Raw genomic sequence first — 143,272 nt, 5'->3', positions numbered from 1 at the left:
CCTTGCATAAGTACATAAGAAGTCATACGTTGCCATGTACTCTCTATAGTCTGTTCTCACATCATTAAAAAGTAAAAGGAAATACACAGCATACATATAGAATATATCAGTTAATGTCATAACCTGTAACAGCTGTCGCACTGGCAGGCAGAATATATGCCACCATATTCAACGTGTTGCCTACAGATAAATGCTGAGGTACCTGCTTTCATGTGAGCCATTTTTAAAAATGACTCCAAGTTGGTGCTCAAGCATTTGCTTCCCAAACTGCTCATTTACTACTTGTAATACATAATTCTTACAAAGACACAAATGCCCTGCCACAGCCCCACTTAACATGATACAAGCAAAACATAGGCCTCTACTTCCTCTGCCATCTCACTCATTGTACTTAGCAAATTCAAAGTTTAACATACAAACCAGCATGCAGGACAGGTGTAAAGAAAGAAATGCATATTGTTAATAATGCAGAAAGAACAGCTTTATCAGGTTTAGTTATATAGTTATACTGTTCTCTATCTGAGTAGGGTTCATGTAGATGTAGGGTACTTCAAGCTGCAAGTTTCTTGCTGTAATTGCTTCACTGAGGCAGGACAACTCAGCTTGAAATTTCTTAATCGCCTGCTTCGGTGCAGGCTCATCGAATCGTTCCTCAGGGTATGTGCCCAAGAGGATCTGCCAAAAAGACAAACAGTAGATCAGAGTGACTGTATTTTCGTGCTGTTTTGTTTTTGTTTTTTTTTTTTTGAAAAGCACATCATCGCCAAACCACATCAGTGTACTTGTCTGAAAGTATCCACACCATTGCAGCAAAACTGACCGTCTCTCCAACATTTGGGAGGGTCTCCAAAATTGTCTCCATGCTTGACTGCCCCTTAGTGGTTGGAGGAGGTTTGTGCAGCAGGAGCGTGCCATTGGGTGCCCAGGAGCTATAGTCAAACTAAATTATGAAAGAAGCTTCAATATGTATCACTACTATTTTTGGAATTGTTGAAGGTCTTGATCAGATCAGTCGCTTGTTCCAACAAGTGTTCTATTTTGTAAGCTGTTCATTGCCTTACCTGTCCATTATTGACTGCAGCATGTTGAGCCGTCACAGTGAAGATCACCATGGCTTTGTTTCCTAAGAAGCCGTGTGTGAATATCTCACAGATCCATCCTTGCAGCTCAGTGTCTTTCCGGACCTCTCTGTCTGAGGGATAATAGTACTCCACTATTGCCTTCACAAAGCTGTTGAACACAAGATGATTTGATTTGAAAAAAATCCAGTCAAAGCAACATTTTGAGCTTACACTCAATACTCGCTCACTCTGTTGCTGCCTAACCTGTTGATGATGTTCCACAGCTTCAGGCCATCATCTCTGTAGTAGAAGTTGGGGATTGACTGCAGCCCCCCTGCAGCGATGTTCTCTGGCAGACAGAGGGAGCTGTAGGTCAGTTCAGAGACAGCCCTTCTTATGAGCTCTGTAATCCCCTCCAGTCCAAGTGAACTCTGATAATCAACCATACACAAATGAAAATGAGACTTGTTTATGGATCTTCACAAACAAAGTAAATGAAGACTCACTAAGGGGTAAAAGTGGTATCAATATCTATACATGTGAAACATCCATACTCAAAAATAGATCCAAAAATAGATTTGCGGGCCAAAGTATTTATTTGGAGAGTGTAATGGACATGAGGAACCAGCAGCTGTACAGGAAGAGGGCAGAATATTAAATAAAATGTACAACGTAAGAACTTCAACATGTCTGTAAATATATCAGCAAATAACAGGAAGCACTTACATTTGAAGCACTATACCTGGGGAGATTGGACAAACATATTTATAGAATAATGTTGGTTGCAAGCAAGAAAGCACTTACTAGAAAGTGGATGAAGAATGTAGCACCAAAGATTGATGATTGGCTGAAGGTTATGCACAATATACATGTGATGGAAAAGATGACTTTTTCTGTGAGGCTGGAGGTGGACAAATTCAAAAAGACTTGGGAAACTGGATGGAATATGTCAAACCAATTAGGCCAGATTTTGTTTGAAATGTGATTTATGAGAAGAAACCCTAGTTCATGGCTACAGAAGTTGAAGTTTTACTGACTTAATTTTTATGTCTTTCACTTTATTCTTAACTATTATTTTACTATTATTATAATTAGGGACATGGGGCAACGTCCCGAGTCACTGGCTCCTACATGCGAAAAACTGCGATAAATTTCCCATAAGAAATGAATGGGACGGGCGAAAAAATAAAGCTTGAAATTGGAGTTTTTTAAACGTCTGTAGCTCAGGCATACATTCACCGAGAGAGTTCATTTAAACTTTAAAATGTAGACCCAAGTCTGGTCTATTGGTGTGTTCATCCACATTTTGATTGGTAGTATAGTTTTTGATCAGTCACTGTTCAATGACAGTGATCGTTTTGAGGGAAATTTTGAGATTATAATGGGTGTGTATTGCGCGGAATGTTCGTGCTAGAGTGGGGGACAGAGTGGCACAGAGTCTAAAAATGATCCGAAAATCTTCTCTTTTTCTCGTCGCTACGGCCACAAATTACACTCTACACACATAATTTTGGGATCATTTTGTAGACAAACTTGTCCTCTTTCATGTGATGTCTTCGAAAAAGCTGAGAGACTTACTGAATTTAAATAGTGAGACTTTTTGTGCAGCCAGCTCCCTCCTGTTCTCCCATTAAGTCCCATGTTAAAATTCAGAGCTGTTTTGTGAGCAAAGCAGAAATGCCTCCTGTCTTTAGATCGCCATAAAACGAAAAGTTGTTGTCTCAGAAATAAAACGAGGAGATGGTCGGACTCAGGAAGTTCTCGGGAGTCCGATGATCTATAGTACACTCTGATACGAGGTATGGTTCTCTCACCAGAGGATTTAGTTCAGGAGGTACGCCGAACCCAAATCTCACTGCATACAATACAAACTCCTGTTCTCTGAGTCGCAGAGTCTTTTTAAGTCAACCATTTAGTCATTTTTCTAAAGAATATCTGGACATAAAACACACGTACATCTGGCCCAGACTTGTCCGCATCTAGCAGTGTAATCGGTTTTTTGATAGCAGCTACGGTTTTGACACAATCGCAAGTTGTTCGGAAGAAACCGACAGCGAAAAAAATGCTTTTCAAGGGAAGAGTTAACAGGTGCAACTGTCATTTACACACATACCGGTCAATAACCCATGCACACACATCTGCAGGACAACCAGCCTGAGAATGATTATCTTAACGAGCTCAGTCAAAACAAGGGCATTGCTTGAAAACAATCTCCGTCCAACAAGCAGTTAAACTCAGCTTCAGAAAGCTCTTTGCCAAAGAGGTTGAGACAGTAGTCACACAAATGCACACACAAAAAGGGCTAACCAACAGCTAAAAAGTGATTAAAAACAGCACGTCAAAACTGAACAGGAACAGGTAAACAGTGGGAGAGGTGCAGAGGTAATTATCAGCAGGTGGGGCAGAAGTTACACACACACATTCAGACACACATATACCAGACACATCTCCATGTAGGAGCTGGTTGGGCTGCTTGTGTAGTTCAAGCAGACACACACACACACAAACAGACAAAGACACACACATACGCAGTCACACACAATGACAGATACATAAACACACACACACACAGACAAATGCATAATGAAAACCCCATCCCCCGCCCCCTTGTTAACGCCGTTAGCTCTATTAGCTCTGTTAGCACAGTTAGCTCTGTTAGCGTTAGCGCCGTTAGCTCTATTCGCACCGTTAGCTGTTAGCTCTGTTAGTGTTAGCTCTGTTAGCTCCATTAGCATTAGCTCCATTCATGTTTATTGATTCAGTTCATTAATTCATGTTAACAGAGACATGAAGCAGAGGAGAAAGCCACAGAAACACAGCTGGGACCAGTTCATTAATCAGGGACTGACTACCTCTGATAGCTGCTGTTTTCTCAAATTGCAGCCTTTTTCAATTGTCTGCTGCTTTGCCATACTTTTTCCTAGAGACTTCATTCAAACTTTAAAACGTAGATAATTTTGTCGGCTCGAACACACCCCATGTCCCTTTCAAAATTTCCCAGAGGGAATTTTCTAGTTACTTTTTGTAAATTGGAAACTGAGTAAGTTTTGTCACTCTAACTGGTCATAAGATATGTGAGTCAGTAAATTAGATTTATGCTCTGGACATAAATACATTGGTGCAGGGGTGTCAACAGACTAGCTGGGGCCTGGGGACAAGAGACCATCATAGCCTCACCATCACCTGTGACATGGTGGAGCGTAGGTAGTTTTTTATTATTTTCATTTTGCTGAAGGCTCGCTCTCCTCCAGTTACAGTCACTGCCAAAGACAAGAAAATGCGTAGCAGTGTGCAGAGATCAACATAAATACTTTGTAGACCCATGCCAGCAGGTCTAGTGGTCCCAGGTCCTCCTCAAATGCGCTGGGTGGGACCCGGGGCCACGCCCCTCCTTGGCTCTGACTGTGGGCTGCCTGACAGCTCCCTGTCTCTCCCTGACAGGCTCCTCTGCTGTTCCACTGCTGCTCGTTTGTGCTGTTTCGGTGATGGATTCGTATTAGCGTTTGCTATAATACACAGTGGGTTGTCAACCCAAGATAAATCCAGCCGCCTGACCCGAGTCTGGTCACCCTCGCGCACCTGCTCCCCACAGACTAACATTACCTTCCTGATTTTCCATCACCTTCTCTCTCCTCCGCTCAACGCGGGCAGCATGTCTTGTCATACCGCAGCTCAATAGGCTACAAGCGGCCGGTGACAGACTCGAATCGGGCTTTGGTCACGGTGATCGCGCGAATATAAACTTTCAGTGTTAGCGGATGTTGTTCACTTACCGACATCACCGTCCACAGCCCAACTCTCGCCCTAATTCTCTGGCTTCTTGTCCCCCTTATTAAAAACTTCATCATTTTTTCTCGTTCACCTCTATGATCTTCCTCTCTTTTTCTTTTTTCTTTTCTGTGCACCCGATCTATGACGACCTGCCATGTTTAAAGTTTATAACAATGAGAGTTTTACGTAAATTTCCCGCTTCAGGGCACGTACCGTAGCCTTGGTGTGCCAGAGCAGGGTCAAACCCGTCTCTGCTAAGAGGGGGGGTAGGGGTGTTGTGCAAAAAAAGGAAAATATATATATTTGAAATATTTAATATGTTGAAGATTTTTTTAAGCATATGTTGAATAGAAAATAATATTTAATTCATCAGGCAATGATTTAATTAAAAAGAAATATGTGAATGTAAAGTGGAATAAATTAAGGGTCATTCAGGGGCCCCTATGGTCCTGAGGGCCGGGACAACATACCCGGTTGCCCCCCCTCCCCCGTCACGGGCTTGCATTGGTGTACATGAGTGGACATGGTTTATATATTTCCTCTTTCAGTTACATGTATTGTTTCAAGAAACCTTTTGTACCCGTTGTATACAAAATATATGTTGAAATGTTTCAATAAAAGTAAAATAATAATAATAATAATAAGTTTATTTTGCTCGATGGGAATTGCATTAAATAAGTCACTAAAGCAACACCCTCGTGCACGCGGTTAAGCCTGACGGATAACATATTGCACAGTATCGGTGTATACCTTCCCAGATATAAGCGCCTCTGACTCTTTTGACGAACTTGAACCACAGCGTGTCTTTGACCGGCTCTGCCAGCTGCACGTCGCCGCTCCACAGACACGGTTCATGCGGTGACAGCAGCTTCTGTGAGGCTTTCATCTGGACCGCTCCGCTCGGGTCCCAGTGGCCCATTTCTGCACGCGAACCCAAAACAAAGACCTCCACGTCCGCAGACTCCGGAGTTAGAATGACGCCGAACCGGAATAACATGATCGCAGCTCTCACGTCCTCAGTCCGTTCAGTATGGCGGGTTTGGGTTATTACAACCTATATTATAACTCTTATTTTAAGGCCATGTGGCCCGTTTGGTGTCTAAAAATAACCGGATCGTGCTTTGGAAGGTGTGGTTTGCAGCAAAGAGAGTATAGAAACAAAGAGGTCCCACTCTGTCAGAATTACTTGGCACCGCACATCAGCCACACCGGAGTGCGCGCTGCACGGATGTAATTCAAAATACTGTTAAAACTTTTACCGATTTTACTTCTATAAAACTTAAAAAGAGGAGACCTGTTTGCATTTTCCGCAAGATACGGTGCTATTGAACTCCACTGCATTATACTGACAGGTGCTTCTATTATGATGTGCACCCCATTTATATCAGTGAGGGTAGACTATTGTAAAGAACAGAAACACCTCTGTATAATGATGTAGTTCAACAGTATATATATATATAGTATATATGTTGCATATGTTGTTATATGCATATGTCCATGTATAAATATATCTGTATATGTGTGTGTGTGTGTGTGTGTGAGAGAGAGAGAGATAGAGAGAGAGTGTGTGTCTAAGGATTTGAATACCGTTTAATTAGATGGTTGTGTTGGTGGTTTCAAAGACTGTTATACTTAGTTTAATTATTCTGACAGAAAATTGCTAAATATACATGAGAAAGCTTGCTCTCTGACTGTCTACATAACCCTACTGGACATCACATGCTGTGGTATTCAATTCAGGATATAAGCCATTCTTTGAAGAATAGGAATGGACCTGCTTCCTGTCATCATTTGCAACGATAAATGCAGCAGAGTAAACTTTGAGAACTGTACCAGTAACTTACATTACCCCTCAACTCACAAACTGTCTGCAACTCACAGCACACGAGTGGGTCAACTTGATTACGACCTTGGTGTAAGCTGGTGTCACATCGCCTGGGTAGAGTTTGCCATTGAATAAAATAAGTCCATTGGTGACTCAGTGGTTTACGCTTGGTATATGCCAAGACTTGAGTACAGATTTTTTTCATTGAAGCCTTTGGGTGCGTCATGTCAATTCACAGTTTTTAAGGTTAAGAAGTCCTGTACCATATGTAGGCAGGACACAAGAAACACAGAGGAAAAACACACATTAGTTCACCTTTATTTTGATATTAATAATCATGCATTTCTGTTATACGTTATGAAGTAGCCCTCCAATTACATAAATTTGTGAATAGTGTGCAGCTTTATCTAATTAATTTCTCCCCTCAACCCCTAATGTTTTATATGAATGTAAAAAAAAAACAAAAAAAAAAAAACACACATTAAAGAAAACCTGACTTTAAATTGCTTTTTTCAAATGCGGACAGAAAACATAAAGAGGAACTTTGCTCCGAGCCAGAACTCTGATATAATTGATTTCATCTTAACTAGTGTTAAACACAAGATCATTCACTTGTAGAAGTCGGAAACAACAAAATCAGCCACAAATCCCCATACAACCAAAATATAGTCCTCTAGTCCCAGCATGCAATACCTCACTACATGTTTCTAAAACCTCACCTGCTCTGTGCATTAAATTCAGAGTTAAACACGTCTTGCCAGCATGCAAGACAGGTGTTGAGTTAGGTATGAATACAATTACCCACTTCAGACGGGCTCCCTCAGACTTTCTTAAGTAGCTACACTGTTCTCTATCTGACTAGGATCCAGATAGGTGTAGGGTATTTCAAGCTCTGAGTTTCTTTTTGCAATTGCCTCACTAAGGTAGGACAACTCAGCTTGAAATTCCTTAATCATCTGCTTCGGGGCAGGCTCATCGAAACGTTCTTCAGGGTATGCCCCCAAGACAACCTGTCAAAATGCCAAAATGAAACCAAAATGAAACAGTCGATCAGATCAGTACTTAGTTCGCTATTGTTTTAAAAGCGCTGTCCAAAAAACTTCCCAAACTCACCATGTCAGAGTACTGTTCCGAAAGTAGCCGCACCATTGCAGCAAAAGTGACCGTCTCTCCAACATTTGGGAGGGTCTCCATAATTGTCTTCATGCTTGACTGCCCCTTAGTGGTTGGAGGAGGTTTGTGCAGCAGGAGTGTGCCGTTGGGCGCCCAGAAGTGGTAGTCAAACTAAATTATGAAAGAAGTTTTAATATATCACTGAAATTTTTTATTTATATGTTCATATATATATATATATATATATGTGTGTGTGTGTATATATGTATGTATGTATGTATATATGTATATATATACATGTATATATATGTGTGTGTGTATATATATATATACACATACACATATATATATATACATATATACATATATACACACACATATATATATATGAACATATAAATATGTATATATGTATGTATGTATGTATGTATGTATATATATGTATATATAGACATACATGTATATATGTGTGTGTGTGTATGTGCGTATATATATATATTAAAAGAAAAATCTTAATGTACAATACACTTAAAGTGAAACAAATTTAATACATAATAAAACCTCAAAGGAACGTGCATTCCATTCCTCACCTGTCTATTATTGACTGCAGGACAGCAATATTGGATAGACAGTGGTTCCAAACCCTTTTTCTTAAAAGATTCCTTTTCTATCATGACCCTGATTAAGTGACAAATTTCCTGGATATATCGTATTGTATTTAGCGCATAACAATATCAATACAAAACAACTGATAAACTACAATTAACCTACAAAGTGAATGCAAAACTGCAAGAACTGCACTTCACAGAAGTCTGTGTAAAACAAATAATTTTGATGAATTTTGAGCAGATTATGTCCAGTGAATGTTGCATCACAGGTTTGTTTACTTGATGTTTTTAATAACTTTTTATGCAATTCTCTGTCTGTATTATGTTATTTTTATTTTAATTTGCAGTCCTACATTTGGCAAATTCAGTGTTTTCCTTTTTCTGACTCTTGGCCATTGTTCTGTTAGCTCTTTGGATGTCAATTTCATTCATTCATTAAATGCTGAGTCATAGGCCTGCAGTATTTTTTTAAGGGTCCCCTTAAACTCAAGAAGGCCTTGCAACTCGCAGTGACACTTTGGTGACCTCTAGTCGGGGACCCCAAAGTTGAAAGCCAGCGGGATAGAACACATTCTGGATCTGCCACACATTCCAAGTGTTTGATCAATTATCAAGTTTGTTTAAAGTTTAAGGAGCTTTCTGTTTTCAAAGCTGTTTATTGGCTCACCTGCCCGTTATTGACTGCAGCATGTTGAGCCGTCATTGAGAAGATCACCATGGTGATGAACTTCACCACATCCTTGACAGCGTGAAAGCATGCTGGAAAGCCTGTTGGCAGCACAATCATTATCAGTTAATCATTGCTATTCACTGCGTGCCTGAAAAACTTGCTGTGCAAAATGTTATAGGCTACTATACACACAGGTCATGTTTACAAATGACTTCAGAACATTAAATACCTGAAGCTTTGTTTCCTAAGAAGCCATGTGTGAATATCTCACAGATCCATTCCTGCAGCTCAGTGTCTTTACAGACCTCTCTGTCTGAGGGATAATAGTACTCCACTATGGCCTTCACAAAGCTGGTGAACACAAAATAATTAGATTTTAAGGTTTAGATTTAGGTCACATTTATATGTGAAAAAAGACAGAGGGACAGACACATTTATGGCTGTTTGCTAAATAGATCAGTTTGGGCAGTTGCAATATTTTCTTAAAGGTAACCTGTTAATGATGTTCCACAGCTTCAGGCCATCATCTCTGTAGTAGAAGTTGGGGATGGACTCAAGTCCTCGTGCAGCAATATTCTCTGGCAGACAGAAGGTGCTGTAGGTCAGTTCAGAGAGAGCCCTTCTCATGAGCTCTATTACCCCGTCGGTTCCAAGTGAACTCTAATAATCAATAATGCATAAACATTACCATCAGACATGGTTTTTGAAGTAAAACAAAAGAAAGTTGGTTTTGCAACGGTGCAATATAGATGGCATAATCTGAATATTTAGAAAAATGTAAATTAAAGGGTCATACTATATTTAAAGGTCCACCAGGTCCAAGAAGAGCGGTGCGGCCTGTAGTGTTTATGTGGAGAGTGTATCGGAAGTGTGGGAACAGCAGCTGTGCAGATAGAGGAAAGAAAATTTGAGGTAGTTTCTTTAAACAACAGGCAGCACATCATTCGATTACCAAAGGAAGCCATAACGAAACAAAGCTGAAAACAGGTTTTCTTCTTTATTGCTTGTTCCTAATATTTATCTGTGTAATATTATTCTTTGAAAACAAAACAATAAAAAGTTTATATTGTTCTGTGCTATATATTATGGGGAGATAAACATAGAATATAAGTTAATATAATTTAAGATATAAAGTTGTGGGGTGCCTTGGTTGTGTAGAGGTTTAAGGGGCTGTTAGTGGGTTGCTCTCTCTCTTTATGTATCTTCATCTCATTTTTACTGTAATTATCAAGTGGGTTTTATTTTCTTTATCTTATTTTACGTTTTCTTTGTTACAAAGAAACAAACTAATAGCTTTCAAATAAAGTTATCAGTATAATTTGACATAGACAAAAATTCAAAAATAACTGAAAAATGAGTCAACAATAATCAGCCCGGATCAAGGCAATCGAAAAAAGTGCACCAGCACTGTGATTACTGCTGTGTAATTGTACCTTGTAGAGGGGATGAATCACAGGGAAGCTGCGGACCGTGGCGAGAATGTAAACTTCTGCCAGAAAGTGAGTGTTCATGAGGTGATGGACTGCTTCATGATCAATTACATCTGCACTTTTAAAAAACATCTTGGCTAGCAGCCAGTCCGTCTCCGTGTCACTGGGCAGAAAGATGGGGTTCTCCTCAGAGGGTTGTTGATGCAGCTGGAATATGTGAAACACTCATTTCATTTTTATATAAAATGGTGTGACATGACTTATAAAAACATACCAGTGTGCTACAGAATGTAATATTTATATCTGACTAGACCACATGATTAAATGCTATATCAGCGAATACCTGTATTGCTATTGGCATCAGCTTGTTGTTTGGGTTCATGTAGAACAAACAGAATCCACCAGTCACGTGCAGAGTTTCACCATTATAGGTTCTAGGCGGTATTCCATCCATCTTCTTCTTGTCACAGAGGAAGATATTGCCTTTCTGTGTGGGGAAGAAAGGCAGAAGTGTTTCAGACAATATACAAATCACCTCCCAAGGCTAAGATTATCAGAATATATCAAGACAATATGAAGAGGTCTAACTGTTGCCCAGTGTTTTAGACCTGGAATCCCAAAACAAAGTGCAAAGAGTATTGCCACTTATCTTCCATACCTTCATTTCACTCTTCAGAGAGCTTCCCTTTTCCAGGAATGGCTTTACCATCTCCTCTGTCACTGGAAAGTTTCGGGGAAGCACTGTGCACCTCTTGATCACGTTGGGGTTGACTGCGTTCAGAAACTGGTATCCGTAAAAGTCGTCTTCCTTCCAGTGTTCTGCAACATAGTCTGTAAGAATTGCAATTGGCAAATATAATATCTAATGTCTGAAATGGTTTTATTTCTTTGAAGTACAACGTGGTGATCATGGTCAATTATCAAAAAGAAGTTACGTTAGCTTGACATGGACTGAAGATAAACAAACTGTTTAGCAGTTGACTCTGCAAAGTTGTGCAAAAACAGTTTGCACAAAAAACAGTTTTCTTGAAAACAGGCAGGTATGTTGCATTGTGGATGCACTCTTGTTGATGATGTTGGGATGGTGAAACAGAAATATAAGAAATAATGCTTCGCTGGACAGATTTAGCCCATCTGCTAAGTCACATCTCCCATTTGCTGAGACAATGATTAGCAGTGCAAGTTGAAACAGGAAGCTGCACTAAAAACAGTCCCATCAATCTGCCAACTTCTGATAGTTAGTAGACAGTAGATAGTGAGATCACTTGTCGGTAAGCTAGAAAGAATTGTTTCAGTGCACTGATTATAGTGTGTCTTTCAAATGCTTATGTGCAGTCGCCTGTTATTATAAAACTGTGACAGGGTGATTGCTGTGGTGAACTTGAAAACTGGAAGAACAAATGTACCTGACATTGTAGTCCTTTTGTACCAGAAGATTTTTTTCATGTCTTCAATGCTTTCCCATTTTTCAGCAGAGCCAAGCAGCCCCTTAAGCTTGAGTTCAATTCCACTGAGGTAAGACAAGCCCAAAAAAAGGGAAGACGTAATACAGGATTAAACAACATGCTGACATCAATGCTTCAAATGTGCTTTTTGCCTCGAAAGAGAATACGACTATATTGGAACTTGGTGGTGTCCATCATATGCATCTATATAGACCCACGTTATCGCTTTTGTGCTCAAGATTTCATTTGATCTGGATGCAGAGAAACGAACTTCAGATGGTAACTCAGACGCTTCCTCGCAGCTGTTGCCGTGGGGTAGTCCTTCAGCCATAATCTTCCATCTAACAAAACAAACAAGCAATGTTACCGGAAAGCACAGAGACTAAACAGTAGTTGTGGCTTGAAATACAGCACGACACACATGAAAACTTACTGGTAAAAGCTCTTTTTAAGTGCCAGCTCCTTTTCCCGATGTTCAATCAGCAGGGGATGCTTCTCCTCAAAAACCTTCATGGCTGAGACATGAAAAGAACAGAACAGCATTCAAATTTTTACAAAAGTTGTCAAAAATAGAAATAAAAAGCTTTATATTAACTAATCTCTAAACATTCTCTGGGTAATTTGATGCAGACCTCTCCCTCCCCTCAGCTCTACCATCTCTCCCCTGGAGATCCATCTGTAACAGGGGAAAAGAATGGCGTCTCCCTCTGGAGTGGTCACCACCAGTTTGGATAAGTACCACTCATTTTCTGGGAGGAGGAAGAACGGATCCTTCTCCACCTTCACCAGCAGAAGTTCCCCCAGAGACAAACTGGATTTCACCGTATAAATCCCTGTCTGGAAAAAAGGGTGAAGGTACTTTATAATGTCTGTGATAAAGCAGAAAATAATAATGACTTTATTCTATTACTAATCAATGGTGTAGGTCTCTGTCTTGGAATATAAATATAGATAGTAATAAGATTAGCTGAGTGTACGTTGGATCCAAAACTAGAGACTTGTACAATGGTGGAGTCAAGTATGCTTCTATAGCATACGGTAAACTAAAACAGCATATGATCAAAAAAGTGCAAATACACTCACAAACAGTATAACACAGTTAAACACAAACACATTTACCCCAAAATATTTAGTAAAGCATATAATAGGCAAGCATTTAAGCCTGGATTGTCCTCTAAAGTTGTTGCTGTACTGGAAAAAAATATAGAAATTAAAGCACACATAGTGATAACTGGCTGTGAAAGCCCTGTTTTTAACAGCACAAATAAATCCTTTCAGAGAATATGAGGGCTCTTGACAGCAGTTATGAGTTAGACTGACAAGTGTGAATGAAATTTGGTGAGTTGAGAAAACCAGTGTGACAGGCTGGATGCAGAAAGATTTATTTTGAAATATCTTGGGAAATTTGGCAATTGAATTAAAGTGCTAACCAGATTGCCACACGATTGTTCAAAGTACCATATAAAGTTAATGGCAGTAAATTGAATACAAGTCAATGTAATGTACTCAAATGAGTCACTAGATAGATGCAACTACTTTCACAAGATTATGCTATATCAATAAAAGCACAGACAAAAACCATTACAATGTCCTAGACCTAATTTGGGAATCACAATCAAAGCAGTTTCCAATTGGACTGAACTTACTGTCCCCGCTGTGAAGTCGATACCATAGTTGTCCAACTCAGTTCGGTCACTCTGCCCTTTACTTCCAAATAAAGTGACATATATGTGGTCCGATGTTCCTGCACTTTGCAAGTTACCTGTCGTCACTTCTACCTTGTACTCGGCCATGGTCACTCAGTGGAACCTGCCTGTAAATTGCAGACTGAATGCTCCAGTACTCAGGTTTTCCTTCTCTGTGGGCTGCCTCTTTTGTACCGTTGAGCCTTTTTGAGATGAACTCCCCCCCTCTCATTACCATTGGTGGTGTGACTCTGAACTATGTCGTTTTTCCAGTTTTTTTAGTGTCTATAGCTGTCGGGGGTTGAGGGGTAGGAGTTCTAGTTCCATGCTCTGTGTCACTTAAACATTTGCTTAATACCTGAGTCTACATTGACTGATGTCTCTGCATTTGTAAAGGTCAACCAGTTCACTTCATAAGCACATCATGTACTGTAGGAGGGCTGCTGTGCTCGACACCTCAATAGGACACTCTAATTAACCAAATGATAGTTATGGTAATGGTTGTGATTATTAGTGGTACGAGGCAATGCACGAGCCACTAATAGCATAGCTTGAGCCACTATTGTAATCTCTCTTTTTGTTTTTCATATTTTTCTTTTTTCATATTCCACCAGAATTTCGGCGCGTAACTAGTCCAGCAGTTTCGAGAAAACCCTCGCAAACTATATATGAAAACGTGCGGCTCAATCAGGAATGGTGTGCTATGTACTTATGACAGGATTCGTGAATAATTTGCAAAGTTATTCACTAAAAAACAGCGAAAATCTTCCCACTTCATTCAAACTTTAAAACGTAGATAATTTTGTCGGCTCAAAATGAACCTCGGCTCACTTTTTGATATCTCTTGCGGTTTTTGATCCCTGACCACCTGAAGACCATAAAGTTTCTCACAAAATGCTCAGAATTTCTGCCCCAAGAGTGGGTGATGTCATCAGCTAGAGTGCGAGAGGCGGTGAGAAATCGCCTGATTTTTTTTTTTAAATTGCCATAAACTCCAAACGGTGAATATGAGGCACATCATTTTTGGATCCTTTTGTAGACAAACGTCTCTTCTCGCCTCTGATTTCAATTTTAAAGGGTTAGCCCCCACCAAATTTAAATAATGAAGGATTGCACCAGCTGCCCTGCTCTGCTGCTCCATGTAAGCCAATACAATCTCCAGTTTTTTCTTGCAGCCTGCCGCAGTCTGTCTTTTTAAATCGACCATTTACTAATTTTTCGAAAACATATCCCAACACCAAACACAAGTACATCTGGCCCAGACTTTTACGCATCTCACAGTCTAATCGATTTTTTGATAGCAGCTCCCGTTTTCTTACAATCACAAGTTGTTCAGGAGAAACCGACAGCGAAAAAGTAGCTGCAACCTGTGTCCAATAAGCTAGCGCTAGCGATAACTAGCGCAAGCTAGCTAGCGATAGCTAGCTAGCAATAACTAGCGCTAGCTAGCTAGCATTAACTAGCACTAGCAATAATTAGTGCTAACCAGCTATAGTGATAACTAGCGCTAGCTAGCTACCGATAACTATTGCGATTAATAACTATAGAAAGAAAGATAGATAGTGAAGACGTTGATGCTCTACATGAAGGTTTGCTTCTGTGTGAGAGCGATAACTAGCGCTAGCGATAACTACTGCAAGCTAGCGATAGCTAGCTAGCAATAACTAGCGCTAGCTAGCTAGCATTAACTAGCACTAGCAATAATTAGTGCTAGCCAGCTATAGCGATAACTAGCGCTAGCTAGCTACCGATAACTAGTGCTAGCGATAACTACAGAAAGAAAGATAGATAGTGAAGACATTGATGCTCTACATGAAGGTTTGCTTCTGTGTGAGAGTGTTTATTAAGGAAATAAACTAATATAGATATCAAGAATTTATGAATTACCATGAATACATCTTTCTGTAGATAGCCTACAGATGTTGTATTCATTCTAAACCACATACATATTTGAAATATAGATTTTTAATGTTTAATATATTCAGGGAGCTCATCGTAAAACTCATTCTCCATGTCGTTCTCCATCATGTCATAGTGCAAGCAACCCTGTATGCTTTCAGCCAATCTTACAGCTTCTTTGCAAGAACATGAACAGGAGTCAGGTAATAACTTAAATGTATAGCCATGAAAAAAAAGGCACATTCAAAGCTAAAAGCAGCAACTCCAGCCCCCTTCACTCTCCACAAAAGTACAGAAAAAAATGGGAAAAAAATGAAGCTGCACTGCAATTAGCTACTACATTATCTGGTTTAAATAGCCAATTTATATTATTTAATATTAGGCCTATTATATTAATATTCATACAATATTTTTTTAACTTTTTGCCATACATGTAGACATGCTGATTTGCAATTAAGTTGAATTGGCCCCTTAATTTTTTTTCCAGAGCTGTTAATGCACACACACATGATCTTTATGAAGTAACAAACTTTTACATACACATTTAGCCATTTAATATGTTATAAAGATAGTAACATACCATTTAAAGACTTTGGTCCTACTTAAGACAGGCTGTATCTAATGAAAATATTTTTTAGGTTATCTGTCTCAACCAATAATGACATTTTTTTTTTAAGTATCAAAAACTATTGAAATACATGTTGGTATCATGACAACACTAGTAGATATTGATACATATAGCATGGTTTGATAATCCATCATTTTATTGAAATATGCCAATACATCTGATGGCTACAGACACTTCCCTGTTGAAAAAATGCATTTGTGACTCGAGACACGGCAGGGGAGTCTCTCCCATTAACTCCCATTAATTAAAAGTCTGTATATTGTCCCTTGAAGTGACCTTCAGTTATGTTTTAACTATAGTTAAAACAAGGGAGAAATATCTTGAACTGAAATTGTGACTACTGAATGTTTAGTATAGGTCAGTGTTTCTCAATCCTGGTCCTGGAGTACCACTGCCCTGCATGTTTTAGATGTTTCCATGCTCCAACACACCTTATTCTAATGCTCAGCTCATTACTGGGCTCTGCTGAGGCCTGATAACGAGCCATTCATTTGAATCAGGTGTGCTGGAGCAGGTATTACTACAAAGGACCAGGCTTGAGAAACAGTGGTATAGATAACACCAGCAGCCCCCTCGTGCCACTGTCAAAATTTCGGCGGCGCCGTAATTGTCTAGTTCCCACTACTATTACTATTACATCTCTGTGTGGAACTTGCATTGTGCAACTGTACATTCTCTTTCCTCCTGCTCTTTCCTACACTGTCTCTTAAAACCAGCTTGGCAATACATCTGCAATCTTCTGATTGTGATGTGCAGTGACATACACTTAGTTAATGACAGTCTATAAAAGCGTTTGGAATACATACTGCCATGTCCTTGGGCTGGGCATGACAGTATGTAAGTTTCATGTTCATGCATGTTCCCGGAATGTGTATGAAACTGCATGCACACATACCTCTGCTAGTAGTACTTACATGTACTACTAGCAGAGGTGTTACTGTTAGAGAAATTGTACATAAGTTATTCTACTCTTTACTATATACTCATCTATTTTTGTAGTTAGACTATTGCTCTGCATATTGTGTGTGTATGTGTGCTTACTATGCTTGCAGGAAGAGAGAGCAGGTTGACCTCACCGCAAACAGCCTGGCACCATCCAGATAAGGAGGAACTGTCTGCGTACGGCACTGAGTGTTACGAGAGAACTGGTTTCAACTGGCACCCCCTTTCCCCTTAGAAGTTGAAACCTCATGTAGTTAGGGCATTCCTTTGTAAATAAAAGGCAAGCAGAGAGGAGACTGCCTCAGAGTGAGTTTGGAGGATTGTAACTGAGCAGTCTCCTGTCACTCTCCTTGCAAGTAAAATATACTCAATTCTCTGTGTCTTCTTTGTGTGCACATTTTGATACAAGTGTTGGGGGTTGAACCTGACATTTACATTGGTCCTTCGAGCCGGATTCCAAGATACCTAACGATCCCAGCGCGTAAGTGAGATCCAGGCAAGACTGTGGCCACAGCACTAAGACCCTTTCCGGGACTGGTCCCTCCCTCGCAGGCTGGGATCCGAGGGTTGACGGAAGATCCGAGGACTCAGAGAATTGTGAGTAGAACTGTTATTTAAAAAGGAATGAATGAGAGACAAATAAAATAGAAGTAAAAGGATCCGAACAGATAGGTCCGTAGGAAAGTAGAATGATAGACGGAGTCTGTATTGAAGAATAAAACAGAGTTACAGTAAAACCCTGACAATCCTAGGCACTATCAGGTAAAGAAAAGAGTGACGAAAGTCTCAACAAACAGGTCCGTAGGAAGGAGAAAGAATAGACGGAGTTTGTGTTGAAATAAAATAGAACCAAGGTAGTTCTAAAGTGAAGAAAGACTAGAGGTCTTAGAAGTAAAAGGACCAAGGGAGTCCTCTCTGTTTAAAGAAGTCTTTTCTGCGTGTTAAAAGACAAAAAGGTGTGAAAGTGTGTGTGAAAGAAAATACTATTACCACTAGGTAATTGTATTTTACACCAAAGCAACAAGGAACAAATGGTGAGCCTTTGTGGATGCATGTAGGCAAGAAAGCTCCACCTGAAAAGGTCGAAGCGAGTTTTACCACAAAAGGTTATTTATCACCATCTTGTTGAAAGACAAATCCAGTGTTAGAATACAGTAGGTGTTAAGAACCACTGGATCCAAATTTAGTTCAAAATGGGAAAGGGACAAAGTAAAGAAAGAGAAAAATTCCTCAAAAAACTTCCATACAAAGATTGGAAGGTCGTTTTAAAACAAAATGCCTCAGCGATAGAACCCCTATGTTACTGGATAAAACGATATGACTTTAATGGAAAATTATCCACAGCAGGCATTAGAGAATTACAATAAAAAATAAGGGATAAATGTAAACAAAAAGACAATAAAATGAGAAAGGAAGGTTATGAACAGACACAGGTCTGGATGAAAATAGCAGGACAACGAGAGGAAGGTGAAAGGAGGGCAAGACAAGAAAGGGAGAAGAAAAAGAAACAGGATGTAACAGAAGAGCAAAAAGAAAAAGAAAATGAATAAAGAAAAACCCTACCAACAGTCTGGAAATAGAGGCTGAGGGAAAGGCCGTGGTAAAGGTAGAGACAGAGGTTCTGGATCATGTACAAAAAATAAACCTAAGACCTGTTGGGCTTGTGGAAAGGAAGGTCATTTAGCTAGAGAATGTGAAAATAAGTCCTCTAGAAGGGCATCAAAATCAGGAGAATCAGGAAGGTAGGTGAAATGTTAAACTAAGCAAAAATCAAAAGGTTGGAAAAATAACGGTTAAGAAAAAGGAACAAGAAAAGTAGGTGTAAAAGCAAAGGAACAGGGCAAAAAGCGAATGAGATAAGTATGAGAAAAGTTGAAAATGAATGACAAATAAGTGATAGAAGAAAAGATGAATGATTTAAGCAAAGTACAAAAAGGAAAGAAGTAGAAAAATAGGAAAACAGGACAATATTAACAGAAGATGATTAATATACATACCATAAGAATAACAATACGTATTGACAGTACAAACATAAGAGAGAAAAACACAATAAAGACCCATACAAATTTCAGCACAAAACACTGCAAAATTAGTGGTACTAATTGAGGCCTGTAAACTCATAAAAAAAAAATAAGTATAATAAGTATGTAGGATTGCATAATCAGACAAATGTACTATGAAAGACAAATAGTATAAATCCCTTGTTCAAATTTTTTCTAATAGGAAATCAAGCCTTTCTGATAAGCAGAAAACTGATAAATTAAAATAAATTGTAAAAATGAATAAAACAAGAACATCCAAGAATAAGGAAAACAAAGAACCGAACATTCATAAAAGAAAATCAGATGAGTATATAACTACATGAATGTTTGTGAACTTTATTTATGGAAAAAAGGCACCCCCATCAACAGGATGGAGGATGGTTCAGGATTTAATAGCGGTAAATAATGCAGTAATTCAAAGATCTCCATGTGTGGCAGATCCACACACGCTATTAAACTCTCTGAACCCAAAAGCTAAGCATTTCACAGTAGTGGACATAAGTAATGCATTCTTCTCAGTACCAGTGCATAAAGACAGCCAATTCTGGTTTGCATTTACGTTTAAAGGAAAAAGATATACTTATACCAGATTACCTCAAGGGTATTGTGAAAGTCCAACAATTTACTCTCAAGTAATTGCATCGAGTTTATCTACCTTCGAGCCTCCAAATAAAAGTCAACTACTAACTTATGTAGATGACATATTAGTAGCATCAGAAACCAAGGAAGGATGTGAAACAGACACAATAGCATTGTTAAAACACCTAGCTGAAGAAGGTCACAAAGTAAGCAAAAACAAGTTGCAATTCTGTCAAGAAAAAGTAAAGTATCTAGGTCATCAGCTAAGTGCAGGAGGAAGAACTATTCTAGAGGAAAGAAAAACAGCCATACTACAGGCACCCAAACCACTGACAAAGAAACAAATGATGTCTTTTTTAGGACTCACAAATTATTGCAGAAGTTGGGTACCTAATTATGCAGAGTTAACAGCGCCATTGCAGTCTCTCATGTACAAAGACGAACTGAAAATGTCTCATAACTTAAAATGGACGTCTGAAGCAGAAGGAGCTCTATGCAAATTAAAGCAAGCTATGGTTAGTAGCTGTACACTGGCGTTACCTGATTACCAAAAGGAATTTGTACAAATGGTAGACTGCAAAGGACATTTTATGACCTCAGTTTTGACACAAATGCATGGTAATAAGCTTAGACCTGTAGCTTACTACTCAACTAAAATGGATGCTGTAGCATGCGCCCTACCGCATTGTGTAAGAGCAGTAATTGCTGCATCATTAGCTGTAACCTCGAGCGCAGACATAGTACTCTTCCACCCTCTAGTACTAAAAGTCCCTCATGCAGTGTCAGCTCTGCTTTTACAAACAAAAATGAGTTTCCTGTCACCAGCAAGACATTTATCTTGCATGTCAATACTACTGTCCCAGCCTCATCTAAAAATAGAATGATGCACAGTACTTAACCCAGCGACACTGGTTCCCACAGAGGATGAAGGTGAAACTCATGATTGTGAAGCATTAGCAGAGCAGACAGCAAAAAGCAGAGCAGATTTAAAAGACACTCCTTTAGAAGAAGGACAAACCCTGTTTGTAGATGGTTCCTCTAAAAAAGATGAAACAGGAAAAACAAGAACAGGCTATGCTGTAGTAACACATGATAAAATTTTAAAAGCAGAAGCGTTGCCTCAACATTTTTCAGCACAAGCTGCAGAGTTAGTGGCCCTCACAGAAGCATGCAAGCTTATGAAAGATAAAGTAGCGACAATATATACAGATAGCCAGTACGCCTATGCAACAACAATCACCTAAACAAGAACAAGAACAATGGAAAAGAAAAGGGGCACACCTAAAAGATGGAATCTACGTATGACCAGAAGATAAACCAATCCTACCAAAAAACCTATACAAATGGGCAGCAATATTGAGCCATGGGAAGACACATGTCTCAACAGGAGGGATGGTGGGATTGATAAACCAAATATATACTACCTATGGCTTTAATTCCTATTCAAAAAAATTTTGTAGAGCATGTTTGGTGTGTGCAAAACATAATGCTCAGGGTAATTTAAGACCAAAGAGAGGACAGTTTCCAAAACCAGATTATCCATTCCAACACATACATATGGATTTTATAGAACTTAACAATAGTGAAGGGAAAAAGTTCTGTTTAGTGATAATAGATTCATTCTCAAAATGGATAGAGCTTTTTCCTACAAAACACCCAGATGCACTAACAGTAGCTAAAGCTTTATGCCAAGACATAATTCCACGTTATGGGATTCCAGAAAAGATCTACAGTGATAATGGTTCACATTTTGTAAATCAAATAATAACTAAAATAGGTCAAGCATTTCATATAGACCTAAAACATCACTGTGCCTATCACCCACAAAGTGCAGGACTGGTGGAAAGAATGAATGGAACTATAAAAAATAGACTCAGGAAGTGTATGGAAGAAACTAAAAGACCATGGACTAAATGTTTAGATTTAGTAAAACTATACATTAATATCACCAGTTCAAATGGGTTAACACCATATGAAGTAATATTTGGCAGACCTTACAGATTACCATTCTTTAAGAACATATGGGAAACTGATGATGAAAGTACCTTAGCTGATTATATGAGAAAAATGCTACAACAACAACAAAAACAACTGACAAATCAGAACGAAATACATGGGTCCATTTGACACACTGTAAGAAAGTGATTAATTATGACTAAAATAGCTATTTCTATCCTAGTATACACTGTAACCGTCCTTATCTGCGTCACAATACTAGCATTGTGGTATCTGCTGTAGTACTGTAACTCCTTAACAAGCTTCCAGAGGAAGTCTGGCTACAAAGGGGGCTGCAATTACAGTTTGCAGTCGTCTCAAACCCAGTGAAGATTGTCCACAACTCTGGAGGTGTTAGGAGGGGTTTCAGGCCTACAGGCAGGATGCTCACTCCGACGCATAAGAAAATGGTGGCGGTGGGTGGATTGATAGGAGTAATAATAGTAATATCACTATTACTATGGGAAAAGAACCTCAATGTACAGAGAAGAAGAGTAGGATATTACAATCCAAATACATCCAAAATTCAACGAAAGCTTTTAAAGAATCCCTGCAATACTACTGATGAAGACCAAGACACGACAAAAGAGCTGTATTTCTGTTATCAAAACAACAGTACGTAGGCAGTGTTCACCTTTGACCGGAGCTTACGAGTCGGAGGCTATGACATAAATAAGTGGAAGGGATATGACTGGTATTTGGACAGTAGCGGCATGAAACAGTCAGGACACAACTGGAAAAATGTCTTTACCACTACTGGATCATGGAGTAAAGGATCATATGGATCCTCCCAGCGCTCCAATACGTGGAAAGGTCAGGTCTCCTTAACCAAATCAAATGATAGATTGATGTTAAACGTTAATACAACCCAAAACCCTTTTGGAAAACCTCAAAGTTTTGGAGTGCACCGGGACCCACCATGTCATGGGTTAGCTCTGTGTGTATGGAGACCTCATGCTCAAGATCCCTGTGTTGTGCTTCTGTTGTGTCCAAATATAACTATCATAAACGTTACGTCCCCGACCGTAGTACCTGACATCACTCCAGGGCCAAAATCGATCTCTCCAATCAAACCTATTGTTAAGATTTACGTGAAACCTGACACAGATGATTGGTTCAAAATAACCACAGGTGTTTCTAAGATAGACAACAACTGGCTCCTCCTGCATAAATAGGACAGGTGAAGGCAGTAAAATGAGTAAATTAGACAGCACCCAATGTTACTCAGTGCAGACAGTAGACATAACCTTTAGACCTAAGTCTCGAAGTGACATCTGGTGGTGGTGCGGAGATGACAAGTTGTTTGACAGACTGCCATATAACACCACAGGATTCTGCGCCTCAGTCTCATTGATCCTACCAGTATCCATCACTCCAACCTCAGCTACTGATTTAATGTCCAAAGCAAATAGTGTACTTCCCCACACCTGGAAAGACAGGGAAAAGAGGTCAGCATTAGGATGGAGTGACAATGACCCCACTTACATAGACAGTATTGGGGTACCAAGAGGAGTTCCCGACGAGTACAAATTAGCAGATCAAGTAGCAGCAGGTTTTGAATCTATCCTCTGTTGGTGGTGCACTATAAACAAAAATGTAGACAGAATCAACTACATCCATTATAACGTGCAGAGACTAGGCAACAACACTGAAAAAGGCTTCTCAGCCATCCACGAGCAGTTGTCAGCTACCTCTCTTATGGCTTTCCAAAACAGAATTGCTGTTGACATGCTGTTAGCAGAGAAAGGAGGAGTCTGCGCCATATTTGGTGATCAGTGCTGTACATTCATCCCTAACAATACAGCAGCCGACGGGAGTCTCACCAAGGCGTTAGAAGGACTCAGGTCCCTCAACAGCAAAATGAAAGACCACTCTGGAGTTGACACATCAATGTGGGATGGGTTTGGAGACATGTTTGGTAGATATAAACAACTGGTGTTGTCTATTCTAATGTCTATCGCTGTATTTACAGCTATCCTCACCTTATGTGGATGTTGTTGTATTCCCTGCATTAGAGCATTATGCACCAGAATGATTACCACTGCAATCCAGCCAGTTAAGACAGAAGTATCAGAAATGTATGCACTTCTTACTCCAAATGGTGAAGCTCAGAAAGATGATGATAATGATGATGATGCTTCCTTACATTTTCCAGATTTGTTTCCTGATCCAGGTGACTATGGTGAACCAGACGATGATGACACTGACCTCTGAGTGTAACACTGATGCTATAACATGACTCTATAACTGAAAATCTGAGAAGAAGTTATTAGACGATAATGAGATATAGTGCAAAGTGAATAAACAGGAGGGAGTGTTGGGGGTTGAACCTGACAGTTACTCAGTATCACTTCATTTTACTGTAATCTGTCACTCTGCTTGTTGCTGATAATGTGCCTTTTCAATAAGAAGAGAAAACTGCCTTGCCACAGCTAAGTGCTTGCTCTTCGGGGAATTACTGGGTCGCTTTAGATCAGGCATCTCAAACCGGTTCCATAAAGGGCCGCGTGGCTGCAAGTTTTCATTCCAACCAAGGAGGAACACACCAGGCTGGAATCAATTAATCAGCTGATCTCAGTCTTCAGCTGACAACTAAGTGATCCCTTGATGTTGATTGGTTGGCCTGATGTGCTCCTCCTGGGTTGGAATGAAAACCTGCAGCCACGCGGCCCTTTATGGAACCGGTTTGAGATGCCTGCTTTAGATTAAGGGTGCGGTCCTGCTCTATATTGAAAGAGTCCTGAGACAACTTCTGTGATTTGGCGACATATAAATAAAACTGAAAATTTTAAACATTGTGAGAGACCTGTTGTAGTGTAGTATTGGCTGTATGTTTTAAATATGTGTGGTCAATAGGATTTGATTTTGTTGTTCGGTGGAAAAACAGGAACAACCCCTGTGTCGGTGTTTCTTCTTGTCAACTTCCCCAGTCTTTTGTTGCCCCTGTCCCCACTTATAGAAACATGTTGCTGGCAATCAATTCAGAATAAACATATATTTCCAAACATCATTGAAGATGAGGTAAAACATTAAATATTTCTGTCCATGTACTGTTTTCAATTGCGTATCAGCAAGTTATCACATTGTTTTTTTATGTTTTACACAGCATCCCAACTACCTACTTCCTACCGAGGGGTTGAACCTACCTCTATTCTTTAGCTGCAAGCAAAAGAAAACTGTTGACTGTAGGAGGGCTGTTGGTTTTGTTTTAGTGTTTGAGTACCTAAATGCAACCTACACATGATCATTGTTAAATTCGATCTCTTGTAAATACGTCACGTCTGTATAGTATTTACACATTGAAATCCACAATATATGTGTTAGAAAAGTTATAAAAAAGTTATATTAATACTAAAATGTGTAATGTGTAATTCAGAGTAGATCAATTGCTTTACACCAGTGTCTCACTCTCGTCATACTGTGTACTCCTACTCTGTAGCCACGTCATCATTTTGGGAACATAATCCATACAACTGATATTTTCTTCACTAACCTCCATCCGAATTTAGCGATATTTTAGCAAAAATAATTTTCTTATCCTTGCTGTGCCGCTGCGGTTCTTGTAGCATACATTAACTGTGAAATATGTTTTACCATAATTACTTTACATAATATTAGTGTGAAGAGTACTGTACCCTGCAGATACTCAGTATCTAAAAAAAGAAGTTTCTTCTCCCTTGTTCCCCGTAGTCCTGTGTCATTATTAATTACACTTAAAATCTCGGTTAGGTTAATTAAAGTATTACCCAGCTGAACAAATGTCACATATTCACTCTACTCTCAATCTTCTCATTGTGACACAACCTGTTGTTGGACATGCACCTGAGGGCCTGAAGATTACAGTCTATTTGAAAAAGGTGTATTTCTGGTTCCACTCTGACAATGCTGCTGGACCATTTGATAGTTTCCTCTCATTGTGTTGCTAATATTGGGAGAAGCTGCAAACACTGAGAGTGTGTGAAGCTCTTGTGTCTGCATTCCAAACTGTGGCAGGGAGCGGGGGTGAAATGAGTTGCAATCAGTCCATTCTGATGTTTAAGCTTTGGCTTCCAGAAACAACTGACTCGCTTGTGATTAGAATTGCTAATGAAGTAACCAGATTAAAGTAGTGTTTTCACTAATTACCCTCACTTAAGTTATGTCAACTTTTACATCTGTAATAAATATGCAACACATGCTTAATCCCGTCATTGATTGACATGCCATTTTAATTTGAACTGCAAACAAGTAGATAAAACGTTCATACTGGTCCCCTTGCATAAGTACATAAGAAGTCATACGTTGCCATGTACTCTCTATAGTCTGTTCTCACATCATTAAAAAGTAAAAGGAAATACACAGCATACATATAGAATATATCAGTTAATGTCATAACCTGTAACAGCTGTTGCACTGGCAGGCAGAATATATGCCACCATATTCAACGTTTTGCCTACAGATAAATGCTGAGGTACCTACTTTCATGTGAGCCATTTTTAAAAATGACTCCAAGTTGGTGCTTAAGCATTTGCTTCCCAAACTGCTCATTTACTACTTGTAATACATAATTCTTACAAAGACACAAATGCCCTGCCACAGCCCCACTTAACATGATACAAGCAAAACATAGGCCTCTACTTCCTCTGCCATCTCACTCATTGTACTTAGCAAATTCAAAGTTTAACATACAAACCAGCATGCAGGACAGGTGTAAAGAAAGAAATGCATATTGTTAATAATGCAGAAAGAACAGCTTTATCAGGTTTAGTTATATAGTTACACTGTTCTCTATCTGAGTAGGGTTCATGTAGATGTAGGGTACTTCAAGCTGCAAGTTTCTTGCTGTAATTGCTTCACTGAGGGAGGACAACTCAGCTTGAAATTTCTTAATCGCCTGCTTCGGTGCAGGCTCATCGAATCGTTCCTCAGGGTATGTGCCCAAGAGGATCTGCCAAAAAGACAAACAGTAGATCAGAGTGACTGTATTTTCGTGCTGTTTTTTGTTTTTTGTTTTTTTTTTTGAAAAGCACATCATTGCCAAACTTACCACATCAGTGTACTTGTCTGAAAGTATCCACACCATTGCAGCAAAACGGACCGTCTCTCCAACATTTGGGAGGGTCTCCAAAATTGTCTCCATGCTTGACTGCCCCTTAGTGGTTGGAGGAGGTTTGTGCAGCAGGAGCGTGCCATTGGGCGCCCAGGAGTTATAGTCAAACTAAATTATGAAAGAAGCTTCGATATGTATCACTACTATTTTTGGAATTGTTGAAGGTCTTGATCAGATCAGTCGCTTGTTCCAACAAGTGTTCTATTTTGTAAGCTGTTCATTGCCTTACCTGTCCATTATTGACTGCAGCATGTTGAGCCGTCACAGTGAAGATCACCATGGTGATGAACTTAATCACTTCCTTGACAGTATTGAAGCTTGCCGGAAAGCCTGTTGGAAGCACAATCATCGTCATTTAATCAGCAAATTTTTGAACTATTTTATATATATATGATATTGTACCTGAAGCTTTGTTTCCTAAGAAGCCGTGTGTGAATATCTCACAGATCCATCCTTGCAGCTCAGTGTCTTTCCGGACCTCTCTGTCTGAGGGATAATAGTACTCCACTATTGCCTTCACAAAGCTGGTGAACACAAAATTATTTGATTTGAAAAAAGTCAAAGCAACATTTTGAGCTTACACTCAATACTCGCTCACTCTGTTGCTGCCTAACCTGTTGATGATGTTCCACAGCTTCAGGCCATCATCTCTGTAGTAGAAGTTGGGGATTGACTGCAGCCCCCGTGCAGCGATGTTCTCTGGCAGACAGAGGGAGCTGTAGGTCAGTTCAGAGACAGCCCTTCTTAGGAGCCCTGTCATCCCCTCCAGTCCAAGTGAACTCTGATAATCAACCATAGACAAATGAAAATGAGACTTGTTTATGGATCTTCACAAACAAAGTAAATGAAGACTCACTAAGGGGTAAATGTGGTATCAATATCTATACATGTGAAACATCCATACCGTGCTCAAAATCCCTTCTGGTCCAAAAATAGATTTGCGGGCCAAAGTATTTATTTGGAGAGTGTGACGGACATGAGGGACCAGCAGCTGTACGGGAAGAGGGCAGAATATTAAATGTACAACGTAAGAACTTCAACATGTCTGTAAATATATCAGCAAATAACAGGAAGCCCTGATGTCCCGTCATCACAGTAGGCTACAAGCAAACAAACAAAGAATTTTTTTCTGTACAAGCAAAACATTGTTGATGTAATGGCCCCTGATGGTTACAAAGCCAAACATGCTGTGTCTTTCTGATTTCAGCCAACATAAGTGTACCTTGTAGAGGGGATGAATCACAGGGAAGCTGCGGAGAGTGGCGACAGTGAAGACTTCCGCCAGAAGGTGGGTGCTCATGAAATGATAGACTGCCTGATGCTCCATTAAATCTGCATTTTTAATGAACATCTTGGCCAGCAGCCAGTCGGTCTCCAGGTCACTGGGCAGAAAGATGGGGTTCTCCTTTGAGGGTTTTTGATGCAACTGGAATGTGAAAAAAAAAAACATTTTATTATTTTAAAAAACACTGATGCACTTTAAATACAAACTGATGACTGTGGATGTCATTCCAGCAGGTAATGTGACGCAACATCAGATCTCAAGCTCTCGAAACTACTGTCCAAAGGTTCTAATTTACTTATGCATTGCCGTGTGTAGGCTGAATGCCCCCTACACGTTTTACGGGGCTCCACAAATGCAATGCAACTATGGCAAAGGCGGGACATTCTCGCAGCATGTGGGACATTCTTTTTGCTGCTGCTTTATAATCTACATGCCAACTAATCTACAGTGCTCTATTTGCAATGTGAATACTGTCACTGATTTGCTCTACTGTTATAGTGAAATACCTGTATTGCAATTGGCATCAGTTTGTTCTCTGGGTTCATGTAGAACAAACAGAGACCAGGAGTCGCATGCAGAGGTTCATCATTGTTCCCCTTAACAGGCATTCCATCCATCCTCTTGAAGTCACAGAGTAATATATTGCCTTTCTGTGTGGAAAGGAAAGATGGAGAAAAGAAGTGTGGCGGCCATCAAGAGAAATCACAGATTTGTACAATGAATTAAGGCAAAACCTTTTCATATGGGAGAAAAACAAGACAATATGAAGAGGTGTGATATTTGTCCACTGTTTTAAGACCTGGAAATATTCAAGGACTTTTCACTGCTGTACAAGTGAACTTCAAACCTACAAATAATCCCCTGAAGCAGAGATTCTTGCCCATAAAGCCACTTATCTTCCATACCTCCATTTCCCTCTTCAGAGAGCTTCCCTTTTCCAGGAACGGCTTCACCATCTGCTCCGTGACTGGGAAGTTTGAGGGAAGCACTGAGCACCTCTTGATCACGTTGGGGTTGACTGCGTTCAGAAACTGGTATCCAAAAAAGTCGTCTTCCTTCCAGTGTTCTGCAACATAGTCTGGAAGAAAATAGCAACTGGCAAATATAACATGTAGCTACTACGTAAAGCATTAGAAAATATAGCCCGGGTCCGTGTGGTGCTAGCTCAGTAGTTTGTATCAGTCACCTTGCTGAGGGACATGTAGCTGTCCCTTAGCACTTTTTGAACTCCTGAGAAAATATGTGTCTTTTAGCTAAGAGTGAGCCAACCATCATGTATTGACCCCAGCACAACTTGTAGCATAGACATTTTTATTCCATGTTTTTTTTCTACTGAGGCCTAAGGCCACTTAGTTAAGATTATGTATCGGCGTGTATACATGTATACTTGTATGCATAGACGCCTGTTATTATGAGACTGTAAGAATGACAGTGTTGAGGTGAGTTAAAAAGCAGAACTCTACCTGACATTGTTGTCCTTTTGGACCCAAAGATTTTTTTTATGTCCTCCATGTTTTCCCATTGTTCAGTGGATCCAAACAGCCCCTTGAACATGAGTTCAGCATCGCTGAAATAAGAAGGAATAAGAACAAAGCCATGCAAAATGCAGACAATTAAACAATACACTGACATTAATGCTTCAAAATAGCAAAAGCCATAGATAGTAGATAAATTACTGACTCACATTATTGTCTTTGTGTATTGCATTTCCATTGATTTGGACAAAGAGAAGCTTAATTCAGCTGGGAGCTCAGATGTGTTTTTGAAATGACTGCGGTGTGGTAGCCTCTGATCAGGAATCGCCCATCTAGAAAAAATAGCAAAAGCAAAAAGAAGATCACAAGATTTGACCAGATGATCCTCTGAGACGAACTGCAGCTGTGGGGCTCTACTGCCCACATGAAAACTTACTGGTACAAGCTCCGTCTAACTATCAGCTCTTTCTCCCGATGGTCAGTCAGCAGGGGGTGGTCCTCCTCAAAAACCTTCATGGCTGAGACATAAAATCAGTAAAATTTAAAGTGACATCACTCATAAGAGGAAAACTCTGAGATGTGGTATTTGAAGCAGACCTCTCCCTCCTCTCAGCTCCAGCAGCTCTCCCCTGGAGATCCATCTGTAACAGGGGAAGAGAATGGCATCTCCCTCTGGAGTGGTCACCACTATTTTGGAGCAGTACCACTCGTCTTCTGGGAGGAGAAAGAACTGATCTTTCTCCACCTTCACCAGCAGAAGTTTCCCCAGAGACAAACTGGATTTCACCGTATAAATCCCTGTCTGGGAAAAGGGTGAAGGTACTTTATAATGTCTGTGATAAAGCAGAAAATAATAATTACATCAGGACAGAGCAAATGCAACACAAAGAAGACTCACAGCCTTTCATCAGTATATGTTAAAACTAAGACTGCACAGACTCTAACAATACTCCCATACTGGCTTTCTCAGTCACTGGTAATAGCAATTTCTGTTTGCATCATCTCAAATATTGTCTTTGCATGGTAACATCAAACAACATATGAAGGAGAAACAATGGAAAACACTGACTGGCGTTGATTATAAATAGGAGTATATACTTACTATGTAAGCACAAGGAGGTTCAGTAGAAAATTATAAAAAATAAAATATTAGGGGAAAAAGATCCTCTACATCTGTTGATTTAATAGAAGTAGTTGGAGATTTTAAACCTACATCTTGATGTGGATCTGCAACAAAATATGCATGTTGATAGTCGATCATGCTGATCACATTCTGGAAATATTAGGGCGTCATACATGCAGGAATTTAGCACAATTTCAGGAGAGTCAGACTCACGGCCATGAGGCGTTACAACAAACCCAAGTCATCACTGCTGCATTTTTCCAGTTGCCAAATATCTTAGCGTTATGATCACTTTCATTTCTGGCATGATAGCATTATTGTGTCAGGTGAGAGATGTGAGCTCATCTTGAATGAGATCAACCACGAACATTACCCCTGCACCATCTGAGCTGCATGTGCTCATGTAACCAAATGCCACCCCAACACTCATATATGAACAGTCAACAATTGGATTCATCTTACCATCCCAGTTTGAAAATCTACACCAGGGTTGTTCAGCACAGTTCGCTCACTCTTCCCTTCAGTTCCAATTAAGGTGGCGTATATGTAGTCAAATGTTCCAGCATTTGTCATGTCACCTGTTGTGACTTCTAGCTTGTACTCAGCCATGGTCATTCAGCAGCAGTTCTGTTCAGACTGAAATAAAAAATGAAATAAACTCAATGGCAAATAAATAAATAATAGAAGTAAAATACCTACTTCACCTACCTTTTGCCTTTCTTTGGCTCCTGCTACTCTCTGTTCGCCTCCTTTTTTATGTCACCACATCTCGTGCTCCTCCCCCCCAATAAGAGATCATTTCATTATGATTTGTATGAATGCAAACTATTAGAGAAGGTTCATCTAAGTTCTTTCTTTTTGCTGGACATAACCCAAGAATACATTTGTAAAGAGAGAACATACAGTACACACACAGATACAGACACACACACAAAATCAATTAAGATACCACTTTTTACATAAAGGTACAGCCTTGTAATTCTGACTAACTCACTGATGGATGGTCATTAAACTATGATTTCACTGGAGGTCACAGTAGCCAGATCCAATTATACAAAACGCTGATTAGAATTCAGTTATGTAAATAATAACTGCTCTAACATTTTTGCCTTGAGTGCTACCACCATGACAGATGCACACCGGTGTCAGCGCAGCTCCACTGGTTAAATGAAGGCTTAATCCGGTTTTTCTCAGTATAGCCTTTGCCACAGTGCATGCCAACAAGCTACCATTAGGAAGAAAAGCACATTGAACTGTACGTACGTGTTCTTGCTATCTATAAAAATACTAGATCGTTTTGCTGAGGAAATTGCTCTGATTTTCATTGAAAGTTATTTGTTGGGACACATGGAGAGGAGTTTAACACAGACTACACAAATTATTAATGTGTCACAAGGCAGAGTATGTTGACACTGATGGACTATCGATACTACTCTGCATAATACAATAGATTCCAGGTGTGCAGATTTCCAAATGTACTGTATGTATGTTATCGCGTTTATTTACTTATTTCTTACACAGGCACTGGTGGCACTTTTTTGCACAACAAATCCTGAATCCTAAATTGAGTGCATATGCAGAGGAAGTAAAAAAAACCCCAAACATTTTGGACTTTTAATAGGTGATGCATAGCTGAGTGTGTGAGTTAACATCCTAGTAGAACATAACACACACACACCAGCCATACAGTACAGTCTCTACTAGCAGGATAAGCTAAGAGTACCAGTTAAACTATGTGAATCACTGTGTCAGCAGATACACAATATTATTACTGCTACATTACATTGGACAAAGCTATGTATTTTGCCTTCTTGCAGACTGTTGGATTGCACGATTGATACCCTGCTAATGTCTCTGTGGTAAGTATGTATGAAGCTGGCAGTGTTGTCCAAGATACTTGAAAAATGTAATCCTTATTCATGATGTTACTCTTAAAGTACTTAACTCAGCGCAAAAGTAACTTACATTTCTTGTCGATCAACTCCATTAACTCCAAAACCCATTTAATTCACCTTTTGTATTCAAAAGCTGCACTAGGCAATAATTGAACCCCTTGTCAATCTAGGCACCATGGCATCATTTAACAGGAAGTCAGTTTACTTATTCATAGTATTTACTGACTATCAGTGCTTGGCTTAATTTGAGTCCATGACACTGCCCGCGGCAGAGGTCCTGTCCTCAGTTCACACCATTTAACTCTGAGAAAAAAAAGGCCTATTTGCCTACCAGTGACTGTTAGCAAGACAGCTTATAAAAGACAGCTTGTAATTAAGACATCTTAGAAGTCTTAATTATATGCCGTCTGTCCACTCAGCATAAAGAGAACTAGCTGGGATTAATAACTGTAATCACCGACTTTCAAATGGTTGCCTCACCCCACTTCCTCCTGTAACGAAGTAGCGCAGTAATATGCTAGCTAGGGAATCCTGCTTGTAGTAGTAAATTTCACTATGGTCACAAATCAAAAACAAGATATATAATGTGTTTATCAGTGAGCTTTAGAGGGGTTGGTAGTTGGATTTTGTTACCTTTGGACATGCTAGCAGTTTCCTTGTGCAGGGGGTGAATCATTGGGAGGTTGCGAGGAGTTGCCACTGTAAAAACTTCTGCCAGCAGATGACTGTTCTGCAAAGACTGATCAATTCATTATAGAGGGTGTCTGTATGCCTCACCCATATCTTGGCCAGCAGCCAGTCAGACCCCAAGTCACTAGGCAGAAAAACAATGTTCTGCTCTGACAGCTGCTGACTGAGCTGAGGGAGGAAGCACGGTTGAGTTTGGAGTTTGGAAAATGTACAGCATCAGAGAAATGATTAATTAGATATATGAGGAACCTGATGGCTGGTGATGGGCAGCAGTATCTTCTCTGGATTCAGGTACAGCAGTCAGAGCTGCCGGTTTACCATCAATAACTCTTCTCAGGAGACCTTCCATAATCTTGCAATCACTAATGAAGATAATGCCTTTCTGTAGAATATCAATGACTGATGTGAGGCATTTTAAAAAGATGAGTGGTAAGGGGAAGTTTAAAACATCTAACATCACAGGAAATATACTTTTTCATACCTTCATCTCTGCAGTCAAAGAGTTTCCGTTGGCCAGAAAAGGTCTCACCATTTCTTCTCTGACTACAAAGTTGGAGGCATGTTTTGTGGTGGTGGAATGACAGAAATAAAACTAGCTGAGCTGTGAAATAGAGGAGTAATGGTGAGTTTGAAAGATAATGAATAACATTGTCTTTCAAATTTAACAAGTACACTTACCAGTGAACTTTTGAAGCAAATGTTTCTGTTTTTGGTCAACAAAAAGTTTCAACACTTCCCTCCTCGGATAGAGACAGAAAGTAACTGATGTAGAGCGGGGCTTGAGTACAGGTCAACTGGTCTGCAACAGTGAGATAAACTGTCACTGGAGGTCACACGGATGCAATTCTCGTAGTAAAGCACCTTACTCTCACTGTTATCAAAGAACTGGGGATCATGGGTAACCTGAAGTTCTTCTAAGTTCGTCCTCTTCGCTGATAATAACAGAAGATTTTTTGAATACAAGAATACATTTGCAAATCATACCTTCCAGTCTATGAAGATGCAAATATACTGTATCAGACAGCTTCAGCTTTCTGGGAACCTGATAGGACAGACGAGGTGATAGTGATAGTAGAGAGATGAAAGAAAGAGGGTGAGTAAGCAGCAAAGGTCCCCAGTCCGATTCAAACTGGGGATGGTCAGATGATCTTAACCCCAAACCACGTGGTCACCCAAAAAGTGACTGTATTTAAGTGGCACGAAAGAGCATTCAGATGTGTATATTCCAACCACTCCAGGAGGATCAAACTCCTTGAAGCCAAAAAAATGAGTATCGCCTTGCCAGTGAGCAAATCCCTGTTGAGGGACAGGTTTGCTGTGAGCCCTGTCACCATAACGGCTGTATACAGCTCTTAGGGAAATTACAATACTTAAATGTAGCCTTAAAAACAGCAGAGATGTTTCAAATATTTTGTTCAGCATGTTTATATCAATAAGGGTAAATAATAGAAACCACTCATTGTAATGCAATACAATTCAACAGCACCACAAACGACTTCCTCTAAAATAATCATAGTTAAATCAGCACCTCTCTAAAATGGTTTTGACAAGAACTCAACATTATAACCTTATGTAGGCTTCATTGCCAGCTGTTGTATAAGACTACATTTGTTTGTGTATGTATGTATGTGTACCTAATAAACTGACAACTATCTGTATATAGCTGTTCTTAAAAGCTACACTACAGTTAAGATTTCAAAACATCTTCTACTTGCCCATAACATGTACATTACTGTATATGCACAACATACAACATGGCTCTGTTCAGCATAAGATGCGAAAATTTGTAAGTAAAGATATTTCTCTTGTATCCAAGTACCTCTTGATAATAACAATTAGGCTTATGACTACGAGGAGCATTCAAGATAAACAATTATATAAAAGGCTGTAAAGACTTTATTAAATGGTAGCAAATCACAAGCATCATCAGGCTATCCTCATTAATATCCATCTGTTTTGACTTCCTGACAGAAAACAGACTTGCATCAGGTTGACACCCTCTATAAGGATCAGAAAGACTAGATCATTTAGGGTCACATACCAACATAGGAGGGATGAGCAAATCTTGTGTAAAGTGCTGTCATAACTTCTGTCACACAGAAATAGTGCAATATAACCAACAATCTGCTTTTTCCCATGGCTACTACTGAAAGGCAAGATAGTGAAAACATTTTAAATTCCATTTTTTCAGTATACCATATAGAATAATATATTATATATATAATCTATTGTGCATATTTGTCTTTCAGAATAAGGGCGTGTGTACAACACAAATCCATGCAAAGCTGGGTTTTTTTCACCATATGGAGACCAATCACAACAACAGTCCTTCACTGTGGCAAGTAAGGTGTTATTTCATTAAGGCTTCCTCATGAGCTAGTGTCACAAAGTTCATTGTTTTCAAGACAGAAAATCTTTTAATTGCTGCTTCCACATAATACCACAGCGACCCTCGTGTAACTATGAGAGGGCAGCCTTGTTTGGTCAGGTGTTAATGTGACGCAGGGCGTGGCGCAGTGAGTGTCCGTCTCGTGCAGTACACATGGCAGGAAGGGGCACAGGCTCTGTCTTGTGTTCCACTACGTTGAAGTGGCACTTCTTGAGATGGTCCGACATGCTGGGGAGATCCGTGAAATGCCACGACAACACCGGGCTGAAGGCAGTGCTGAATCTCCACACCTGCAACAGTAAATGAAACAGGATGTTGAAATAAACAGGGAACTTCATGCCAAACATTTAATAGTTTGTTACATGCAATTTCCATTCAATCCTGGTGTAAATCTACACCATGTGCTTGTGTTACAGCACCCCTAAATCTTAAAATTTCCTTCTAGATCAAGGTTAACGTTTAAAGCAGCAGTTCAACACTTATTACTATCTTTCTTTCCATCTTCTTATGGAAAAAGACTGAGATATAACTTCTTCATTAGTGAGTTTTGAAAGGTGCTGGTAGCTGGTGGTGGATTTTGTTTCTTTAGACAGAGTCAGTCTAACTGTACCCCCCTAATTTCAAGTCTTTGTGTTATGCTAAGCTAACTGGTTGCGGACTACAGCTACATATTTGCCAAACAAACACTCGAACGGCACTAGCCTTCACATCTAACTCTGGCAAGAAAACAAATAAGGGCATTCTCAAAAATGTCAAAACACTCCTTGTCAATTTTCTGTTTAAATTCAAAACAAACAGTTTAAGCTTTGGTGTCATTACTCCACAAAATCAATCTTTCTCTTTAAAACAGCTCTGAAATAATTATTTTTTTTATTGCATGATGTTAATAATATGGTCACTTTAACCATTAGTGTGTGAATGATATTGTCGCATTTATTGTAGAGCTGGTGGCACATCAGCTATTTGCAGTGTTGTCTCTTACAGATGCACAAGCATCTTTGTAACCATTTTGATAAGTTATTTAGAGATTTTCTTTTTTTAATTTTATCAAAGACACTGACATACTGTAGGTTTACAATACAGGTTTTCAACTCACTCTATTTTTAATCTGCCATGTCACAGTACCAGGAGCACCAGGGCACTGTCTTCGCTCCCACTGCAGGTCCACTATACCCCTGGTCTGGAGGAGACTGGCACACACCTCCCTCATTGTCCGTGACACCAACGACAGCTGACACAGGCTGAAACTGTCCAGGAACCCAGCTATGTGCCACAGTATCTCAATGGGAAGCCCGCTAATTTGGTCAGACTGGGAGTCACTTGGAAGTTTTGCCTTTGGGCAAGGCTGAACCCCAAAGGACCTGAGGTGCCTGTCATGAACCACCTTGGCCCCCTGGGTGGATGGATAAAACCTCCTCTGGGAAAATGTGCAACCATAATATGCCAGGGGGCAGCGGTGCTCCATCCAACCATTGAGACCAGCATGAATGTCACCATGAACATTTGTGAAATGGGAAGAAAACTGGTCCCGGCGGAATGACTGACCACAGACGAAGGGGAACATGTGCTGGTAACGGGGGTTGGGAGGGAGGTAGCGGTTATGTGGAACCGCCTCCACCTCCAGAGCTTCCAGGACAAGGCCAAGGCGGAGTGTGCGGAAAGGGCTGGGGTAGGAGAGCTGGGGGGCAGCATGGTCACAGGCAGACGCAGAGGCCATGTCACCCACTCTAGTGTTGGTTACCAAGATCGTTGCAGGGAAAGTGAAAGTCTGTGTGCCAAAGTCAACACGGTGGCCATCAACAAAGACTGTATCAGAGATCCTTCTACACTCTCTGGACTCCTCTAAACAGAATAGCAGGGCTGCTGTGATCAGATCAATCTCTCCCAGACCCATGGGATCATCATCCTGCTCCAGGTCCGAGGTATCCACTGCCTTGTCCTCCATATTGGGTCGCAATCTGTACAATGGCTGTCTGTCCGGGACGACACCAATCTGTTGATTAGGTAATGAACATTGGCCCTGGACCCTAAAAAACTGGTAGTTGTGAAACTTGTGCTCAGGCCCATTATTTTCTAAAAGAACTAGCCCCCTATCTTCTTTAACCACATGACCAGCCCGCTGTGCCACACCCTGGCTGACATGCACTGGAGATGCCATTGGAGGCGGGACTGGCTCCTGAGAAACGGCAGCATTCATGTCATCTTGCACCATAACAGGACAGGCTGTCTCCAGACGGGTCTCAGGTGCTCCTGACAGCAGTCCATTGGTTGTGTTTAAAATCTGTCCTTCTGCTCCTTTCAGAGCCCCACTTCCTTTCAAACAGCTAGAACAAACACTTTGCTCCTCCATCTCGCTTCTTTTCAAATCTTCAGCAGCTACAGGTGTTTTGTCTTCCGGCCCATTCTGAAGGTCTCCATTGAGGCTCAATCTATTCGGCTGCACAGCAGCTCCTCTGTTCTCTGTACTGCTGTCAACAGAGTTGGCACTGCTAACAAATTCTAAAGCAGCAACTAGGCTTCTCGCAGTCTCAACCGTGGCCTCATACAGTTTACTGAAGTGCTCCTCGTTCAAGCCATTAATTCCACTGACAATTTTCTCCTTTGCCGAGCCTGGTGGGGGAGGTTGTGGCTGATGTGAGGAAGATGACTGTGAAGGTGACTCAATAAAGGTGGAGGCCTCGGGAGCAGATGTAAGCAAAACTGAGCCTGTTGCTCCGTTGTCCTTGCTAACAGGGACAAGTGGCTCTCCCTTTGCAGTAGGTGCCATAGCAATCACCTTGAGGGACTCCAGTAGTGTACGCTGGTCCTGAAGGGCCAGTGCCATGTCTAGCTGCTCCACCTCCTCCACACCACGGCTCAGGCTCTCATAGGAAGTATAGTCCAGGCAGCTAATGGGCCACCTGTTCCACTCCATAGTGCAACACACCACTCCAGCTGGACACACTTCGAGGTGTGCATACATTTGGTTGCGCACCAGGGTGGCGGGACAGCCGTAGCCACTGTTTAGGCAGGGTACTCTCACCAATGGGCACATCAGGTGGTGCTCATCAACTTTGCAGGAGTGAAATACAGCCCCACACACCAGAGGACAGGTGATAAGCTCACAAGAAATGCCTGGTTGAGGTCTGACCGTGCATCTCTGGTAAACACAGGACATACAGTGAACATGGTCCTCCGCCATCTTCAGAGCTGGGGTGGAAAGCCTCTGAGGGTGACTCTGTGAGGAAATCCGCTGCCCTGCCAAGTAAGTGGAAAGAGCAAATACTGTCAGTTTATTAAAGAAAAACAAGACAAAACAAAACAAGACACCATTGATCCCCAGGGGGAACTCAGTGGTGTGGTGTAATATACAGAGGAATCTAAGTCTTCTAAGGCTTCAGCCTGACCTACATTGCGTTGGAGCTTGTGTCACCACGTGTTTGATGAATAAGCTTCAAATGCCACTGCCCCTTCAGAAACCACTTCATTTAGTCTAACAGTTTTACATGTTTTGCAACTATATACTTATCTGATAGATACTAAAACTGTGGTTAAATGAGAAAACAGGAGAATGATGGAAAAATACACTGATGTACGTAGACGTGATCACAAGAACGTTTTGAGCTACCAAGTAATAACATTTAGTAAAAAAAAGCACTCTCCAGTCACGTCACATTATAGTGCTACTCAGATGAAATTCTACAAAAGAGAAAAATAGCAATCTTAGACTTTTATTGTGCACATTTCAGACTGAAACACTAGAACCGGCATGGTGTTTGGCCCAGTTGTGAATGGCTGCTATACGTACTGCAAACCACCAGATGTCACTGCTCGCTGAGGTCCATGTCCCACAGCTTCAATTATTTTTTTGAGCATAGACAGGAAGAAAGCTCCAAAACTTCAAAGGCCTAGTTAAAGACTAGATAAATGCAAAAAGGATAGCAAAAGAAATAAGCAAGACTAAACATGAATCTGGATCCCACTAGAAGAAAAACTATACAATAAATCAACATTTAACAGCTATACGTAACACAATGCCCAAGACCAGTGTCCATGGAGGTGTTTTAAGCGAACTAATGTAGTGAATGTGCACAAAACAGATCTTAACATACCTTCCTTATATTCCTGAGCAAAGTAAATATACTGAGGTCTGTGTGAATAGATTAATACTATGTAACAAAGTATTTTGTAAAAATAATAATAATAATAATAATAACAATAATAATAATAATAAAGTACACACGACAACAGCAAATAAAGTCCAACAAACTTGAAGTTCCAATTTATGGTTAATGGCCACGCACCTCAAACGGGTCAGACTGGTGAAGAATATTCACTACATTTATAAAAGAAAGCACAAATTTCTTCCAACAGGTAAGACAAAAGTAAGTCATGTTGAAAATATTAAAGAGCAATAACATCATACTTTGCCAAGTTACACAGACCATATCATAAAATAACATTACAGAGATTGATATTGAATATGTAAATACTGACGTGGTTAAACTGACGTGATCTTTTGTCATTTTTGATAAAGGTGACATAAAACCATAACTGACATATAAACATAACAGCCTCCTCATATAAACACACTGACAAATCAATGAAACAGGACTACCAAACAAACTGAATGACTAAGCAAACCTAAACTGTGCGAGGTGCTGCTGTTGTGTCTCTTGCCATGTCTGCAGAGGCTGCACAACAACAGTGAAGCAGTGCCCCCACTCCACCCTATGTGAAAGACAACTGCAGTCACGTGACGCACCTAAAAAGCTGCCTCATACAAAAACCTTATTAGGAAGCTTCCCAGCTCCATAACAAGGAGGTCAAAACCTTTCCTTTTTTACATTTGGAGCAAGTCATGAGACAGTTCCAGAACGACTGCAGAAAACAAAACAATTAAGAACTAAATTATTGAAAAACACATTTTGCTCTTTCTAAGTTACATTAGTAGTATGATCCAAGCTTGATCCAAAGCTGCAGTTTGATTAAGGTCTAATTGTGAACATATTGTATTATTTCCTGTTCATAGAAAATGGTAAAGTATGATGATTTCTTATATACTGGCTGAGAAAAACAATGTACTATGTAAAGGATGGTATATAGTACATATATACTATATGCAATTAATATGCAGTATGGAATTAGGACACAGCGTCGTATGTTGACAGAATACTGAGAAAGTTACTGTGTACGTTCTGCAACTGAGATGCTCATCTACGATGCTGTTGCGAGGTAACACAGCACCAGTCTGTCCGTTTCCATAACAAATATCAAAACAATGTATGACATTTGAAAAACAATATCTATTCTGTCACTTCTGTCACAAGATTTTGGCTAGAAGTAACGTATAAATGCAGCTTGAATGATTAGGTCATGTGCGGTTACTGATGTCCATGCAAGTCACTGAACTATGATATCGTTACACGTTATTATAGCTGACTCTTTAACCATACCGGCTTTGGTTAAATTACATTTCAGCCCGTATTTAATCAGTCTACGGCACTTGACTTAAACAAGTGCTCCAAATAAGGGGCATACGCTGATAGCAGCTAATAAGGCTGCAGCTTACCAGGAACAAACAGTACTGAACAGAAGCTGATCAGTGGTCCTAACAGCTGAGGTTAAATCACACAGCACTATAGCAAAGGGACCGCCGATAACAACATAAGCTTTTCCTGTAGTGTACTGTTGTTTGTATACATCCCCTACTGCAAGGTAGTTTGCTGTCAACTGTCATTTCGCTATTAAATCAACTTGTTTTGTAACAATGACAAGCTAGCTTACACTTGACGGCTAATGTTGGCTAACAACAGCTAGCCAACTCGGAAGTTCACAACAAGATAACTTAGCAAGATCATGTTGGGTTAGCATGTGAGTAGCTCCTCACCGTATCGTTGTGTTGGCAGGAAAACGTAGGATAAGATATGCTTGGTTGTTATATATAAATACAATTAGCGGTTACTTTATCTCTGCAGAGGAACTGCTAATGATAGCTAGCTACAAGTCCTCTCAGTCAGCCTGCTTTTTTTCTGTTCAAAACTTTATTAACCAAATTCAATTTTAGGTTTAGCGTTACAAGTGTTCATATGGACTCGTATTGACATGATAAAAAGAAAAACGGAAAGAACAATAAAGGTCAAAATAGAATAAAATCTAATTATATATTTAGTCCTTTGTAACTTTAAAGAATTTAACAAAAACGTTAAGTCTGAAGGGAAAGTTTAAAATAATAAAAGGAAATCGACATTTGTAAAATAATTAACCCATAACATTAAATAATTTACAGTGACTGTTCCTTTCATTTAAAATATGCTGTTACATCTTCAACAGACAGTTTGAAATTATACTTTTAAGGTATGAAAATGAAACATAAATCTGAATAGTCAAACTACATTCGTAAAAGAGAGAAAATATTTTGTGCAATTCATTTTCAATATTCTTGTCACGCCATTTTTCTGTGATATTTATACCACCTATAAATCAAATTAAAGCACGGGAAATAGCTTTGCAAACAGACTCTCTTCAAAGTCTATAGTTGAGAGGGAAGTTATGATACATTCATGTCATGACACTTGATATTAAGTGTATAGCAATAAATAAATCAGACACAAAAGTCACTTGGCCTACCAGGAAAATCATGTTAATCTTTAGACCCAATTACCTTGCCTGACGCATCTTTTTAAGGAACATGCAGTAACCAATAACAAACAGGAGAGGTCACTGTTGTATCATTTTTGCGGCCTTGCATCAAGTCTCAGTCCACCTTAACTGAAGGAGACGCCACGTTTCGAGGTCGGGGTCACCTACAAAACAGCACCCCTGGTGATGGAGGAGCTGACTCATGGATACAACAGCAGGACAGTGCTTTGCAGTACTGAATAGACTTGTCATGAGGGGACTGAAACAAACAAATGCAATCATCTCACTTTACACAACATAGCATTTGAAATGATTATTGTATAAAGAGAAACAGAATTTGCAGTGACTTCTTATTAAAATCTGTATATTTCTGAAATATATATTTTTTTAATTGTTAAGTTGTTTTAGTTTATATCTCACCCCTTGTATATAATCCAAACCCAACTCAAATTTCCAAATGCCTAATGGGCTACAAAACTTAATTTTTGTTACATATACAGATTGAGTTATTATAAGTTACATGCTGTATATGTTCATATTCAACCAGAAAAATGTAATACTTAAGTTCTTTTGTTAAGGCCACTATGGTGCCACCATATCCTGCCCACCTGTTTTTTCCCCCTGTCTGGTGCTGACATCCTCTGCAAGTTCTCAATGTGACATTATTCACAACAAACCTGGTATTTGTGTATGTTCTTTGTGCTGTTTTTTGTAAGATGTCGCCTTTTTAATAGGCTATCAATCCCACGTTGATGGAAAGGACACGTTTTGCTGAATAAATGCCAACTTCCCTGAGTCTCCTGAGTTCCGCCAAGCAAGGCCTAACATGAAAAATGGGGTTGCCAAAAGATTGATTGATGGGGTTTATGTTTTAAGAAAAAAAGAAGTGTTTTCAATTTTTGGATCATCTAATTTTTACGAACATTGCAAAACGACGGTGGCATCAACATGAGCCATTCTGAGTGAAAGGAGGACCACTCCAAAGCATAAAAATTACGGTATGATTATTTTACACAATTTCTTTTAATTGATACTGTAGTTACAGAAGTGATTAGCCTCTCTTGACCAGCACTGCATCATCAAAATAGTCGTCCTGCTTAAGTCTTTGCTAGAGAGCCTTGTGGGAAACTGCAGACTGCAGTCCTCGAATAAACCGAGCACCACCGTCGCCCTTTGCCCTGAAGTGTGGCTGCAGCATCCAAGCAGTCTCTCCTTCCAAACATGTCACTTTTATTCAGGTTCAATATCAGATGCTCGCTCCCGAAGCCCCGGGCACCAGCAGTGGCAGTGTCATAGCCACTCCTTTATAAGTTTATTTGTGATTTATACCGCCTGGCGTGAGTCACGGCGCGACCCTGCCGTGTAAACTGCATGCCTCCTGGGAGTGGCCAGTGTCTTTGCGTGGGGGTGAAGTTGAGCCATTCAACCACTGTCTTCATCACTGAGAGGCAGAGATGTTTGAGAAGTTCTGTTCAGTAAAAGTAACCAACTGGGTTAAGTGATCTCCATATGACTAACAATCACTGACATGAACAAAATGCATAGTTTTGTGTCTTTGAGGTTTGGCTCAGACCTACACCAGTTTGCTGAGAATAATGCAGACCAGGACCCTCTGGCATAAATGTTTGTTTCAGTCTATAGAATAATGAGTGAAGCTTTATTCAGCATTTTCTTCCAATTAGATCTATGATTGGCCTCCACTGACCTAATGCCTGAAATGTCATCAATGACCTTCAACCAAACACTAGATGGCACTATGCAAACTGTTGACTGCTGTCCAAGGTGCTGAAAACATTTATTGTAGCTTCTTCTTTTTCCCCTCTTGTGGTCTTTTAGAAGCCAGAGGCCTCAAGTAAACTCAAGGAGTGAACATATGAGATGTACAAGTCACGAGGGACAGTGGTGCTTGGCGCTTCTGTCTGATTTCTGCACCTCAGTCCAACATCCTATAAACTCCCCTCAGTTGGTACTGAGCTGTAATGCTATCCAAGTGGTTACCCTCTGGCACCAAGACCTAATCTCACCTCCTTTCTCCCTCTCACAATAACAGAAGTAAAGCATTTAAAACAGAATTATTAAGAATCTATGTGCTGAGTATTAAACTGCTGCACATATTTATGGGATAATAATAATGGGACAGCATCCACACAATCACACACATACTGTAAACACAGTTTTGTGCTGCTGCAAAAACATTTTTCTGCAGAAACTGACAATTCCGGCTGACAAATTCTATTATTGGTGCATGAGATAATACTAATGGCACTATAATAACCGAGCCTGGGTACCCAGCAGCGTACCCTACATTCTTCTCCTTATCTGCCGTGCAAGGGAAGGTTGCATTGGTTTATTTTAATGATGATGATGATGATAGTAACAGGAGCTCAAATGCGTGACAGCTTTTTTTCTTTGTTTTTGTCATTTTAGCTGTGATAAAACATTCCAAGTCTTACTCCCATAACGCATGTTTTTGAAAACTTTAGCAGATATATGAGGAAAAAACTGCAGAAAATGCGATGGTTGCGGGGTGGGGGTGAGGAGTTGGGGGGTTGAGTCTTCATAGAAGAGAGAGAGAGAGAGACAGAGTGAGGGAGAGAGACTCAAGTGATACAGCCGAGGACCACGCGCTACAGAAGACGGACGAAGGCACGCGACATGTCTCACGGATTTAGGTAAGTTTTGATGCAGTGGACACAGAAAAATCAGCTTGAATATGTGTGATGTAAATAGGACAATGAATTACATAGATATAAGGTAGTATAGGCTATTGAGAACGGGTCATTCATGTTATGCTTCCTCCTACAGACAGATATTTGCTTACTTCGTGTATTATCATTATTATTATCATCATCATCATTAAAATAAACCAATGCAACCTTATGTTGCACGGCAGATAAGGAGAAGAATGTAGGGTACGTTTCTAACAGAAGCAGCCGAGGGTATCTCACTACATCCTCATGTAGAATGCATATAGGAGTCGACAGTGGCAGGGTAGGAGTTTCTCGGCTTTATTAGAAACTAGCTGAGTCAAACCGTGAAGAATGCGTCTGTGAGAGGACGGCGAGTCCAGGCAACAGTGCCAGAAGACGTCCTTGTAACGTGTTTGGAAAGCGCGCTGTCCACGGTGCTGAAATCTGCTCCCTGCCTGGTTTTGTCAATGGGCAGCGAGCTCAGCACCCCGAGCCTCCCCCGACGCGGAGCACAGGCTGTTTGTGACAAAACGCGACTGTTTGAGAGGTATTAAAAGTACCTGGCTGCTCCCTCCAGAGACCAGCGCCCGCACGGTTGGGCTATTCCCAGTGGACAGCGGTCCCGTTCAGCCGCTGCCGCTCGCTGGGCAGGTGGGTGTGAGTTAAGTGCCTTGCTCAAAGGCACATCGATGCTATAATAGAGGCACGAGGACTTTTGCAGCTGTAGGAATGTGAAACAGGGCGTCGATGGAAAGGAGCATGCGTGCTTAGTCGACCCGTCCTATATAAACCATAAGCACATCTGGCCTCGTTTCTCCCAGCTTACATGTCACCGCAGCTTGTCTTCTTTTTCCGCAGGTGTGCGCGGATATGCCCCGGGTGTCGTGCTCACAGATCGTGGTCGCTGGGACAAACGTGGATGTATTGACAGACAGCGGATAGTATGCCTGCACAGTTGGCGCAGCTCACGCGATGTGGCACAGTATGGCACGCGTAAAGATGGGTCTCCTCGCTCTCCTGTGTCTCCCTGCGTTTTTCCTCCGCGTCTTCGTGCTCTCCCACAGCAGCAGCATCTATGAGCGGTCGGTGGTCCCCCGCGCCGTGTCCCGCTCCGTGGCCCGCATGGACGGAGACGTGATCATCGGCGCGCTCTTCTCCGTCCACCACCAGCCGTCGGCGGAGAAGGTGGCGGAGCGGAAGTGCGGGGACGTCCGCGAGCAGTATGGCATCCAGAGGGTGGAGGCCATGTTCCACACGTTGGACCGGATCAATGCCGACCCGAACCTGCTCCCTAACATCAGCCTGGGCTGCGAGATCCGGGACTCCTGCTGGCACTCCTCCGTGGCGCTGGAGCAAAGCATCGAGTTCATCCGGGACTCCCTCATCTCCATCCGGGATGATAAGGACGGGTCCAAATGGTGCATTGACGGCACCCCGTCCCACCAGCCTCCACCCTCCAAGAAGCCCATCGCCGGAGTGATCGGACCGGGATCCAGCTCTGTGGCCATTCAGGTGCAGAACCTTCTGCAGCTCTTCAACATCCCGCAGATCGCCTACTCTGCCACCAGCATCGACCTGAGTGACAAGACTCTGTTCAAATACTTCCTGAGGGTCGTGCCATCAGACACCCTCCAGGCCCGGGCCATGCTGGACATCGTCAAGCGGTACAACTGGACCTATGTGTCTGCAGTGCACACTGAGGGTGAGACTCCCCATTACCGACCTCTCTAACAGGGAAATCACCCTCATGTGTAAAACAGCCATGTTGTTTGTAAGTTTTGTCATGGTTTATAGTGACCTCATCATTCATTATGGTGTTTTAATCACCCATGTCATCACTAAAGTGTAACCATTCATTAGCTTTCTGACTTTGATATTCATTTTAAACATATTTTTGAAAAATTCTAGAGATTCTGGGCCTATGAAATAATTGGCGAAAATGACAAAATGTGCATAGAACAGCTTAATGGAAGAGTATGGACTCTCCATCCTCAAACAGTCCCACTTTTACAGGTTTTTGCAGGTGCACGTCCTTCCGTGTTGGACTCTCAAGAGGGGCTGGATGTCAAAGAGAAGTAGTCAGCCCATTACCTCTCCATGCTTTATGTACAGTATCTGCTTGTCTCTATCTCAGGTTTTCACTCTGGAGCAGGTAGTTGCATCCTTACATATGCATGTGTAAGTAAATCTTCACTAGGATTTTTTCTGCAGCTGTCTGGAGTTGGGGGTTGTGTGGGCATTACTTCAAGCATCCTCCCACACATGCATCATCCTTCAGCTGTGTGTGCATGTATTAATTAGTGTGGACTGTAGAGTGTATGCCGAGTAAACATTGGATTGTATATCCTTTTGTTTCTTTGAGTAATATGTGTACTGCTACTCTCTCCTCCTCCGTGCCACTGTGTTATAACGTGTTTTAGTATGTGGAACCAAAGCTGGAGGTTCTTGGCTGTGTTATCAGAGTCACCATAGCAAGTTTTAAAAGTCAGCATCCAGCCAAACACACAAGGGACCGTTTTAGCATTAACAATTTAGGTGTTAATTTGCAAATGTTAAATGAATTCCATGGTTAAGTCAGGAGGATGAGGCTCCAGTGAAAAATGACACTACTGTTTCAAATTCCACCGGATACATATAAATTAAAATGAACGTCTTATCTCCACAGAAACACGAGCAATAACATTATTCAGTATTTCATTCCACGATGGGCTCACTTTCTTTTTGAGAACTCCGTCCTCATTTGTTCAGATGAACAGCACAACAGTGTATTATGGAGGAGGCAGGAGGTAAAAGAGAGAGAGGGGCTGGGTAGACAGAGTAATTACTGCGAAGTGAATTATGTCCATAGCTTTTCATTAAAGTCTTAGTGAAACACAGTCTGTGATGTGCACCCAAATTATGACTGACAGGCTGCATTACCCAGGATCCCCCCTGAGGAGCTGTGGACTCACAGGGAGTGTAAAACATCTATGGAAAGTCCTATTATAGTCGGTGTTGGAGAGAGGCTTTGCCACAGGTTGCTATCAGATAGATGAAGAGAGGGAGTTAGGGAGCTGTAGTACCTTGAGGCATAACTAGGTGGCGTCAGCTGTCTGACCTTCAACATACCAACAGGAGGATCCTCTGGGACTGAAGTCATAACGTGAGAGTAATGAAAGACCAGTCAGCGGAAAGATAGATTTGATTGTAAGCAACATCATTTACTCAATAGGCTGCAGTGTGAGTGACAAAAGTAGGATACTTCCCAAAAAAAAGGTAAAACTGGAACACATTGTTTTTCTTCTGCACACAGACATTTTTTAAATATAAATCCTTATGCTGACTATAGGTTCAGTGTTGTAAGAGACAACAGCTCACGAGTTTGGAGCCACAGTAAATGTTTAGAGCTGAGACGTCACATCATAATTTGTATAATGCAGGCCTTACCCTGACCTTTGAGGAGTCATGCAAATCCACTTGTTTGTTTTGCTCTGTCTTTAGTTATCTCTGAAATGGTGGTCACGACTGGCTTAAGCTCATGAGTTTTTCCTCTCCACCACCTTAGACAAGTTATAAATGCAGCCTGTTCCCGTAGCAACAGCTAGGTCTGTGAAATTGCATAAATTACCTGTCCTGATTGCCATCAGTCTGGTAGGAATACTCAAAGCAGTTTTTTTTCGGTGGTCATTGTCAAATGGGCTGTCAACTAGTGCACCACCACCCACCTGTCTCTCAGCCTAGATGGAAAGAGTGAAATAATTGGATATCATTATTTCCATTTAGCAGTGGGAGAATGAAATGAGGCAACTGAAAATATCATCAAAGGACTATTGGAAAACCAACACATTGTGTGCCAGCGCAAATGCATTACTGTGATGCTCATTTCAGTCGCTGTCTTCCTTGCTGTATAAAGCCATGCCATGCACAGATAGCATCCATTCTTCATCACCCATATAAGGGGAGAGCGGCACGGAGGCCCTCAGGAACCTGGCCTCCCAACAAGCCAATCGCACAACAAACGCTTTCAAGATTGTTATGGAACGGCGCCGTTAATTTCCTTTTGACAGCATGCACACGCAGACACATGTTCGAGCATGCACAAGTGATTGGATTGTTTGTGTAATCCAGCTCTCATGCTAAAGAGCCGTGGGCTTTGCCAATCCAGATCGCGACACATTAGTCGAGCGCCGCGGTCCGAATGGGAATGGATTTAGACTAAAACAGCTTTGCCGGGGCTCTTGATTGGGATGGTGTGCAGTTAAACAAGGACACTGAAGCTATCTTCACCCCCTTTTGGCTTTGATTGCAATCAGTAGCCAGTGAACTCTCTGACACTCATTATCAGAGGATCAGAGCTTCAGATCAGTCGGGATTTGACACACTGAACAACTGCTGCAGGGGGGATGTGTGCTTTAAGATTAACATTGATTGTCCATCAGTGAAATAATTAGAAATGTATGGTTGAAAGCAATTACTAATGCTATTTAATAATGTCAGTGTGTTTTTGCATGTAACAGAGCATGTAATGCTTTGTTATCACTAAAGCATTGATTGTGTCACTTACAATTAGAGAGCAATGCTGCATATTTTGAGTTCACAATTAATGAAAATGCCACAGCCAGTGTATTAATCCATATCCACAAAGGCTAATTTAAGAAATGGGATTACCAGACAGTGAGAATGCATTTAACTTGGAAAGTGTTTAATTCCACTCAGGATAGACTGTTTTCAAGCTGAGTTATCAGTATTTAATAACAGTCTATTTTCTTCATCTCCTGCAGGAAACTATGGGGAGAGTGGCATGGAGGCTTTCAAGGAGCTGGCCTCTCAGGAAGGCTTATGCATTGCCCACTCGGACAAGATCTACAGTAACGCAGGGGAGAAGCACTACGATCGCCTTCTGAGGAAACTGCGGGAACGTCTTCCCAAAGCCCGCGTGGTGGTGTGCTTCTGCGAGGGTATGACTGTCCGAGGTCTCCTGATGGCCATGAGGAGGCTGGGGGTGTTTGGGGAGTTCCTTCTCATTGGCAGGTATGGATGTGGTACCTTTTTATTTATTTATTTTCTGATTCACACATGACAGCATCTCTCTGGATGGCAAGAAATCGGTTAACAGGCGGGAAGGCTGCAAGATGCTTCCTTGTCTTCCTGATGTGCATGTCACCAAGGCAACCAAGAAAAATTAGACCACATACCAATAGCACTGAATAGAAATGAATAATTGGTATTTCTGTCACAGAGATGAAACAAGAGAGGGAAACAATGCCCGCGGTCCATTTTCTCCATTTGTGCTGTTTCTTATTTGACTTTTCAAGGCAATCATTTGCATTTTGCAATTAAAGAGAAGCACACAACACATATATTTGAATACATGAAGATCAAATTGAATCAATAAGAATTGTAAAAAATTCTCCTTTTTGTGATCGCACCTCCCCTCTGGATATTTACTCCACTTCTTCTGTCCATTTTTCTCCTCTTCCGCTCTTTCCCTGTTGGTTGGTCGATGTAGAGTGACAGTGACTGACTGTAGCTGTAATCTCAGTCATTAGAAAAGGGCAAGTAGAGTCGTCTCACACACTTATACAGCGGCACGTTACACCACGAAACAACCCTCAAGGAACGTTCACACTTGTCAGCGAAAGCCACAGCAACCTTGATGCTACTTCTCAGTTCATTCATGCAATACCTTCTCCCCATCACGTCAGAGTGGGAGGAGGTTTTTGGCACCGGTCTGTTGTGGGGCAGTTGTCAGCCGTCTGTTACGCGAGGAGGACTTTAATAAGGCAGCTAAGGATGACCGAGGCTTGTAGCCTAGCTTAGCAGTATTCGCTGGAGATTTGCTGAACACAGCGTGAGAGCAGCTCAAATTCTGAGCCATCATCCTCTAACTGGAAGAACCAGAGAGAGTGTGAAATTGTTCAGATTTTGACCGTAGCACATGTTCAAAGATTGGGACCAGTACAGACAAAACGTTTAAAATCAGGTTACAATGTTAATTGCATGTGAGAAGTAATTTTGTGATGAAGACTTGTGGGCAGTTTTTTGTTGGGTAAATTCTACAATTCTGAAGAATTTCTTGGCAGTGCACATTCCACGTATTGCCTGTGTAGCTTAAGTCTGAAACAGTTAATTTCTCTGTGCCCTAGAGCTTGATTGTTGCACAAAATATTTTATGATCAATGAGCCACAGTGTTGCACTGGTTGATGTCTTACTTCAATACCATGACCATGGGCACTCTATTCACCATCCTCATGCTGTAAATGTATGGTCAATATATTTGTGACCAGCTTTTAAAGATTTACAGCTGCAGTACGAAAAAATCGTCCGCAAGCTGAGAGTCACAGACAGGGTGGACCGATTTTGGTCTTTTTATGGGAATTGTTGATGGCAGAAAAAAGCCACTAAGGTGAACACCTTTTTTCATCATATCTAGTATCTTTCTATGTATTTACACACATTCATAAGTCTCTCTTCTATTGGCAGGCACTGAGGGATTTGTTTCTTGTCAATTCCATTATCCTTGAAGAAGCCTTTCTTTTTTCCTGTAATATCTCCCAGTGGCAGAAATAAAGAGAAGACAAGTGCTGCTTATGTATGTGTTATATTCAACGCATACATGCATATTTAGGTTCTTGGTAGGGGAAGGCTTTTCAGATGCAGAACATGCCTTTTAAATTATCCATTATAATGACACTCCTGGGTTGCATTCCTTGCCATATCTCTCCTTTTCTCTTTCCTCCATAGGAGAAGGGAAAGTGGGTCTTTTTTTAGCTTTTGTGGAAGTCTCCATGGGCGGAAGAAATGCTTCTGGGTCAGAGAGAGAGAGAAGGAGAAGGCAATAGAGAGACAGAGTGTGTAAAAATGACAGAGGAAGTCTGGGCCAACACAGATGCCAAGCCATGTGTGTGTGTGTTTTCCTGGCATGTAGTGAACAACTGAATGAAGCTCGCAGACAGGTATCAGCTCAACAAAGGAGAGCTTGTTTTCTTAATTTCTGTTTTCACCTCTGAAGAGGCCTCTTTCAAGTGTGTGTGTGTGTGTGTGTGTTTGTGTGTGTGCACAGAGAGCTACAGAGAGTTGGAAGGACGTGTGCTACACCAAGGCAAACAAACAGTGAATGAAAGATGTGACAGAGCAAGAAGAGTACAGTCAGGCCAATCTGTTGTTCTTACACTGACCAGGAAACGCACTGGCTACTCAGCTCAGTGACATTTAACCTGCTGGAGTCACCATTTTTATTAACAGTGCCTGAAATGATATGTTTGTGAAAAGGGGTCACTCATAGTGATGAATTCTCAGAGAATTATCACCCAACCCTGCAGTTCCTCTCAGCTCTTCCTTGCTTTTTAGTGTCTTCCAGCTCACTGTTTTGGTTTTTTACAGCCTCCAACTTCACTGTTTTGGTTCAGCCTCGCTGCTCTCATCAGGATTGTTTGCAGGCAGCTGTTTTCAGTGAAACAGCTCTAAAACCCACTTCACACTACCTTCACAGCACAGAATAGCAGGCAAAGTTAGCGACTAGCCAGTGAACAAAGTGGATGTATGAATACTGTTGGCTAACAGGCTTACTTTATAAACTTAAAAGGTGGTAATATGTCCGTGTTGCATTCAGAGCTTGTTTCCACTGACCCAGAGTACACAAAAAAAAAAAAAAAAAAATGTGTGAATCCATTACTGTATAAACAATGTGCTGCCTGGTGCTTGCAGATTTAAATAGGATCATGAAACACATACATAATGGTAGCAACACAATTTCTGCTACTTTTAAACAAACACTGCAGTTTATTATAGGTGTACTGTCTGGAATCACAACAGATCACAATAGGCAACTGGGTAGGTCGTAATTCAAGCCAAATGTTTCATGACACTACTAACTGGGAAAAAAATTATCAAAAAAAAAAGTTATCACATACAGCTTTAAAATCAACAACTGACGACCAAAATCGTGCTAGAACAGACAAAATATGTCAGGCACAGTGCTCAACGTCTGTCCAAATTTCTTCATTATCAGAAAGGCTTGCAGTCATGGCTTTCAAATATTTATATATATATAGTTATTGCCTTGTACGTCTTCGTGACCTGATGCATTTCATTGCACTTGGCACAGAAAAGCCCTCTGAAGATTTGGTGTTTTTTCCACCACATCTCATATGTAGCGATTATCATAGAACACCACAGAAGCAGGCAGCGAACTCTATCCAGGAGTGAATACTAAAACTACAAGTAGACATGCAGAGAGTTTGGAATCTGAGAGCTTTTGTCATGCCGCTCGGCTAACCTGCTCTTCAGACAAGGGCCAGGTGTGGCAGCGTGCTCGACCCACTTTATCTGTGACCTGCAGACTCTACTCTGCATCACTTCAACACTTTACACCCACTCTGCTCCGCTGTTGTCAGTCAGGGGGGCTCTTGTATTTCGCTCTGTGCGGCGTCAATCACGATTTTGCCAATCAGCTGCCTCCATCACAGGATGACTGCGCATACACATAAAGAGACAGCATTTGTTCCATGCATGCGTACACTCAAATGCAGACACACATTTCTGACGCAGATTATCAGCTTCATTCTCATTAAAGAGACGGTGATGTCCATCTTGTTTTGTTCAAGTGCGTTTCAAAGTGATTCTATGGGATGAAAAAGATTGAGCAGGAAGCAAAAGAAACAAATTGTTTGCAGAAAGAACAAAATGCATCCACCTTGTTAACCTGCCATTCCCCCTCTCCATCCCCTATCAGCAGAGAGTGCAGGGGCAGAGGGGCTGCTTAGTTGAATATGTTGGTCCAGTCTGTCTGACTCATTGATCCTTCACCTGACTGAGGTTTGCGTGAGTTAGAATCTATATTCCCAACCACGGCTCTAAAATATCAGCAGCCTAACTGTGATAAATCCATGGTGCTGCATGTGGTGCTGGAGTAGCACACAGATTTCTAATTGCGCCTTTGTCTCTCAGTCTAGCCCTTCTGTCAGTTTTGTCGTGGATCTAAAATTTTCTATAAATTATACTTCACATACTGAATTCTACACTACATAGTAGCTTATTTACTCGAAACATTAGTGTCGCCTTCATGAACAAAGTGACAAGTAGCAATCATAGAGATACATGCCTGTAGTTTTCCTATAATATTCCTATAATATAACTTTTACTATCGAGTCGTGTCTGTGCAGCTCAATAGACTAAACCATCTCCACAACAAAATATTTTAGGTGAGATATGGTTAGTGAGAAGATTAGGAGAGTGAGTCAATTCTGGAGTAGGTCCTGCCGGTCTGTCCACTGATTAAGGTGGAGACCCCACCATAAGAGTGTAATGTGCCCAATGAACCCAAGTTCGTAGTTTTTACAATTTCAGATAAGGATGACATGCGCCCCAGAAATTCTTCCATTTCTTAGTCTCATAAAACACAACTGACGAACCTGATGTGCATTGTCACCCTTCTTAGCTTGTTTAAAAGGAGACAGCATCATGAGCCATCTGTTGCACTGGTGGTATCTCCTTCTATAACTTCAACTGTCACTGCTTGTATTGCATGTGAAGGATGAAACTTCTTGTAAGCCTCGCAGAGTAACATTAGCGCTCGTTTAGAAGATGTGTTTGCACAGAGCAACTTTAAAGGAAATGTTTGAACTGAATTTTTGGCTTTACCTTTTGTAAACGATCAAAGCATATTCAGCATCTGACAGTTCCATGACAAACAGACCTCGCCAAAACAATCTGCACATCAAGCCTCAACATTTCTTCTCAAAGCCTCTTTGAAGCAGGCAAGGCTTTTCACTGGAAGAGTTCGGGACATAACTCACAAATCAGTCATCACCATAGGGAGGAATCATTTTAATGCCCATCAGAGAGCAAGCAACAAAAACAGACGCATTACAGCCACAGGACTGGTAGAGGTATTTCCCATTAAGCTGCATTGAGGAGATCAGGACTTTATCTTACTGTTGAAAAAAAAAAGCTGTTGAATTTGTTAAGCACTGTGAGGGAACATGGTGTGCTACATACAGTGGAGTGCTCTTGATGCTGTGAAATGGCCACAGATTTCTTGCCTGTTATTTGAGCACAGAGAGCAATACACACAATGACTCCCAGGAGGTGGCTGGACATATTATTACAGATCCACCAGCACCATGTTGCTGTTAGCGAGCTTTGAAAGGTGCTTGCAGCTAGTGTGTATTTTTGCTGAAACAGTTGCACCATTTATATATTGCTTGTTGAGATCTGTATAAAAGATCTCTAAAACATATATAAGCAATCCAGGCACCAATATTTGGCCTTTCAAAGATGCCAGTTAGGCACAATAATCCCAACTGGAAGTCTAGAGTGTAGTTATTTCTAATTTAAGAATAACATCGCTCCCTCACAATCAGCCAAAAAATTCAATGCACAGCACACCTACTCTGAAAATCAGGAAATATCTAAAATTTGGCTCACAAAAGTGAGTCAGCTGTCTGCCACACTGTGCACATTTACCAATAAGAAGTCACTTGGTCAGTGCTGGTTCTGAAATAAGACAGGAGAGACATGCAGGAACCTATATTCCTCATCTGTTGAGCCAAAAGGGGATCAATGGCAGCACAGCGAGCTCGCAATCAATCTGAAAATGTGGCTGCTTTGACATTTGTACTGTGAAGGACACAAAAATGCAACGGAATGCAAAACTAAAATTTACAATTTTACATTTGTAAATGGCAGCTTAGACCTTTTGAAGGAAGATCAAACACCCAAAAGATACATTTTCTGCACAAATGCCACAGTTAAGTGTCCACAAGCTTATGCCAACTCAAAAATAGTGAATTTGACACCCACCCTTACTGCTGCAGCAAAGAGAGCCACATTAGATATTTCCAAAGAGCCGTGAAAGAGGAAGTAAGTGGAGTTTCAAATTGTTAGTAGCGATTATGACACAATTTGAGCTGACAGAAATGCAGAGAATCCATGAAAATATCTGCCAGTGAGTGTGTGTTTTTAACTAAAGTTTGCTTGAGGCAAGCACCATTAAAGTCTTGCTGTTAAATTGAGTATTACAGTAAATCTCTGGATCCAGACTGAATTTCTACGTACTCACTTATATAAAGAAATTGCCATGAAATAATTTTGCAGTTTTGAAAGCAAGATATACATCTACTGTACAGTGGATTTTGTTTCCCAGCACCAGGCCTAGTTTCTGAATGGCAGCGTGGAGTGAACCCACCTACCCATTTGCCCGCCTGCTTGCTCTCTTGCAATTAGCAGCATTCGTTTTCTCTCTCCCTCTAATGCTGCTCGAATGCTGTTATTACCAAACATCATTTGCATAAGCTGCTTTTCCACATGTAACGCTCAATTCTGCCCCTGTTTTCTACACACCAGTTTGGTCTGGGTCCCATTTTGAATGCTTGTTTCCTGTTTTTTTTTGATCCCGAACAAAATGGACACTGAGACAGGGATGTGGATGTTCCGCCTCTGTAATGGCTTGGCACAAGTCATTAGCGGGGTTTGACTGTGTCTTTTAAGACTGCGCTGAGGTGCAAAGAAAGCTGTGAACCCATATTGTGTGTGTCACATGCCTTTCTGCATTTGGCTGTCCTGTTTGATTTCCTGCAACAAGGGGGACTCAGGTTTTGCTCTGAGCTTGAATAAATGAAACGTTTAGGGCGGCGGAGAGAAAGAGAGAGAGAGCAGTTGTGGTGCGACACATTTAGCTGCCTTTTTGCTGTCATCTCTAAGGCTTTCATCTCCCACCCATCTCAGGAAGGAGAGTGCGGAGGATGTGGAATTCTGCCTATTGACTTCTGCTTGCGAGTAATTTGGCAAATAGCGGTGCATGAGCAAAAAGAGACCTCGTCTCTGGCAACAGCTCTGGCAACATTGTGTATGTCGGGGTTAAGATTACATTTTTGGTTAGGCTTTGGTGGAATCAAATGTTACAAAATATATTCAGATTTATGACAACTGTTTGGGTAACAAGATTTCATACTGCAGAAATGGATTTCCACTTAGTAACTTGATGGATAAGATCATTTTAAAGATAAATGAAAATGAAGGGGTGGCTCTTTCTTTACATGCGTAGCATGAGCTCCACGCCCGACAACATGCTGCGCTCTCTTCCTATGCTCACTTTCCAGAAACATCTTTCTTTCGTGAAGGCTTCCAGTTCCAGCACAATAGTGACTGTTACATTAGTTATGAATGTGAGGAAAGAGTGTGCAGTGGGGGGGGGCTGACACAAAAAAGCAGAAGAGAAGTGATGTGGAGCACCGAGCCTCCATCTTTATGTTATTCCCTCTGCGCGACATGATTCTGTCCTTTTGACCCTCCGAGCTAAAGCAATCTTCATGTAAGTTTAGGGAGAGTTTACTGGGGCACGCCATGCAGGAATTAAGCTCAATAGAATTTTTGTTAGCAGGGCAGGATTTACTGTACCGCCGGAATAAAAGGCTTGTGTGCTGCTCGTGCGACAGTCACCATGGAGATTTTGTTTGGGCTCATGACAGAGTTGGTGCGATCGTCTCACTGCAGATCTGTCATTCAGTCTGTCAGCGGGGCTCCAAACACAATAGTCCCTTCTCTGAAAATATGGCTGACATCTGAAAAATTCCTCCCAGCAACAACAGCTACGAAGATTGTAATTATATGATAAAGACACACTGTCTGCGTTCATTCAGTAATGGAGCCCCGCTCGCGCTGCTCGTGCACACATGTGGCTCTGGAAAGCGCAATTGCATCAGGATTCGTGATTGTTTGTGTTCCACTCAGGGCACAATGAGCTGCATCTGAATATTTATAACACGCCTCTGATGTTAATTGAAAGCAGCCACACATTGTCAAGGACATCTCTCTCTTTCCAATTGATGCCTTGTGTTCCCTTGTGCGAGGGGATGGGTGAGTGACATTGGAGTGATCAAAAATAGCACACTGGCTTTGCATCTGGACATAGTTGTCACATCCTGATTCGCAGGAGCTGAAATGCTTTCTTGCGCGGGCAGCTAATGTTTGAGCGAAGCGTGTGGATACACTGTAAGATGCATACACAGAGAGAATAGTGAATGGAGGCGCACGAAATTTGAACCACAAACACAAATCAGCGGGGATCTGCGACAGAATGCTGCTAAAACAATTATTAGAACGATAACAATTGAGAGAAAATGTTCATTTTAGTTCTTTTCCATCCAAACATTCCAAATGTTGTTAGGTTTCAGCCTCTAAAATGTGAGGATTTCTTACTTATTACTGTTTTATATCATTGTAAATTGGCCAAACTTTTGGTTTTGGACAGCTGGTCAGACAAAACAAGCAATATGAAGACATCATCTTGCAGTCTCAATAATATTATATAATGTGATATAATGGCAGCATGCACAGTGTTGTACTCCAGATGGTTACAGCAGCATACAAAGGAAAGGGAGCAGCACTCCACACAATGAATTCTGCAAGCTCCCAGAAATGTAACGATGCATAGTTTTGGCCAGGAAGGTCTTCATCAAGCAAACATACCAAGGCCTACCAGCCTGCTATATCTCCCTCTGCTACCAAAACCATTTTCTTCTTCACATGCGGAATTACATCATGTACACATCTTTTTCTCATTCAAAAACTCAAACGTGTATATAAGCATGTCCCATATATAGACTTCAGTTCTGTATTCAGACGTGGCTGCAGTGTTTTTCCATGTGTGAAGTAGATCATTTTGCAGTAACAGGTGAAATGTTGTATCATTGTTTTTCTGTATATATCCAGTTATTGTTCATATGGATGTTTGCTTGACAAAGATGACTAAAATGTAGCATCATTACATTTTGGGGAGCTTGTAAGATTCAGTGTGCGGTCCAGACTCTTTTTCATTTTTCACTGTTTTCTAACATTGTAGAGACTTGATTGATGATTGATTGATTATATGGAAGGCATATTTGTCAATCATGATGCTGGACATCAACGAAACGTATATCTTCTTCAAAGAGAAACTGAAAAATTGATCTTGTACTGTCGGAGCAGTGCTCCAACCAACCTTATATCGTGGGTTTGCATTAAATCGACAAACTGATAATAAGATCTTATCATCCATCAGTCGCTGCCACTGCTGATATTGGATCCAGAGAAATTGTCTTGGGGTTAAGTAGTGAACTGACGTCTCTTGGTTGTAAAAAAGCAAAAAGGATTTTCTCCCAGCAGGCTTCCCCGTCAATGTGGAGGAGACTGATCTCCTAACTCAAACTGGGGCATGATGAATAAGTAAAAGCAGCTTGGATGGGCTTTTAAAGGCTCCCCGGCTCACCCGGGGTCTTCTGTGTCACCTCAATAGAGTCCTGCTGGTGCTGCCAGCTAACTAACCACCACCACCCTCACCACCACCCCTGTCCTAACTCCACAGAGTCACAGTGATAACAGAAATAGAGGAGAATGGGAGAGTAGGGGGAGAGAGATATGACGGCAGAGAGGGGAAGGAGGGTTTTGGAGATGGAGCAGCTGAGGAGAGCAGCCCCCGTGCGAACATTTCTTCCACTGCCACGGTTTGGAATTAATTAAGAATGTTGTGGGATCAGCATAGAGGTAAATGTAGAACAGAAAACAAAAAATACCCCTGACAGCTCTTGTTATGTGAAGGCAAAGAGAGCAGTGGCTGAACATAGCTTAAATGCATTTACTTCCGTATTGTTTTGGTGCAGTATTTTCATGTTATGTTCCTTTTTCTACTCTAGGCCACTACACTTCAGAGAAATATGAGAAGTTTGTGCCATTTGACAGATGTGTTTTAGATCATTGAGGTTGTTTTAGGTCAAACCAGCCAACAGAAAGTAAAGTGCCCGCCTACTGTTTAAGTGAAGCGTGCTCATGAACTGTCAGTTGCTGTCAGTCAAAACATCAAAATGAGCTTCATGACTGATTGCAACTCCTTATTTGCTGTCATGGTGGTCCAAGGAATGTATCTGCATCAAAGCTTGTCCCATCCTCCTCAACACAAGAGTTCATGATGCTTTTGTAAATGATTTGCATTCTAGGTTTAAACCCTTCACCCCTAGAAGTCAGCACAGTTAGATTAAGTGGACCATGAGCAAAAGCGACTCAGGTAAAGGTTTGTTGTTGCACTTGTTGTTGTCATCTGGTTTTGAGGCAGTCGTAAGCCAAACGATGCTGCCACGCACACCAGAAACCTCACAGATTTCTCTTGTTAGTTGGACGGCTCTCCTGCAGTCAGCTGCCAAACTTGGCTCCTTCAGAATTCTCAAGAAATCCGTTTTGTAACAGGAATCGTTTGCTGAAACAGTAAGTGGTTTTATCATTTTATCAAGTCTCTTTAATTATTGAGAATCATTCACATCAAATATTTCTTCTTTTGCAAACAGTCCAGGTTACCTTGAAAAACAAATAATATTCAAAATTACACTCAAATCTATCTTTGAAGATAATAAGAATCATATAAATAAAATGTGAGTAGTTTTTGGCCTGCTTACACCTTTATGCATCAATAATGATAATACATCTCTGTAATAAGCAAATGTGTACTTTGAGTACCTTTACTTTTGATTCTTAAGCACATATTCCTGTTATTACTGACGGTTGCTTGTATATAAAGACCTGAGAACTTCCTCCTACACTGAAAATGAAATAGATGCACAAAAAGAGAAGGAGGTGTGTGTGTGTGTGTGTGTAATACATTAAGATCAAAGACTTAAAGCATGATTTTACTTTTAAGAATAGTGTAATTCTCTTAATTAGACCGGTTGACATTCCACTGGTCTGTGAATGACAGACAGATTAAAAGTTTTTCCATTAACTACCTGAACTTTTATTTTAACACTCGCATAGAGCAATTAGGAAACTCTCGACTCCCCTATCCTCCCCTTCCTCTTTTTAAAGTAACTCTTCCCATTCATCCTCCAGGGGAAACAGCGCATGTGATTAAATCTCTGCCCTGCCAATTAATTCATGGCTTCATAAATATACAAATGTGCTATCAAACTGGAACTAGATCATCCGGGAGAGTCGGGGGAGCTCTCAGTCTACTCGCTGTTGTATACTCCTCTATAAATTATCCAGTTGTCGGCATGCTGCGCTCCTCTAAACAATGCCACACATCATCAAGCAAATCATCAAAATACACACATCTCATTATGAAGCATATGGCTTGTGGGTTTTGCTTTTTAGATTCCACTCTGCCCCGAACACATTTTTTTTGTTTGATTGCGGCCCGTCAGTGGATGTGCGTACAATGCATTCGCAGGCCCGGCTCACGGTATGTCAACTGGGGGTCGTGTTATTTAACACTAAATAACTGACATGCCTCTTTCGACGTTATTGAATTACTGAATGACTGACTGAGAATTTACCAAGACTGTTCTCAGCAGAGGAACAGCAGCGTCAGCTGTTTGTTCAGATGCTGAACACAATCTGTGTTTACTTTTTCCGGACAAACAGCCTCTTTTGGTTTTACAGATAAAAACTGTTCTCTTTTTGAAGCAAAGATGGAGGGAACGTGACACAAAACCACCTTAAAAAGTCTCTGAGAGGAGGACAGGGAGGATGGTTTGGTATCTAATTATTAGACTCCACAGCTTTTTCATATTATTACCCTGGTGCTGGCTTTGCTACACTGAAATCCTGTCAAATTTAGGATTGAATTCATTATCCTTTTAATTACTTTTAGGGTCTGTACCATATATCAGTGACCTGGTGATCATATATAGGTCCACTAGGCCTCTTGCGTTATCAGAATGAGGGCTTCTATTTGTGTTTAGAGCTCAAGACTCATGGTGACCAAGCTTTTGCTAGGGTCTTAGGGTCTTGCAGGCCTTTGCATAGGGCACAAGTGTGGCGAGGTGTGGGAAGAAGGAGGTGAAATGGACCGCCGCAGGTCCAAGGTTATGGAACGGTTTCCTTCCATCTCCAGTGTTTTAAATCTCATTTCAAGACCAGTTTATTCTCAGAGGCATTTTTATTGATGCTTTTTTGGATTTTGCTCTTTTTCTTTCACCATTCTTCTACATGTTTGATTTAAAAATATTTATTGAACGATTTTCTGATTGTTTCATAAACCCCTGTTTAGGAAAGGGCTGTATAGATAACACACTCACTGGACACTGGACACCATGGTTCTCAATTTTTTTGTAATGGTGAAATGAATCATTTTGGAAGACACTGGCAAATAGAAAAGCTCATATGTTGGAGGTGCGATGTGTTAACCTTTGTGGCAAAAGAAAAAAAAATGTTAAGAATTATTTTTAAATTGTAACCATATCAGGTAAGCTTTGTTTTATAGCTAAGACCTACTGCCTTGTCTATCTTCAGAGCAACAACTGCAAAACTAATAATGTACATGAACAGCATTGACTCTTTAATCTGCTTAAACAGGTGTTCCTCCGGTAGATCTCGCTCAGGTTATGTAATCATGTGCCTTCCAATGTGAAGCGTGAAGCTGCGGAACATTGAGGTGACATTAAATCTGATTTGGTTCCATTAGGGGCCCTCTGACGGCCCGAGAGTTTTGATGAGCTGTTTGGAGTTGTGCCAGACAGCACGATCCTGAGAGGGGAGAGCGAGAATGTCATTTTACCTCATCACAAACTCCACTGTGAGAAACAGTCAAGCATGTCTTCACTGCCTGGTGCATTATTCATGTGGCGTGTTGAACAGCATTTCTCCACTTTCTCTCTCTTTATGTAAGAAAACTACCTGTTTTACGCTGTTGTGTTGGAACAAATATGTTAAACGCTGGATTGTATTGAATAGACCATTTTAAATGCAGCTACCCTGTTTGGTAAGGTGGGTTTATGATAAACACTTGAACACATGCATGGAAATCTGTAAGGTGGTGTGTGTGTGTGTGTGTCTATCTGTACTGTATGCACTGAAAAAGAAGAGGGAGGGACAGAGGTAGTATTCACTTGGAGTGAATGAAGGACATGTGACTAGGACTAATGAAATTCATGTGTTTCTGGCTCTTAACTCAATTAGGATGAATAGTCAGTTGATTTTTTTTTATTTCATATGCAGCAAAACTACAGCAAACAGGCCGATATCCTTGCCCAAAGAATAAGACATAGGTTTTATTATTACCTAGACCATACTACTGTAACTTTATCATTGCCCAACACTGTTCCTGTCTTTAACAGTATTTGTTGCAGTCAGTACGAATATTCATGTGCAGTATAATTTAATGGATCTTATCTCACCTCACTAAACACCATCACCAGTCATTAAAAAAAACATTTTTTTTATATGTTTTCAACATTGATTAGACTAAGCACACCCATGTCAACTTCATGCATTTACATTAATATGATGCTTCAGTACAAGCCCTACCAATCTGCACATTCATATCAAATCAGTTATGCTTCCAAAGCGTTTGTGCAAAGATGCAGCGATGTATTTTCTTAGCTGCATCCCACCAGCCAAAACATATCCAGCTGGCTCTGGTTGCAGGAAGAGGTCCAAATTTGCAAAGATAGGGACAATTTAAAGCCAAAAATAATGCCAAATCGCTATTTGCTTGAGTCACAGTAGTTGAATGCAGTTTTGTATTGCAGGTGAGTATCAGCTGTAGGTTTTTTTCTCTCACAGACAATAGCCTACATTTATGTAAGTAATTAAATACATAGCCTTTGGAAAACATTAAATTGTGCTTCTTCTTTTTTTCCTCTTAACATATATTTTAAAGAATACAGCATGGCAATATCATGTATTTTTCTTTTTGCCATCACATCTAATGAAAAGAACTAAGCATGAATTTATCTTATGCCAAGTATTGCCTGTTTAGCTGAAGCTTGATTATTCCTCTGTGGCATAGGCCTCCACTGTTGTCCAGACACTATGTGTTGTAACTGGTTGCACTGGGTGACACAATCTTTTATTATCATGAACATGGGCACTGTAGTTTATTTTGAGTCAAGCCCTCACACGTCATTCTGAGACAGTAAATACTCATCCACGGCTGAAAATAGTCCCTAACTATTGCCCTATTTGCTCTCTTGAGTGATGTTTGCTGAGAGCTACAGTGCCCAGATGTTTTAGGAAATTAGCCTTTTTTATACTTGTGCCTTGTGTTTTGAGTGGGTCTCATGCTGAGTATCACAGACAAGGTAGGCAAGTCAGAAAATATGGGGGGATGGAGTACTGGTATTCGGTATTGTCATAGGATTTGTTGACAGGTAAATAAAAAACAATCCCAGCCTTGTGCATTAGATTTTTTCCTCCCAGTGGTCTCTGATGCTGGTCTGTAAGTTGATTACAGTATATTTTTAAGGCAAAATGGACAGTTTCCTGACCTATAGACATGTGATCGCTGGTAAGGAGACAAGAGAATCAACGAGACAGATGGAGACACCTCTGGGCTCTATTTTTAGGATAATTTCCGTACTGGCTGTCTCCTGCTCTCCAATATATTTATATAGGAATCCATGTGTCTTTTAGCCTGAGAATGGCTCTACTAGCGTAATCACATTGGTTTTACGGTTTGCGCCTTACATTCTCACAAATTTGGTTCAGCGTCTCCTTTCGCTTGACTGACGGTAATTGTGGACATAAAGGTCAGCAAATTTGACCCGCACAGATACGCACACATGTCCTTATCCATCACCCAGAACATCCCAAGTGTGCGAGGTAATTGGTTCCATGGTGAGTCATACCTAATTGGTGTGTAGCTGTCAATAGCACAGGTGTTTCAAGGCAGTAGCCCGGAGCCCAGATTAAGGGTACAGAGACAGAGTAGAACACTGACGTGAACCCACACTGGCTCGGATTTAGAGGAAGAGCAGGGCTCAGAGGGGTGGTGGTTATCTGTTAATTTGTTTTGCAGTGTCCCCGTCGCTGGTGTTTTCCATTTCTCGTAGAGCCACTGGCCGGCTGCGTGTCCAAATTAGCTTGGTAGGGTAGAAACTCTCGCACAGACGCTTACACAAGCAAACAAAAAAGCAAGCTGGGGGGATTGTGTAAAGCCTACAATTACGGTTGAGGCGGCATTGTCGAGATATCCATCCTCTCAAATTGAGGATTGCTGCAGTGGACTTGAGATAAGCCTCGAAACGGTGCCGCCGTGCTCGTTTAAGATCGTACAAGAGTAGAGGCTGTGGTCTACCTATGCTTGGAGTGGAAGCTCATTATTTAAATGAAAACAACACATGACCAAGAGTTTGGGCTGCGGGCACTGCTCTGTCTCTGATGTTCTGTACGTTTCCTGTTGTTTGATAGGAACGTTCCCATTAGCCTCCAACAACAGAGACATACAAAGCATGAGATTCAGCCCGCAGCTTTTTACTTCAGTGGTACATTTTACTCTGTTGCTGCTGTTTATGTTCGCTGCTCCGTGCGTCCAAATGGCGTTTGTATGGTTCTGTTTTCACACTGTACATCGTCTATAATCCATCTGGAAGTTACACTTCGCTGATTCGAGCCGTTCAGTTCAGTTTCTAAGCTGAACAATCACATCGCCGTTCAAATGCACATCAATGCTTTGGTCAGTGAATGCATCAGCGTTCTTACAGTGGCGGCATTCAGCCAGTTCTGACTCAAGTTCATTAGTAAATCCAGTCGTTTGCTGGTACAAGCTGTTCTGTTCAGTTCAGTACGAAACTAGGCTTATGCATGCACTGTACCTAAGGGTAAGAGCTCAACAGGTGACTATTTGAAATAGAGCTATCACATCATGAGTGCTTCTGTGGCTTTTGTGATCTTTTAGTAGATTTTTAATAAGGAAAGACTGAGCTGACAATGATGCTTTTGGTCACCAGTGAGGTGAGCCTCACTACTAAAAGCATTAATGGACATTCATCAGTGATAACGGTGATTCAGCAGAGTCAGTTCAGTTAGAATATATGGCATTAAATATTTGTTCTTACATGTGCACGTCTACTGCCCTGTCTCTCGAAGAAAAGGTCGAAAATCGTGAATGAAATCTATCCTTCAAAGTAAAGCTGGTGGAACCTGTTCTGTTTACGTTGTGTGAAATGAAATTACTGCAGGGTCAATGATGCTGCTCTCGAGATTCGTTTTTACGGGCACGTCAATTTGAATCAGCAGTTAAGTGTGAATTATAATATACAGCAATCCAATATAAAAGACAATCAGTATCATCTCTGTCGAGCAGTGCCTCTCACTCTGAATTATGTTTTTTTTTCTCACTCAAATCGTTTTCATAATCTTTTACTGTTCCCCCCGTGATCGTTAGATTATAGCCTCTTCTTCTTTCCCTCTTACTCCGGCAGTGATGGATGGGCAGACCGTTACGAGGTTGTGGAGGGTTATGAGCAGGAAGCAGAGGGAGGAATCACCATGAAGCTCCAATCAGAGGTGGTCAAGTCCTTCGATGACTACTACCTGAAGCTGCGTCTGGACTCCAACACCAGGAACCCCTGGTTCTCAGAGTTCTGGCAGTACCGTTTCCAGTGCCGCCTTCCAGGGCACCCTCAGGAGAACAAGAACTATAAGAAAGTCTGCTCGGGTGGGTGCCTACAGATAAATCTTATGTATTTGTGACACAGAATTCTAATAAATAGTGAGCAAGCTACATGTTGCTGTCAGAGAGTGGAGGGTTAAATCTGAGCAATAAACTTGTGAATAATGACACAAACTTTGTATTTTTTCTCTGTTTTCCTCCCGGAATATTGCTCTCAAAAAGGTGATCATGGTAAATTGTGTTCTTCACTTGTTCAAAGCATTTAAATCACAATTCAAGATGACTCAGCACAACTCCAATGAAAGATAAAAAAGAATGAACAAACTGCAATCAAAATGACATTAAAGTGAATTGTTCGGCATGCTTTTAATCAAATGACAAATAAAAACAATTAGCGGTTTGTAATGACTGGTCCTGTCTTAGAGCAGTTCAGTCATAGTTGCCTTTGTACTTTCTCGTTATCACGCTTTTATATACCTGTTTTATTCCAAAGACCTTCAAGGTGGTAAGTGCATTTTTCTAGCCACTACTATGGTGATGCCTTTTATCAGAAGAGCACTTGCACTCTGTAGGCATTTGACTCATCCAAGACAGAAAGAGCCTGACTGACGTTTTCCTGAACACAACACTCTCTGTAAAACTGCAATTTAGTCAAATGGTGAGATCCTGGCTGTAACAGGATCTCAGCCAACGTGAGGATTGCGTCAGTCAAACTCTCCTGCAGAGCACTGGGCTTGTTTATATTGTATGAAAAATGAAAAGAAAATGGCCTTACACTTTGAAAAACTGCACAAAGGATGGCTCACCCCACACACACTGTTCACCATTGAAACACCTGAAAAAGATGTTGCTGAATTGAGTTCACACCTTTTCTTTCCCACTGTATGTGCATGTTGACATCAAACACAATGAATATCAGTATTTTAAATGCACTGTCTAAGGAGGTAAAGAGGGTGTAAATTCAGTCGAAAATATCAGAAGAAATATCTCTGTACAAGGCTGCAGAAAATTTAACATTTTCTCCTGTTATCCAAAATTTCCCATCCTCCAGAACATTAATGTTTGACAGTGGGACAGTGCCTTTAGATGGCTTATGGTGAAGTGCAACATGACGTCCGTAGTCTTGGGATTTTCCCAGACGATGGTTGTTCTCCACATCTGTTTCCTATTGAGCTTCTGGACTTCATGTTGTGATTTCCTTGTATGCTAATATACTTTTGCTGCATAAAATGGTTCTGTTTTGCAATAGATTCTCCATGTCTGGTTCAAATTTCATCATGCATTGAGGAAAACGAAAGATCTTTTGTTTTGACAGCACACAAAACACCAGACAAATGAGAAAGTTTTGTGCAATAGTAAACCAACATTCTTTCATCCTTTTAATGCCCTCTTTTTCCCCCCTCTAACAGGAAATGAGAGTCTGCATGAAAACTATGTTCAGGATAGTAAAATGGGCTTTGTCATCAATGCCATCTATGCCATGGCTCATGGCCTGCATGACATGCACAAGGAGTTGTGCCCAGGGCAGACGGGGCTCTGTGAGGCCATGGACCCTATCGATGGCAGCAAGCTGCTGGACTACCTTCTAAAGACGTCCTTCAGAGGAGTCTCAGGAGAGGAGATTTATTTTGATGAAAATGGAGACACTCCAGGAAGGTAAGAGGACGAGGGAGATGGTAAGAATGTAGAAAAAGGCAGGAAATTGAAAATAGAGATTTCATAACATCAGCAAGGTTATAATCTTTGGATTTCTCCCATGTAACGCTCCCCTGCTTATCAGCATGCGTGCACATGCACATGTGTGAGCCAATGTTGAGCACGAAAGAATGTAATTAGTTTGGACTGGAACAGATTCAGTGGATTGTCCGCTGTGGCAGCCACTTTCATCTCTCTTCAGTCCAACAGACAGCATTTGACAGTCAGAAAACACAGCCGTGTCATTCTTCCATCAACTAGAGGTCAGGTGCAGCGCGTCCTGGTTCAACAGAGAAATGAGGCCATGTTGTGTGCTGGCATGAGCTCTTCATGTCACACTAACAGGGTTGTGAGCTGTTTAAGAGACTTTGAATGAAAAAAAGGTTTGCTAAGCTGTTGAGTCATTATCATTAAATTACCTGTCACTCTCTCCTTCTCCCCCTATATCTCCCTCTTCCCTGCTCTTCCTCCCTCTGCGATGCTTACCTCTCTCCTCCGTTCTACTCTGCCCCCCATCTAGCCTTATGTTTTTCCTTTCTCAACAACAAACTTGTTTTTGCTCATAATGGTCGTCTGTGCCTCCCTCTGTCCATCCAGGTATGACATCATGAATCTACAGAGTGTGGGTGATGTGAGCGATGGTCGCTATGACTACATAAACGTGGGCTCCTGGCATGAGGGCATCTTAAGCATCGATGACTATAAGCTGTGGCTGAACAGCAGCGACATGGTCCGCTCAGTCTGCAGCGAGCCCTGCTCCAAAGGACAGATCAAGGTAGGGATTTAAATGTTCCTCAGAGCAAATTCCTCAGGATTTAATGAACTCTGCCGGTGTTAATTTAGTCTTAAAAACCTGATGTCTGAAAAATCAATAGTCATTAACTGTGGAGAATTTGCTGTGTGACTCTGGGGGGATGGTCCAAAACTATCTAGAAGTGTTAATTCAACACTTTACCAGTGTTTATATAAGTAAATACCAGCAGGGCTAATTTAACAGTGATTCGGCTCTAAGTAGCTCATTTTTTATTGCAACAAGTAGATGAGTTTGGCCAGGCAGACACATTAGATGAGTTTCACAAAGTACCCAGTGCTTTGTCAGTTCCAAGAATGCCAACACAAATGGGATACCTTTGTCCTTGTTTAAAAAATGCTCTTTCCAAATTGTCTGGGAGAGTAAAAAGTCTCATAAAAAGCCTAAGAGTCTACAGTCAAACACTATCAACTCTCTGAGGCTGTTCTGAAGCACAGTGGGAGCTAAATGATAACAACAGCATGGAAACCTGCTCTCAATGACCATGCTAAAATGCTGATGCCCACCATGGTCTCTATCTAAGGCAATGTTATTCGGCCTATATTTTGGTTATAAGCCAAAGTAACCGACTGGACAGATCATTACCTTATGATGGTTCTAAAAGTTAAAGGAACAATGTGCATTTCAAGAGGATTGATAACACTGTCATGTCTATAAGTAATGTGATGCTACCGCCAACAGCCAGCAAATTTAGTATATGGGAAACAGCTTGCCTGGCTCTGTCCGAAGGTAACAAAATCCACCTACCAGCATCTCAAAAGCTCACTAATGGACATGTTGTCGAATGCTAAAACCCTACATAAATCCGAAGTTTAAAAACCAGCAACTTCCTGGAGTCCCGGCACTTTGTTTTTTGTGCCAGCAGCCATGCCAGGCTAGCTGTTTTCCCCTTTCTCCGGTCTTTATGGCAAGCTTAGTTCCCTGGTGGTAGCTTCAGTTGTATCAATCATCTCAACTAACACTGGTAAAGAAAACAAATGAGAGTTGTTCATGTTTAGATATTTGGATATCTGTTTCTTAGATCCACACCACTAGCATGGCTAAAATCAGCACACAGGTTGCAGTCTGTTGACAGGCAGACAGAGGTGGTATCTGCTCTGTTCTCTCCAAAGTTTTTTACCTGCTGCTAACTATGTCACCACTGGACGTAATGCACCATTCTTGCTACGCATCTTTACCCTTCCCATTTGTTCTCTTTGGTAATCATCCGACACATCCTCAGCTGGCAAGTAAACTTTTGAGATGTTACTATGCCCTACATTTTGGGATCCAGCCGCATCAATTAAATATTATGTGAAAGGCTTCATGAAGGAAAAATCTAATTTACAGGCACATGTTTTCTCTAAGAAAGAAAAGAAAGAAAAGAAATCCCTGTATTTTTCAAAATTACCTCTGAGATTTCAAACCTAATCAGTCTAAATTATATCACACACAAAGTTTAAGGAGATGGCTGAGGAGAAGGCCAGTTCAGGACAACAAATAATAAAAACTGGTATTGGGCCCAGTTTGATGAAATGCCCTGATTTACTTCATCTGGAGCCGATTGTTTTCGGTCTAGCTTTAAGTCGCCCAGAGGGAGGGTGCATCCTCTCTCCCGGCTGCTCACGCTTCCCCCCTCGATCTGCTTTGTTTCCTGCCCCACTTATCACCCTGCTTTCCATATCACAGTGCTGGTAACAGCTTCCCTGGGAGCAGAATGTAAAAGCAGCCGGCCTTGTTTTATAAACAGTATGTCTGGGGCTCGAGAAAAAAAAAAAAACTGCACCAACATATCCTCATCTTTGATATCCCCTCGATACTGGTTGCTCATTTAGGTTGCTTTGGGTGTGATGTCGTGGTTTGATCAGTGTTTTGACTGGTTACTGGGACGTCCGTTACCCCTCATCGCTGATGTCTGGGCTCTCTGCGTGCAGGTGATTAGGAAGGGCGAGGTGAGCTGCTGCTGGATCTGCACCACATGCAAGGACAATGAGTACGTCCAGGATGAGTTCACCTGCAAGGCATGTGAGCTGGGATGGTGGCCCGATGACGACCTGGCAGGTAGGAGAGGCAGTACCAGACATTGTTTTGTTTTCATGATCAATGTTCATCTTTACTCCCTATTTTCCACCCCCGAACCCGGTGGTTTTCAATCTTGTTCACATCGAGGAACCATGAAGTGACACAAGTTAGACAATGGTCCCCCATTTGATGAGATCTTGTCCCAAGGTCTCCCTAAGAATTTTGGTTTTAGATATTTTATCACAGAAAGTGCTTGAAACCCATGAGCAAAATAGTCATACATTGTCATTGTGTTAGTTATGGATGGAGTTATAGTGAAAAATCAACCCCCTCAAGGACCCCACTTTGAGAAACGCTGCCCTAACCAACCCACGCTTCACTTCATGTGTTTGCTCCTGGCTAACCTACCTTTTGCCTGCTCCCTCGTCAGACCATTTATATCTCCCAACACCAACCTCTCTGAAACATCACAAACCCTTTCTCTTGGACTACTACGTGCTGTTAAAACCTCCCGCCCCCCCATAAACCTGTTTCTACTTCACACCCTGACACCTCCTTTCGCTGATGCTCTTCATTACCAGGTCCGATGACCCAGCTGTCTTAGCTTCTCCTAACTCCACCATACCCCTCCAAAAAGTGGCACCGCTCACTTCCCTCTTACCAGCTCTTTGCCTTGTTGTGACCCAGTGGTTGTTTTGACAGCGATTTATAGAGCTGAGAGGAGCCCTCAGTTCCCAGGTGTAAAATCCTATTATTGCCATGAGAGGCTTGGGGATACATTCCAGCAGTCTGTCGAGGAAGAAATTCTCCCCTCACTCTCATTACATGTCCCTATCTGGAGAGTACTAATAGAGAGAGTTGGTATCCTATTCATAGAGTGAGGCTGTACCGTCCATATGTTCACTCATTTGCACATTTAGGGCAGAATTTTTCTTTTTCAAATACATTTATTTTTTAAGAAAATATCATTATGTTGTTTCTCTTTAAAGTCAAATGTGAATTTGCCCGGAGAAGAACCGAGGAGTGAGCTTTGTTTCTGAATTATTCAAAGGTCTTCCCTGAGCTTAGATATGACAGCATACTGTAGGTTTTAGAGGAACAAGGGATTTGAGGATTGTGTAAGAACAGATACAGAGAAGTGCATTTCATCTTTGCCACCCTTGTCTGTTTGCACGCAGTGTGGCTGCCTCAGTGCGCTAAGCTGGGTGGGTGGTCAAAAGCAAACAAGCAACAGTTCACTGCAGTGCGCTTCAGACACTCTCCCCTCAAGTGAGCTCAGCGTGCTTTTGCAGAAGAGCTTTTAAATGATACCTCAGTGCAACAATTGGTTTACTCCTTCATATGCACAATAGTACCTTTCACATTTTGTGCTGAAAATACCCAGGCTTCCTGAGGCGACAAGTGAGGTTATTTTAGTTTTTACATATTGGGAGTTAGTGATGCAGATCAGAAGTGGGTTTCTCCATGCTTGTGATGGTGGTGGCTGTAATGCTATTAGCAGCAGCATGTAATTTATGGAGTGTTAAGCTGGGGAAGTCTATGGGTGTCAGTTTTTTTCCCCCCATTAAGCTCGACAAACTTCCCCTGCGTGTTGGATGACAAGCATGCAACTAGTGCATCACGACAGAGCTGACACACATACCGACGTGTCTGCACACACACTTGGCGGAACATGAAAATGAGAGAGAAATCTGACAGAACTGGAGCTTTGTGATGTGTATGACGACACATGCAAATGAGTTCCTGAGCAATTTTAGGCCATCTTGGAAGACTCTGATCTCTGCTACTCACCTGACTTCCCTTGTGTCTCAGAATCTGTGCGGCTCTCCCCCCTCCCACATCTCTACTTTCTGCTCAGTGTTTTTTTTCATCTGATTTAATGTATCTTTCATTCACAAAAATGTACCACAGTACCAAGAAAAGATTAACCCGACACCTCCTCTGCCCTTTCCAGGCTGCCAACCTCTGCCTCTGAGGTATCTTGACTGGGCGGACGTGGAATCCATAGTGGCAGTGGTTTTCTCCTGCGTGGGCATCCTGATCACCTCCTTCGTCACCTTTGTGTTCATCCAGTACCGTGATACACCTGTGGTTAAGTCCTCCAGCAGAGAACTATGTTATATCATCTTGGCAGGCATCTTCCTGGGCTACATCTGTCCATTCACCTTAATCGCCCGTCCTACAGTGGCCTCATGCTACTTGCAGCGGCTCCTGGTGGGCCTTTCATCCGCCATGTGCTACTCCGCTCTGGTGACCAAAACAAACCGCATTGCCCGCATTCTGGCAGGCAGCAAGAAGAAGATCTGCACCAGGAAGCCCCGTTTCATGAGCGCCTGGGCCCAGGTGATTATTGCCTTTATGCTGATCAGCGTGCAGCTAACTCTGGAGATCACGCTCATCATTCTGGAGCCTCCCGAGCCCATCAAGTCCTATCCGAGCATACGTGAGGTCTACCTCATCTGTAATACCAGCAACGTAGGCATGGTGGCGCCACTGGGCTACAACGGCCTGCTGATCATGAGCTGCACCTACTATGCCTTCAAGACGCGGAACGTCCCAGCCAATTTTAATGAGGCTAAATATATTGCCTTTACAATGTACACAACCTGCATCATCTGGCTGGCCTTTGTGCCCATCTATTTTGGCTCAAACTACAAAATCATAACCACCTCCTTCTCCGTCAGCCTGAGTGTAACGGTGGCGCTGGGCTGCATGTTCACACCTAAGATGTACATTATCATCGCCAAACCAGAGAGGAACGTCCGAAGCGCCTTCACTACGTCTGACGTGGTGCGAATGCACGTTGGAGATGGGAAGTCTGCGGCTCAATGCGGAAGCAACAGCTTCCTCAATATGTTCCGCCGGAAGAAGCCTGGATCTGGCAACGCCAAGTGAGTGACCTTTTACGTTGTTCATTTTACTAGAATCTCTGTCGTCTCCTGGGGTGACCGGCTAGAGACAAAATGATAAGATGCCTGAACACTCAAATGGTGCAGTGAGTTGCACAGAGATGATTTTTAAAAATCACCTATTTTAAACAAACATGCAGTTGGTTATTTTTTAATGTTATCGGAATAATATTTGAGTGTTTATGCATGATGTTAATGGTCCAATTTGAACTTACCAGCACCAGAATCTGTGTAAAACTAAAGTGACACATTGATATAGAACCAGTAAAGCAGTTAACACTGATTTATGTGGCACATCCCCCTCCCCCTGAGACTGAAACAATATCAATGAAATTTAATAGAAAACTGATTTAGCGCTAACAGGCCGTGCAAATATGTCAGTGGTTATTAAAGTATAGATTCATATTTAAACTAGATATAAGACTTGCATATAACTTTTTTGAGATCCACAGAAGTGACACATGGACAGGTGTTTAAAGTAAGGAGTGGGGCAGAGTCTGAGAGTGGTCCCAATATGTTTACGTGTTGTCTCTCACCCTTGTTATGCAGCCTTTTCTAATCTCCTAACCCTTTAACATTGTAAACCGAGCAGCACACTGTCTGCTAAGTGTCGAGCCTGGCAAATGTTTTGGCATGGGGGTCATTCAACTCCTCTCCTGGAGAGCTGCACTGTCAACTGAGACCCTGACATAATTTAATTGTCATATTCAACCAGAGGAGGAATTTAGATGCTCAAAGAAAATCAGTGAGCTTGCCCAAAAAGGCTGGAATCTCTAATTTTCCACATGCTTTGCAGCACAACAAAGAGGTGGAGTTGTTGTGGAAGGTTGTGTGGAAATTTTATATTTATGTTATTTAGCTCTTGCATTGAATTAAGCTTGATTTTTAAGTGAAATAATTTGTTGAGTGGTTTTGCATTCACCAACAAAGCTCATCTGGCAGGTTTAAGTATCTGATAGATTAAAGGAATCACTGGCCTCAGTCATCCCGTCACTCCTCAGCTGGCAATGGCAAAAAAAAAAGAAAAAAGGTTTTGACACTGCAGCCCTCTGAGAAGGAGATTCGCCACTGAATTAACCTCACATTTAACTTTTCTCAGCATGAACGCCCCTCCCCTCCCCACCTCCCTAACTAATCACATTCGAGCCAGTCCTAGCTGTGTCGTCTTCAGGCCAGCTCAGGCAACAGCTGAGGCACTTATTCCAAATGCATGCGTCCCATTTTAACTATACACGCAAGTAGTTAAGTAGTAGGAAGGAAATGAGCTGGATGGCTCATAATTCTGTAAGATCGGTGTTTGAGGCAATTTAAAGATCATAATGCTGTCTGCAGCACATTATGAATCACTATGTTTGTGAAGTGCCACAGTCGATAAATGTAACGCCCTTTAGAGCTCGTGTGTGAGCCCCTCAGCAAAGCTGTTAATGTCGAGTTATGTGGTTAAAAGGTATTTTAACATGCATCAGGAATGTTGAAATGCTGCTGCTCTGTTGTGTTTTGTTGCTGCTCTGTTGATGTTGTTTCTCTGCACCCACCTCCTGGTTTCCTGTGATAGTAACTTGGGTCTTTATCTCGTTCATAGTTCTAATGGCAAGTCTGTGTCATGGTCTGAATCAGGTGCAAGACACCCTCCGAGGGGGGGGAATGTGTGGCACAGACTGTCTGTGCATGTGAGGAAACAGGAAGCCGGCTTGAATCAGACGGCGGTCATCAGGCCCCTAACTAACACCCCCGACCCCCACAGTTGTGAGCCCTCCACCTGCGACCTTGGCACAGACCCCCATCCCCCCCAAGAACCGCGTGGCGCTAAGCCTCTGTACAATCTGAAGGAGGAGGACGACGAGGGCGATCCGCAGCGCCCCCTCTGGACTCCGACTTGCTCTGGACAGATGCAAGGGCTGGAGCCTGATTTGGATAAACCGGCTTCTTATTTGCCCTCCCACTTGAAGGGCTGCACCGCAGAGCGCTTGCAGGGGGCTGTGGTGGACACTCACAGCTCCCACGTCCCCGCACTGAGCGACTACGCTGCCAGGGAGGCAATCCCTGCCACAGAGACTTTGAGCTTGACGCCCTCTCAGCTTCCTCTGGCCCCGCAAGCGGGGTCGTTTGAAGAGGAGGGGTCCGAGGACGAGGAACTGGACCTCTTACGCAGCTACATTTACGACGCCAAGGACGAGGGGGAGGGGGAGGACGGGGGAAGCGAGGATTTGACTCAGAGCAAGCCAACTCTGGAGGATTCCCTAGCTCTGTCGCCCCCCTCCCCCTTCAGAGACTCTGTGTGTTCGGGGGAGTCTATCAGCGGCTCCCCCATCATGGAGTTGATGCTCGGTAGCCGTCCGAGCTCAGTCTACACCTCAAACATCCTCGGAGACTTCGCACACAGCTCCTCAACACTGTGAGAGCAAAGCAGGCACTGACACGGTCTGACACTTGTGCATCACACAGACACACACACACACACACACACACGCACAAACACACCAGATACACACTGTACAACATCATTTTATTATCGTTTCAACTTTTTAACCTTTATTTCTTTTGCTCTGTCATTTGCTTGCTTGTATTTACGACTCTGCTTTTATCAGTAAGGGGTTAATCGAAACTATAAGTAGAAAAACAGCAGGAATCGTCCACGAGTGCTTACTTTTCTGAAGGGCTGTCAGTGCACAAAGCCTTTCTGCCAAGTGTAAAACCGGGAACAGTGCCAAAACCCGTCAGCTCTCACGCCAAATTTCGATGGAGTAAGAAACCCTGAGAATCACGATGAAGGATGTAGCCGTGGTTCTCGTAGTGGCAGCGCAGCGACGCGGTCTGCGAGAAACAAATGGAACGAGAAACACAATTCTGTATATATGAGGAGACTGTAAGATGCAACCAGAGACCGGACTGGCTCTGAGGACTGCAATAGCTCAAGTGCATTTCACGCCAGTTTTAATTAGCTCTGCTCCTCTTTTCCTCCATCGATCAGCTTCCTCTCACCCGACCTCGCCATTTAAATATTACAGCGAGATAGCAAGAAAAGTGCAGTTAGTCGTTTGAGTATTACTTTTATGTGTTTGCGAGGCGTGCTCAGCGTCACAAAGACATCATCACTAAACTGAGATTCCGCTGAAGACTTGCGCTGTATGATATATGATATGGATATAATGTGCCAATCAAAGTTGTTATCAACCTACATCCGTGCTTTCAGTTTTTGACGATGTAGCCGATACAGGTTAGCGTGATTGTAGGTGATGGCGGTGTTGTTTATTCAGTTTACACTCGATCATAAACCTGAGAAGTTCTGCGAGCGTGGGATGCGATGCTCATGCTTTCCATGCCGTGTCGATATTTCTCATGTTCACTGAGTTTGCTGTGTCATTGTAATGGAAAACACAGTACTTGTACAAGTTCTCAAAGTTTGTAATACTGTTAAGCCATCTCTTGTTTTTCACACAGGTGGTATGTTTGTAATACTGATAAATGTTTCTATATTTAGAATGTCAACAGAAAAAAAAGAGTTTATACATTTTGAAGCTGTCCTCAGATACTTGTCAAGGAGCAGTGTGTTTGGTTTTTGGGTAACTTTTAAGCTAACTTGAGTCGACTGTATCCTCTTGAAATATTCAGTTGTAAAAGTAACCAATGATTAGTTGCTTCTTGTAATGAGATTATACATGTTTCAATTTTGCTTCAATCTTGCATTATGAACTTAAGTAGTTTACTTGAGGTTAAGTTTCTTAGTTCTTTATCTATAAGAATGCAAATTATTTCAGAGTACAAGCCTATACAGTACATAGTGCAATTGTATTGTATTTCCAAATGTTTTTAGTCTATTATAGTGTAAGTTGTTAAATGATTTAACCAATGTAAAAATATACGAGGGTGCCACCTGTTTAACACTGTCAGATCTAGAATGAAATAGGTCTTTATGTTTTGGGCAAGCTGAACAATGCTGTAAAATAAAAACTATTTCTATTAAGAAGACTGATTACTGCCTACAGTAGCCTGAAAAACTGGACTGTCACTAGGTTCACCTGCAGAAGTCCTACAAGTTACCAAGCTGCATTGATATTAGCTTAGACCAGTGTTTCCAGAGTGGACTTTGGAGGCAATCGGGAATCATTAAGAGGTTTTCAAGGCATCTTAAGCAAAGTTATTGCCCCTATACCACACAATGTTTTTGCTTATTGTTACTTCATTTAAATGTTTGTGTAGAATGATGTATGTGCAGGCTTTTTTGTTGTTGTTGTTTTTTTTGTTATTTTTTTACAAATCATCAGCTGAAGGGGAAACTTCTTCTGAGCTCATCTGAATGCAGCACATCATAAATGCTTGTTTTATTAGAAAAAAAAAACAACGACCAAAAAAAGAAAAGAAAAAACTTAAGAAACCCCATCGTGTCTTTGGTTGACGGTCAGTTGACGTTAATGACGCTTCACGTGAAGGAGCTCGAGGAGCAACAAGCGACTCTGTGACCGCGGCAGCACGAGGAACCTCGAACGAGTTTCTCTCACATTTCCGGGTCCTGTGACTTATCAGGTGGTTTCTGAGCGGCATCAGGAGGCGGAGGAGGAGGCGGAGGAGAAGGAGATCTCCAGGGGGGAAACAAACGTAACTTCTGTTGCATCTGGCCCGCAGCCCTCCGACCAGCCCAGTCCGCAGCAGCTCCTCACGGGAAGCCTGCATGAGCCAGAAAGCAGAAGCTGTCTGAGTTGAGAGCAAAGCAGTCAGTCGCAGCATGGCCGGGGGCTCGGTGTCTGAGTGCAAGGAGTACTTGTTCAAAGTGCTGGTCATCGGGGAACTGGGCGTCGGGAAAACCAGCATCATCAAACGCTACGTGCACCAGCTTTTCTCTCAGCACTACAGGGCGACGATCGGGGTCGACTTTGCGCTCAAAGTCATCAACTGGGACAGCAAGACGCTGGTCAGGTTGCAGCTGTGGGACATCGCAGGTAAGGAGCGAGCCGCGAATCGGGCGGGTTGGAAGTCAACTTTTGTGCTCGAGAGCAAACCTTTTCAGGAACATGATGATGAGGTTTAAAGTTTCCCAGGCGGCCTCGAACTCGGGGAAGCGTGAGCCGAGCTTCCAGCAGAAGAAGCCGGTTCATCATGTCATGCTCGTTGTCTTTTTCCACTTCGCGATCACGGCAGCTCATAATTGTCAGTGGAATGTAGGTCACGTTGTTATTACCGACTGAGCGCCGCCCCCCCTCCGCTTTCAACCAAACTCTCCATAGCATGTCATGTTTTCTGCAGGGAGTGAAGCTGTTCTCAGGTCTGCTGAGTGGCTTCAGCGGCCCTTATCTTTACTTCACGCGCTTGTTCACCTTGCAGAGTCACTGTGGTAGTCTTCACGTTGCCCCCTGCGCCACGTGATCGCCGTGTTTCTGCAAACAGGCTGGCTGCTGAGAGTTGGCACGCGCGCCGACCTGTGCATTCCGCAGCTTGTGTCAGCGAGCCGAGAGAAAGTCTGAGCCGTGCAAACAAAAGTTTCTCACATGCGGGCGACCCTGCTCTCACGCGCGCTGTTTGTCGTCTCCAGGCACAAAAAAATGTCTCCCTGTAAAAAGTGGAGGCTGACGATGGCACGCACGAGAGCACAGGTGAGAGAGAGGGGAGAGGGTGCAGTGGGGTGATGGGTGGGTGAGGGGTGTCCGTGATGTCCCATCAGCCACTATCTGTTCATGCTGCATCTGGAGTGTCTTCAGAGCTATAAATACACCAGGATCGGTGAAATTGCTCGGTTGCATGAGGCCAGTTTACACGGGATACTTTTCTGTTGTGTGTAATGAGATCACATGGCTTCAGGGTGTGTGCTTGTGTGTGTGTGTGTGTGTGTGTGTGTGTGTGTGTGTGTGTGTGTGGACATGTTCTTGCAGTCAGAACTCACGTGAGGACTCTCCCGCATCATAGGGATAAATCACAAGACTTTGGTTAAGGTGAGGGTAAGTCTCCGGGAAAGGAAAGGAAATCAATATGTCCCCAATAGTAATGGAAACACATCCCTGTGTTTGTGTGTGTGTGTATAGATGTGTGTTACTCACAGTATGGGGACACAGGCCTGTTTACACTGTCACGTTGTGAGGACTCGCCTTCTTTATGGGGACCAAATGCAAATCCTCTAAACGTAAAATCACTACGTTTTAGAAAATAATCGTGACTGTGTGTTTATGTCTGTGTACCTTTTTTCTTACGCTCTCGGCCTCAGTTTTGGACTTTTATTTAGTAATGCTGCTGCAGCTATAAATGGCAACAACGTCATTAAAATTGTGACAGTTTACAAATGCAAAGTGTACTTTCTGTTCAATCAACAACAGCCCCACATGTGCAGAGGGATGGCAAGAGCAGTTAATCATCCTCCGAGAAGCTGGCATTTGATGAAAGGAGTGTGGCTGAATGATTTTCTGCGCGTAAAGAATATGTTTACACTGTTCAAGGAGGTAATAGAATGTAGGCTGCAAATAACAACTAAAGAGATGGATTAACGATTGTTTTTGTACAAAAGTTTTTCCAAAACATTCAAGATGGTTGGAAAATCACCATGTGCAAGTGATTTAGCACTGCACCACAGAGAACAGGGAGTGTTTCTAGTACATGCTGTCCACATAGTCTTGTCCAAAAGTGGTAGTTATAGCTTCTTATCCGGCCTTGTGGTGAAATGTTTTATTGCCTGAGTGAGCTGTGAGATTTTGATTCTACTTCGAAAGTCAGCTGCTATGGGTCACATCTATTGTGTATATACAATATGTAAACTGGGATTTAAGGATGGGATGTCTGTCTTAAACAAAGACCGTATAAGGCTTGGTCTCCATGATGCCACCCGTAGGTTTCCTAGTGGCTAGCTGTCACTCAAAGCAGCCATTCCCTTAATTATCATAACTTTAAGCCTTAATATAATGTAAATGGGCGAGTTGCATAAAAATTCACTTCTGTATAGTTGTCATTAACGTGGAAATTAGCTTTAGAGACCAAAGCTGTTTTTGTACCAGGCTGTAAGCATGTTTATTTCTAATGTAAAGCTGGGCATTTTAATACAGGGGTCTATGGGGAATGACCTGCTTTTGAAACCTCAAGTGGCCATTCGAGGAACTGGCACTTCTGCGTTGGTTTCATTTTTCAGCCCTGAAGGTTCTTCTTGGTCTTAAATCAGAATTCACATCCCCATAAAGCTCTGCCTCTAGATATGTTCTGTTCATGCGTTGAAAGGCCACCATGGCTGTGCCAGTCCATCCTCTCCTTCAATCAAACCAGCCTCATATGCTGAGACAGATCAGGACAGATGGTTAGAGGACTGCTGTTTTTATACTTTTTTCCATCGCTTACAGCAGTGGTGGAAAGGGAGCGGACAGTCGGGTAGGGTATGTGTGTGTGTGTTTGTGGGGGGGGGGTCTATCTCAGACTGATTGGCACTGTGGTCCACATTCCCTGCTGTCACTTGGGCCCTGGCAGCACGAGCTCGCTGTGCAGGGGCATCTGTGACTGAGTGCCAGGGAAGGCCGTCTGCCTGTCACAGCCAGACAGCACTCGATCAGAGGATCTGCGAGGGTAAATAAAACACTGACACACACACACCCTCTTAGATAGACTGATATCATTCATACAGACAAGGGAACACGCTTGCACATATTGGTTGAAATAGAGCCATTTCCATGTACGCGCACTCTGACCAGAAGAAAGTTCAAGGTTAGATGACAAGATACTAAACCTCATTATTCACACCTACACCAAGGCCTGGCCTGAGGACACTTCAAGGATAAAATAAGTAACGAAACGTGGGTGTGAAAGAGCGAAAGCTCGAGGTATATTTGCCAAGTCATTAAGGCCAGCCATTAAGCCATTTAATCGTGCAGAAAAGGAGGAGGAATTATCTTCTTGGCAACACTAAGAGCAACTTAAGAGTTGCGTTGTCTTTTTCCAACCTTAATAATGATTACAGTCTGGGAGGAATGATAGTAATCAGAGGCTTGTGCAAGAAGGGGGCTCCATGGAAGTCAGTGTGAAGCTTGCGACTTTCCCACCCACTTTTCACCCAGAATTGCTACTCTCTCCTGGATTTGTCTAAGCCAGTGGACAGGATGATTACCACCATTGCATACACTCTATAAAAGGCTTCACCTTGTAGGATCAAGCGTTCCTGTAGGAGCAGGAGGTTGTACATTAATAGGAAAACCCTTGATAAACTCCTCTCATTCATTTCCTTTGCCCAAGAGGGTCTGAGAGGTCACAAGATGATTAAAAGGATAGCAAAAGAAAACATTTATTTGTTTTATGCAAAATTGTATTCATCAGACACTGGATGCTTTTACCCTTTCTGGCCTTTGAAAATCCCTCGAATGAGACAAAATTGGACACATCATGTCCACAATAACACCTGTGACAAGGAGTCACAAGTAGGCAGGATTTCATTGATCAAGGGGTCACAAAACAAAAAGGTTGGCAAAAGAAGCTTAAAGTAACAATTACTCACATTATCAATTAATCTGTAGATAATTTTTGTGACCACTCAAATAGTCGTGTGGTCTATGACTAGTGAAACATTTCAGTCGTGCCTTCCCAGGGCCCAAGGCGTCATCTTCAAATTGTTTGTCTGGCTGTTACTCCAAAACCTAATGATATTCAGTTTACTGTCGCAAAAGACTCACACAATGTCCTCATAAACGAGAAAGTGAAACTAGGTAATGTTTGCAAGAACAATTACTTGAAACGATTAATTGATTATAAAACTACTTATTGCTGATTAAGTTCCCATCGATTGTCTAACAGATGAATCAACTAATTGTTTTAGCTCTAGTCGGGAACCGCTGAGCAAAACCTAATCACTGCCAAGTAATTTAGCTCCGTTTGGCAATTAGAACCGTGCATATTAAAGGTGACTCTGGGACCTTTTCAAGCACACAATGTGACGAACAAACGCCACCACCACTGAAGGAGTAAAGCAGTGCAAGCACAAGGTGAACTGCAAGCGGCAGAAAACGCAATATACAGATGGGTGGCAAATTAAAGGAAAGTGCTTATGTTCATTTTACGTTTCTGGGAGCAGGGATCGCTATTCAGGGAAATCTGTACGTCTGATTTCCCACCTCAAGACTTAGTAACGTTTCAGGGAGCATGTCGGCTCCCTAAAACCTTGGTCTGCGTGTTGTTGTTGGCTCGCGTTGGGCTGTCTAAACTTTGTCTTGACCCAAGATTAAATTTACAGAAGAACTTCAAACCTGGTAACCTTTCCGTCCTTGTTCTGGATTATTACACAGATTCCACAAAAAAGCTGCTGATAGATGAATAGTTTAAATGGGTCACATGTAACAATTCTACTTAAAATTCTACAACAAATATTATCGTTTTGAGCTAAATTCCTGCAACCTTGTGCCAAGGCTTTGTGTTGATCAGCCCCCACTGGCCTCTCAGTTGAAGGCGGGGTGGGGGTGGGGGGGTAATACAACTTAGAGTTTGAGGATTTTCCCTCAATTACGACTCTGTTCGGTGCTGAAGGCCATAGAAAGCTGTAGTAAGTCACCTCTCACATGCTGCTCAGTGGAATTTGAACGTGCCCGTCATGTGTTGTTCAGTCTCTCTTTCAACACTTGTGCTGAAGACCACCTTCATGACTGGTCCCTGTGTTGCCTTTATTATTTTAGTTGTTGGGAGCGCTGTGGGGAAGTTTCACAGCCAGTTGCCTCCTAACAACAGACGGAGACTGCTGCTGTTGCTACTGCCGTGTCTGGCTTGGACAGTTTCTATGGTAACCCACCCACAGGATAGCAATATGTACGACCGTAGAGGAAACTGGGGTTGCTAGGGCTATGGATAATGATGAGACTTTTTTTTTTCTCTTTCTGTTTCTCCCACACAACAAACAGAGACGATACAGTGGCTGTAACTCAGCCGTTTCTTTTTCATCAAGCGCTTCTGTAGCTGCTGATTTCTAAAGATTCAGTGTGTTCATACCCAGAACGTCTAATTGCACTTGAGGTCATGCACCAGTACTCATCAGTGTGGTAGACTGAACTGAAATGTGCCAGTTTAAAGCCTTTGGAATTCCACAGTAGTTCACTGTGTCTCTTTACAGACAGATTCAGAGGTGCTTCTCTTTAGTTTGCAGGCATGTTGGGTGTTTGAGGCGGCAGCAGGCGTCTTTGTTCTCCTTGCAGTCTCATGCTCCTCTGTGGCATTCGATGTGTAAATACTCCATTGTTCATACAGCTCATTCCACTCTGTGCTGATTGGGTTAGCAGCATATGACACCCATGAATGTTTTAAGTGTAATGTGTAATGTATTTATCTTTTATTTCGAAAGACATACGTTTCTTTTGAAAGGTTTGTAATGAAGGCATTCAGAAGTACACATCCTCAGAATAATAGAACAAGAACAAGTTAGATTTACTGATTACTTCGTTACTCACAAAAAAGGCACAGCAATTATTAACTCAATAAATCTGTACAGTGAAAACAGAGCAACCAAAACATAGGTTTCTTCACTGAATTACCATGTACATGGATGTTATGTATCATTACACAGTTAGTCTGGTAATATTCTATGTAGAGCTGCAGTGATTAACAGATTTGATGCTTTTCATTTTTATACATGATACTGCACAGAAAATCTTTGGGTTTTGTATTATTTAGGCTGCGCAAAGTTACTGTACAGGGCTTCTTTCACTGTTTTTAGACATTACATTACATAGACAAGAAGGGTCATTTGATTAATGGAGAAAATAATTGCCAGATTAATCGATAATGGAAGAGAATAAGTGGTAGCAGCCCCAATTCTATATATTTAGTGTTAACAAATCACATGAAATGACCAAAACTGACCCTGCTGACATTGCCTGTGTATCAAAAGCTGGATAAAGTGTATTCCTCTGTGCCATAGACCTCCACTGTTGACCAAAATATATTTAAAACACATTTAATGAGACACAGCATTCCACTGGGCGACATGTTAGACATGGCTAATTCCACATTTACTTTGCTAATCACCAGTGCTGTGGCTGAAAATAGTCCCAGACAGATTTATTATTTACTGTTAAAGTAACAGTTGCTAAAAGCCACAAAGCCCGCTGTTTACTAGATGAGTTTAGCCTTTAAAAAAAAGAAAGTATATATTTGTGTATTGTATATTAGTATTAGTACTGTATATAGTATATTATAGTATAGCATTTATTTTTTTATCTTCAGTGGGACCTTATGGGCTTGTGCCACAGACGAGCTAAATCAATGCTGCTTTCAGTCTTTTAATGGGATTTTTTGGCAGTTACAAACATTTAGAATATGACCAACTTCATGCTTCAGCCACCAGCAACATAATGCACAGTGAGGTCATTCAACAAAGAGAGGAACTGGAGCTTTTATTCAGCAAAGCGAGCAGGAGCCTTGCAGAATGTGCTCATTGTGATCTGCAGCTACAGAACCTGGTTTTGTAAATGCAGCAGAATGATTGTGACATACTGTAATGTCACGTGAAAGGTCAAGCATCATGGGATTTGCTGTCATTTAATGTTAGTGACTTCTGTGCAGAACCACAGCATCTTATCAATACCCCAAACAACTCGTTACAGCCTAAAACAGTCAAATGTGCAAAGGCAATCGGTGATAATGATTGATGTACTCTCCCCCATCCCCCCATCGGCATGGCTTCTTTATGAATTCAGAACCTGACTGCATAAACGTGCGTTCTTGGACGAGTCAGTGTATGCTGGGCAGCCTTGCAACTCTGCACTGCACAACCAATTCCTCGTCCAAGGTGAGCAGGCAAATCTGAAACGTTCTGCCATTGTACCCCTGTTCGCTCATTTGTCCTTGTTGTGCGCCGTTCATTGCCGTTTCTTTCATTTAGCTGAATAAAACATTGCACACTGTGTTCCTTAGCAGCTTTTTCAGAATCCTCTGCCGTACCATTGAATATAATTGCGGTGGTCAATACTGTAATACTGTTCAGAGTCCATCATGATGTCAGGCTCAGTCAGACCTCGCAATAGAATAAAAAGAAGACGAGTGTGACTTCTTTCTGTAATTTGCCTCTAACTCCTCTCTGCTGGATGTATGAGCTCTGCAAGGCCTGGAAATGAAAGCCTTATTTCAGTCTATCGGCTCTTTATCCCACAGTGTCGTGTCTCTGGTGAATTCACCTGGGGTTACATCAGCTAAAATTAGACTCTCAATTATGAGCAATTACCGTCAGGCCTGTGGGCCCCACAGTGTATTCACTCTCTCGCTCACACCCGCACTGCGCCACGCCACTCCAGTTCCTTGCGTGGTTGGGTAAGTACCTCCAGTAAAGTGAAAGTATGCTGGGTGAAGCTGTGCTCACAGTTCCTGAATCCTTTTCATGGTTCATTTTCTATTTTGTAACTCCAGTGCTGGCCGGTAACTGCTTAATACACTGCACAATTACACTTGCCCTGTAGGCTTTCTTAAATTGGAGCAGTGTAGCAAAAATATGTGCTAAATCCATCAAAGCCTGATATAAATGGGTGTAAAAAAGAAGTTAAACAAGCAGGTGCTTTAAAGGCACAGTCTGTGAGCCAATGCAAAGGGCAGCAACTAAATTTAAGTTTAAAATGGTTTTTGGATGCTGTTATAGGTGCGTTTACATCAGGAAACTGAAAGAGATCTATGTTTTTGACTTGAAAGTCAGCTTTTTGTGTATTTCTGCACCAAACTGATCAATTATGTGTGCACATGAGTACACCTCAGTAGTCTAACAGACCTTGAACTATGTTAAGCTCATGTTTAGGATGGTGAGTCACCGTATAACTATTGGTGCACAAAAGCTGAAAAACAGGAACCATATGTGGGAGCTTATGTAACACTGCACATGTTTGTTAGTAACTATTTTTTATGAGAAGAAAAAACACTGCTGTCATCAAAAGAGAGTACGAGCGACCACGATCCACCGTCTAATGCTTCATTTAAAGCTGCTTTTGTTGTATCTGGTCCAACACTCCTGTCTGAATGTATAGTAGATATTATTTTAACCGTATTAACCTCCTGGCACAAAAATGAGGATTTTGTTTTTCAATCTGCATTTGCAGCCCAGACCTGTCTTAGTCACAGATTATGATCGCAGCGATAGTCTGCTCGTGCATGCGCTCAGTTCCTGTAGCTGCAGGCAGCAGCCACGACACACCTAACCGTCACCAGAGCCCAGTCACAGGACCTGTATGCCTGTTTTGGTTTCATTTTGAGCTAACCAGCTATTACAGGTACCACAGAGGTTATTATTGGATAAATCTGGTGATTTTTCTTAATGTCAGCAAATCCCAAAACCAACAATTAATTAATTCCACTAACAAGTATTTCCTGTGTTGGCTGGAATAGCTTGCCCCTCTTTGCCAAAGACTACACATTGTTGTACTAAAAACACATAATTGTGACAGTCTTCTTCATTACAGTGAACTTGGGTGCAGAAAATCCCCAATGAAGGCACGATTCACTCCCGTTTGAGTGATGTTTGATGAGTGTCCAGCTGTTCTAGAAATTATTTAATCTTCTTTGAAATTGAAAGCATATATTTGTTGGAATTTGGGAAGTTTGAAACTATTGAGAGATGGATTAACGCATTGTTTGTTTTGGCCTTTTCATGTTGGCAGTAAGAAAAATCAAGTTAATCTCCATCCTCGTCCTTATTAGTATGTTAAACTGGCAGTTGACAGGGTTTTTGCATTATGAAGCCTGACTGTCACTATGGGACAAGTTGTGTTGTGTCTCAGAGGAAAACTACAAACCAAAAATAATACATCCAAGTGGCGGAAGCTGGAAGCTCCACCAGCCTCTGTTGCTATTCACCAGGCCCAGCGGCAAACATAAGAGCCGCACACAAGCAGAGCGAGATTTCACGATGAGGAGATAAAGCGGAGAAGGGGCTCACGTAATTACAAACGTAAAGGAAGCGATCCGAGGCGGAAATCAGGCGATCCTTTCATCGGATAGGCATGCCTGCAAGTGTGACGTCAGCTGAGTGTCATCACAGATGCCTTTCGCCAGTTGAACTGCTGATCACAGATTCACTTCCCCCACAATGAGGTGCTGTGCTGTACGCCTCGGTGCACACTTGTGCTACGGTGAAGTGATGCGGGCAGACGTGAAGCCATGTTCGAGCGCTCTTCCTGCAACTGTTTCTCACCTATTTCCTTTTTAAGGTTTCATTTTAAATGTTCTAACTAAGATGTGGAAATTTCCATGAAAATCTGAGTAAGTTATTGAACCTGAGAGCTGGCTGTAACGGTTCTGTGGCGGCATCTAAAAGCTACAAAATAAAGTCTTCACTGGCTGATTAAGCCTTTAAGGAGTCGGTGGGATGTGAATACAATCAGTAGATTTAAGTGGAAAGTGGAAAACAAATCCTAAAAGCGGCCCAGTTGCGTTAAAGAAGAGGCTTTTTCCTACTAATAGTGACACCCCCACACCCTGCTGGTAATTCTCCTTGTGTTGCCTTTGTGAAGTATCACCTCAGATTTTCTCAGAGAATGACTACACAGAATGGGCTTATTATTGCGGCAGATTACTCCAGCCATTCTCTGTGGAGGAAAAGTAGGTCGAATAAGAACCATCTCTGTCCACATTTAGAGGAGGAACAAGTTGAGGATGAAGACGCCTCATTAAACGTCTCGCCGCTTTCCGCACCTTCATCCTTAAGATGCTGATGTGGTGTTCCTGCTCAGATGTTTAGTCACATCTGCTCTTAAAGGCTGCATCTAATCCGGATGTTTTAATGCCCCCCGCAAACCCTGTTACTCATCTTGCTTTGAGCTGCTTCATAAAAATGCAAACACGCCACTGAATCCTCTTCCTGTCCCTCAGGTCAGGAGCGATTTGGGAACATGACGCGAGTGTACTACAAAGAGGCCGTGGGGGCATTCGTGGTGTTCGACGTGACGCGGGGTTCCACGTTCGAGGCCGTGTCTAAGTGGAAGCACGACCTGGACAGCAAGGTGAAGCTGGCTAATGGCAGCCCCATCCCCTCAGTGCTGCTCGCCAATAAATGTGACCAGAAGAAAGAGAGCTCCAACAACACAGCCCTAATGGACAATTTCTGCAAAGAGACCGGCTTCCTGGGCTGGTTTGAAACCTCGGCTAAGGTGAGAGATCAATACATTAGAGGAGAAGCTCTTAGTCACACATGCAGCGTTCAGAAAATCTATCCATGCGCTTTTACATACATTTCTATCTGTATCTGCCTAACAGGCTTCTTCTTTCAAATATTCTCCTCTCTCTGATGTTTCTTTGTGTTTTATTTCTGGCGACACTCTAAACCAGACTTCTGTGGCATGAAATTACCAAGGTTAGGCCTCATATTAATTCTGGCTGAAGTATCTTGCATCACAGAGATACACATTCCCTTTAAAGCTCCTCGGGTCGCGGCTCCAAACGCGGCCAGTAATGGCTTCAAATCTTATTTTACGCATGAACGTGACTTGTGTTCGGAGCAAATCAGACGCGATGGGGCCTTACAAAATGGCCACATATCCACATATTTTGAGTTTCACTCAATGGCTTCTTCACTTCTCCTAGCAGACAGGAAGTCTGCCCTCAGACGTTATCCGGCGGGGAGGCCAGGCCCCTTCTGAATGGCGTAATCTCCCTGGTTACACTGTGGCGATTGTGAAATAGTCGCATGTAGTAATTTTTTTTTTTGTTAAACACTTGAGCACTCACTCAATAGCTGTTCACATTAACACCTCACAGCCAAACTTCAGTATAAAATATGGCGGATATAGAATTTATAGATGATTAGTGTAAGGATAAAGAGACTAGAAGTGCACCAGTATTTCTCAAGTCTTTGAAACTTTGACAAATGAAACGGCGGGAATTTTGTGACAGGAAATTTGTTTTTTTTATCCTGCTGTTTTTGCCGTTTAATCTCTCCAACCAGCGAAAAGATCTGTAGGACGGCTGGTGTGATAAGGTATCATGTGACATTGATTGATGTCAGAGCGTGCAGGGCTCTGAAAGATAATGTTCTGCTGTGTTTCTCCTCAACTGTGGCCACAGTATCTCAGGTTTAGCGCGACCGATTTCATGTGTTTACACGACGCTTTTGTGTGTCTGTAGTTGTGAATTGGGTTTGGTGTTTTTGGAATAAGATCATTTTGGCTCACGCCAGCAAACATTCAGTTAAGAGATGATCGATACATGTGAGGGCTGTGGTGACGGAAGAAGTATTCAGACCATTTGTTAAAGTAAATGGTCTGAATACTTCTTCTTTTGTAAATGACGAAAGTGAAAGCAGCAATGCTACACTATGGGAATTCTTCAATACAAGTAAAAGTCTATATTACATTCTCTGTGTCATTGTTCAGATTGTACAGTTTTAATTTATTTCTTTTTTTAATATATGTCCTGTCACAGAGGTTCAGAGTAACGAAATTTCGATTCTCTGTTTGTCTTGTACATACTGCAGAACTGACAATAAAGCTGACTTTGACTTTGACTTTGAAAAGTCCTGTGTGGAAATTCTTAAGAATGCAACAAAATGTAATTAAAGTATGAAAATAAAATTATCCACAAAGGCCCTTTTCAATATTATTACATTCTGAAATTATATATTAGAATTTTAACTGCTTTATATGCTGTTGTCGCTGAGAAGAAGGTGACTAAAACAGTGTGATAATTTGCTAATCCTCTTTATATATATATATATATATATACTCAATTAAAAACAGTACAAAGACAATATATTGACAATATATTGAGCGTTTCACCTCATCAACTTCGTTCATTTTTGTAAATATGTACCTATTCTGAATTTGATGCAGCAGCACGTTTCAAACAAGCTGGGACAGGAGCAACAAAAGATGAGAGTACCTCAAACCTGCGCATTGCTTGAATAAATCTACCTGCTTTCCACAGTCTTTGTTACACAGCTTGTCGTGTCTGATGGAGCGTAAACCCTCGATGCTTTAATATGAGACTGGTCAGCAGGTAACCGTGTGAGAGCCGAGACTGACGCCGACAAAAGGCTGCCAGTTGTCTTCATGTGCCAGCTCATGTTCAGTGATGGGTTACCTCCTTTGAAAGATGCAGCTGGTTGTCTGACGAGTGCTTGAATCTCAGAAACTTCTACTTTTGGAGCATAACCGTCTTTTCTGCTTCCGTGCTTTGAGTTTTGGCAGCCGGAGTAAACTTCATTAACTCGTTCCAAAAAAAAACCTCCGGCCCTGCAGCTGCGTCACGTGCTGCGTCATGTGAAGTGTGTGCGTGCGTGCGTGCGTGCGGAAAGCCTCTCTGGCCATTTCCTCTCTGTGAGTCCAATGAAGTGCTGTTTTGTGCGCCCGTCACGCTGGTATTTAACTCTACCTGCAACAACCTGCGATCGGAATTCCGTCAATGACGTTCTTTCTGTTTCTGTTTCTAATCAGGAGGTTTGTGTGATTGACTGACTGGCGCACGCCCTCTGCTCATTGTGACATCAAAAAAGCTTTATTTAGACACGACTCATAATCATGTGATTGTATTCACATGCACTTCCAGTTAATCATGATACACAGTTTAACAGTGAATTATATGCTGCGTTGCTTTTGCCAGATGTGTAATTATTTTATAAAATAATAAGAAATTTTCATTAATAACGTAACTCTTGAGCTTTGCAACCTCATAATTTTATCTTATACAAGCCTTTTTTAAAAAAAAATAAACTTCGGGGTAAAAAAAATTCACTTGAATTTGTTTGATGCCCAGGCCTCTTTGTAAACATCTCTGTTTCTGACGAGCTTGGAGAAAGGCCATTAATATTCATTACCTCTTGAACACATGGGATGACAGCTTTTGGCTGCAGTGTGAAGGACGAAAGCAGTGGCGGTTTTTACCCCGTCTCCACTGGCCTCGGATTGGCTCTCTGGAGGCTGTCTCCCAGCTGTTGCCTTAACAGGCTGGTTGGTTTAAAGGGGTTTAGTGGACTTTTGAACTTTGAAAGGTAACATAAAGGCCTGTGAGTCCTTCAACTAAATGTAGTCTGCTACAAGCATCGACGGGCAAGCCGACACAGGGATAAGGACTACCGCCTACTGTGTCACTAAGGTGTACATCTTTCTTTTTTTAATAAATGTCTTATCACACCTCTGACGTACAGTTTTCTTTTTCCCAGGACAACATCAACGTGGATGAGGCGGCGCGTTTCCTGGTAGAGAACATCTTGGCTAACGACAAAGGTTTGCCATATGAGGAGAGCAACGGAGACCGGATCAAACTGGACCAGGAGACTGTGGCGGCTGAGAGCAAGTCGGGCTGCTGCTAACAGTCCATTCACATGAGCCATCAGCCTCCCTGTGGCAGGGTCCTACCCGTTCACCTAGCCCGTGGCTCTCAGCCCTCTACTGCAGCCTCTCGGAGGAACAGGAATATTTGGGGGGTCTTCAGAGCTCCAGGATCTTCTCCCCTCAGCGCTGATGCCCATTTGACCTGCACAACCAAGTTTCTTGTTGTCCCAAGGCCAGAATAGAAAATTTTATCTTGATGTTGTCGCAGATGTTGGTTCCGCCTCTGCCAGGCTGTGTCCAACACCTCTAAAGCACAGGATCTTTAATTATCATCCCCCTGCATATTTCCCCGATTGTGTCTCAGCCCAGCCCTGACTGAACCCTGCTGCTGTTGTCCAGACAGCCCCAGAAGCCCTGGACTAAACCACTCCTATCTGTGAAACAAGGCGCTTCATAGCCAAGTGTGACTGGAGTATTTCCTCACTTAACAATCCCCTTTACATAATATTTTTTACAGCACACTCATGTTTGTGTTTCCAGCTCCTCTGTCGACTACTGTGTAAAAAGTAAGCAAACAAGCTAAACACGATCAAAGTGTTGTGTCGTATGTCATATTGTGTGTCAAATTCTCTCGGAAATAATGTGCCTTAATACAGTTTTTCTTATGTCAGTTCGAGGGAAACGCTTTTCGTTGTTCACTCAAACATTTACAAGGACACAGATGGACAATCTCAAAACTCTAAGAACGGTACATATGAGACACTGAGAAATTTTTGTCTTTCCACCGGTATGAAAATGTAGATCTGATTTACAGGATGTGTTTTTTTTTATAACGTGTTGGGATGTGTGTTATACAACTGTTGAGATTTCATAAAAACAGAATTTGACATAGTACTGCACTCTTCTTGTACATAGGGACGGTGATCTGTTAAAGTGTACGTATGAAGTAAGAAGGATTTTTTTTTTTAACATGGAGTTGAGATTAAGTTTACGTGTGAAAATACTTTAAATCTACAGGACCAAAATAGAATAAACATTTTAAGAGATTTGTGTTGTCTACTGATGATTAGACCGTGTGGTCAAATGTATTTATCTGTCAAACTGATTAAATGTGTTAATCTATTGTATTTATATATGTTATAACAAAACACTGAAGCACTGTCGGTGTTGCCTGACATGCTCCAAGTCATTCATTATCGCACCATATACTTAAAGCACAGTGTGTGGCTCAAATACAGTGGAAGCATTTTGTGGTTTATTTTCCAGAACTAAATCAGATTAGAAAATTTGTTGGTTTTTACTAGCACGTAGACCTGTTGGATCAAGTCCTGTGAGCTGGGATTACACTCATTTGAACACATGCCTTATTAGCATGCTGTACAGGCCATAATGCCTGGCACCAGTGATTGCAGGTTCTTGGTATTGCCACGCTACAGCAGACTTACTGCAGCAGCAATGGTGGAATGATCGAGTGGCATCAATGTATTTGAAAGCAAGCTTGAATATTAATTGAACTAATGAAAAGGACGGATTGACCGGTGAGGTCAAAATTCTAACACTTCCACAACCTCTGTAGTCTAGATTCTGCATTATCTAGCACAAAGGCTCACAAAATGTGTATATGTGTGGCAAACAACTGAGAAAACACCATACCTGTAGTGATAAGTTTCCCTGAAGAAACTCGTAGCACAGAGGACTGTGGATACAGCTGCATGTGTGAAAAGTACTACTCAGACTGTGTGTATTAGTGACAGGGATGGGGCCATGTGACTCCGCTCAGGAAACTGTGTGATAGTCATCAGACTCTCTGCTCTAAAGCCTTTGCTCCTCCACATACCTAACTGCTACCAGAGCAGGAATGCAGTGGAGCCGTGCCAGTTGGGCTGTGTGCACAATCATTACAGCAACTCCCATTTGATGCCAAAGCTTAAATCCACATCACGTCATTAAAGCATTTCAGCATGCATTTCAGAGAAAAAAGCCCTGACAGCATGCTGGTGTATTGCTTTTCATCCTTGAGTGTATTCCTGTGTTTCTGTGTAAGTGGCTCTGTGAGCCATATGTGCATCACATGGTGACGGACTTGAGGCAAACCAATGCAATCCAATATGATGGCCTTCAGGAAAATGCAATCTTTGTGCTACACTTTTATCAAGATGGTCTGAGAAAGGTTGCACTATATCTTGTCTATTGAAAGATGCTTTTAATATTTATTATTATTATTATTATTTAGTTATGTTTGTGAGCTGTATATAGGACAATAAGGCCTGATTCATGTTATTCAGCTGCGTTTTGTAGCTCGTAGGTACCCTTCTGTAAATAGATGGAAAAGATCTGTCCACCCCTCACCCTGGTAACAAGTGATGCAGGCGCTCCAGACCCCGCCCACGTTTAAGCTCCATTACTTAGCAACGCGTCAACTTTGAAAAGCAGAGACAAAACAAAACAAACGCACCTCTGGCAGGTCACTTGACCCGCTTTGGCCACTTTGCTAGCTTGAAGATTTATCACGACTGGTGCAATGTCTAAGGCACAACCAAAGAAAAAGGCGTCCTCCTCCAGTAAAATCTCTTTATCCGACCGACAGACAGAGTAAGTTTGGTTAATGTCGACCATAAGCGTCAATTAAGGTCATCTGTAGTTAGCGTTAACGGTAGCGTTAGCTAGCTACGTGTTATCAGATTAAACTAGCTAGCATTCCGGAAGCTCGTTTAATGTAACAGAACATCATACTTTTGAGTGCGTGCTATCTATCTGTCTGTCTGTCTGTCTGTCTGTGTTGCTGCAAATCTAAAGCCTTGTAGCCACTTGAGAAGAGAGAGTACATCACATTTGGCATGTGTGTAAACCCCCCGTCTGTGATCATCAGAAAGAAAGCAGCCAGCTTTATGAGCTGATATCACTTTCACTGTGAGAGGGTAAACAGGGATTTGGTGGCTTTACTTTTGTGGGTTTACTGACAGAATCTCTGGTACTGAGCTGGCTAATTTTGCTGCTAAATATTGACAAAGGGGAAGCCAAGACCAAATGAAGTGAAAAGCTGTGCGTCATCATTTCAGAGCAGCGTCTCTAGCAGGCACTTCCTCTGAGAGTCTGGGAGCTGTGTGGAGATGCAGATTCCCCATCTGGCCCGAGTGGAGTGATGCAGAGGTCAACAAGGAGAAATGGGACTCAAGTAAAGGAGCTGAAGACGGAAAGCCGAACAAGAGTCACAATGCTGTAAATGTGGAGTATAAGATGATTTAAACTTTGATAGATTGTTTATTAATTTCCCATCAGCATTATACACTGTGGGAGTATTGCAAAATATATAATTTGCTTCAAATGCCCATTACTGGCAATATTCATTTTGACATGATGTTGATCAGTTGGTTGTTGTGTTTCTGTATTTCACATTCATTTTGTTTGTTTTTGTCTGCAGCCATTTTTTGAAGATCCTGAGGGAAAAATTTCCCTGCCTCCATCTTTGACCGTGCACTCTTGGAAGCGTCCTACGGAGTTTATTGTCAACAAGGTAACCGTCATGCTTCTATATTAACGGTGCAGTTTCTAAAGGGATCCTGCCTGCCAGTTACAGTGTCACAATGATGGCAACTTTTCCGCAGCACTGTATTGTGACAAAAGTGGTTTACACTTGGACAGTATACCACATTATATAGTGGTTCAAATACATGTCAAGGATAACAATGATAAACAGGAGCCAGCATATGTACCATGCACATATATGTGTAAGTGATAAAATTATGTCAGCTGAAATTATTTGGCTGCACTTCTTATGACAATTTATGGTTTAAGTAATTTCTGATGTGAAAATATACATTTGCTGGCTTCAATTAATGGAAAAAAATAGCCAATTTCAAGTCAATATTTTTCTCTTTTAGCCTTTCGTGGTCTTTATTTACCATTTTGTGAACTAAAGGACTACATGAATTTACATAGACTAAACATTTCATCTCCTAATCAAAACTGTTGGTTGCAGCCACTACATGTGTGAAATGTAGTTAAGGAAATCTGCTCTCTAGTCGCTTCTAATGAAGTTTTAATTGCATCACCCCACTTTTCTGTTACCCTCTCTCAGCGCAGTATCGAGCAATTACTGGAAGCTTCCTGCTTTTTGAATTAGTCCTTGCCAGGTCACAAGCTGCCTTTTCACTCAAGATGTCAAAAGCATTTCATTAATTTCATACAAGAGGAACACGAGTCTATCACAGAAGCAATCAGCTGTGCAGATGCAGGCAAGAGCTCCACTGTGAAACCCTTTATTCATCAGTCTATACCAGTCTGTGTTTTCAAAACCGGTGTTGTTGATGGAAAATGTGTGAAGTTCAGCTCCCGGAGTTGCAGTGATGATGGGAGAAAACACAACCTCCCCCGACCCACAGCTGATCCATCTCATGACCACATGACCCATTAATTCATATATAATTAGTAACATGGTAGAGTCGATTAACTTGGCAGTGAAATATTAATCGCAGATGTAGTCTTGGGAGTGTCATGGCGAGGTTAAACCGGTTTAAGCTCTGGGATGACTTGAGAAGCATTAAGTAGGTCTCATACTGTATTCATGCTCATTTTAAACAGGTGATGCATGACAGCAATATTCTGAAGATACGTGACCGTATACTTGACAAGTGATTGAGTCTGATATGTACAGATTAGAGGAGGTCATATTGTTTACAATAAAATTGGTATGATATTTAATATGATAAAAAAAAAAATCCAATTCCTATTCTGACTTGCTGACATAATGAGGTCATACTGTTGTGCACAGTACCAGGATGCATGCCTCAAAGTTTAAGTAACATTGCTACTGGCTCCATGGGAGGAGTTAGTTCCAAAAAGTGGAGTGACCACAGTGGTTTGGAGGTGGTTTGGTTACAAAAGGTGAGATGTACAACAGACCACTGTTATATGTGACAAGTGCAAGAAGACTGTAACAACAGGGGGCAATACAATACAATTAATAGCAAACCTTAGCAGAAGCGCCCGTTTGAGTATGAGGAGAGCCAAAAATCTTGCGAGGAGAGCTCAGCAGCTTTTATGAGATCTAAACCAAGCAAACTATATTGACTACTTCCATGCTGTGCTGGCATTCATGAATTTTTAGCAAGTTGTACTCTGCATTTTGTCATGTCGTCAAGAATATCGTTATCGTAGAAATGCCCTAAAATATTGTGTTGTTATATATTATTAATATTGATGATATTATTTGTCTGTTATTCATCAATCTGTGCTTACAATGAAAACAATGATGTGCTTTATTTTAGGATCTCACCATCGTTGGAAATGAAATGACCTTTGACCTGATCTCTCCCAATCATCATCTGATTTGCAGTGAGGTTGGTTTTCAACTGTTGATTTCTACTTTTCTATTGAGGCTCGCACTGACTTTCCGCAAACTGGTATCGATCAGCACTTGGATAGCGTAATTCAGATGTGAGACAGGGTGACGCTTGACTGACAGAAATGAATTAGTCTGGGTAATGCAATGCCCTATTGATTTAGGGAATGATAGATGAGATAACTGAGAATTCAGCCAATAGATTTAAAGATTGGTGGTTAGTTGTTAAACCTGGGATTGATTTTCTCTCCCTTCTCTCTGTCAAGATGATGAGGTGGATCATCAGTGAGATCTGTATTCTTTGGACGCTTCATAACTGCACATCTACAAAACAAGAAGGTTGGAGACCTTGGGAGCACATCTACTCACTGTGCAAGGTGGCGAAAGGCCATGTGCCGCTCTACAACAACTATGGCAAATATGTGGTCCGACTCTACTGGATGGTGAGTGTGACGCACACACATACACGCAAACAACCATTTAGAGGCAAACTTGATGCAGTGGATGGCATGAGATTGCAGTTCCCTTAAGATGAGAGGGGAATGGTTAAGGTCTGAAGCTTTGAGGGGGGAAGGGATGAGAAAGCCTTATCCACTCAGAGCTCAAATCAATCAGTCTCACTGCTGTGGCAAAAGTGGCTGGGCCACATACAGCACATTGCCTGATGAATAGATAAGGCTTAACAGGAGTCAGCTGCTTCTCAGAGAGCATTGCTCGAGTCGAATATCTTGCCTAGCAAGATCATGAGAGCGGGCACAACCCTGGGAGGGCTTTATGCACTGAAGTGTCATATAAATTATGTGCAAGTGTAAGGATTTTACATATTTTTGCTCTAAGTTAAGGTCATCATTGCATTGGGATACAGCTTGAAGTTGCTGGCCTGTGAGATCCAGAATGTGTGTTACTTGGCACAGATCTTTAAAAAGTGGACACTGCATCATTGTGTCATCTCAGAAAGGGAACTTCTTCCTGCACAACAATTTGGGTCAGCGAGAGAGTGAAAAAGACAGAGCTAAAAAGTGATGGTGTGTTGTAACAGTGTGACTCTTGCCTTGACAAACAAGCATGACACAGTTGTAGGCAGCAGCCCCCGTGCCAACCATAGCACGCTAACAGATGGTTGTTGAGATGGCATTAAGCACCCACCCCCCCCTTCCCATTTCCTCGCCTATTTGTGCTCATAGGCTACTCCTTTTCCTCCCTGCTCATGTGACCAATCTTTTTTTCCCAATTCTTTCCTCCTTCACGCTGCTGTGAATATCCATTTCATTCTCATTTTTTTCACCATTTTTACTGCCCTACAACTTTGTCTCCCCTTGCCTCCTTTTCCACCTCTCTCCTCTAACTTGCCCTGTATTTTATCCCTTCTGAGAACACATCAAGTTCCACCTCGGGCCAATGGTTTGACAAGAATGTGGAAGAACAAGAGCAAGAAAGGGAGTGTGCTCAATCGCACTCTATATAGGATTGCATTGCTTGTGCTCACTGGCAGATAAGGAGAGGCACAGCTGTGAACAGTCATTCAGATTATCACCTGCTTGTGCTGCTTTTCCTTACAAGCAGTGTGAAACTCCCCCAGACGGCCACTAGACAGACCACACCGCAGACAGCGTGTAACAAGCTCTGACACCAAACAGGATGCTAAGATTCAAGCATAAGGTAGCTAATGCTGGGAGAGGTGTTGGAATATGAAACCCACAGAGTGGAGGTTTTGAGGCGATGACTTACACATTGGATTTTTCGGAAAAATTCCACTTTTGAAGCTTATTGTTATGATATGATTCACATATGAAGGGGAAAACTAAAGTTTTAAACTTTGTAAATGTGTTAGGGGCTGGTATCAGTCATCGCAATCATATCAGCTCTTCTTATTTCCTTTAAATGCAGTTGTTCCGCCGTCACCATGCACTGGCAAAGGAGTTCAGGGTTCAGTTAACATCAGGAAACTGTTATATTCAATTTATATTGCAGATGGTTATATAGTTATATTGGGCAGAAAAGACTCTGTCTTTCAGGGAATCTGATGAGTAATGAGAATTGTGCTGGGAGAACAAATTACACTATAGTATAGATTCAGATAAACCTGTTAACATTCATAAACATTAGATCCTAGTGGTCAACAATATTAAAGGTTAGAATTCTAAGGCTATGGAGGCTGCCTGGTACACTTGTATGGATTTGATTGGATGTTACCAATCAGCTGGTAGCCCACCAGATGATACATCAGTGTTAATGAGCATGGATGAAACAGCTGATTGCTGATCAGCCGATACTGATCAGCAATCAGACAGAAGCATCCTCTTCAGACAGAGCACTGAAGAGGATGCTCCATTCTTGTCAGAGAGGCCCTTCTCTACAGAAGCTCAAATATCTATGAATGTAAAAGGCAGTATTCCATCAGATTCAGGTTCATACAAGTATCCTGTCAGATGATGCCTCGTTATAAAATGAATTCACTTTTTGTTCAGCATGTCCTGTCTTGGTTGTGTGTAATCATCAACATCATGTGTGCCACTCTAAGCAACATTAAAAAAAACAATGGCCTTTATTCTGTGTTACTTAAGTGGTTAATAAGGTTGGAATCAGCTATATTTGACAATAGTTCATTGCTACAAAAATCTAGTGGTGTATAGGAAAGTGATGGAAACCCAAAGTAACGTACAATAATTCAGTTGCTTTACATTGTAGGAAAAGTTTTGGCAAAACGCTTATTTGCTTTCTTGCCAAGAGTAATAATCTTTCCTGCCAGGCAACCAGAGGAGACTCCAGGAAGTTACTGGTCCTGACCAAGAAATAGCAGATAACCCCACCTCCAAGGTAGTAATATAAGTTTAATAGGTTTAAAAATTAAACAAACAAGATATATGTGTTAATCAGTGAGCTGAAAGGGTGTTGTTAAGCAGATTTTCTTACCTTCAGTCAGAGCAAGGCTATCTCTTTCCTCTTTTTCCAGTCCTTATGCTAAGCTAAGTTAGCCAGCTGTTGGTTTTAGCTTCATATTTAGCATACAAGCAGTATTGATTTTCTCATCTTGCTCTTAGCAAGAAAGCAAATAAACGGATTTCCCAAAATCTTTTTCTTAAAGGTTTACGTCAATTACAGTAGTCTTAATAAGACGTAAAAACTAATCTCAGAACTACTATTTGAAGTGCATCTATTCTTATACCGTATCTTCACTCATTGTGTCTTCCTTATTTGCTCTAAGGGCTGTTGGAGGAAGATAACAGTTGATGATTCCATGCCATTTGATGAAGAAAACAACCTGCTTCTCCCTGCCTCCACCTGTCAGTCAGAGCTGTGGCCAATGTTGTTGGCTAAGGCTCTCATTAAAGTGGCCAACACAAAGTGAGTTACTGTAGATTGCAACAGAAACTCTATAAGCATCTCAGGACTGCCTCAAGGAGTTGGGAAACAGCTGTTATAGTCTTAAAGTAAGACGGCTTAAGAACAGACTCAACCTTATTCCAAGTATATACCCACCGCACAGCCTGACTCTAATAAGACCACTGTAACACCACACACTATGCTACTTACCACTTACACTAACACTGTACACTAACCCTGCTTATGAAAAGCAGTATTCAGTGTGGTACTATTGCCCAATTTCAAGTAATCAAGTAATTTAAACAAATGTATGCTATAATTCACCAGTAATACGCAATGTCATCACATCATCACAATGTCACACATGGAGAAAGTAAAAGTAGGTCATTCACTCTCTCAAGTCTTGACCCTGCCTGATCAACATTAATGAAACACACAGACCTTTAGTTCAAACTGATACCATTGAGGAAATGTTTTTTAAATGATGCACAATACACCTAGAATTCTTTATCATTTCTTGAACTGGTGTATCAATGAAAACAACAAGGGCTTTGAATATGGGTCTCCCTGTTAACATACAGTATGGTGTGTGTCTTCATTTTTAAAGTTACTGAAGGACAATTTTAAGTGGAAATCAGGGTTCAGGAAGTTAATTTTAGAGCTGACACATTTGTATGTTGTACCCATCAAAGTGAACTGAACAATTTAAAAGCTCACACACCTGCAGAACAGAGTCCCTTTTGCTGACTAAGCTGAACCTTCACCTGACCTAATGTCCGCCTCGGGCTGTGTTGAATTTGGTGACGGACAGCCGACGTGCGTGTCTGTGATGGGGCAACATGGCGTGTGTAAAGGTGGCTGTTCCAGTGTCCACACAAGGTCGAGATATAAATGTTTCATCCAAGACAGGAAACAAAGGAGCCTCTCTCCTGGTGAATTACTTATGAGCCATCGTCAAACTTTTGAACTGAACTAGTGGCAAACTTGGCCCAGGTGTCTGCTGGGGCTGCTCCTCAGAAAGGTAGTCTCCTGTGATAAAAGGCTGAATTGCAGGGGTCCTTTGGTGCTGAATAGCTTTTTTGTAATGCTTATGTACAATGGTACTACTGATCAAATTGTATTGATTTCACTGCCTTGGGTACAGTCTCATGACTGTGGACTGGACAGGTTGGACACAGGATCCCAAGAGGACCAATTAGAGCTGCTCTAGCCATCTGTTTCAACTGAACAAAACTAAGTTCTTTTGACTCGCTGACATACTCTGTGTGTTTGTGTGTGTGTGTGTGTGTGTGTGTGTGTGCATGTATACGTTACAAACAGTAATATCTTTAAGTTCTTGGAGCCCAGCTACCTTTGTTGTCTTCATGGATGTCATTCCTATACATGATGTTAAAACAAAGATGGAAAACAACAGAATGTGGATCCATTTTTGTTGTCAGTTACCTAGCAACAGCATTCCCATGAGTTAAACCCCCCGAATGTGTATTGCGTGTTGAAACCTTGACCTCACAAGTTCCACTCTTTGTTTTTTTAAAGTCTTTTTGTGTGTGTGTTTCTCAGTGTAGTGTCAGAGGTCTGCGGAGAGATGGGTGAGTTCACATTTATCCACACCCTCACCGGCTGGATCCCAGAAATCAGTCCTATAAAGTAAGCAAGTCTTGTCTAAAGATTATACACAGGTGTCCCACTGAAGTGCGTCTTTGTTAGTGGGGTTGATGGTCTCTCCCTTTGCATTTATTATTCCTCTCTGAAAAAAAACTAAAACGGGGAGTGAGAATGAAACTGACTAATCTCTGGTAGTTTTTCACACAACAGCTGTGGTGTTAAATGCAATCAGACAGCCTGACAAGCGGTGCACTTTTTCCTCTCAAATATACTGTTTTTTAAAAACAACACTATAGCAAAACCAAGCAGAGAATTGTATCTGTCTACAATTGTATGGACACACTTGGGGGAAGAAATGTGCGTATGAGAATCTCAGCTTGTCAGTGATAGAACTTTAATGGGGCGACAGTGTTTTGGAGCGGAGCTGTGGAGTGTTATTCTCTACAGCTCAGCAGGTTAGCTGCTGTTAGTGTGTCGCCTGGGGAATCTATCAACATGTACAGGCACTGAGCATGACCGTGTCTGTGTTTCAGATTGATGCGTGACACATGGGTTTGCAGTCCTGTGTGCACGTATTGTTTGTGCTTGCACTTCTATGATATTCGTTGGTAACCACAGCTGGTTGGCTTAAGAAATCTAAATATGTTTATTATTCTGACTGACAGCTACAATCAGCACAGAGGAGCTATTGTTGTAATCCAGAAAACGAAATCCAAAGTCAAAGCCACTCTCACTACCGCCCACAGCCACTGAGCTAACAAGTTGGAGGAATTATTTTTTCAGTTTGTCTGATTTTTGAGATTCCTCAGCCCTGTCCAGGAGGTAGACCTACTAAAAAAGGAGAAGTACATGCTGTTGATCAAGCCAGATTTCAACCAATGGACGACAGAGAGAGCTGGCAGGTGTCAGCTCAGGAGACAAAAAACGCAGTGGGCTTTCTTTTTTTTTATCATGTCAGATTTTCACATGTCCTCCTCATATTAGAGTGACAGGAAAAGTGGTCCTTTAAATGAACAGCAAAGTGATGTCCTTCAAATAAAATAACACAGCCATCTGCCATTCACTTGCTCATCACACATAAAAATGATGCTCACTGATTCTGGTATATTACCTGCCTCACCCCATGCTGTAAGCTTAAGTGCACTGAGATGACCTGTAAATCAGGCATGGTAAGAAACCTGCTCCAGCATCGTCCCTCAGTGGTTTCTTCAAAACCTTCAGTTTGTCTGTGAGGTTCAATTTCCTTTATGAAGGTCTGTGATGTTTAAATTAGCATTTTTTATGTTTTTATGCTGTCTATTTAATGTTTTTAATGCATTATGTAAAGTACTTTGAATTGCCTGCACGTAATGTACGACACAGACAGATTTGCCTTGCCTTGCATTCAGAAAAAAAATCTCTTCTAAAGCATGTGTGCAAGTAGAGAGAAGATTGTATTATATACTTTATTCTCAAGTGAGGGAGAAATGCTGATGTAAGAACTGCAGCCGATTGTACTGCAAATAGACAGGCAGTGCAGGAACAGAAGCAGAAGCGGCAGCAGACTCGGGGCTAAGACAGAATCAGTAGACTTCATCTGATATCAGAGCAGTCATGGCATTGTAAGTGTTGTAAACTCCACAATAGACATGAGGGCTCAACATCAGTGCTGATTTTCTTATTGGTCATTCACAAGCAAACAAATTGAAGTCAAACCCAGCACAAACATGCAGTTTGTTTCAAGACTTAAGACTTAAAACAATAAAGCCATCCCTTGTAGCCTTTAACCGATCCAAATTTCTTTAACCTCCTCTCAGGTCCTTCTATCTGGGAAAAACCTGGGATTTCTTACAAGACACCATTCCGATATTTACGCACCCAGATGAGAGTCTGCCAGAGACGAAGCCTCAGACTGCAGACCCAGCTGCAGGGAGAGATTCCAGCTGTAATGACAGCGAGAGTCAGCTGCCAGAGATGCAGAAAAGTAAAGGTCTGAATTATATCACAGTCTGACACGCACAGAAAGGCACACAATTATGTACACATTCATACCCGCAAACATACATCTCAGTTACACACTCTGCGTGCACATGTAATTGAGTGAGTCAATTAAATCAATCATGCATTAGATTGTGATCATTTGTATGCACAGGATACTTTGCTACAGCTAATTTATCAACGGCTTGTTTTAAATTATTATATATGTTGTGTGTGTCTGTGTATATGTGCAGTGCTACAGTTTATATTTGTACTGTATGTATGGATGTGAATGTGTGTGCATCTGCATCCATAATTCAACCAGAATGGAGCATAACAATAAATATTTCATTTTCCTGCAGGAATCTGCACGTATCAATGATACTGTTCTCTTATTGCAGTTTTGCCCTTACACCTTTGCAACATTCATATTGTTGTGTGGTGATTTAATTTAATTCTGGGAAAAACTTGTGCCATACTGCAAAATACCTCCATTTCAGTCAGCTAGTGCCTCTTTCCTGTTGTTTCAATCATCACTTCCTGTTTTCCCAAGGTCATGTTTTATGGAGCACAGGGAGGGTTAATGCGTGTTTGGTGGACTATAAATAAACCAGCAGAGGGAGCAGTGGCAGGGTGAATTATTTGGTGTTCCCGTAGGGCAGAAGAGCCTCCCAAGTCAAGAGTGGTCATGTGTTGAAGACAGGATTGAAACATGTCCTCAGAAAAGAGCGTGTGGCTTGGAGTTGTCTCAGGTCATTGAGATAAAAACATATTCTAAAGGCTTTAATAGGCTTATACAGTTAATTTAAATGTTTGTAACTGAAATACAAGTGGTGCAAAGATGGGATCATCCCCAGCATGCACATCATGCTTGGCATTGTGCAGAATTTGTGTTGCACAGTCAAAGATCAGAGAAACAGGCTAAACTTAAAGTGTTGAAAACTGGGCAAAATGTTATTTTGTTATAATTTATGTTGTAACCAAAGTATTAAGAAAAATAAGATGACATTTTGTCATGATTGGACTACGGCATGAACTGAAATTGTTGTAAATGTTTACCCACTGATAGTAATCATGCCCTTGGTCTCTCCTATAATCCCATTTATTTACAATCATTTAAGTGTTGGGTATTAACGTAATGTAATGATGTGCATGCACAAAGTGGTATTCCTTCACACAACATTTATGCTTTAGGGAAATGCACACATGCTGCTCATAAATCACTACGCGGTGAGAGAACCACTTCTCTCTTCAATTCTTAATGTGCAGCCTTTATATTAGTCTGGCAGTGCTCACATCTTTCTTCACTGTGGTCCTTCAAATTGATTTTCCATGTCTCCGGGCCCATGGGCTCCTTATATGATATACTCTAAGATGCACCATAGGGGGCAGGGCCATCCATAGATACCCTAGATACTCTCTTGTTGCCTTTTTTATACCTGTGGAGGCCAGTAGTGCTTTTGCAACTCACTTTACATTGACTTGGTCTTTTATCAGCTTTGCTTGTAATTGGTAAATAGTACTAACTTTCATTTTATCTATATATTTAATCACAATCAGTCAATAATTTCAGTCTCTCAGTAAATCTTATGTGTAGTTATAAAGTGTAAAGTCTACAGTATCAGTCACTGTCAGAATATATCTTTTTTTGTGGTGTGTGTGTGTGTGCGCATGTGTGTGTTCTTGCTCTGTTTACCTGTAGTTACGTTACTGTTCTTTCTGTGTGTTTCTCAGATACCCCTGAGGTGGTCGTGTGTGCCAGCTACAACCCTTTACAGCCACACACCAATTCATTTGGGTTCGGACAAATGGTGTGTCTTTGGTCCATTCCTCCTCTCTGGCTGGCTATCCACACACTTATTCAAAACAAGTTTTCTGCCACACTGTCACGAGACAAATTTGCATGAAAAGATTTCACCCTTTGTAGATTGCAGTGAGATGTTAAATGTAGATTTGGAAGCATATAGTACAGAGATTCACATTCTGATGCAAGTGCAATATAGTCTGCTGGCAAGCTGGTCAGAATATGTACATGTGTATTTCAAAGATATGGCGAGTAAACTGTACTCTGATGTTAGGAGTTCTATCAATGACCTACAAATTATACACTCAAGGTTCAGCCTTCATGCAGACATTCTTGCTCATATCTGCGTTGACCCATATTGATCAGATAAATAAAATACAGAATGGTTTTTGAATGGTCAAATTTGTATTTGATTAACTTGCACATAATAATGATTTTACACTTAATTTGAAAATGTATGATTGTGTTTCAGTACTTTGTAAAATGCATACTGTCTTAGTCACTGATGACGACTGTCTTAGTCACCAGTCACTGGTGGAGATGAAACATAACAGCGCTTGTGACCAGAGGGCATAGTGTGTTCTATTTGGATGCTTTGCCTCAACAGGCTTCACTCGTTTTATTATTTATACCCATGCTAAGCCTAATTGGTGGACAGTTTCCAGGATTTTCCTCGATCGGAGGTGTTATATCATGTCCACACTGTGATCTTGGATCAGAATTCCCTTTTGACTGTTTGACTTAATTCACCTGTAGAGTTGCTTACAGATGACAGTAATTCTCAGTATGATAAAATACTTTTTAAACTGCACTTTTTTAAATATTCATGCATGTGCGTTTGTCTTTATGCTGCCACGCAGGCTAATTCCTCAGAGTTTCTCCGTCGGTACGGCCTCTCCTTGCTGCACAGCCACATAGTCCTGGTGACCAGAACCCGGGCGTGCCAGCTAGAGGCACCACCCAAACCTCCACCTAAACCTCCACCTGTGCCCCGATGGAAACTCATCCGCTTGCGCAAGAAGATTGTCATCACTGATGAACCACAGAGTGCGTGAGAAACAGCGAAGGAGGCAGGAAATAAAAAATGTTAAAATTAAGTCAGGAAAAGAAGGTGGTGAAGGGGAAACCAGGAGGAGGATGCAGGGGAGTATATCAAACAAGTAGAAAAGCACAAATTATGCGATAGAGTGTAGGTGAATGTCATAGATAAATATGACTAGCAAGGAAGGATTTAGAATTTAGAAACCACAGTACAGAGGGCATACGGTACCACACACTAAAATGAAAAAAAAAAAAGGATAGCTACAATTTTTCTGTAATGAAAATAGCTGCTAGCTCGGGCATATCTGACATCAGCTGATCTCCAGGTGAAACAAATGCAGTAAAAGGATGCAGAGTGTGAACAAGCAGATCTGGCATGATGTGTGAGAATTCTTTTTTTCCCTTTTCTCTTTTTGAAGAACTTCCTTTGTCAAAACCACAGCAGTTCATTGAGGTTGCCAGCTCTTTTCTCTCCCACCGTGTCGAGAGCAGCGATGGCCCGATCCCGGAGCTGTACGTACACTGAAATAATGTAAAGCTGAGAAATTTGTCTCCTCAGTCCTCATCTGCTCATTTAACTGTATTGTTTTGGTTAAAAAGTGTTTCAGTGTGCCTAGACCGCACAGTGCAGTATGGAAAGCAAGGAAGCAGCTTCCTTTGGGGGATCAAAAAAGTGCATTATCATGATCACATCACACTTTTTCTCATCTTCTCATTGTACCTCCATCTCTTCCTCTATTTCTCCCTACAACAGGGCAATGACACATGGGTAGCAGTTGAATTTTAGATTAAATGCGCATTTGTCTTTTTTATGCTTCTGTGCTTCAAAGCCTATGGCATTATTAGGATTACTACTATACACACAGAAGGAAATGTTTCCCAACATAAAAAAGTTACAGATCAAAGCCGTGTTACGGTAGAAATGCTGCTCTGGTGTCATTTAATTTCTATATTGAGACATGCATGACTCATTTGTAGATGTTATGGTTTATTGCTTCTAAATGTGTTACCATATGCGTGTATGTAACATGTAGCATGACTTTGTGTCCCTGTGCATTAGAGAGGCCGTGCAGAGCGCTCGGAGGGAGCTTTCCTATGGATCCCCTCTGGTGTCCATTGCAGAGAGAGAGGAGGCTGAATGCCGAGAAGGACTTGAGCCTGATGCAGCTGAACGCACCGCTAACTCACCAAACAGCACAACAGACAAAATAGAGGTAGATAGAACGACTGTCTGCTGCGGCACAAAGTTGATCTGTACATTTCGGATGTGTATTTATCACACATTGCACTGTAGTTACCCCAACCCATTTATTTTAATAGCTGAAGATCTCTAAAGCCCAGCATTATGCTACATGTCCAAAAAATAATATAGTAGTAGCTATCCACAAAATTTTGTTGCCTCTTCTTCTTTCCTCGCTTCTTTTTTTCCTCTCTCATCCCTCTGTCTACCCTGTAAGTATGCAGTTGAAGGCTCATCAGAGTAGCTCTGTGTGTCAGTGACAACAAGGCTGCCATCCCCCAGTCTCAAAGTCACTTCTGTTGTCTCCCAGCCAGGCCACTACTGACCAGGGGCAAATCTGCACTAAAGAGAGAACCAGCAAGGGAAGGGAGATGAGGGTGTGTAGGGGGGGTTCAGAGCAGCAGCAGAGAGACACAGACAAACAGACGCAGAGACGAGGATAGAAACAAAGACAGTCAGAAATAAAGAGGGGGGACAGGTGTATCGAATAAGGAAGAAGGAGGGCTGCAGAATGCAAAGAAAGCGACAGAGGTGGAGGCGGTGCAGGAAACAGAGGGAGATGGGAAAATAGACTTTGTGGTGTGCGGTGGTGCTGACTGGTGTGCATGGGTTTCATACAGGGAGAGGTCGTGTACTGCGCTGATGAAAAAAGAAGTGCAATTAGATGGTGAGCCATCAGTGTCTGTGTCTCCTGGGGGGTTCATTATTACACTTCACTCCTAGCATACAGAGAAAAAATAGAGTTCATATTAATCGCCCTCTTGTGTAACTGTGACCAGTTATAGAGCGGTTAGGCTAGGGCAGTATGGACACGCTAATTTGATGTGTCGTTTGATGTGTGTGTGCACACGCGCTCATGTGGATTGGTTTGTGTATTTGTCAGACGTGTGCCACATTTTTTACTGAGTGTGTGTTTCCACCCCTTTGCAAGCACGTGGTGGGTCACGTGCTGAGGGGACTGTACGCCAAGTGAGAAGGGGTTATTGCTGTTTTGACCCCTCCCTCTGTTTCTGTCAACCCTGGCCAACAGTATCAACCTCTGTTCCTGGCTGCTAGAATAGAAGAAGGTGGTGTCACATGATGTCCCTAATACTCTCAATGGCCTATTCACTCAACATAGTAAGTGTGGGTTAGAGAATAAGAATTAGATTAGGTGTAAGTGTGCTGTTTTAACCTCTAATATGCTTGGAATGTGGTTAATCACTAAATCACCAAAGCCCTTCGATGGTTTCAGTTTACCTGCGCCAGAGAGCTACACTTCCCAAAGTCCACCTTGGCTCTGAGATCAATTGATTTTCTTGTGCCTGTGAACTTTGACTAGCCAGAGAGAGTTTGTTTAATTTTTAAACCTTTCATGTTATTTTTCATGTATGAACTGGGAGACACTTCAGGGGAAATCTGGAGAGAGTCTCTTGCAGAGCAAAGACTTCACTCTAGCTGTGTAAGATAAAGCCCCATATAGTGTGGGATTAAAGCAATGCGCCCTCTTCCATCCATCCACCCATGACTGTGATTTGATTTGAGAAAATATAGCTTTCCTCCTCTGAAAGCAGCAGCTTAAAATCCCAGGAGCCTTGTGTGTAAGAGCTTTCAGTCCCTAATGTCCTTTTACTACACGCAGGTACGCGATCTCATAAAATGGCATGCTGTGGGTGGACAGGATGCCTCGGAGATAGAGTTGTACTCGCTCTTGTGAAAACACACACATTTACATTTTTTGTTGCTATAGTGGTGGAGTGGAGATCGAGTGTGCGTCCCAATCACAATGCTTTCTTCAGTCTGTCTGGATCTCTGGGTACTTATTCTAATAAGCGGTGACTCACAGACACACACAGACACACACACTAGGTCTGAGTCATTAGAGAGTCTTGGCTGGGCTTGCTTTGAAGTTACATGACACAAACCCATAATTCTTATTCAGAGCTGAGTAAATGGTCGGACATTCGCCAGGCTTTTTACTTGAGGGGCTCTTATATGAAAAACTTCAAGTGAGGGGCCCTGGAGGGACGTGATACAGGTGTATCACTCCTTGCGCTCGAATCTAGCTGTGTTGTCAAAGCATCAGTGATGCTGTTTTCCCGACCACACCATCTTCTGTCTTGCTCGGACAGAAGAATATGGTATTTGAAGGATTGTTAATGACTCATTAGCTATATTTCTTTATTGTGTTGGGCAGACGACCATGAAATCAGAGCTGTTGAGTAATTCCCCTCCAAGAGAAATAACATGCTAAACAACATAATAACTCCTCATTTGTCACTGACAGTCGAAGTAAATTAGAGCTGGTATTCCCTGGTGGTGTTTTTAGCAGGAGGGGAGCAGCCCTTGTCACATTAAACCCTGTCTTGTGTCCTGTGGTATTCGGCGAGAGTGGCACAACACCACAGCTGGCATCAAATCACTAGAGGGTGGAGGCTTATCTCTGGTAGTGTTACTCTCACTGTTGATGCCTCTCTCTCTCTCTGCCCCCCCCCCCCCCCCCCCCCCCATCCCTTTAGGTTACTGCAGAGGACAGGAAGAAGGACAATGATGACATCTCTGATGGTAAAAGCTGTTCCTTTGCCATACTGGGCCCCTCATTCATGTTGAAAATAATCTGCACTCAATCTGTACACAAGATCACATTACCTGAGGTCAAATATTAGTCTACTCAAATGGACATATGCTCGTTAATTCTGTTTTATTGGAAATTAATGTAGTGAAGGTCTTCATTATTAGTTGACTCGAACAGCATCTGTGCAGCGAAGTCCAATTAATGTGATTAGAAGCATTTGCATCTCTCGCCTCCACCACCGCCATTTTTCTCTCCATGCATCCATCGGTTGGCCAAGACACTTTGAAGAAGATGGGACTGAAATTATGCGTTATGACAACCAGCCAATTCCCTGCCTTCTCTCTGCCCCCGTTTAGTTGCTTAGTAACACCTGCAGTTTGAGTTAGCGGACCACCATGGCTCAGCAGCAGAGACGCTGGCCCTCGCCGCCTCAGCTTTCTGATCAGACTTCTCGCTTTGAGAAGAGCTTGGGGGCAGAGCAACTGTGTGTATGCATGTGTGTGCGTGTGTGTGTTTTTTGGGTGGAGAGTGTGTCAGTCTGCATATGTCTGTTACTTTGCTGTGCATGCATTGAGATGGTGGGAGTCAGTGAGTGGGAGTATGGATGTGCATGTGCTCTTACACTATGCCATCATGTGGGAGTTTGGCCAATTTGGCTCAGTGTGTTTCAGATAATGATTTGAGTCTATGATAACTTACTATGAGTCACAAGAGGAAAGGCATTTTGTTACTTGCAGCATTTTGAAATGGGAGATTTCACAGGCAATTCTATATCTATTTGGTAGTGTGGCATGAAAAGCACCAGTCAACTCGGATGCTACTCAGCTTAATGAAGACATGTTTTTGCTATCTTAATTTGCAGATTTTTGCTAGCAATAATGAATAAAGCACTTTGCTTTATAATCCATCTCTTAGCAAGGCGGCTATATATTGCAAACCATGTCTACCTCAACAAAAAAATGTTTGTAAATGCTTTTACAATCCCAGATTGTTTCACACTAAAGAGTGGATTTTGAACGCTCCTTCCAGATCGGCCCAAAACTGCAATGAAGGGGCCCATAACTGAGGAGCCCTCAGCTCCTGTCAAACCCATCCTGCAGAAGACCTGGGTGGACCTGGATGACTTTGCCAAATGCTTTCAGTGAGACACATGCTGACACAAATATGTACTTAAGCACTGCAAACATACTGTACCAAGAGATAAAGACAGCTGTGAAAAAAGGATGGTGGAGGGGCTTAAAAATTACACAATCAAGATTTTAATGGCGTTTCTTTGTTTTGTTTTGTCCAGGACTCTCTTGGTGTTCCATCAACTACAGATATACCCACATCACAGTCAGAAATCTCATTTTAAGGTCTGGTGTATATCATGAAAGAACCCAGTGACTTCTGCATATTTAGTCTCTAGTGCTGCTGCTTTCTAAGATGTCCCTTTGTGTTCCCACATGATTCCATGTGTTTTGTGACATATTAATGCTATTAGTATTGGATATATTGTTATTAATTTAGCTGTTGATGTCTGCAGAGCACCGTCTTGTCCAGATCTACAACAGGCGCCAACTATACTGGATCGTCCACACACTCTCTTACCACAGGATCCCTCCCTGTGACATCTGCTGTAGCAAGTCCTGAAGTACGCACATGCAGACACGTACGAAAAAACACATGCACGCTCACAAAGAATCGCGTATGAGCACACGTAACATGTGACATGTAACATGTATGTTTATCAGCTTGCAGTCTTCTTCTACACCATTTGGAATGATAATGACAAAACTACTATGAGAACAAAGACAAATAACAGAGATCTCAACCAAGAACATAACTAACAGATCATTTTATTTGATATCAACCCAGTGGCCCTTAAATTTTTATGCACTTTCAGCCATATCTCAGTCTTCATCAGTCAATTGAGTTTTCCCATCTTTGGGATCTGATGTGAACAGCCTTGTATGTAAATAGTCATTTAGTGGACCTTTAGTTAAGAGTGTTGGCAAACTACTATTTCCAGGATCAAAATTAACCAGGCTTGCTGAGTCGGACAGCAGTAGACTATAAGCACACGTCAATAGTCTGAGGACCAAAAGGTTCAACAGCTTCCTGAGGGATCAGCAGTTCACGGATATCTAGTGATTGCAAGCTGTGCAAAGCTTTGCAAGTAATGAGGAGGGTCTTTAAAATAAATTGTAAATGATCTGCTTAACTGAGGCTGAAACAGCATAAATTAAGGCCACATTTGGTTTCTTTGTTGAAAGTGGTGCTTTGTGTTAGGACCGTTCTGCCTGAAGTAATGAATCTTTGTGGTTCTCAGAGATTTGTTTGTCTCACATGCATCACATATACTGTCCACTCTTCTGAAGTTGTCTGAGAATGACACCGTGCTTGTGTGTGTAGCACCGGCTTTTGTCTGCATGTCTGTGTGTATCGACTGCTGAGTCTGCTTGTCGTTCCAGACACGTATGCATCCTCTCCCTCTTCTTTTGTTCTCTATCTGTCTTTTCTACCTTTCTCTTTGTCTCCTGCTTTGTCTCTCTCTCTCTCTGTCTCTGTCTTTCTCACTGACTACTTTTTCTGACATGACTAAATGCACCGTCTTGGCCTCTCGTATTCAGGTGTCACCTCGAATGCTTCTTTAACTCACTCAGCTCTCTTTTTTCCACTTACTTCGCCTTCTTCTCCCCTTCTTTCCCACTCTTCCTCTGTGATTTTCTCCAGATTCCCTTCTTCTAACCCACCCTTCTATCAGTTTATCAATCATCCCTCCCCACGGCTTTCTCTTCTGGTTTCTTCTGGTCTCTTCTCTCTTCTTCTCACCTCTTCCTTTCTTTTGCTAAGGCCTGTGTGTGTGTATGTATTTAATTCCCCAACAGTGCCCAGAGGTGAGAGCCACTCACTACCTCTGTGTGGACAGCCTGCAACCTTCCCAGATCCTCATCAGCTTCTCTGCTCTGCTCCTCTGGGGAGATGCAGCTGAGGAAAGTAAGGATTTACACACACACACACACACACACACACACACACACACACACACACACACACACACACAAACACACACAAGCAGATGTTCAGATACAAAAGGATTTTCTGTGCAAATAATGCAACAGCAATGCTAACTATCTTAGCACGTACAAACCATACACAACCTTATTTGGGATATACAGCACATGTAAACCTTAATAATATATGCATATTTTACATGGCGCATTTTCTGAATGGTACCTACCGTGTTTGTGATATTTGACTGTGGCGGGTGACTGATCCACCTTTTCTCTCCACTCTACAACACCTCATAGAAAAGGAAATGTCTGCTGCATGTGGATCTGCAGTGCTCACCGCCCAGCCGTACTCTTGGAAAAGCCTGCAGTCTCAGCTGCCAGTTCTCACTATCAAGACCACCTCCTCAAAGGCAGCCATGCTTAACTTACCCCCAGGGTAAGACAGCAATGACTGCTGATTACTGAATGCTGTATTGATCGAAATTAAAAGCCTAGATCAAGTTCATAAGCCAGAATAGACTAGGACATCACAAATCTATGTTCCTAGACTCTGTAATGTACTTTTATTTTAGAGCTGATCCACAGTTTATGGTGAACCGGGGCAGACACAGAGAGCTGGGTTGTGGATTGAAGGACAGACTGGCTGGTGAGGCAGGCAGAGATGACAGAAGAATATGGACCTGAGGCACACGGCAACCCAAAATTTGTTAGTTTAGGAAAACTTAATGCTTGGATGTAGTGTTAGTACCATATTCACAAACTGATCTTCCAACTCACACATACATAACCAGCAAAATCAACACAAGGGAGGGGTGAACAACAAGAACACAAGCAGGGAAAGGCACAGCCGGCCAGTTACAGAAATTCATGTGGTAATTATGCAATGCCATGTGCACCTATCAATTTATGTCAGTGTTCATATTTCACACATGTATCTAAACAAAGTGTCATCCCACCTCACACTTCTTCACGTCATTTTTCCACTTTCATGCTCACCTAATAACCCTAAATTACCCCGAGTGCTCGTCAGCACAGCGCTGTCGCTGCCAAGGTTAAAGCTGTTATTCCCATCGTCTGAACCTGTTTTTAAAAATGTAAATTTTTTTTTCCTTCTTTCTTTTTTCTGCACAGCACCCCTGGGAGCATTTGATGAAAGGAAGCGTTTCACTCTTGTTGTGATTTTCACAGCTATGCAGAGATCTACTTAAAGCTATCATGAAATGAGCAGAGGATATCTGCCTACCTCAGATGCTCTGGAAAGCAGTAAAAAGCATCTGTCCTAGTCTCTATTAATGGGTGCTACTTGGCCTAGAAGCAGAGGGCCTAGTTTCTGGGGTCAGGTGCAGGTATGCAGCAGTGCAATTACCACTGAGCCATAATCACACACATAGCACTCAACTTATCATGCCCATATGCCCCATAGTACACTCTCTCCAAGAGGGAATAGCTGATGTGTCCATACTTGTGGGCATTTTTAAACCTCTCATTTTCTTTTCGTATGTCCCTGTCAGCCCATCTGTACGCGGTATACTATTTTTCCAATGTGTTATTTTTCTCACCACTGACCCTGTGTGCTTTCATCTTCCATATTATTTGAACATGCTGTCTTGTGCTAATCTATTAGTTTTAATGTGTTTTTGTCTAATTTCTTTCCCTTTGCCTTTCCACTTGTCTCTTTTCTTCATTTCTTCTCTTTCATACTCTTCACCTCCATTTCTCTCTTTCCCATCCATTTTACTTTTGTATGCTGTTCTCTTTTTCCACAGCACTAGCCCAGCACCGCCTCAGTGCTCATCCATCTAGTTATTCTGTGATGGCTGAATTATGTAAAGCTAATGGGGCCAAGGAAGTGGGGCTCCACGCTCTCATGCCTGACCAGGCCCTGTGAACTCAGCTTGGCACTTGGCTGATGGGACATTAGGCTGTAGCACTTTTGACTGTATGACCCTCATGGTCTTACTTGACAGAAACATAGTTTCACTATTAAGACTAGAAAAGGATTTCATTCGGAGGAATGCGCTGTTGTGTAATGCATGCTGCCTCTGATTGTGCAGTTACTATGAAGCAGTAATTGAATTGAAGAGACATTTGTTCATTATTATCAAGGAGGCATTTAATTAGACTCGAAGAAGCATTTGTTCATTATTAATGAGGAGGTATTTTTCCACTGTGAATGAACTTGTGAGATTTGTTTCTCCCGGTATATATTTTTTGATTGTTATGTGGTTGGGGAACTGATGCTCAGGCTTCTGTCTGATCAAATGTAGCCTGGGGAATCAGTACCGCCACAACTATGACCAAAAACTGGGATAGGTGGAGGGATGAAAAAGTAAATTGTTTAGAGCTGTAGTACCCAGCCTTGAGGGTGAGGAACACCAAAGAAAGGCATGTTCCTGTTTTCAAAATGCTTTCTCTCCTCTCCAGGCGCCATGTGTTGTCCTTCCACACAAAGGCAGCGCTGGGCTACCACATTCACCTGTGCAGCACGACACCTTTCATCTTTGGGGATGAAGAAACCGTCATGCTACACCTTACCAAGGTGACCGAGGGCCTTAGATGTCGATGATGATGTTGATAATCAATTGGCATTGATAGTAATCTTCTGTCTAAATGCACAGACCCGTCATGTGGACACCTTCAACATCCTGTCCACCCTTTTCTGTCATCTGCTACTAAGGTAGCTGCACCTTCATGTGCAAATTTCTAATATAAGGGGTGATCTGCACATTGCTTTGATTTCCTCCTCAGTCTGCAAGTCACTCCCTCGCTCATACAAAAAGAGAGAGGGGCGTGCAGTGAGTGAGGAATACATTGGTGACTAACCAAATGAACTAGAAACCACTCAGAGCATAAATACCTCTACAAAGGCTGCACACTTCTCTAATTATTTTCTTTAAAAGAAAATATGTTGATATTTTTGAGCTGCGTATCTGTTGGAACAAAGGGATCTCTGAACAACAAGTGTCTGTTGGAGCAGAATAGAAAACAGATACAACCTGAATCACAACAATATAACAAGTTCAGAGCAAAGCTGGTTAAGCACAAAAACAGACAGGAGAAGACTGGCCTTGTTGCACTGTCCTTGCTGTAGCATTTTTGAATCTGATTTATTCCAGCTTCAATTTAGAGAATCACATCACTTTGTAAGGTGCACCACTAATTTTCTGCTTTCCTACTTTATGCCCGATGCTTGTGCTGCTAAATCATTTTCCAAAAACATTTCTCATGTGCTTCCAGCGGAGTTTATATACTCATAACAGTCCTACTTCACCAAAAATGCACTGGTGTTATGGCCGTTCTGCTTGCCTCTTCTATTTAAGTTGCTTTCCATTTAATTTGCCCCAGTAAACAAAATTTAAATGCTTCACTGCTGCTTTCCTGTTTAAAACAGGAAAGTGCCTGTTTCACTGAGCAGGCCTCGTCCATCTTGAGGGCCCTGTCCCGAGTGGTGTCCTCCTTTAGCGATGAGCAGGACCAGCCAGCAGCCAGAAGAGTATTAGAAGAGGCTCACTGCCCACGAAACACCAACACCACCCTGGGAAAACACCACAAGGTAGCTTGTTTACGTATGGTCTAATGGTGGTGCACAGTTGTTATGTACTCACAGTGAATAGCTCATTTTGTTTTCAAATGACTCTGATGCAAACTGATGCAAACTAACAATGTACTAAACTAATACTCATGCTTACAAAGCTGCCCCAAATCTTTTGATTCACACAATATGCCTGTAGAGCTTGAAAGTCCATTATTATGAGTGTTTATATATTTTGATTGCTGGAAATTGGCCGTGGTAGAAGAACGATAATACACACTGACCTATGCAGTTATTTAAAAATTGAAATAAAAGAATGATGCGCAGTCTTGCCTACTTGATGCTTGATGCTTACTGTGTATTTGTGTGTGTGTGTGTGTGCGCGTGTTTGTGTGTGTAGGTGTTTAACAATGCAGTTTACCACATGCTGTATGAGGCGCTGGGCAGGAAGCTGACAGCAGAGGAGCGGTTTGCTATACTGGCCCTCACGACTGACCCTTCACTCTTGGTCGCTGACCATAAAGAACATTCCCCTACACGTAAGTGCCATTTGTGTGCTTGTCAGTTCTGTAAATGTACATGTGTTTGTGAGTATATGCCTAAAACCTCTCACAATGAGTATTGCAGCTTTAAAATTAAATTGTGTCTTAGCACTAAATCTTCATTCCCCCTTTACAGCGTATAAAATTACTAAAATCAGTGGATTAAAACACTATATTACACCTACTATACTCTACTCAAATGATTTCTGACAAGAAAATATGAAGTTATTTCGTATTATTGTTTTAAAAATCTATCAGTCATTATACCATATGGAACAATTTCCTTATAGTTCAGTGTTCAATATTAACTTGCAATGTTGTGCTGTTACAGAACCTCCAGAAAGCTGGAAAGACAGAGAGCCAACTGACACGGAGGTCATGGCAGTCACCATTCTGCAGGCTGGATTCAAAGGGCACTTGGTCCGAGAGATCTTTAATGCATCAAAACCAGGTAAAACACATCCACACACGCATCCATACAAAATGTATGCATTTAAGTATAAAGAGCAGGTGTATCTAATAAACTTTGAATCATTTGAGTAGTTGCAAATACTAACTTTTATTTAGACAGTTTTAATTTCTGCTTTAACTGGGATGGCTAAAGCTGAAAAATCAGGGGCGAAATAAACAGCTTAAACAATAAAATACTATGTTTCCTCTGTGTTTTATTATTTAGTGTCCAAACACACACACACGAATACAAAACACCTTCTGCTTCTTACATTCACTGTTTGATTTAGGCCGATGGCATATATTGAGCCTCTGAGCAGAGGCACAAATATGTATTGATGAGACTGCCACTCTTACTAATACACCCTGACAGATGAGGGGTGGCCACAGAGGGGATACGCACACATGTAGGAAACGCGCACATGCACACAACATTCCTGCATCAACGGCCAAACCTCTCAGTATTGACAACAAGTGACGGATGGGGAGGAGAAGAAATGGAAACACTCGACAGCTTGTAAGAAAAAATGAGAGATTAAAGATAGAGACAGAGCTGAGCCTCTTTCTGAGGAAAGTAAGGATTTATCCACACACAGACACACAAACACACGTAGATGATGCTTTTTCATTTGAATCATTTTTATCTGTCATCATTGCTTCGAAATAATGTTTTCTTTTTGCTTCATGTACAGTTTCAATGTCAGATATGGTTTTGTGCAGGTTGTACAAAATTTTCCCCAACCTATTAAATTATTTTTAAAATCTGATTTTCTCCAGAGGTAGTGGTAATCATCTTACTTTGCAACAGTTAAGAGGAAACACTGGAGGTGACACATTGCCTAGACATTTTCGACTTGTTGCCAAAACCTGAAGCTAACTGTGTTCTCCAGGCACAGAACATGACCCTGTCTACCTCTGAATAACTTGCACATACGGGATTTGCACAGCCTCATTAATGCAGTGTTTGCATAAAGATGTGCAAATCAATGGGATTGTGCCTAATTTGAATGTCTTGAAAATATGGTTTGAGCATGCCAAACATCCAAAATATCCACATCATTATAGAGCCCATCTGCCAGCAATGCTAAAAAATATTGCTGATGGTTATGTGCCATTAGCAAGAGCACACACACACACAGACACACACACAGACACACACAGGCTGAACAGCTTGACTTCTATCAAATAGGCCTGTCATGGTTAAGTTCTCTCAAATTTTATTCATTAGCCAGTCAAAGCACAAAGTGCAGCTTTCAGAGTGCCACTTACAGTAATGGCAAAACACCAATCACATTTTAAAACACTGCCTGTCTAACTCTACTTTGAAAAGCGGTTAATTTAAAGAAAAGTAAAAGCTGGCCTTTTCTTATTTTAGTCAGCCAGATTGCCCAGCACATCTGTTTATACCACAGACTACCTCAAACAACTTGCTGCTCACCCCACATTTCTGCACTCTCCTTTTTTCTCCTCGCCCCTCTCCACTTTCTGTTCTCCTCCTAGTCTTTCCTGTCTGCCTCTTCTTTTGTCTGTCTGTTGCCTCTCTTTGGTTCTAAAGATGATAGGAGGTCTTCATCTCTCAATAAGCAGCCTTGGCCTGCCATAATGGCTGCATCAATTTGGAAAATTGGCCATTTGAAAAGGGAGAGCCGAGCACCAGGGAGGGAGGATGTGAGGACACCTCTGCCACATGTCAGAAGTGAAAACATCTCTCACGCAGCTGTCTCTTTGGAGCATTTTTCTCGCTTGTATGCACAAACGCACACTTACTGACACGCGTACTCATGAACACATGGTTCTACATCTTTTATCAAAGGCTGTGTTCTGTCAGAGCGGTCACCTGTCTGGTGAGATGAGTGTGAATTTTAATGTCAAGGTGTGAATAAACTCCTATCACCTCTCACTGAATGAGACAAAAATGCATTTAGCAATTTCCGTTTCCTTCCCTGAACTAGGTCAGCTACAATATTTTTTTCATGTGTTTGACAGCAACATGAATTGTCTTTCATCTTTAATGGTGGCTACTTTTCTGTGTGTGTGTGTGTGTGTGTGTGTGTGTGTGTGTGTGTGTGTGTGTGTGTGTGTGTGTGTGTGTGTGCTTGTGTGCTCATGTTATTCAGGCACGAAGGAGAACCTCAGTGCATCTAAGATCCTTTTAGACATGTGGCCGAAGGTTGAATCAGATGCAGAAAAACATGCTGCCCTCTTGCTACGGTAAAGGAAGGATAAAAATGCACAACCAGAATGACTCTGAATGCTAATAATTAGTGTGTACACAATGTGTGAATTGTACACGCGAAACACCTCACACCTTGTTAACCCGGCAGGTATTCATTCACATGAATGTGATTGTCTGAGAGAATATCAGGGCTCCTACTACAGTCCTGTGCCAATGCTATGCATGTTGTATGGCATGCGTTTAGCCTCTCTGCTGCACCGCATGCCCAGAATCTGCTCCCTCTCCTGGTTGTGGCGGCCTGTGGTGGCCAGGCAGGGAGCACTTTCCACATTGTGTTCCATCTTTTCCCAGTGGTACCATCTGCTGTTTATCCTCTCCTCGTTCCAATCGGCTAGCAGCGTCTGCCGAATGACCCGCTGCCTGGGGAACTATGTGTGTGTGTGTGAGCGTTGAGAGCTTGCTCAGTGTGTGTACGGAGGGTGGAGTCGGGGTGTTGTGAGCCTTTGAGCATGTGTTTTTCTGAACTGACAGAAACATCCACTTCAGTCAAAGTTCACACCGAGGGGTGCATCTGCTTTCCTCCAGTCCTAGTCTCTTTTCTTTCTTCGGCAGAGTTATGTTTCTCCAACAAGTTTGTGTAAATTATTTATATGTATTATTTATATTTATAGATTTTGTCAAGGCATATGTTATCATATACATGGGTTTTAAAAATTTATTTGAAATTGGAAGTTATAAATGCGCTCTGCCCTTCTGCACAGGTATATCATTGACCACTCTGAGAGGAAAGCAGAGCTCTACCCCTGTCAGCAGGATGAATGGACCAGAACAACCTTCACTGATTACTCTGTCCCTCTTCCAGACACAGCCAACTCCTGGGTCTTGGTCTTTAGGTAAGAGATTGTTGTAGCTTAAAGGTTATGCTTGTCACTGAAAGAGAATTTCCAGCCTGGCTTTCAAAATCTGGGTGAATCCAGGTGTAAATGACTGATCTACCCTCAGCAAATGTCATAATATTGCCTCTGAGCATTACACTCACTTCTCCTTCCGGCCAGTAAAGCTGCTATTGGGAAATGTAGATGTTTCTCTAACATTGCTTTTCAGAATTTCAACAAGAACTGTCAAGGATTTGGCCAGACCTTGGAATTTGATATCATGGTGTTTTCTTAATTTTGGTTGTTCGTAAAGAGAGGTGTTCATGGTACCAGAGGAGATGCTGCTGGTACCAAAGGTCTACTCCCCGATCCCTAATTGTCTCCTGCACGTCATAAATAATGACACCGGAGAGGAGCTGGACATGGTCTTCAACAAACCAGCAACCCTTGTCTATCAACCCAACAAGGTCTGTCGATGCAAAACATCCTTGGACTTCAAATCTTCATGTACTTGTCATTTTTTCCTACTACCATGATAAATTGCTTCACTTTAGGAATATTTCTTGCCTGCCTTAATCGAAAACTGGGAACAAATTTGTTGTTGTCTGCTCAGCCCAGTTGTGACTGGCTGGTGTTATGATGTTTGGAACATTTCTAGTTTTATACATGAAGCAAATCCTGAAAGAGAGAACAGTAAATAAGAATTGTTGTACTCTGTCTTCAATTTCTCTATCTCTTTTTCTAGCTCGGTTATACCTTCGTAGCAGAGGCTGTCACACCTGAATTGCTCCCTGCTGGTGCCAAGTGGAGGATGCGCCTGATTGGTTCAAGGGAACTCCTTCCAAAACTGTCCCGTGAGACTTCACTCAGCACATTCTCAGTAAAGGAATTCCGGGATTACTACATTCCCAGTGACAAAAACGTCATATGTCGGTAAGATTATTATGAAGTATATATTTCATTGAAAGGTTAGGTAGGTTTTACCTTGTGAGGCAGCTGGATTTGTGAGATCATGAGATCACATGAGTTCATGCGAGCCGAGAATCCGTCTTGCCAGGCTTCAAGTTATGCACCTGTGGCTGAACCACAGTGCTTTGGACCAATCAGCATTCTGTTAGGAACTTCTGGCAGCCATAGGTTGGCGAGGTTTAGTCGACAGCAAGAGAAGCTACAGCTCCTAAAGAGGTTAGCTTAGAGAGAGCATTTCTTCACTGAAAGAACAGCAACGATCAGCCTTTTCAAGACGGAAAAGATGCTTTCGCTCTTCTCTCGACTGGCTTCGGCATCAGTTTCACTCTCCTACTATTTGATATGGTTTGTTGATCTGACTGGTTGAAATAAGCCGGTGATAGACGGTGATAGACAGATGCTTCGTCCAATCAGCTGCCAAGTATTTTTTGAACATGCTAACCCTTTTCCAAAAAGATCCATGGATGACTTCCCAGATGGTTCTGTGTAACAAACCATCCGGCACGTCAGGTGAAAGATTTATGCTGATTAATCTTAATTCTTCAGTGTTTAGGATGTGTCATGAAAATAAATGCTTTCCAATAACTCTCACTCGTCACTTACTTGCAATACACTGTAATATATGAGATGTTTGATGACTAGAAACAAGGTGTGACAGTAGTTAAAAGAGCACATAAACACAATAGATAACCTCTTGTGGAAGCTTTTGAAACAACATTAAGGATACTCTGAGACCCTACTGGTACCCACAATCATTTGAAACTTTTCCACAGTCACTCTTTGCAGGTGACAGCAGACGTCCTGGCAACCATTCAGTTTCAGACTTCCAAGCCAGATGCATTGATCCGTCTGTCCATTCTGGACCAGGAGAAGGAGGTTGCCGGCAACACAGGGAAGGGCCATGTGGTAATTCCTGCGTTCTACTTCCTGGCCAACAAAGGTGAGCAGTCATTTGGTTTAGTAATTCAAGTAAGTGATGAATTAAGGGCTCCTGTGTGCAGCTATTCCCCTGACGGTGGTGATTGACTGTATGAGAGGGAGGGGTGAGGGTGTGCAGTCAATTGATGAAGTGGGATTCAGACCACAACATTGCAAGTGGATTTTTTTTTAAATTATTTTTACAGCATGTTTGCAGTCCTCATTGACCTTTGACCATTTGCTCTTTATTTCACAGAAACCACCCAGTCACCCATCTTGGCCTATATTTGGGCCAAGGGCTGAATAAAAAATGCTGAAAAGTGTAATAACTACTAAGATACTAAAATGAGCTATAACTTACCAAGTTGAGCCACCTTAAAGAACTGACTTGGTATGTTTAAGTTCAAATGAACTGTGAAACTGGTGTTGTAATACAGTTTTAGACATTACTTCTTGAAACATAAATCTATCTTGCAATTTGTTTTCTGTTACTCTTAAGTACACTAATGTACCTGGTGGTCATAACCCTCCCCCAAACGCCAGATAGCTTGACGATGGGTGTAGCATTAAGAGTTGTGTAACTTGTCACTAGTGAGTGGGATTAGCGTTTGGGCAAAGGAACGTGAAGGATAGTGTTTTTGAAGAGAGCGGCAGTATGTAAGATGTGGATAAGTTGATTTTACAGACTCTTGGATGGAGACTCAACATGGTTGATTTGCTTTTTTCTTGTGGAATGGTCACAAAATGTGTTCAGCCTCATAAAAAAAGTCCTCTTAAAAGGCAAAATGTTAATTCTGTCTATCAAGTGTATTTCCTGTATTGTCATGAAAGACTTACTGATTGCTTCCATTTGTACATTAGCGAAGGAATGGTAGCAGTAAAAACTGCTGCAACTGTGTTCAGATTATCCACAGTTACAGGAACCATTATGCCATTTTGTTTGATAGACAGTAAGTATACAGACAGGAAATGCAGGGACAGAGAGAAAGAAGTATGGCATGCAACAAATATCCCTGGGCTAGAATAGAAACAGAGATGATACGGTTACATGGTTGGGGTCTCTCAGCTACCAGACATCCTGCGAACAAAATCCAATCGTATTAGGGTGGAGGCAAAAATCCTGTCTTAAAACCTGGGCATATAAACCAAAACTATCTGCATGAATACCACTAATGGTTAGAGAGAAAATATTTTACTTTACTTTTGGGTTAACTGACCTTTAAAGTAATATTGAATTGACTTTTTGCTATGCTAGCCTGATCAACAGTAAAATAGAGACAGTAGAGGCACTACACACAAGAGCTCTTCAAAAACCTGCCTCTCAAACCCTTTAGTCGGCTTTTCAGTCGATGTTTCCATCAGTTGGAAAAGGAGAGCTTGCTGACCACGCTTGTCTTTTCACTGATATGGCCTAAGTTCAATATCTCTCTTTCTTTTACAGCCCCCAGTTGCACTTATGAGAAGAACCAGCACCAGAAGGGATCCCCCACCCAGGACAAGGGAGTCAGGGTTGTAGACCCCCCTCAGCAAAGGAACAGGGAGGACGACACAGCTGCTCAATCAGACTCCTTGTCTGACCAGTCCCAGCCTCCCACAGAGTCTATGGTATCACTGACAACTGCCTGCGTGGTATCCGCTGTTGCTCAAACACTTAACTGATCTCACTTGCACACGTACAAGCATGCATCTCACTTTCCCTCCCTGTCTTTCTCACCCACTTGCTTGCTGCCTGTGTTGATATCAATTTTTCACTGCCAGATACACATAACGCCTTACTTGCAGGCTTACACACACACACAAACTTACACACACCCACACACACATTCTCATGCAGACAAAATTTGCGAGAGGAGAGCAGCAGAAACTGGAGGGGTGGTTTTGTTGTTACTGTCTGACTTATCAGTGCTTGTCAGGGAGCAGTGATTTGTGTGTGATTTATGAGTCACTTGATTGTCTGAAGACCCCCTATCTAACAGACCTGTTGCCATAGTTTGCTGATTGCCAAAGTATATAGTACCGCTCAGTATGCATACCATCACACACTCACATACTCACAAAAACACACCAATTGAATAGTGTGCGCAAGTCCATGAAACCAAGAAAATAAACTGAGCTTTATTTGTTTTGCTCAACCAACCATTTAATGGTCCCTCAGAAATAAATACAATTAATTTGACATTTACACCACTGGATTAAGCCTTTAAACAACAAATTAAAGCTTTTGTAATACACCTATCAACCAGTTTGTTTTGGTCACAGCGTGCATGTGTTGCAAATACAGTGTAGTGACATTAACAGTAATGAGACAGATCATGGTAGATCCCACAGATCAGATCAGCAGCAAACCAGAATAAACAGCTCTTGATCAGGACTAAGACCATTGATCACGACTTAGAGCAAAGGGTCAATGATTAAAGTGCTGCTTTTCACCGCAGGGACACACACCAGACATATTGATGCTCAGTAATGGAGCATTAACGGTAAAAGCTCCTGTAGTGTAGTCTGTTTGGGACTTAAACACACATGCAAGCACATAAAAAAACAAACATGCTGGTGTCACCGTGGCTTTCTGTTTATAGAGACATACAGTGGTGTTATAGGACGTCATAACGTCAGACTAAATAAAATGGCTTGGGATTTTGTTGAAATTCTGTCTTTTCTCTTCAGTGTGATGGTTGTGGGAGTTGCCACCCCTGATATAATCTTGGCTAAAATACCCTCTGCCTCCTCTCTCCCTTTGTGCCAAACATGTGCTTCTGTCAAAGAGGGCAGGGATCTTTAAGATCTACATCTCTCTGAATCACCAGCACTAATACAGTTTACACCTCATGCCTCATGCATTATGCTGTATATGTCTTTTTCTGTCATCTATCATGTCGTGTTTAAACTGTGATGTGGGTGTTGGACACTGACTTTGCTTGCCTGTGTTTCACAGGGTCATAAGTATGTGGTGCAGGCAGAGGTGCTTCATAGGAGCTGGGATTTGGATGAATCTCAGCTGGCTTTTGTCCATATGCTCAGAGAATTGGAGAGGAATGAAATGAGAGGTACATACTTAAGACAATCACATACACCACATCAAACAGCCAGCCACACTGAGTCGCCAATGGGGAAGAAAGTCACTGGATTTTGCTCCCCCTGAAAACATAAAAATGTGTTGAAATAATTTGGTTAAGTAACATGAATCTTGATCTGAACATCCAAATAAAACTCTAAATACGCATCATGAATTGCCCAGATATCCCCAAAAATCCCTATTGTGGGTCGTGAGGCATTTGTATTTTTATTGTTGTCTTCATAAGTTTCCAGCATTTGAGCTTTGGTTTCTGAATGGATTTTCTAATACGGCCGTCATGTTTGTTTTTGCACAGCTTATTTTAGTGAAATGTGGCAGATACTCAGTAGGAAGTGTCAGGGGCCAAGGCGGACGCTGTTTGTTCTTTGCTTCCGCTAGCCAGGAGCCTGTTAATCACAAGCCTAATGAATACAGCTGCTTTTGCAGATCGCAGAGTGTGATTTCTTGTGCCCACTGGCTGTTGGCTGAGGCAGTAATCCTGTCCTCTGCCACCAACTCTGCTTGCCTGCCTTTAATCATGCTGCACAAATTGAATCGATTGGAAAATCAGGGCTTTGAAATTTGCAGGAGCTTCTTAAAAAAATTTTAGGGGATGAATTAATTGCTGCACGGCTGGATTTGATGCGAAAGAGGTGCTGCATGGGTGGCAATTTGCATGATTGCCTGAAGAGGCAGGCCAGCCTGCTGTCATTGAATTCTCATTCTCTTCCCTCTGTTGCTCCTGACAATAGTCCCCGTATTTACCCATTCAGTTTGCATGGCATGAAATCTGAGGATGATATCTGTGTGTGTGTGTGTGTGTGTGTGTGTGTGAGAGAGAGTGAGAGAGTGTACGTGTGTGTCTTTGTGTGGGAGGCATTACCAAATAAGCAAGATATCCAGATATCAGATGTATTTTGACTTTGGAGGAAGACAAACCTCTATTTATATATTTAATACAGTAATGGTCATTTTTTAGATGAACAGTCGGAGGATTTTGTGCGCCTTAGATATGCTGCGTGTTCATCTGGTCATTTGCATGTGTGTTACGTTCATAGATACGCGTGAGCATGTTAAGTTTTTTTTTTTTCATTTGCTTGGGTTTGTCCACGTGTGTTAGTGTAGGCCGATGTCCACACAAACCTCCTGTGGTTTTCCAATAAGCTCATGAAAGTGGGTCAATGGGAAGTCAAATGAAGTTGGCTCTTGCCCCCTGGTGCCCTGGGAAATATCTCGGGAGGAAAGTGAATTAATTTCACCCAGTTAGACTCTGTCTCAGTGGTGAGGCTCTGCCCTTGATCATGCTCCCTACATGCTACATGGGTACACACGCACTACATGCCACGCCAAGCTTTGAAGCCTCTTGAACAAGCTGTTTAACAAGCTGCAGTCAAAATACTGTGCTGCGCATGTTTAATGCATGCACATTTACACATCTCTGCTTTAAAGCCCACTGTTAAAGAAGTAGCTGTTGCATGCAGCTGTGGCAGTGGTTTTCATTCTCCCTCACCAGCCAACCTCCTCAGATTTTCTTTACAGCGCCACTAAACAGAACACATTTTTAGAATCTAAACAACAGTGCGTTTAATGTTTCTTTTTAAGACATTCTGTTGAAGTTTGGTCTGCTGAGAATCAGTTTTCAGTGTGCATATCAGCCTGACATTACACCAGCACAGATTGATATTTTGATCCAATTTGAACACTGAATTTCAGTATGACATGAGATAAATGTAACTCAATGAGCATGCACCAAAGATGTTCAGGCAGAATGGCAGGGTGTCAGCTGAGTGATGGATTATTATGCCTCGCTATATCAGAGAAGTGAGACTCATAGTTAATGCCTCAAATAAGGTGGAGAAAATGTGTGCATTTTAGCTGTGAAGTGCAACAGTGCCATCTAGCACACACTTGACTGCACAACACATGCAGGGTTTGCCATGCTCCCACCTCAGATGAGCTTTAAATGCGTTGAGTAGAATGTGAACCGCTCAGATTTATTCGGAAGATGAATGGACATGCTATGTGTTGACAAAGGAAGTTTTCTAGCCTTTCACATGACAATTAAATTGATTAAAACATGTCCAAAGTTTGGCAAAGAAATATTCATTTTGCACAAATATAGGGCATGTTTGCACACTCCTTAAATCCACTATCAGGTATCTGTTTGATAGTTACCCACTTAAAATGTCAAATGCTGTGTGCTTGTCATTTTGTCAAGACTCTGTAGATGGTGATTTAAAAAAAAGTGAATACACCTAATCTCTGTTTACATAATGTAGTATTCAAGCTTGAGGACTTCAAGCGTTCGCCCACTGCTGACACACCGAGCCATGATGGGCACAAATCTGACGCACCCAAAGCCAACCGCAAAGGCGAAGGTGACAGGGAGAAAGGGAAGCCAGCTGCCACCTCCAAGTCTGGCTCCAGGCAGGAAACGGTAAGGCTTCACCACAACTCTGTGACAGACAACAACACTGTCAACTGCAAATTAGGACCAGTATTATGTATATATAGTTCATATCTATAAAATTAAAGGTGGTGTCATTAGCTTGGAAATGATATTAGAATGAACAAGTTTTTGTAATGAGCAAAATGCACTCGAGCGAAAGGTCATGCACTGCTTTTTTAACCTTTATTTAAGTACATATTTTCTCCATAGGTATCTCATATTAAGACAAGGTGCAGTGGTACTTGTCATTTGAAACTTAGTAAAAATTAGCCAGTAGTATTGACCTTTATGAGAGGAGGGTGCGAAGGCACTTCAGTGGAGTACACACTTTGCTCCTCTTCACAGATTCCCATCCAAATCACATATAACGAGATTGTTCTTGAACTCGGCCCTTGCGTCCCTTTCATCACATTTTCAGTTTGTTCTGTCAGGCAGGTCAGCATTTACATACTTGGCTGCCTCCGCCCACTCTGAAATGCAGACCAAGAAAGATATCAATCAAATCCCACAGCTGCCAGGATGACCTGCAGGAATTTGCACAGTGTGAGACACTTGTGTTACCACACACGATAATCTCGTGGTCTATAATTCTCAGTATAATGGTATTAGTTTGGTAGTCATAAACGCAGCTGCTGGATAAATATCTGATCACATAATAAGTGCCTTTTATTCTCTACCGCGCCACATGCCGAACCCTAAATACATTTGAAAGGCAGATTTCCAGAATGCTGCCCCCCCTCCCCAGTAGAAAAGATAAATAAATACATTTCCATTTTTAATATATTTTTTTGGCATTGAAGATGATGAGAAAAATGATCTGTTGTTTACAATAAACTCAAGACATCTGAACAGGACATATAATCCAGCCGGCTGGCTGTGTACCAGACTGTCTGAGTTGCTGATAGAAAGAGACATAATGTATTGTGGTACGGTGACCTTCAGCTGGGATGTTTGTCTGCATGACTATGTGTGTGTGTGTGTGTGTGTGTATGTTTGTGCAGAGACTTGACTCGACTAAGCCAAACTGGACGCTGCGTGTGGTCAGCGACAAGTGCAAAACAAGGAGCATCGAGGTGAAGAAGGACACAGAGAGAATGGACCAGATTAAAGCCATTGAAAAAGCCTGGGAAATGGCTGAACCAGGCCGCTGTGCCAAGGTAACCCAGAAGTTGTGTATAGAATGAGTATTCAATGTAATTATCTATTGAAGTGTTTCCAACATGGACGATTATGCAGAAGATGTGTTTTAATGCTATTTTGAGCTTGACTTTTTTAGTTTTAGTTTAGTTGAAATAGGCCTCTGCTATACTCAACATACTCACATTCACTACAGACATGATGTTGTCACCTTCTAGGCTTTACAGTCTCGTCTCAAGTTTCTTAAACAAGCTGAACATCAAGCAAGTGATGAAACGACGACAGATCTTGGTACCGTACTCCACACACACACACACACATACACACAGACTTACGTTCGGTCACTTTCTGTTTCCATTACTTGTCACACTCAGTTTAATAATCAGGCCTTTTCCTACTCTCGTACAGCTGCTTCTGGATCTGATCTCGGCACCTCTCTCAGTCCAGCTAATCAAAAGCTGACTGATACGTCTTGCTCCTGTCCCCCCATGGACTACACTCCCTTCATCAGGTGCTCCACCGCTCTCACACACTCATTCTCTCTTTCCATCTCTTTCTCTGCTCACTTTTCGTGCTTTTTTCGAAGATTAGAGCAGGCCACAGCCGTCACACCATCATGTGCTCACATAATCATATAGTCTCATAACTATACATTGCAGAATCATCTGTTTCAGTCTGTTGCGGCTGCTCGCGTAGCTCTCCGTTAACAGACGGCGGTACAGCCTGTTCCAACAGACAAATTCATATCCGTGCTCAGAGGGCAGAGATTGAGAAAATTGCACAAACTACCAAGACAGACTCGTTGTCTCTCTTGTGTTCTTCCAACAGCGAAGTCCTGTTTGTGTACGGTCCAGTTGCCTAATGTAGCTGTTGGATCGCTCTGCTTTTCTAGCTATGTGAGCCTGAATCCTGCCTTAGCTGCAAGCTTGTTTTGTTTTTACATTCAGATTATAAAAAAAAAATTTACTGAAAAAAATTGAAACTTTTAATGTATTAACAGTATCTTTTTTTTTGCTTGCTGATGACTTTAGTGAATATATAATAATGATATGGTGGGTCCATAAAGAATTTGGTGTACATCACCTATTGCATGTTGCTGCAGAAATCAAGCGTTTGTTGTCTTGAAACTTAGTGATTCTTTTTTTTTTTTTTTTTTTTTTTACAAGTGAAGTGCACACATACACAAACATACACACAAAGTGTTTCAGTCCGCTGTGTGGCTACTTGCTGTTGGAGTACTTTGTGTACTCCAACAGCATCAGTCTTCTGAAGGGAGGAGTCTCCCTCCATGGTTCACCTCAGTCTCCCATGACTCTCCCTCACACCAACTTCTGCTCCCCTCCCTCCATCTCTCCCTCTGTCCGTCCCTCTCCATGATAAATGAGATGATATTTGGGTCTGTTAATTAGAGAGCTATTTCAGGACCCCAATGAGCTTGTCGCTCCAATGAGATGTGCCCGCTCCCCCTTCACTTCTGTATCCTCCCCTGCTGTGGGTGTGTTCGTTTTGTGTGTCTGTGCGTGTGCCCGCACGTGTGTCCGTGTCCAGCTGCTACTGGCTGCTGACGCTGTGACCTGTGATCCGAGCCGAGGGAGAGATCCTGAGGAGTTGTCTATTAGGAGATTGGTCTGCAACACACCTCTTTCTCACAATGGTGCACCACAGGGCACATCATAGATTCACACTCATGCACACGCACACACAGTGGAAGATGCTGTATAGGGCAGTGTTCATTAACCAAATGAACTCCATCATCGCCTTTCCTCTTCATTAAGGTCAGCTTATAGGACATAGGCAGCCATATTTAGCACTTAAAGTCTCCCTTTGAATTCCCTGTGTGTGTGTGTGTGTGTGTGTGTGTGTGTGTGTGTGTGTGTGACTCAGAGGGCTGTTCCCTGTCATTTCTCATTCTCAAACAACCCCCCCCCCTCACACACACACACAAATAAACATCATTTAAATTATACAATCAATTCTTAAGAGAAATACCCAAAAACAGTGGTTATAGCCCCAACCAATCAGACTTCTTAGATAGAAATCTGGATGTGCGACTTGGGTCATGAGATAAGGTATGGGACTGTGTGACTGTCATTTCCTCAGCCTATCTCTGCATTTTGATTTGTCCCGCCCGTGTCAACATTTGTCCCATCTCACAAAATAGCCTGTGAGATGTGGTAGAATTTAATATTTACTCAAGTTTGAGCTGACAATATTATGTTTAATAACATACATACTCCCTTCAGAAGGACCCAGAGAAAGTCTTTCGCTATGCATTCACTATGAATAAACTATCCAGCATTAACATTCTGGTTGCAGACAATATTGAAAAGGTGTAAAAGGTACGTATACATATTGCATCGGTCATTGTGTACGTCTGTAGACGCCACAAGGATTTTCCAGTGCTGATGGACTCCCATATTGAGGAGCTCCAGCAGAAGGAGCGTTTCGAGAAGATCCAGACCTACCGGTTAGTCCGAGACAATGTGCTGGAGCACCAGAAACAGCAGGAGCTCACCAGGAATGAGCTAAAGAGGTGCCAACTGGAGATGTATGAGAGCATGCAGGTCAGTCAAGGCAGAGAAAGAACTGTGTGATGTTTAAAAATGAAGATGTAGACATTGACAATTATCAGTTTTGACTATCAAAGTGAAAGAGAGTGAGACAGATGTGTTGTCACCTGCCTTTCCCTCTGGTTAGACACCATTCTGCGACTTCTCTCCCTTTGCCTCTCCGTCTCGTCTCCAGGCAGCCTTGTGGCAGCGCTGCAAGAAGTTTCTCGATGCTTGCGAGGCGTTTAGTAGCCGTCAGATGGCGGCCGTGAAAAAGGAACAAGAAGAGAAACAAGCACTGGAGGAGGCCCAGCAGGCAGTTTGAGAAAAAAACAACCCCCACCTCTGCTGCCAGCCAGCAGCGTGCCAAGAGTGCTGGCGAGAAGAAATGATGGTTGTTGGCACTAAGTTCCTGTCTCCATTTCCTCAGCAGACACCTCTCAACAAGTCTGTGGGAACACCGAAGAATCTTTAATCACAACATTGTTGCTTTTACCGGATGATATGATACCTGACTGAAAGATTGTTGCTGCACCTGATACCGAGCTGATAGTGCTATTGTCTCTTAAGACTCCAAAAAGATAGTTTGTTAATGTGTTATATTGTATTTTGTATTGAAACATATTCCTTTAGCACATGTCTGTATCCTTCATCTTTCATCTGTAACCTGTATTAACAGAACTACTGTTCACCTGCAAGAGCAATCTTTGTAGTTGTCGTTCTTTGTCCTTTGGAATATATCAAATATAATACATTTCAAGTGACAAAATGTCTGTTTCTGGCTGTGTGCACGCATTTAAAATCACTTCCTCTTTCATTGCACTGAGAATGTCAAGCCATCTCACTTGCAGTGTGTCGTTTTGACTTTTCGATGCTCAGCGTGCCTGATTATGTTCCTCAAATCTTTTGTTTTCTTGAAGGTCACTGTATTGACTGTATGCCTCAAGGCATGCTGGATGCAGCCAACCTCCCACAAGCTGAGTGGTCCTGATTGATCGGTTAATTGATAAGAGTCTTGCTAATAGAAGCCCACGGGAGTCCATTCCTGTGAGACCAAGACAAAGTGTTGTATATGGAAAATGCAACACAGGTAGGTGGCAGATCTTTATGGCAACATGGCAGCAATCAATAATCCCCAAGGTTGAAGTGAATACGTTTCAAAAAAGATGGATGATGGTTAGGTTCCTAATATGCATAAAACTGTTTATCAATCTGGTGTTTCTTTGTAAAATGAACTTGATATGGTGAAGTAAGTGCCATTTATCTTAGCTTAGTATTTGTAGTGCATGGAGTAGGTCTCCATCCCACAGAGAGAGTCAGCTGATCGGCTGAGAAATGAGAAGCTAAATTGGAAATGAAAGGGAAGAGGGTGCCATCTAGTGGCTGTGGACGTTAATACATTTTCATCACCATGCCTGCACTGTGCCATGCAACCATTATGAATCATTCAATTTTGTGCTGCTGCATGAGGGAAATGATCATTATGCTGTGTGTGTGTGTACGTGTTGGAGTGTGTGGATGTGCGTGTATGTACAACGTAGCAGAATTATTTGTGCCTGATTGTATGCAAGTCATCCTGCAGTAATCTGCTCCTGCTCTGAAGCCTTTTGTACTCTGCTGCTGACAGTTTGTTTATTAAATCTTTGTTGGAAATGATTCTCTTTCGTTAAGATACTGGACCCAAATTAGGAATAAACCACATCTGAATAAGACCTTATAAGAAGGCTGTAGACAAACTGTAACAGTAATTTATGTGTGAGAATATCTGCACACAATCTTTCCTGTAAATCTGTCCACCTGCGCTCTGCACACACACATCTTCATGTCTGCGTTGCTCAGTGTTTTTTCCTGCTCATAAACTGCTTCGTTATGTGTGCACTGCATTTTGTGTGTCTCTTCAGTGCGTCAGGCCTCATCTAGCCATCCACTATTTCTCCCCTTGTAACTGCATGACAGAACTAATCCTGAAAGCCTTGTTCCTGGCACAGAACATTCCCTCTTGTCTCTGCACTGTTCCCTCTCGCCCAATTCATTCCTCCCCTTAGAAAACATTAGCCGTTATTTGCTGTTTTCCGTACACCTAAACCCATCCTCCTCCTCCTCCCCCTCCTCCTCTGTGCGTGAGGTACAGTGGTTGGGTGTGAGTGTGTGCGTCGCGCCATTCTGTTGTTAGAGAGAGAGATCACCCGACACTGTAATTGTCAATGACGTGTGTGTATTAACGGAGAGGCTGTTTGTTAATTGGCAGCTGTTGGCTGGTGCTTTGATGCAAATGTGTTGTGAGCGACAGAAGAACACTGGCTAACCTTGAAAACAAGGGGACACAATGGCGGCGTTCTGTGTGTGTGTGATTGCATGTGTGCATTTGACTCCCCACAAGTAATAAGAGAATATTTGATTCTTAAATGGACCCACATAGAGGGATGATGAAATTAAGTGAAAGCAGATACACATTCCCTGAGTGGTGTGGAGACCGTGGTGGGTCTTTGATTCACTTTCCATTTTGGAAGCAATAATTCAAGAACGCCTTAATCAGTTTCTTAGCAGTTCCTTTTGTGAATGACAAAAGGGCATCTAACTTTCAGGAATTCTTTGCATGGTTTCCCTCCTTCTCTGTGGCATCACCTCATCACATACAGTATGCAGCATGTTGTCTGTCAGTGAGCTGATGGCGCTGCCCTCAGAAATTATCATGTCATGTGCAACCACACACAAACAGACTAAGTTATTTCTTTTAGTTCTTTCGCTTTTTCACCCATGCGAGAGACAAGATAAGAGCCAGTGTCAAACTTGATGAGTAAGGTGAAAAGCATGATTTGCCTAAATGAAGCAAAATGACATTCATCTTCTTCATGGCCCCAGGTCACAGGTTATTTATTTTTTGTTTTTTTTGTGTGAGTTAAACAAATGAGATGTAAGGTGTTAACTAGTGAGCTTCAGAGGTGCAGGTAGGTGGACAGAGCAGGTCCCGCTGTTGCTTCCACTCTTTGTGCTAAGCTAAGCTAATCCTCCTCCGGCTGTAGCTCTGAATTTAAGTGACAGTGAGACAGTGATCTTTAAAAAGTTGAGCTGTTAGTCTACATCTCTCAACCATACACCACCCAGTGATTCCTGATGAAGGTGTAGACTTATTTTGCATTCAGTCTAGAAATCTGTAATGTTTCTAGTCTTCATGGCCTCACGCTTCTTTTTCCTTTTCATTCCTTTTTCAAGCACATGCATTCCTCCACACATCAGTTAGCACATACACACACTGAGACACAAACATACACTTCCAGCTGGCTCAGGGTGGACACAGGGTCCTTCGGCCTATTGGCTCTACGCGCTGTAGCATTGTCCCATTGTTGCTGCTCCGTCCCTCTGGGACTGATATCTCTCAAGGTCCATCGTCAGAGCCTGCTGTGCTGATAAAAGACAGAGGGGCATGACTTTGAGAGAAAGAAGCCTGCGCTGCCGTGGCTAAGACTCAGGGAGCAAAAGGCCAAGCTTTTACTGTATGTTGACAGGGCGATAGCATTGAAGGGGAAAAGGTGAGGGCTCAAAGATTGACGCTCAGGCTTTACTGCAGTAATCTAAATCCCCTGTATCTCTGTCTCTAGTGCACACACCCTCACATGGAAACCCAGACCTGCAGACGCAGAAATGCTGACCTGGTTGCAGCTCCATTCTCGTAGCCCCACTGTCTCTCTCCCCTGCCTCGCTTTGATTTGGCTTCACTCTACCGTCACTCTTCCTTGGCCCACTCTCCAGCAACGCCACCTTTCTCTTCAGCCAACGCAGCACAGCTCTGCAGACACCAGGAGGGGGTGGATGCAAAAATCAAATAATGAGTCGAGAGAAGTTCACAAAAAAAAACAAAAAAACTGCAACCCATCAGATTTGTAGGTGCAGAGCGAATGAAGCGCTGAACACAAGGTCAACATCGCCACAGAAAAACAGCCCCTGTCATCAGATTTAGGCGACAAGAGACCTATAGTGTGAGAAATCCTCTGTAAGAATGTGTTTTTTGTTGTAAATTATACAGATTACCTTTCTAATTGTATCTCCTTTATTTCCCTACGGCCGTCATTTATCAGCGTCTGCACGATCCTCCAGGGACTACCAGTTAATACTTTGTAAAGATTAGTCTATTACGATTTGAAGGTCAGACCGAGTCAATATTTAAGCAGGGCTCAGGGAACTGCATGTCAGGGGGTCTGGATAAACTGGATAAACCAGCTCTGTATACACTTTAAGATTTGACAGTGGCAGCAGAGATAGGCAAGTTGCTATTCAAAGCACAGGCCCGGATTGACAGCTGTCCCTCACTCAGCACATCACTACACACCTTCCTACTGTGGAGGGATCAAGGGTTTGTGTGTATGTGTGTCCATACGTACTGATCACAGCGTGTTTTTGCATCTGAGCTGCCTTCTGGGATATTTTTGACCCACTACGTCCCCTGACAGTTACACTAACTACCACTGATATGAGGGAACTTCTCTTGGTGGCCGCACATGTCTATAGTTATTACAGAGAAGTCATCGTGGTTGTCAGGGTGCAGCTGATGTAACTTCCTGTTATGCCACAGCCTGTCCAAAGTGTTTATTTCAAAAGATCTTTGATCCCATATGTGGTTCTGTGTTTCTTTGTACCTGCATGCATTGATAAAAAGATTTATTCCACATGCGCACGGTGCTGTTAGAACACTTTTGTTTAGTGCAGCCTGCATCCTGCATCATTTGATGTCGCCACTTCAAAGCTCTGCCTCAGCCGATATGTGGATGAAGGGTAATCTAATGGATGGATAGATGGCTGGATGGGAGGATACACACAATTTCCTTAAATAGCATCACAGCAACTGCTTGAATCGCAACCTAATTGCCTCGTGTTTGAGATGATTGCGTTAATTCAGCGATGCGGACTCAGTTTACACAGCAGAGCCGGGAGGTGTCAGGTTGCCAATAAAACAGGAGTCTAAGTTTCATCCCACTTTATTGGATTGTGCAGTAGCCTTTTGCCAATCGCTGGGGATAATTGCGTGGTTTAATTTACCATCACAGGCTTCTGAACGAGAGGAGCCCTCTGTGAGACGGCTCACCATCACGTGCACTGCCGTCCTGGGGGAAAGGGAATTTTAACTTTCATCAGAATCTGCTTTTTGGTGGTGGTTTCACGGCGCCATCATGCTTGACTTCAGGCTTCCTCTTTATTTGAACACATCAGGTCATGATGCTTTTCCTGACACACTTTCACCTCTAACGTGTGGACAGAGAGGACTCTCAGTGTGTACTAGTCAAGCGACGTGATCATGTTGAAGTGCTGATTTGATAAAGTGCGAATTGATTAGAGCTGAAACCACACGGGGGTGGCTTTAGAAGGGAATCATTGATAACCTTTTCTGTTCTCAACATTGATTATTTCTATCTTAGATAACAGGACAGGAGACTTCTCTCTTTCTCTGTCTCCCACACACACACACACATGCAGACAGAGTTGTGTTTCCATCACCCTTGGGGACATTACATAGACTTCTTGGAGACTTACACTAACCATAACCACAACCGCTACTTGCCTAACCTTAACCCTGACCCTAACCCTAACCCAAGTCTTCACTCTAAAATTGAATGAATTGAATATAGTGATACTTTCAGGTCCATGTCCGACATAATACAAGTAAAATCATCGTAGCCTTTCATTGACTGTATTGGATTTCCCCTCTGCTCCCTCAAACTACTGGGACTGACAGTAGCAGTGGTCTCGACTCATTGAGTCCGTGACATTGAACCGAGGACAAAGTGCAATTCACCCCTCATGTCTCTTGCTTCAATCTCCGGATGACTGGTTTAAGTAAACTTAATTTTGGCTGCACGCCGACTGCAGCCTCTTTCTAAGAAATCCGTCCTCCCAGAGGTCCTGTGTCACTGCGATGGTAACATTGGCAATGCCCTTTCTTTTAATAGTGGCATCCATCTGCTCGGCTCTGTGTGTGTCTCTGTGCGCGTGTTTGAGTGTGTGTGATGGTCAGCTTATCGCCTTGGCTGATTACTGGAATTGATACCAGCTGTGCAGCCCCGAGTCGAGACAAACTGATGCCGTGTCACGTCCATCCCCTGAGCTGTTTGCACTAACATGCCTGCACACACACACACACACACACACAAAACAGCAATTTCTGTCATATCTGGCTTGTTGGGGACGTATGACCTTACGACCTTGAAAGCTTGATCAAATGACACGTCTTACTGTTTCCCTGTCTTTACAGCCTCCTCTTGTCTCTATCCCCATTTGTAAAAAATGAGGTGTGGTCCCAGGATCATAAACTCATGCGTGTATTAGACGCCAGCGTTTTGATTAGCAGCGCTATGGACGTGATGAAGGCTTTATGATATAGTCAATTTCTCCACCCCCATCTCCTCATCTCTTTTATCCTCCCATCAATATTTATAAGCCCCGCTCTAACCATAAGGGCTGGTTGGTGGGTGAGTGGGTGGGTGGGCTCTGTGGAGGGACACTTACAGATGTACCTCTAAGCTTTGTTACCTTCTGCATGCAACACATCTAGACGTGCGATTGCAGGAGCAATGTTTGACACTGAAAACATCCTCTTATTGGCAAAGACAGGGAAGTGTTCCCTCAAGGGCATTGGCTCATTAACTTGCAATCCCTCTGGGACATGTGTGTGTGTGTGTGTGTGCAATGCATGCGTGTGTCTGCATGTACTGCACTTGTGTATCACGCATTTTTGTTAGCTTGGTATTTCCTCTTTGCAGCTGCTTTTTGAACGTTTAAGTTCTTGCAGCAGTTTGTGTGTCTTCTGCTTGTTTCTTTTAATTACAAGCTGTGTGTGTGTGTGTGTGTGTGTGTGTGTGTGTGTGTGTGTGTGTTATATGCGTGACGATCCTGTATGTCCTCTCACTTGTGAGCTAGCACTGCACATACTGGCTGCATGAGGACGCAGTGGTTGAATGCCGCAGGAAGGCTGGGGGTCAGAAGTCTTAAACTCAGGTGTGCTGTGATTCGCTTGATTAACTACAGCTGTCAGTGAGGGCGGAAGGTCCATGTCCTTCCAGTCCTTCTGCATGACAGGCAGACACCCCATCTCTCTGCGACCTGCTATTGTCTCCTGTGTCCCTCTGGGTTTTTCACTTTCTCCAGACAACACCAGGCCTTGCTGCTGTAGGGGTCAAACAGGGCTGACTGTGACGCCTTCAGCTCTGGGGCTGCACAGTGTGGCACTGCGGGTACATCAGTCTTGACTGTTTGAGTCAAGATTTTAAGCGGCTCAAATCCAGTAGAGGTGAATAGCAAGTGACAAATTCTCAGTGCATATATTTTAACATTCAATCCTGTGCTGAAAGATAATGAGATGCATGTAGTATGTATATGATGTGGGGAGATGCATATTCATGATCTGTATGCAAACATCTGTGTAATGTTTGCATCTGCACGTGCGTTTTCACTTCACTCTGCCATCTGCTGTCCAACAATACGCTTCACCCTCTGCTGCATCAGTGTGTAAAAAAATGTTTTCTAGGATACACGTGAATGTAGCTGGAGCGTTTTTGATTCTCGGTTAATTGATCAGCACAGCAGTGCCTAAAATGAGCTTGTGCCGCTGCACAAAGCCAGTGGGTGTAACGCTAATGCAGTGGCTGCTGGATACAGTCACTTATAGCTGTGATGTTGTAGATGCTCCTGGCTCATCCGCCCATACCTCTGACCTGGGATTAGCACTGGATTAGCACAATTCTCAATTTGCAGATTTCCAAGGGGTATAGTGTTGAATGATAATACACAGAGAGGCCGGGTGTTCTGCACAGGTATGTTAGTTGGTCCACTCCTGTTTAAGCTTCTTCACACAGCTCCCAGTAGGTTTTGGAATAGATTTTACTGATTATTTTTCTTTCTTTTTCCGTTATATAGTTTAAGATCCTTGGGCAAAGGTCTTTCGCCTATCCCAGAGGCCTGGCCGAAATCTGAAGGGGACGGAGCGTTTGCAGTCAGGACCCTGAGGCACTGAAATAATCTGCCCGGAAATCAGGTCAGCTGAGTCAGTGATATACTTTAAATCCCTTCTTAAAACACACTTTTATCGAAGAGCCGTTCCTGATTTTACTTTAATTTCCTGTGAACTGTCTTTTAATTCCTTTAAAAATGTGTATGTAGGGTTTCGTCCTTCTGTCCTGCTCTCTTCACACTCTGGCCCCGTACAAAAAAAGGGAAAAAACCCCACACAGCACAGCCTCAGTGAAAAGCCTTATCAAAGAGCACAAACACAGCAGTCAGACTCCAAATACAACACACACATATACACACAATGCAGCCAGATGAATGGCCGCCGCCACGACACAATGGTGCTAAATTAAATCACTGATGTCAGAGTCGCCAAAGCCCTCCCCTCCCACATCACTCACCCACTCTCACACATGCAAGGATGGACTAATAAGGACCTCTTTGTTTCCCTGCAAAATGTATTCTGGATCAGGCGATATCAGTTGGGGTTGGAAGGTGCGTATGGTCAATTTCAGTTCATTATGCAAATGAGCGTTGCAACAATTGTTCTCAAGCCACACTAGTACGGTTGCTGAATTAATAATTACCTCCCTGGTCCTCTTCATATGTTTTTGTGCCCCTTTACTCAATAGCATCTTCATTTCCTTGATGCATCCTTTGCATCAGCTGCGACTCAACAAAGGCCTTACGTGGAAACACACACGGACAAGCTCTCATAATCAGCATTGATTATTACAGCGTGTAGCTGTGGCGGACGTAGAAATGCCGTTTTTTGGGCCGTCTTCAGTTTAGGACAGAGCCGGTATCAGATGTTAGCAAGAGAGTGCAAACACAGCTATTACTTCCGCCGCTGCACCCCCGTCCCTGCTGCTGGCGGCAACCTGTCCAAGATGAACGTGTTAGCAAACAGCCCAAACAGGTGGCAACGTCGGTGTCACTCAAGCGTGAGCGGCCTCAGCTGAGCTTGTCAAGTCTGGTACTTTCATCTGTGACCTTACAAACATGCACAGATGCGCTGAGGTTCTGAACTCAGCTCAGTTCAGCTCCGGGGGGAAACATGACCAGTGGTAAAGTTGCGTGAGGTTGACCACAGCCAGTCAGAAGTTCTGCATGAGTACCATGAGGGGAGCCACTGAGTTGGTGGTATGTTTTTGTAGGCACACATTGTAGATTTTTAGTCTTTTACTGTGGAAACATTGCGACAGTGAAGTTAGCATAAATATCATCCCCAGATTGTTACTGTTCAGGTGTGCATCACGTCCAAGCAATAAACTGAGTTGTGACAGCTCCAAAACGGCCATCTATCTTTCATCTTCCTGGCGATCCTTTGCAGGGTTGCGGTGGTCTGGATTCCAGCTCACGTTGCACAAGAGGTGTTGTACACCCCTAGAAAAGTAACCAAAGGGCTGACACACACATAGACAGACAGCCATTGCTCTCACAGTCACATCTATGGCAAGTAAGTGTCACCGACTCTGCATGTTTTTGGATTGTGAAGCCATGCAGATATAAGGAGAACATACAAAAGCCGCACAGTTCTGGATTTGTACCGAGGACTGTCTTTCTGTGATGCAACTAACTGCACCACCATGTCACTCTCCAATACATCTGCTCACTGAATATGAAAGCACTTGTAGAGAAGAGGCATGGGTGTCTCAATCAGCTGAAGCACTTCTGCAAAATAAATAAATCCTAATTTAATGCTGTTTTGATGAGAGAAGTTTTAATTTTAAAGTATATCTCAGCACTAGTTGCAAAGAAGAAAAAATTAGCAGAATTATCATCTCGTCGCATCTGACAACTGACACATGCAAAGCATATCCAAGGAGTAATTCTTACCATTCCACATGAGATGACTGCAGCATAGCCGGGATCCTCGTGGGGCCTAGAAACTCATTTATGCACTCACTATAACACCTTGTTTGAAGACAAGCTGGCACTGCTGACCATTTCTGCAGAACCACCTGTTTCCAGTGTTGGATGAATGAAATCTAGAGGAAACGTTGTAGTTTTCATGTGAAGACATTGTGGCCTTTTGTCTGTGATATTTGATGCTTTAAGGTGCCCCCCTGGTTGGCAGACACAGGGGCCTTTCCCAAACCTTCCCTCCTCGGTAGCTCCTCGTGATGAAATCACACTTGCAGCTGTGGAAGGTTCTCCATATTAAGAGGGGGGGATAGGCCTCCACCATAAGCAGGAAACAGCCGTCACCATGGATACTGATAGACTCATTGCTTGCTCAGCTGTTGGCTGCACTGTATACCTGCAAATGTTGGCATCCCGAAACACCAAAAGCAAAGCAGTCTGCTATGTTCAGCCTTCATTATGTTTTTCTATGTTGTCAATTGATGACTGGACAGATAAAAAAAATGTGAAAAGTATTTGGGAAAAAGGTGACACATGTATTTCCCCTTTTTATTCTTAAATTGACACATTTTCTTTGATTTTTGCCCAAACCCAGCACAAAAAACACAGTCTAAGGAAATATATGGCATGCACATTTATGCAATGCTTCTTCAATTCTCCAGTGGCACACAGCAAGGTTTTTATAGTCTACTTCCACTCTCCGTTATGGTTTAGGATGGCCTTTAATATGGCGATGCTTCCATGCGAGCACACAAGCAAGAGGCGCAGTGGGTAGGGCGAGGGTGTACTGGAAAGAATGGGACCGAGCCTCCGTCTGTCTGCTTGTCTGTCTCCACAGACGCTCACAACGCCGCAGCATCCGAACATCACAAGCATCACCAGGTGCAGTGGAGCAAAACCTATGCGTGCGTGAGAGGGAGAGAGATGGGGAGGGGGGAGGCGTTGTCGCTGGGGGCAGATGAAAGGAGGAGAGAGAGAGAGAGAGAGAGAGAGAGAGAGAGAGAGAGAGAGA

The 143,272-nt window shown here is 42.0% G+C and overlaps 8 protein-coding genes across 14 annotated transcripts; 3 read left to right on the top strand and 5 right to left on the bottom strand.

Moving 5' to 3' along the window:
- Positions 1-495: 495 nt before the first annotated feature.
- On the bottom strand, positions 496-1,438 carry LOC121622421 (hydroperoxide isomerase ALOXE3-like; the record flags this gene model as incomplete). The annotated part of the gene is made up of 4 exons (XM_041959380.1): positions 496-675; positions 821-940; positions 1,062-1,230; positions 1,326-1,438. Coding segments are annotated over 4 exons (582 nt in total), but the record flags the coding sequence as incomplete, so codon positions are not given.
- Positions 1,424-5,917, bottom strand: LOC121621758 (laforin-like). The gene is made up of 2 exons (XM_041958368.1): positions 5,583-5,917; positions 1,424-1,492 (listed from the first exon to the last, which is right to left on the bottom strand). The coding sequence occupies exons 1-2, from the start codon at positions 5,827-5,829 to the stop codon at positions 1,440-1,442; spliced, it is 300 nt and encodes a 99-aa protein (XP_041814302.1). The 5' UTR covers positions 5,830-5,917; the 3' UTR covers positions 1,424-1,439.
- Positions 5,918-7,060: 1,143 nt separating this feature from the next.
- On the bottom strand, positions 7,061-18,313 carry LOC121621757 (arachidonate 12-lipoxygenase, 12R-type-like). Of its 3 annotated transcripts, XM_041958366.1 has the most exons (14): positions 17,177-18,313; positions 12,556-12,760; positions 12,357-12,438; positions 12,142-12,264; positions 11,885-11,988; positions 11,137-11,309; positions 10,822-10,965; positions 10,482-10,685; positions 9,845-9,931; positions 9,542-9,708; positions 9,278-9,399; positions 9,046-9,146; positions 7,771-7,941; positions 7,061-7,667 (listed from the first exon to the last, which is right to left on the bottom strand). In XM_041958366.1, exons 2-14 carry the CDS (start codon positions 12,578-12,580, stop codon positions 7,488-7,490), a joined length of 1,683 nt encoding a protein of 560 aa, XP_041814300.1. In that variant the 5' UTR covers positions 12,581-12,760; positions 17,177-18,313; the 3' UTR covers positions 7,061-7,487. The 3 variants fall into 3 exon arrangements, with proteins under 3 accessions (XP_041814300.1, XP_041814299.1, XP_041814301.1); XM_041958365.1 differs by lacking the exon at positions 17,177-18,313 and having other exon boundaries at positions 12,556-14,547; XM_041958367.1 differs by lacking the exons at positions 12,556-12,760; positions 17,177-18,313 and having other exon boundaries at positions 12,195-12,264; positions 12,357-12,420.
- A 7,587-nt stretch (positions 18,314-25,900) lies between these two features.
- On the bottom strand, positions 25,901-31,274 carry LOC121622420 (hydroperoxide isomerase ALOXE3-like). The gene is made up of 14 exons (XM_041959379.1): positions 31,128-31,274; positions 30,140-30,344; positions 29,979-30,060; positions 29,752-29,874; positions 29,531-29,634; positions 28,973-29,145; positions 28,574-28,717; positions 28,005-28,208; positions 27,687-27,773; positions 27,397-27,563; positions 27,185-27,306; positions 27,012-27,112; positions 26,720-26,890; positions 25,901-26,620 (listed from the first exon to the last, which is right to left on the bottom strand). Exons 1-14 carry the CDS (start codon positions 31,272-31,274, stop codon positions 26,441-26,443), a joined length of 2,010 nt encoding a protein of 669 aa, XP_041815313.1. The 3' UTR covers positions 25,901-26,440.
- Positions 31,275-34,769: 3,495 nt separating this feature from the next.
- On the bottom strand, positions 34,770-41,643 carry LOC121622025 (F-box only protein 30-like). Its single transcript, XM_041958807.1, has 3 exons — positions 41,509-41,643; positions 36,736-38,876; positions 34,770-35,929 (listed from the first exon to the last, which is right to left on the bottom strand). The coding sequence occupies exons 2-3, from the start codon at positions 38,818-38,820 to the stop codon at positions 35,735-35,737; spliced, it is 2,280 nt and encodes a 759-aa protein (XP_041814741.1). The 5' UTR covers positions 38,821-38,876; positions 41,509-41,643; the 3' UTR covers positions 34,770-35,734.
- Positions 41,644-45,922: 4,279 nt separating this feature from the next.
- On the top strand, positions 45,923-77,584 carry grm1a (glutamate receptor, metabotropic 1a). The gene is made up of 9 exons (XM_041958596.1): positions 45,923-46,652; positions 49,711-49,960; positions 66,101-66,336; positions 66,514-66,522; positions 67,701-67,947; positions 68,584-68,761; positions 70,711-70,837; positions 72,753-73,689; positions 75,290-77,584. Exons 1-9 carry the CDS (start codon positions 45,923-45,925, stop codon positions 76,104-76,106), a joined length of 3,531 nt encoding a protein of 1,176 aa, XP_041814530.1. The 3' UTR covers positions 76,107-77,584.
- A 684-nt stretch (positions 77,585-78,268) lies between these two features.
- On the top strand, positions 78,269-92,932 carry rab32a (RAB32a, member RAS oncogene family). The gene is made up of 3 exons (XM_041958754.1): positions 78,269-78,644; positions 88,492-88,769; positions 91,775-92,932. Exons 1-3 carry the CDS (start codon positions 78,431-78,433, stop codon positions 91,922-91,924), a joined length of 642 nt encoding a protein of 213 aa, XP_041814688.1. The 5' UTR covers positions 78,269-78,430; the 3' UTR covers positions 91,925-92,932.
- Positions 92,933-94,341: 1,409 nt separating this feature from the next.
- On the top strand, positions 94,342-133,340 carry adgb (androglobin). 5 transcript variants are annotated; one of them, XM_041958619.1, is made up of 35 exons: positions 94,342-94,478; positions 94,946-95,105; positions 95,308-95,400; positions 97,154-97,225; positions 97,494-97,670; positions 100,433-100,572; positions 102,112-102,198; positions 103,953-104,119; positions 105,847-105,923; positions 106,777-106,963; positions 107,377-107,470; positions 108,018-108,171; positions 110,696-110,741; positions 111,781-111,892; positions 112,043-112,106; positions 112,277-112,384; positions 113,622-113,730; positions 114,045-114,183; positions 116,172-116,286; positions 117,139-117,300; positions 117,680-117,818; positions 118,153-118,272; positions 120,389-120,482; positions 121,209-121,340; positions 121,636-121,789; positions 122,068-122,255; positions 123,065-123,231; positions 124,651-124,814; positions 126,145-126,256; positions 128,544-128,701; positions 129,715-129,870; positions 130,069-130,141; positions 130,259-130,361; positions 132,231-132,414; positions 132,596-133,340. In XM_041958619.1, exons 1-35 carry the CDS (start codon positions 94,408-94,410, stop codon positions 132,722-132,724), a joined length of 4,407 nt encoding a protein of 1,468 aa, XP_041814553.1. In that variant the 5' UTR covers positions 94,342-94,407; the 3' UTR covers positions 132,725-133,340. The 5 variants fall into 5 exon arrangements, 4 of the variants coding, with proteins under 4 accessions (XP_041814553.1, XP_041814551.1, XP_041814552.1 ...); XM_041958617.1 differs by having other exon boundaries at positions 112,277-112,402; XM_041958618.1 differs by having other exon boundaries at positions 103,953-104,125.
- The last annotated feature ends 9,932 nt before the right edge of the window (positions 133,341-143,272 follow it).

This window comes from Chelmon rostratus, chromosome 18, assembly GCF_017976325.1.
Source record: "Chelmon rostratus isolate fCheRos1 chromosome 18, fCheRos1.pri, whole genome shotgun sequence".
NCBI lineage: Eukaryota > Metazoa > Chordata > Actinopteri > Chaetodontiformes > Chaetodontidae > Chelmon > Chelmon rostratus.
Note: the sequence above shows the minus strand (reverse complement) of the source record. Positions and strands in the feature narration are given on the sequence as shown.

Excerpts from the sequence above, each read along its gene's own strand:
- LOC121622025 (XM_041958807.1), bottom strand. The coding sequence starts at position 38,820 with ATGGCGGAGGACCATGTTCACTGTATGTCCTGTGTTTACCAGAGATGC. Across the intron at positions 35,930-36,735 it reads CATGGCAGATTAAAAATAGA|GTGTGGAGATTCAGCACTGC; the intron begins GTGAGTTGAAAA and ends TTACTGTTGCAG.
- LOC121621758 (XM_041958368.1), bottom strand. The coding sequence starts at position 5,829 with ATGTTATTCCGGTTCGGCGTCATTCTAACTCCGGAGTCTGCGGACGTG. Across the intron at positions 1,493-5,582 it reads AGGCGCTTATATCTGGGAAG|AGTTCACTTGGACTGGAGGG; the intron begins GTATACACCGAT and ends GTTGATTATCAG.
- grm1a (XM_041958596.1), top strand. The coding sequence starts at position 45,923 with ATGTGGCACAGTATGGCACGCGTAAAGATGGGTCTCCTCGCTCTCCTG. Across the intron at positions 70,838-72,752 it reads GCCCGATGACGACCTGGCAG|GCTGCCAACCTCTGCCTCTG; the intron begins GTAGGAGAGGCA and ends TGCCCTTTCCAG. Across the intron at positions 73,690-75,289 it reads CCTGGATCTGGCAACGCCAA|TTCTAATGGCAAGTCTGTGT; the intron begins GTGAGTGACCTT and ends TCTCGTTCATAG.
- LOC121622420 (XM_041959379.1), bottom strand. The coding sequence starts at position 31,274 with ATGGCTGAGTACAAGCTAGAAGTCACAACAGGTGACATGACAAATGCT. Across the intron at positions 29,875-29,978 it reads GTTAGACGGAGCTTGTACCA|ATGGGCGATTCCTGATCAGA; the intron begins GTAAGTTTTCAT and ends TATTTTTTCTAG. Across the intron at positions 28,209-28,573 it reads TGATGCCAATTGCAATACAG|TTGCATCAAAAACCCTCAAA; the intron begins GTATTTCACTAT and ends TTCACATTCCAG.
- LOC121621757 (XM_041958366.1), bottom strand. The coding sequence starts at position 12,580 with ATGGTAGAGCTGAGGGGAGGGAGAG. Across the intron at positions 12,439-12,555 it reads AGAGCTGAGGGGAGGGAGAG|CCATGAAGGTTTTTGAGGAG; the intron begins GTCTGCATCAAA and ends TTCATGTCTCAG. Across the intron at positions 9,932-10,481 it reads TGATTCATCCCCTCTACAAG|CTGCTGTTCCCACACTTCCG; the intron begins GTACAATTACAC and ends CTATCTGCACAG.
- rab32a (XM_041958754.1), top strand. The coding sequence starts at position 78,431 with ATGGCCGGGGGCTCGGTGTCTGAGTGCAAGGAGTACTTGTTCAAAGTG. Across the intron at positions 78,645-88,491 it reads GCAGCTGTGGGACATCGCAG|GTCAGGAGCGATTTGGGAAC; the intron begins GTAAGGAGCGAG and ends CCTGTCCCTCAG. Across the intron at positions 88,770-91,774 it reads GGTTTGAAACCTCGGCTAAG|GACAACATCAACGTGGATGA; the intron begins GTGAGAGATCAA and ends TCTTTTTCCCAG.
- adgb (XM_041958616.1), top strand. The coding sequence starts at position 94,408 with ATGTCTAAGGCACAACCAAAGAAAAAGGCGTCCTCCTCCAGTAAAATC. Across the intron at positions 100,573-102,111 it reads ATTAAAGTGGCCAACACAAA|TGTAGTGTCAGAGGTCTGCG; the intron begins GTGAGTTACTGT and ends TGTGTTTCTCAG. Across the intron at positions 112,403-113,621 it reads AAGTACGCACATGCAGACAC|TGCCCAGAGGTGAGAGCCAC; the intron begins GTACGAAAAAAC and ends ATTCCCCAACAG.